The sequence below is a fragment of the Athene noctua genome, chromosome 1 (assembly GCF_965140245.1).
Source record: "Athene noctua chromosome 1, bAthNoc1.hap1.1, whole genome shotgun sequence".
NCBI classification, from domain to species: Eukaryota; Metazoa; Chordata; class Aves; order Strigiformes; family Strigidae; genus Athene; species Athene noctua.
In genome coordinates, this window is record NC_134037.1 from 255,410,858 (window position 1) to 255,532,753 (window position 121,896).

General features: G+C 39.6%; 1 protein-coding gene across 2 annotated transcripts; it reads left to right on the forward strand.

Moving 5' to 3' along the window:
* Positions 1-2,389: 2,389 nt before the first annotated feature.
* NOX4 (NADPH oxidase 4) lies at positions 2,390-110,395 on the forward strand. Of its 2 annotated transcripts, XM_074932587.1 has the most exons (18): positions 2,390-2,488; positions 3,192-3,287; positions 14,938-15,048; positions 16,019-16,103; positions 16,745-16,842; positions 18,749-18,776; positions 21,871-21,943; positions 26,462-26,542; positions 30,953-31,181; positions 33,236-33,400; positions 33,543-33,605; positions 52,516-52,576; positions 75,081-75,162; positions 98,328-98,447; positions 101,860-101,968; positions 102,541-102,609; positions 104,671-104,771; positions 109,785-110,395. In XM_074932587.1, the coding sequence occupies exons 1-18, from the start codon at positions 2,432-2,434 to the stop codon at positions 109,903-109,905; spliced, it is 1,749 nt and encodes a 582-aa protein (XP_074788688.1). In that variant the 5' UTR covers positions 2,390-2,431; the 3' UTR covers positions 109,906-110,395. The 2 variants fall into 2 exon arrangements, with proteins under 2 accessions (XP_074788688.1, XP_074788695.1); XM_074932594.1 differs by lacking the exon at positions 98,328-98,447.
* The last annotated feature ends 11,501 nt before the right edge of the window (positions 110,396-121,896 follow it).

Genomic DNA, 121,896 nt, shown 5'->3' on the forward strand with positions numbered 1-121,896 from the left:
AGAGAAAGTATGTCCTCAGTCTCTAAGAGGGACAGCCTGTCGTGACCGTAGTCTGTCCAGCTGACAGGACAAAGCACAGTGACTGTTATAACTGGAGAGTGGATGTTCAGGAAGCAGAAGAGATGAGCTGATGCTCAAATGATGTTTAAGAATCATATTATAACTTTTCTAATTATTCAGATTATAACTAGTATTTATGGCCATTTCTGAGTGCACTTGCCAAGATGTTTAAGACACGTGCTCATATACATCTGGGGATGGTTTAAAACTGAGAAAGAAGACAGAAAACTTCCGGAGATCCTTGGGACAGCATGATTTAGCCACTTGCAGACAGCCTTTTCTATGGAGGAAGAATGCAGTTGTATTAGTGTGGCATTGGTCTCTGTCAGCCTCTTCTTGGGATGTTGATCCAAACTCCTTGGCTATTTCCAAGGAGAAAGAAAAAGGGGACGTTTTCTACAAAAACTCACTGTACCTAGATAAGCTGTAGGATCCAGTGTCAACTGGAACGTGAGTCATGTACTCCACACGCGTTGCAGCGCTTGGTAAGTGGGCCGTGAAGTGCCGTTGCTGGCTCATGAGTCATCAGCTTCATGTGAGTGGGCAGTCAAATCCCGCATAAGCTGATTTTTCAGAGACATTTCTATGGGTATTTTGAAGTATAGCATATGTCATGGGCAAATTATTTTGGTTTTGTTTGTGCTTGCTGCAGCTTCAGCTTTGGCTAAGGCTCCACATTATTAGGCCTAACATATCCTACAAGTTGTATTTTCAGTCATTCCGGCTTTGACATGCTTGTCTAGAGCAGTTTCATCATTTGGTTCTCTGTAAGCAGCTTCCATTTCTCTTTAGTTTCCATCAGAAATGAGGAAGTGAATGGAAATAGCAAACAAGATAAATAAACTATACTATTTCTTCTTCTATTAGAGCTGCTTTGGCATCAGACTATGGTTCTGGTGAGTTCTAAATTCAACATATGTATTTTCCCTTTCACTAGGTCTCCTTTTAGTGTCATTTGATGATATAAAATAGCTGTAATCCTCTGTCCTGCAGTTCCAGAACTTCACCTGGCACCTCATGCAGCCACAGAAATCGTGCCACTTTTTGAGACAGCTCCTGTCACAGCCAAAAAACTGAGTTTCACAGGAGTCGTGCCCTACTCGTCGCCTTTACACTTAGGGCCATATACAGGTCAGACACTCTCTCCATCTTCATATGGAACTGGAGAAAGATGGTACCTAGCTTCTTCCCAGTTTTCACTGGATCCTTGGTGTGTGGGTCATGATGAACACAAAAAGTGGCAGCTTTCCGAATTGTAAGAGACAAGCCAGCCAGCTCAAGCTGGACTGGATGAGACTTCTCGGCACTGCTCCTTGGACTTGGCATCTCCTGGAAAAACAGCCTTGCTCTGCTGCCAGCTGTCACTGCTGCTGCTATCTCGAGGAGCAGCCCTGTGCACCACAACGCCTGCTTTAGAGTGGAAACTCCCCTGGAGACTCTTGAGGGTGTTGTATTTAAAAGCAGCTAGCAACAAGGGGGATTTTTAAAGCTTTTTCTTAATATAAAAATCAGTATCTGGTGCAACTGCCCCTCCAAAAAGAAGAAAGACCAAATCCAACATGAAGACCACCTCAAAAAGCAGACTGGTCGCAAATCAGAACCTGGGATGCGGAGGTGCCCCAGCACCCTTCTCCTGGGTGTGGGATGACACCCGCCGTGCCTGCACACTCGGGTGCTTTGTGCGGGCAGCGGAGCCCGCCGCCCCGCCGTGCCCCCGGGGCCACCCGGCGGAGCGGGGTCAGCCTCCGGGCAGCACAGTCCGGCCCTTGCCAGCCTTCGAGGACCTCATGTGCAGCCCACAGTGTCTTCCTGGGCAGGGTCTTTGTTTCCCCCGAATTGCAGTCACTGGCACGCACGGCTGCTCCCCCACTCCCTCCTGCATTTCGTATCACGTTTCAGCAGTGTGTGCGTGTTGGGGGGGGAACCCCACGGACGGGTTTCTCCAGTGGGGAAACGCGCTTTTCAAGGTGGGGGGATGCGAGGAGACGGCTACACCGCTGCGGGCCGGAGGAGCTGGCGACCCAGAGCCCCCTTCGCTTCAGCTCCTTCGGGGGTGGCCCCCGGCGAGCCCCCCCCGGCGCCTCCGCCCGGCTCCGCGGCGGGTCGCGGGCGGCAGCGCCCGGCCGGCGGGGGGGCAGCGCCCGGCGGCCGCAGCGGGCCGGGGCGCCGCGGCCGAGCCGGGGGCGGCTGAAGCGGCGGGGCCGGAGCCGGAGCGCAACGCCCCGGCGGCCGGAAGCCAGGGCGGGGGGTGAGGGGTGGGGAGAGGGGGAGGACCGGCTCGGCCCGGCCCGGCTGAAAAGGAGGGCTCGCCCGTCGCCCCCCACCCCCCCGCCCCCCACCCCCGGGTCCTGCCCCGCAGGCGCCCGGCACCATGGCTCTGTCCTGGAGGAGCTGGCTGGCCAACGAGGGGGGCAAGCACCTCTTTCTGGTAGGGGGCTGCCCCCGGGCTGGGCTGGGCAGGGCACGGGAGGGGGGTCCCCTCGGCCGGGCGGACCTGCGGGGCAGGCCCGGCAGCGGGGGGTGCTGCGGGCCGGCCCGGGGGGGCTCGGCGGGGCACCCAGCGGCCCGGGGCCGGCGCGGTTCGCACGGGGCGGGAGGTGCCGGGGGGCAGGTGGGGGTGCGGGGTGAGCCCCGCGCCGGGGGGCGGCGGGCAGGGGCACCCGCGGGTGCGGGGACTCGGCGGCACACGGGGTGCGCGTGTTTGCTCTTTGTTAGATCCCCTTTGGGGAAGTTGGGGAGGGGGGGCGAAACCTTCTTAGAGGTCAAGTTCTTCCTGCGTTTGGCTCTTTGTTGCTAGTTTTTATTCTTTGTGCCTTTCACTGCGATATCTGACCAAAGATTTGCAGCGGCGTTCTCTATGTGGAGGGTTTCGCCAGCTCTCAGTAGTCTAAAGTCACAAAGGTAAAGTTGCGTGAAGTTCAATGAAAGTGAAAATTTCTCGCATAGAGGGCTATTTTTTTTTTCAATATTTAATTTTTTTTTTAAATGCTAAAAGCTTGAAGTTTGTTTTCCTCTTCCATTTATATATGTTTATGAAACTACGGGCATATGAGTTTTATGAATGAAATTAACACTGAAAAGTCTGGACATGGAACTTTCACTTACAGTCTCTTGTTTCTGTTTCATTTTAGTTTTTCTGGCTCTCCCTCAATGTATGGCTCTTCTGGAAAACCTTCCTGCTCTATTATCAAGGGCTGCAATATTATTATTTGCATCAGATGTTAGGGGTGAGTGACCCGGACATTACTTTTCGCCCTGGAAACTGGGATGCGGGGAGATGGGAAAGGGGCAGAATGCATTTGCTAATCAAGGATGACACAAGATGCCTGTTAATGCTTCAAAGTGGGGAAAGATCAAGTAGGAAATTACTGGGGTGCTGTTGACAGTTGTTTAAGAGTAGAAAGTGACCAGTCTTGAGAAGAAAAAGAGCCAGTCAAGTGTGGGACAGCTATCTTTCCCCTTCCTCTCCTCCCTCCCGGTGTTCCCAGCTGCAGACAGGCTCACAGGAACGCAAACATGCTCAACAGATGACTGGAGATCAGCTTTTTGTCATCAAAACGTTAGCCAAGCTTCTGGGCTCGTGCTGGCAAATTCTTTCTAATCCAGTTATTGTGATATATATTTGCTGAAGGAGTTATTTTGATAAATCTTAGTTCTTTTCAGTCTTTGCCATCTCATAGATCCTTGTATTTTGTGTAAATCATTGTAATCTGTGTAACTTTAGTTTGTTTTCTAATAACAAATTCTTGGAATCTGAATGATCTCATGAAGATTTGACTGTTTTGATTTAATAAGGGTGACATCCACCACCACCAGAAAAACCCCAAAAGGTAATCTGGGGAAATGAGATGCTAGTCTGTCTTGTGAAGTTATCCACAACTACGCCATTTGCAGTTGTTTGAAACAACTTCTATCCAAAGAGATAGATTAAGGGTTAGCCACTTTCTGGAAAATGCTCTAGAGTTGCTCAGAATTTCAGAATCCACGAAAAAGTGGAGGAATAGCATGATACCTTGTAACAGCGTGTCATGGTTGGGAATGGATTTCAATGGAAAGTTAACATGGGGTTAAAGTACAGATGATGCATATCCTAAAGTGCTGTGGAGCCTCTAGGTTTTCTCTTTGGTAGATCCAGAATATATTTTTTTGTATGGTTGATATCATTGCCACAGCTGGCCAGTTCCATAAGCTTTTGGGAACTTTCTTGAAAGTAAGTTGACCTGATATACTTTTCTCTTTTTTTTTTTTTTTCTTCTTATGGCTGACTCGGGTCTGTTCAAGAAATTAATCTTAGCAAAGATAGTGCAAAAAGAAGGGAATGAAAAAACTTAAATCCTTTGTGATGATGACAGAAAAAGCATGAAAACGTGTTTAATTTTACCATAATCTCTTAATGGTTTTGCAGCCTGGTGCATCCGTGTGAAAACTGTGTTTGCTCCTGGCAGAGCAAGTGGATTGTTTATAAAGCAAATGTTCTTGGGTCAATATGTTGGGCCAGATTGTCAGCTGGTATCAATCAGCGAAGTTCCCCTCAATTCACGAGACTCATCTGCCCTGTACCAACTCTGTCTTTTTTTTGGTTTTCTTATACTTCAGAAAGAAAGACCCATACAAAGTAATAGTAATGTGCTCAGAACCTCTGAGAGTATTCAAGCACCAGATTCCTTGTCTTGGTTAGATGAGGACCAGGAGGCCATGCATTTGAGTTTGTCTGACTATGTCTGCAACTGTGGGAAAAAATACCAAACAAGTTTAGAGACTTTGTAAAATGAGGAGGAAAGTGAAGGGCAAAGTCTAAAACACACTTTTGGTCAAAGTTCTGAAACATAATTAAAAAAATTTGGAAATATTAAAGACTGTAAAACATTCTCAGAATTCACATTTTACAGTTTGTCTAAATATCATCCTTAGACCCTCAAGTTAGCTTTCTCCCTTCTCTTCAGTATCTTTTCATATGTGTATAAATGATGCAGATTATTTTTCAACCGTTATGAAAACTGAAGCCAATTTTAGTCTCTTCAGAAAACAGAGTAAGCATACCCATACTACAGCTGCTGTTACCTTCCACAGGGTATTTTTCTCCTTTTCTTTTTCTGTGCTGAGTTGTGTAGCTGCTGGCCCAGTGCCTATCTGCATAACCAGTCTCCTCTCTGTTCCATACAAGGGTGAGTGGCTTGTAGTGCCTCTGTGTGCCATTTCTTGATGTTTGAATATTTGATATTTAGATGAAAAATCTTCATTTATAATTCAACAGTTGATTATTTTTTTTGTCTTAACAGAATGAACTTTTTAACAGATACTTTCATGAAAATTGATTCCTTTTTCCATCCAATTAACAAAAAATGTCAAAAAGGAATGGCATTTTGTGACTGAAAAAAAAATTTATCTTGTTCATCAGTCAGGTCTGCTGAGGAGTTTTTTTCTCTCTTTATATGCTACAATAGCCTGAAATCACCTTAAGAACTTCTACACTTGCAGCACTGAAAGATTTACCACTAGTAATTTTATTGTTTACCGAGTAAGGATGGAAAACAAGAAGAGTTGCTGTAGGAAATCATATTGTGATATGAAAGATCTTGGACTGAATATCCTGAATAAATTCAACTGCCACATTTTCATGCCATGTCTTTTCTTTCTGATGTGAGGAAGGAGAAGGAATGAGGTTAGTCTTTCCTTCAGTGGTCACTGAAGTGTTTCACTTTCCTTCAGCCTCCTGCAGAAGGAGGCTCAGATTTATTCCTTTCTGATTGCATTTCCTGTGACCTTGAATAAGATACTTAGCACAGGATTTAAAAATTATTTAGGTACCTAGCTCCCACTCAGTCTTTCAATGACAATCTTTCTGATCCTTAATTCTGTATCTTTAAAAAGGCTCTAAGAGCATGGTGGTGTCCTGAAGTGCAAAGAGAATGAGTAAGTCAAAGGCTCTGATGTGCTATGAGGAGGTTAATCAGCTTATTCTATGCTACACAATTTAGTATGTAAACTTACATTGTGTCAAATGTCACTTCTTTGCACAGTTTGAGTCCCATAAATGACACCATGAATGCTTCACCTGCATTCCCTGAAGGTTTCAAAAACTGATTGGGCAAAACCCTGAACAAACCTAGTCTGAGTTTGAATTTGAACCTCCTTAGAGCAGGAGTTTGAAATAGAGACATCCTCAGATCCCTTCCAACCAAAATAATTCTGTGACTGTGTGATTCTTGCAGTGTAAATTCAACCAGAACCTAGTGTAATCCCCTTCCCATTACTTTTGCCCAAAGGGATGAACCATCCCTTTAGATATTTAATTGATTGTAACACTGTGGATCATAGTCTAACTGCATGAATGCATTCATTGCAACTGATTCAGGAATATGATTCAGATAAAGAATCTCAATTTTTCAAAATTTAATAAATGTGAACTTGTGGCCTTGCATTACTTGAAGAGAAGCCTGGGAAGCACTCAACAGGAATTAATTTCTTATAAAAGAGTGTGGCCCAGAGGAAAAGAATATTTTTATCTTCATGTTCATGATAAATACTACAAAATGTAGTAGGCATGAATTACAGAAAGGAAGAGTCATAAATTACTTGACGTGACTCCAAAATCTTCGTTGTTGGAGGTGTTGTGTCTGCTCAGTCAGAGAAGTTGTTCATATGATTAATTTCTTTGCAGATGTCAAGATCTCTCTCTTCAGATCATCTTGTCTGTATTTTTTTCCAAGTTTGCTTGTGACTGACTGTCCTGATCCAATGTTGGGGGAGGTTTTGATACGATCCCAAGAGTGAGATTAAGACACAAACGAGGTCAAATGCTGTATACCCAAAACAGGTTTTTATTATTTAGAAAGTGAAGAGGGGTAGCAATAGGACAGAATGGAAGGAAAAGGCAGAAATAAAGCAAGGATGTGGGATAGAGCTGCAAGAATAGTCACCACCATGGATCCAGTGGCGTCTTGTTGGTCCTCAGCCTTCAGTTCTTTGGCGGTGGGTGCACGCGGGTCTGGCTTCGATGGTGGATGCACCCTGAGCAAGATTTTCTGCTCCCTTTTTAAGTTCATCATATCCGCTCATCAGCATATGTGCTCGCCTTTAGGGGTTTTTTTCTCTGGTCCAACAGGTTTTGTTGCATCTGGCTTCAGGGCAGGGCCGTTTGCCTCTTGTCAGTTCATTGGCAATGCAGGCATGGGGTCTGGCCCACACCGTGGGGCCACAAACGGCTCCAGGATGGGCCCAGCCCAGCCCAGCTCTGCCCCTTTGAGGCTTGTCTAAAGAGTCCGGACACTGCAACCGCAAGGCAGCGGGGGGGTGCATCCTTCAATCCACTCCCGCTTCTCCGGGCGACACCCCCAGACCAGTCACAGGCTGCAGCAGCTTCTCTGGGAGGTTTGCACAGACACGAGCAGGCTTTGAGGCAGTCATTGGACATTTCAGTCTCTCAAACTGACCAACAAATTCAGTCCTAAATTCAGTACTGGCCTTATTATAGAACTCAAATCTTGCTTTTAACCGCATTAAATGAAATACCTGTTTCTTGTTGCTTGAGTTCCCCATGAACAGGAAGAGCATTGGGCTCATTATGTTACGGCATAAAAGGTCTCTCTTTCCCTATTCCCTCTCTAATCCCTGCTTAAATAACTCTAATGTAGTCAAATGGATGTTAATGCAAGAGGTAAGCTTCTGGATTTCAGACCACAGTGAAGAAAATACATTCTCAGAAGGATCTGCTTGGAAAAAGATTGAATAACTGAAAATGGAACTGAAAAGGAAAAATGCTGCCTCACTTCCCTATCTATACAGTTGCTATCTTCTTACTGTACAGTTCTGTTCATCACATTTATGCCATCTTTATTCAGTGTTTGGAATATGTTCCAGATGTTCCAGTAACTTTATGCTTCTCCTGGCTATTTTTTTTGTAATGATAGAGATTTTACTAATTTGAGGCCAAATTCTGCTTTCATTGATCTTTATGCAACCACTTCCCCAACACATCTAAGCATTGGAGGGAGTTGTGCATCTTCATCCTTTATTTTCCTTAATGCAGTGAGGGTTTGCTATTTAATTATCTTGTAACCAGGTTATTAGAGTATTACATGTAGCAAAAATGCCTAATAATAATTTATGTTGTTATGGAAGATGTATATATGCAGGATTCCCTAATGAAGACTGAGGGGTTAATCCAAGAGACTTTATTTTGATAGTCTCCTTGAATTTGCAAGTTAGTCTCTTCTTACATTCTATTTGCCTCATTCTAGATTTTTTGTGTGCTCAAACACCCTGTGTCCTTCCTGGACAGCCCACAGTTCAGCATCATTGCTGAGATTATTCTCAGTTATGAGACAATGAAAAACTTGGGGTTTGCACCATGTAGTTCTTGTTTGTTTGTTGTTTTTTTGGCGTGGTTTTTGTTGGTTTTTGTTTGTTTTTTGGTTTTTTTTTTTTTTTAACTCAGATGGCAGTAATCCTATGAAGGACATCTATATTATTAAATTTTATGGGAGAAGTTCCACCTTTGCAGAACTTCTTGTGAAGATGTCAATAGCGGAGGTTCAATTAGTAGAGACACATCTCAAATGATTAACTGACATTTTTACTAAAGTATCATGTAGACATGTTAAAAATAGAACGAGGAGCAATGATGACAACAAGACTAAGATGATTATGGCATGATATTCTATATAGAAGAGAACTGAATTATGTCCAAAAAGTCTCTTTGGCAGATTATTCATTATATTGTGTATTACTGCAGGGTTCCCATGGTAGTCCAACAATGGCAGGTCTTAAAATAGCTGCATTACACTCCAGAAGACCAATTTTACAGACCATATTTCCTACCGTGTTGTGATAAGGGGAAATAATTCAACATGAAGGAAGCCCTTAGTCACAGACATTGCATCTCTTCTGTGTGACTGACTCAGATACGACAATAAGCAACTTCCTGCTCTGGTCATGAGTTGCAGCATGCTGTGAATCTCTTGGGGGCACTTGGGTACTCTTTATCCCTTGATCCATGATTGAATTTGTGGAGTTCAGATCATTCTGTATCTTGCAGGATCAACCATGCAAGTTCTTGTTGCTAATTAATGCGTAAAATACTGTCATACTTTGTGGTGTTGCTAGAGAAGAAAGATGGTCTGGAACACTTAAATTTGGAAGCTAACTTGAGATCCCTTCCAGTCTCGTTGCGTGTCATTCTACCTGGCACAAAAAACCCGCTGTAACTTGACGACACCAAAAAAAGTATTTTTTTAAAATTGTATTTCCTGAAGTCAGGATTCTAACAGATGTTCATCTTTATTAATCTGTTAATCAGTTAATATTTGGCCTGAGATCTTGTATATGAATACACTTTGGAGATTACCATAGAAGTTGGAAGCTAATATTGAATTCCAGATTAAGACTGTTGCTTTCTTCAGATTGAATGATTTATTTAAGCAGAAGAAGTACATCTAACACAAAGGCACTGAGTATAATATGAGAACATGACCTAAATATGTAGGCAGAAAGAGAAGGAAGACCTTCAAGGAATGCCTGTTTGGTGAGTTATAAGTGAACAGTGAGAATATTGACTCTCATTAGTGCAGGGAGGATACCCCATACCTCATAAAAGAGCTAAAAGTGTTGTTGCCATTGTCCAGTCCTGTTATTTATCCCTTTCTATAATATCGTATCAACTTCTTCATATATGCAAGCAGAAGACTGAAGTTGAATTATCATAGACAGTTGGGCTGGTATTAAATTCTTTGCATAGAGAATTTATAGTTTTTGTTGCTTTTTTTTAATACTTAATATACTTTTGAAATATGCTTCAGAAATATTACACCACTTAGTCTTTAAAATAATTTTTAAAGGGTTGCAGTACATAAGATTGGGATTTAGGGAGTTCTGCTTTGAAACCTTCCATATTCAGGAACAAAACCAAGTCAAACTTTTGTATAAATTTTCATGTATTCTGGTAGGTTTCTGCTACCCTTATATTTTCCTTCCTTTCGGCTTTCTTTCAGCTGTTTTTTTTTGTTTTGTTTTGTTTTGTTTTTTTTCTAGATCTCCAGCCAGATTTTTTAGGCCTAGGGGGAATAATTACTATGCGTACAATTCATATCTGTCCTTCATCTTAGATTATCTGTGCTCTGTTACTCAAAACAAGGAATACTTTATGAAGAAAAGGAAGTCAGGTCAAAAGGAGGCACACTGTATAGCACAGTTTGTCCAACCTACGAAAATAAACTTTTTTAGCTGCTTCAGTACTGAATTGGGGAGGTGGTCTATGTCTACAGAGCAGCATGTGGTTTATGAGTCTTTCTACAACCTTTCAAGCTGCCCTGAACCATAGAAGATTGAAAAAGTTCAAAGACTGGCCTCCAGAGAGAGTATCAAATGTGGTGTCTCTGCTGCACCATGACCTGGTTAGGATTGTTACTTCTAGATAGTGAAGTCTTGAGAAAGAGAATCACATCACTTGGAGGTGTGGAAGGATTTGCAGTATTCTTTCATTATTTTTGCTACAAGATGGGCTTAAAAGGTGAGATAGCACAATATTTGTTGAAGTCTTCTTGTATTCTGCTCTCCAGTATGTTTTGCAACCGTGTATTGAATGTTAGATTTCTGTGCACAGCAGTTGCAGGTAACATTAATACCTGTATTTATAACTGATGAACTTTGAGGAATTCTGTGGAATGCAGTAAGTTACTTTAGCCTTCAACCTAATACTGAAATCATTTGCCTAACTACAGAGAAGTTCATTTCCCCTACTTTGCTGGCAGCAAGACATAGAACATCCAACGAGCACTGAGTCTTTGCTTCTCTGTCCTACTTTGCACGTTAGATGAGCACAGCCAGGAAGGAGTCCATCCCAGCTCTGTGGGACTGTACACCAGACAGGGATAGCTGGAGAGCCACTGTATTTCTGGAGCCCTTTTCTCCTGCTTTGGAGAAGGAGAATATGGTGATTGCTTTATACTTGTCTGGAGAAAAAATCTAGCCTAGATTTTAGGATTTGAGTTTATAGTCGGTCCAGTTCCCTATCCCTGCCACAGATATCCTCTGTGAATTTGATTAATCCTGTAGTTTTTCTATGCCTCTCTGCCTCTCCATGAAATGGGGTAACAGCATCTATGGTATTGCATAGGCAGAGTACAGAAGGAGGTTGTCAAATGCTTGGATTTGATATTGGCAACGGTGGATAAAAGAAAGTGTCCAGCAAAGATTTTGGGGGTGTTTTTTTCTCTTTTTGATCCTACAAAAATTTCACATGCTACTAACATGAAATAATGTGCCTTTTTTTTTTTTTTTTTTTCTTTAAGACAACGATAATCTTAGGAAGAAAAAAGGATTATATTTCTATCATTTTTTAGCTACTTAATAAGAATATATATTTCTTTCTAGAACCAGTGAGTTGCCTTGGAGCAAAAATCATCTTTTATTCCACTATTGTTTAAAAATCCAACAACGGGCTATGTTAATTTGTTACTATGACACCCAGGCAATGCAAAGGAAGTCAAGAAAGAGACCACTTGGAAACCATTTGGAAAGCATTAGTTTCATGGGGATATTTTTAGCCTTTGGATATATATGTTAAGAGCAAACTTAGTACTCTGTTATTCCTCTGGGTCTTGCACGAATTGTGATTCTAAGCATTGCCAAATGTATTACTTTACCATTGTTTTCAAATTGGTCAAGGGCTTGTTGCAGCAAACATTGCCCAACTTCATTTCTTCAGAATAAAACCTTAAATGAACCATTGGTGAAAATATTTGAATCACACTTTCCTAGAAGTGTGCTACATACTTGAAGAAGTCTTTCTTACTCTCTTTTTTCCTTTCTTTGTACAGATGTTAATAGCATTGAATTAAAATTAATGTAAGGGCATTCTTCCATAGTAATTGCACTATGAATGAATATTTGCTATCTGTTAAATAGTGGCATAGAAAAACACAAAGGAAACTTAGTAGAGTAGCATTTTCTACTCATCATAACTGATTCATATTTTTTGTACAAATTAAATTGTTTGGCATTTTACTGATTTCTTACAAGAAATTATTTCATTTATTTCATACTATACAGTGTATAATTAACTATTCTAGATTAAACCAAACTAGACTGTTTTGTAAGAAGAATAGTTGTGCCCGATAAAGTAAGTCTTGTATAATTGGTATCATGCCCGGTTTATGTTTAAACTCAAAAGACAACATAAATTCTGGAGAAACCAATTCTGTATCATATAGGTCATATAATAGAAGTTATTACAATTTTCCAATTGCTTATTAATTGTAACATAACTTATTTCAGCTTTTGGGAGCTACAGAAGCGGTTCAGTTTACTTCTGTTTTGCATAACAGTTCTACATAATTGTTGGGTTTTTCAAATCATGCTCACTTAATCACTGAAATACTGTAGCACATCAGCAAGCTCTAATAAAAATGCTTCTATGTGTTTTATGATCATGTTTTTAAAGTTATTGCTTTTATGAAGTGTATAGCTCATTTTTAGCTTCCCTTTAGAGAAATAGTAATTAATGAAAACAGAGACAATCTTGTATATGCAAATAGTGCATTATAGAGACAATTTACTTGCTATTAAGTCCAATCATTTCAAGGGTTTTATCCGATAGTCCAAAAATATTTACAATATTTTAAAGTCACTTTAAGCTACTGCGGGCAAGGACAGAGAAATATTTATTGTTGTTCACATTTATTTTTATCTTACTTTGAAGTTGTAAGTGACATCAGCATTCAGTAAAGTCTCAGTTCAGGTGCTGAGGCTGTGGCCATTTTAGCTGGTGCTGAGTTGCAGTCGTTGCTCTGGACCAGTTGGGAGAGTCTGGAGCAGGGAGTAGAGGATGATTTAAAGTCTAAAGAACATGACTTGTGAGGAAAAAGTAACAAGATTAATCTTTCATTGTGCGTTTGAACAGAGTGTGAAGTAACATGAAACAGCATCAAGGGAGGTTTTATGTAAGAAAAAAAAAAGGACTAACTATTGGAAGAAATAGTGGGGGAGGTCTGGAGAGTGTGAAGGAACTAAGTGATGTGGTTCGTTTTAGTCTTATTTTCTGTAATTCAGTAGGTTAGAGATGCCTCTGTTGTAAGCATCCCTCTCAGTGTAACTGTTGTGAGATCTGCTCCCGGGGTGTTTGCCAGGGATCCCACAGTTAATGTGGCAGAGAAGAAGGTAGAGCACATCTTGTGGGCTAATTGCTCCTACTTCTTATGGCCAACTTTTGAGAGGAGGTGTCCTTATGACGGCTGTGTTCCGTGGAAGCTGGTAATGTCTGGTGAGGAGGTCCCTAGCACTCGACTCTCACTAAGTGATATAAAGTAGCCAGGAAAAAAACAGGATCTAGGTTGAGAGCTTGATGCTTCAGGCAGATTGAACATCTTTATCTTCCGTTTGCCTACTGGTTTTGTGCCCAGATTTACTGCAGAGAAGATGGGGCCCATGGGTATTACTAACTGTGATAGCAGGCAGTTTTGATGTTTATGGTACTGAGAAGCTCCTGTCATGCTGTCATACTTGTGAACTCGGCAGATGTGCTGAGGTTCAGCTATTTTGTTTACTCTATTTTTACTAGTTTATATATTCATCCCTTTCTGTGACATGTAGATAAGTCTATAAAAAAACAGCTAATAGTAATTACAAATTTTGAAGTTGCAAGGCTTTTCTAATAATTTTTGTAAAAAAAATATTTCCAAATAAATAAAACCTCTTTGTTTCTCCAATTTTATTTCTTCTTCTTGATAAGAAGGATATGAATAAATGTTTCTCTGATGAAATTTTTTTTTGACTGAGAAATAATGGGTTTTTTTGCCATAAAGCCTCATTTTGAAAAAGTAGGAAATCTTTAGTAATTTTTATTAGATAATTTGTAATTGTTCAAATCATTCACATATCGCTGCGGTATTTATCTTACAATATTTTTTATTAATTTCTTCAGGAGTTGAAAAACTTGGGGTTTAGAGAACATTATAAGAAATATCATTCCAGAAATCTGTTGACAGTCTAAAAGCAGCTTTTATATAAGCTAGTAAAATGATAATTCAACCTAGTAACTAGGAGAACAATGGCATTTTGCTAAGTTTTTTAAAAATCATAAATGAATGAGAGAATATAATAAGATTAAAAAATACGGGGTTATGACATTAATGTGTGCTTTGTTCATTTATTTGACAAGTGGTTTTATTCTAATTATGTAAGTTCCAAATATACCAGTTGAAGCATTAGTGAAATTAGATTTCATTACAGTTTCCAGCTATTGAGTAGTTAAAATGAAGAAAAACCTAAAAGAAAACCTACTTTCTTTAGGTCCAAATAGGGCATTGCATAGTGTGAATGGATGAGCAGTTCCGTGGCAATTCTGTAACAGTCCTTAAATGAGTATTATAATTTCAGTTTAATTGAATCTTTTTTTTTTTTTTTTTTTTTTTTACATCTTTTTCTGGCTTATTTACCAGAAGAAGATTACACTTTACTTAAGTGGCTGTCTAGTGTCTTCACATCTCTTTGTCTTAATTGTGTCTGTTTGAAGCTTTCAGGTAATTTCTTGGTGGATGCTTATAGTTGTCTCAGATATGTTGTGTTGCATGTGGCTTTGAGCACTGATGAGGATATTGGTTCTTTCAATAGAAAGTTGTCTTTTGTTGACATTATTGCTGACAAAATTAATTGATTTTTTTGATGCAAAGGTGAGAGCTGTTTCCCTTGGAGAACAAGATAGCATGCTGTGTGCACACAGGTTTTGCCAGTACATGTAAAGCATCATGAAACTCCACTATTCTCATGAATCAAGAGAGCATGGTTTGGTTTTGTGGCAAAGAAAAAGAGGCGATATATTGACATCTGATCCATTAGAGTGTCTTTTCTCCCTGTAATCTAACTCTTCCTATATTTGTTCAGCTAGGATTGTGTGTTAGCAGAGCTTCAGCGTCTGTCCTCAATCTCAACTGCTGCTTGGTCCTTCTACCAATGTGCCGGGTTCTCTTGGCCTTCCTGCGAGGATCTCAGAAGGTAAGTACTGTCCCCAGAATGCAGCAGTTAAGAAGGCGGCCCTGGTCTCTGTTTAGTCTAAAAATAATAGGAAGGAATCTGTTATATCCCTGTTAATTATACAATATTTGCCTGCATGGTGCAAGTGTCAGACATTCAGCCTGGATTCATGACTCCTTTGAAGACAATGCCTTGGCTGGCATTGTCTGGTTTGACTGGACTTGTTGTGAGGAAGGTTTCTTCAATGCATTTTTGAAGGATGGGGAGTTGCTGTGGAACTATAATCAGACAAAGTCTCCTCTTTCTTTCCCAACTGTAATATAAAAGACATCTGTGTCCTCTCTACTGCTTCCTGGTAGAATTCAACAGAGCAAAAAACTTCATCTCTGCATGACCAGAATTGTCCTACTGGCAGTGATAGAACTTCAAATAAAAATCCCCAACCTGATATATTTGGTATCACGGGAGAATGAAAAGAGTTCTGGCAAAGCTAAAAGGCTTTGTTTTCTGTACCAGTGTTCAGTAAACAGTGGTTTAGCTTGTTTGTGAGTTGCTTTTACAGATATAAGGAATGCTCTTGAGGAAGATCTGTGTTTTCTAGATAAGATGGTCGCAAACTGAACCTATGAGTTCTCTTCATCATGTGACAGTATCTAAAAGATTTGATGCCTATGGATGCGAATATACCTTTCCCTCTGATCCTGCTCACTAAAGAGATGGTGACACCTGAAACGATTAGTCCTATATTTTAAGGCCAGAAGGGACATTAATTTATGTGCTCTTGACATCTGTGATCCAACTGTAATTTCTTCATTAAGATCTCAAAATTGGCTCATTGACATAATCCTGTAGTTTTTAAATTTAGGTACTGTGCTTGCAAGAGTGTTAAACCTAGTAAAGGCTGAAGTTGCTGTTAAATGACCTCAGTTGCTGTTAGTATTTTTTTATCTTTGTTTTAGAAGAGAGATTGCTTGAATTCTTCTCTTATTAGGTTGCCAGAAGGAAAACCAGAAGGCTGCTAGATAAAAGTAAAACTTTCCATGTGACGTGTGGTGTTACAATATGCATCTTTTCAGGTAAGATCTTACTGTGCTGAGCAGCAGCTTGTGTGGGAAACACATTAAAGCAGTATTTTGTGGTTTTTCTTGTACGCTACATTTGGGGGTAGTCTTGCTCTGTTCTTCCCTTAAGTCGTGAATACTTTCTCAGATGTGTGTGGGTTTTGGTTTATTTTTCCTTTAAACACATGGGCTTGCATTCTAATGCTGAGCTTTTCCTTAGAATTCCAGTTTCTAAAAGGACAGGTATATGAGATCAGGTCAAAATTTGCCATTATAAGTGACTCGACAGTCACCTGAGGAATTTGAATGAAGAAGCAGAGTGCTACAGGCTTATCTGAAGGAGCAGTGGAGGCAAATACCCGTTTCACTGAAGAAGAAACATTCTTTAGTGGACACCTTTGAATGTTGTCCTCCAGCTGAAGGATTGCAGTACAGAAACGATTGCTGTAGTGTTAAAAAAAATCTTAAAATACATACAGCTTTCTGCCAGGAATATCTATAACCTGATTTACTTTAGAAAAATAATTCCTTAGTCCCTGATGCATCTCACGCAGGTGATGTGATTATGGCCTGGCATCTGGGTAGCTACTTCTCTTTACTCCAGGGGAACATCTACCTCTTGTTTATGGATCTCAGCTTTACTCTGTTTTTTTCAGTCTTGCATGTTGCTGCTCATCTGGTGAACGCTCTTAACTTCTCTGAGAACTACAATGAAGACTTTCTGTCACTAAATGCAGCGAACTATCGCGGTGAGGTGAGCTAGCTGTCCTAAATATATGAATATTTGTATATCCAGTTCCATTGTGTGATCCGTCTTGTGATCTATCCGGTGCTGCTGATTCTGTGCATTGAAAACTCACCATTGTGGATCGCTGTGGATTTTATTTCTTTCTCTGGACAAAGCAGGTATTAAGCACTTTGGTTAAGCCAGCAGGATTCAGATCTATCGGACTGTTAGGGGGAAAATGCTGTCATCACATCCTTTCACCTTGCACCCTGTTCTGCTTCTCTACAACGTGCTTTAACTTTTGGTCATCCCTGACTTGGTCAGGCAGTTGGGCTAGATGATTGTTGTAGGTCCAACTGAAATAGTCTAGTCTGTTCTATTCTGATTCTCTTTGTTCCTTGGGTGGGCCTGATTGAGACGCTTCTGCTGCTGTTTTGGAAAAATACTTTCTGCATTTGCAGTATTTGTTGTATAGTGATATGTGACATATACTGGGGATTTGAGATTGATTTTGCATTTTTAAACTGCAGCAGGAAATGTGATATATAAGCTAAGAGTAGAATTAGTTATCTGCATGAACTGTGCTGGAAGCTGATTTCTACTTGCATAATACTTTGCATGACTTCTCTGACTTGTGGTGTCGATCTCTTGAAGGCATACCACAGTCCTATCCCCTCCTCCAGGTGCTTGCTTGTGCAATTGGCGCTGGAGAGATGACTGCAGATTTTAGAAGTGAGACCAGAGTCCAAGACTCTTTCTTCTTTGGGCTACAATCAAGTTCTCTCTTGTTTATATTCATTCTAGTCTTAAGTCTGCATTTCTCTTCTACCAGCTTCACTAGGAAAGATTTAGAATGACCCTATCCCAGCTGCATCCTTTCCTGGAAAAGGGAGCTTGACTCAGCCCAGGCTCATAAGGACCAACAACCAAGGTCTTCCACTCCCTGGGTAAATGATCTAATCACAGAGCTATTCTGTGGCAGACAGACATGCCAACACCAACTATTGTGCTGAGGTTCTGGATTGAACTCAAGTGTCTGCATGTGTTAGGAGTGGTCTAATAGACAGCCTCATCAGGAACATTAGCAGGAGCTTGCCTTAGGCAAGAATGTGCCAGCGTGTGCATGGCATCCTGTACTAAGCAGCCTTAGGAATTTTGCAATAGAAGATGGAGATAATAATAAGTTTTTAGTAACTCTAGGACCAAAACCTCGTGGATTTTAGCTACTCTAGTAGCTCTTAAACAAGGTCAGGGAGAGAGATGCTTTTTTTTCCCTGGCCTGTATGAAAACTGCTTACTTGCCCTCACTGCATTGTACTTCAAGTTTGAAAAAAAGAGGTTTTTTTCTCTGCAGTGAAGACAAAACCTCATGAGATGTAGGGCTCGGGGGAAGTGAGGCAGTTTCCTGTGAGGTTGACATATCTCCTTTTCCTTTTCCATGTGGTAAAGGCAACAGGAACATCTGGGCTTGTATTGTGAACTCCTTTGTGTTCAGTCTTGCAGTGCTTCACCAGAGTCCACTGCAAATCTCTTGGTGATGTAACTGGCAGTAAAATGCTCACTGCTTGTCTTTCATTTAAATTCAAAATTTCTATATCTTCTGCTGCCTTCTGTCCTCCCAAAGGTATGAGGTAACTGAGTAAAAAGCTTTCAAAAAATAGCATTATCTGGATCTCAGTTTTTCATAACAGATCAGAATTGTCTTCATTGAGGGAATGCAGAGGCTGAAGGTTGAGTTTATGTTGAATTGCTGTCAGTGTAAACTGTTACCAAATATCAAATCCATTCCTACATCCAGATTTAGGGATTGTTTATGCCTTCAAGTGTGTGAGCTTTATGAGCTACTTATTATTATTATTATGACCTTATTCATAAAGATATAAAAATTTGTATGTTGATTTTTTTTTTTTTTTTTTTTGCCTGTCTTTTTCAGGACCCAAGGAAACTGCTTTTTGCTACTGGTAAGTCTGTTGCAAAACTGAACGAGAAAGTTTGCAGCTTCTCATCATTACTTTCCAGACAAAACATTTTTATCCTGTGTTCACGTGCTTCATTTGTTGTATCTCAGCTAGGTTGAGATGTGTTATTTGTGTTAATATAACCTGGGTTTGCTTATCCAATATCAGGAGGGAGGAGTTACATAAGCCCTGTAGTAGGATGAGCAGCATCTTCAAAGCTGTTGTACAGATGAGTCAGTGGAAAATCATCAGTTTCAAACAGAGATTCTGCATAATATTAAACCCCAATTCCTAAATGATCCAATTTCTAGAAAAAGAAACACAACAAAAGCGTTCTTCTTGCTTCAGCTGGTTTATTTAAGGGTTGGTTTGACTTCAGAGCCTTCAGAAATGTTACACAGGAATCAGGCTTCAGCACTCATAAAGAATAAATAAGCAAAGACATTTTTGTGCAGGAATTTAGAAGGGAGCAACATTTGTGTATGGAGGAGTAGGCACAAGCCTGAACTGTCATGCTTCACAGGCAGATAAAGGTCCTTTCTGAGGTCATCTCTCTTTCACTCTTATTTAGGTCAAGAGCAAACATCCCAATTTGGTACCTTTTAGGGCGAGGTCCAAAGTCTGGACAGCAATAAATGGGGTTTTGGACCTGTCAGTTCCAATACATTTATTAGAATTGGCAGCCTGTGGGAAAGGGCTTTCCAAAAAACCTAAGCAAGGTTTAGGTCAGCTGAGAGTGGAGGAAGTGAGAACATGAAATGAGAGAAATTGAGGTACAAGTTAACTGCTAACTGGAAATACTTTGGGTAACTGGTGTGGTTAGTGAATCAGTGGTGGAGGCTTTGAAAGAAAGTATCTAGAGGAGGGAGTTAAAGATGGGGAAGGAGAATCTGAAAAAGCAGCTACTGTTAAATATCTTAGATAAAGGAGAAGGACTTGGGGTGAAGAATGAGAATACAGGCCCCATCAAATATTGTCACAGCTCTGGGGACACCTTGAGACCTCTCTATCTGAGCTGAGGACCTGCACAGTGGAACTCCTTTTACCTTCTGACAGCCAGGAAGATACTGCGTTTTCAAAGTTTGAGCACATTATTGCAAGAAGTCAACTTAAATTTAAAATTTAGATCACACTCCATCCTAACAACTGGTAATTAACATTTATTATTTGTGCTGTGAAAGTGTCCAGACAGGGACCAAGATTTTGCTGCACTGGGAGCTGTATAAATATACAAAAAAATTGTCTCTTCTGAAGCAGTTCAGAATTAGATTTATTGGCTGATTTTTTTTTTATTTTTTTTTTAATACAGTGAAGAGAAGGAATAAGGAGTTGAAAGGATTTACAGTGTGATGGCTTTTCAGATCAGTCCAGGAAAGAACTACTTTGCTTAACGGTGTGAGGCTAGCTCTGGAAGGAGCAAGTATTCCAAGATTATAGTTAGTGGAGAAAAAGAGAGATAGGAAGGAGAGGAAACACTGAAAGTCCACCGATGAATTGGGGCAAGGCTGTGAGTGATTTAATGTTTGCGGTTTGATGGAGAATTGAAGAACTGGATGTAAAAGGTGACCTGTGGCTTGAGTGGCAATGTGGAAGCTGGATCAAGTCCTGTACTGCAACTGTAGTGGAAGTATTTGTGTCAGAGAGGAGATTGATTGCACACTGCATATCAAATTAGATTAAAAAAGAAAGAGGCAATGAAAAAAAATGCACATTTTTTTAATTGTAAAGGCTTTTAATTGTAAGCTTTACATGAAGGGGTAAAATTACATTCCCTGTGCAGTCCATGACAAAACTTCCGTAGGTTGTAGGACCAGAATTTTTCCTACACTTTGTAAAACTGAGGAGTGATATCTGACATACCAGACTTTGGGTAGTAGACTTTTCAACAAGTGAATATTGAGAAGTTGATAAAAAGATAAGATTTGAAATTGTCTCTTTATTGCTAAAGAGTCAAAAGTCACAATCAGTTATTAAAAAAATGAACTTGTTCTTAGCATTAGGATCCTGTAAAAGATCCTGGACCATGAAAATCTGTGGTTTTGCCATTTACATCCATGAAAGCTGGTTGAGGTGCTTATATTCTGACATTAAATAGCGCTTATTTAACTTTATGCTTGGTGATTGGCTTGACTGACTTTGTTTAAACCTAAACACGTGGCTTTTAGGGTGACCAGAGACTATGCTGAAAAAAATCATTCTTTGAAAAGCTGTAATGCTTCATGGATTTTAAGTTCTTAATTCTTAATTCAGATTCTTAAATCCTGGGGTGGCAATTTTGAAGATAAGGTGCTCAGAAAAAGTGGTAACTTTGGTTGGATTTTTCTAATCTGTCTTTAGGCTGATTGCTTACTATACTTTATGGGTGGGAATCTACTTTAGGATGAGATTAATCATGCTATAGAAATACTTGTTTCTCTCAATTGACTTAAAAAAGAGCTGAGGATAGACTAGTTCCAATATGAGCCTGCATTTGAGCAGATGAGTCCAATCCTTAATGTTTTTAACCTTTCCTTCTCAAATGCTGGCTGTAGATCACTATCACAGACCTTGCTCTATGGGCAACAATTTCAAGCATGATACAATGCCATGGAGAGTAATTTCAGACTCTTACTCATTCCAGGATGAAATGGGTTGGCAAACAATTGTAGTGACAGCTTGCATAGAAATTGATTTGCTTGAAATTCTGTCCTTGACCAGGTTTTTAATTGTTGTGTTCGACAGAATTTAGGCTTTAGAATAACAAAAGAGATATAGAAACTTGTAGAGTCACTCAAACAAATAGGCAGGATTTGTTCTTGGTTACCTGCTTAGAGACAAATGTTGTGAGCAAAAGATGACAGGAGCAAAGACTAATGAGAAATCAGTGGTGCATGGTGACATGAAAGGAAAAGGGCAGTTTTCTCTAGGAAGGTTGGAGATAACACAGCTCTTCTTTCCTATCTAGTTTGATACATGAGTTGTCTTTAAGAGATAAATACATGCAAGAGTTTGATTGAATCATGATTTGTATGTCTAATAACTTCCGCTTTCTTAAAAGGTCATAGGACACAAGTATACCTCTTCACAGTTCAAATGTAAGTTATCTTATGCCTCTTAGTTCCAGGTCTGACTGGAGTCATTATGGTGTTGGTACTATTCCTAATGTGTACAGCTTCTACGTATGCCATCAGGTAAGACATAATCTGATCATTATGCTGAAAATGCCATTTGAGTAATCATATTCTCACACTGATTAGAGGGATTGAAGAGTAAATGCAATATGAGGCAAGAAGTATTTAAATGAGTATTAAAAATACCAGTTTTCTTGCCCTATTTGGTTTTTTACTAGCTTGCAGTTAAATTAGCACAGTGAAGTTTTCTATTCAAAAAATTACAAAACCTGATTAAATTGCCTTCAGAGAAAAATACTGTTTGAGAAATGTGCTCAGTTAAAAATCTAGACCCTTAAAAATTCAAATAATTTTTTTTTCCTGTTTGTCCACGGAGGCAGTAAACTAAGCATATGGAAAGTTCTGTCCAATGCATAAATTAAGTCCACTGGAAGTAAAATAAGATGATATCTTTATCTTAATTATTTTCACCAATTAAAATGTAACAGCAAACTGGAAAAAAAACCAACAATGGAAAAACACAGCAATAAAGCAAACTGAAACAGGATTGTGCTACTTAAATAAAATGATGCTTTTTTTTTTAAAGCTTTGCTTCTGGTTGTCAGATATATGCCTTGTAATGTCGATTATAACTTTGAAACAGCAATGCAGTATTGACTCAGAATAGCTGCTGGGATTTCTAAAAGTTTGGGCCTCCAATGGGCTTACATTCTGCACCAGCATTACTGAACACATATTAGAGCACATTTGAGTGATTGTACGGTACCTTGGAGGATTTAGCCCAGCGTTGTAGTCTTTTTAAGGCTTGGATTCTGCAGTTGAAGCATATAAAAAAACCCCTTGATTTTTATAACAGTCTCTGGTGAATTCAAAGGCCGATTATGTAAATACATCATCTCAATTCAGCAAACTCTGAAGGATATTTAAATTCCGTATCTTCGAACATTAATGGTGTTTTCACTGATGTGAGCTAGATATGTGGTTTTGCACTTTGAACTAATCTGTCTTCCCTGAGTAGCAATGTTATCAGGTGCTGATTCAAGAAAATAGTTCAGTAAATACTTGTGCAATTTTGTAGACAAAGATACTTCCAGGGTTGAAACCTTTGTGAGGCGCTGAGGCGCTGCAGGCTACAGATGTGAAGGGTAAGACTGCTGCACAAGATATCAGACATGGCTGCACATTACATAGTCCACACAGATGGCTCTACTTGCAAAGGAAAACCAGTTTGGGGAAGATAGAAAAATAAAACAATTGCTTCACTTTGCAGCAGTGAGCCAGAGCAAATTCCTGTTTTCTCCAAGGCTGTGATAAATTAGAAAAAAAAGAACGATGTTTATTAATGATTGGGAAATTTATGAAAATATGTGTAGTTACAATCATATTCTTGGAAATAATAATTTTGTGTTTCATGCAACAAAGGTTTCCATCTTTTGAAGTTACACACTTATTTCCTTCTTCAGTTACTGTTAGTGCAAGTGCTTTCCTGTCTTTCTGCCATCTAGCCAGCAGAACCAAAGCCCTTAAGAGTTCATCTGCATCTCCTGTTACTCTAGCAATAATTCTTATTTAGATATTTTATTCTGGCTTCTCCCTCTGGCATATGGTTCAAGCTTGTCTTTATATTGTGTTTTCCGAAGGAAACAAGCTTCCCTGTGCATCTTTCTGTCCCTTCTCAGTCTCTTTTCCCCTGTGGATTCTCACATGCCTTATGATGGCTAAGCTCATGCTATAGTCTTAGAAAATGAATTGTAAATATTCACTGCCTATAAAAAACTGAGCTTTTTAAAAAGTATTTCAGAGGCTATTATATTCTCTTGGATGCCAGCCCTAATCCACTCTTGCACACTGACCCGCTTAATCATTTCTTCTTTTGTACGTTCTTCCTGAAATTTTTCTATGCATGATTATCCTGATATTTTTGTGCCTTTACTTGTTTAGTAAACTCTATGAATAAGTATTGGGAGGATTGAATTAGCTGCTGATATTTTAGAAGGGGAAAGTGAGTACTGTTTGAAAAAATGTCTAAATTTTTTGCTGTGTCATACCTGAGAATTAGACCAACATATTTTTTTTTAGTGGTTGTTTGTTAGAAGGGATATGAAATTATGAGAAAATACAATAAATGCTGACATTTCTGGTAACTTTCAAATTAATGCTGTTTGAGAGTATTTCCATTGAACTCAATTACTAGTGACTTTGGAAATCATATATTTAAAGGAACATTGAAATATAAGTTGCTCTAATGCCATCTTTTTTTGTAACCAAATATTACAGTCTTCAATTTCATCTTCTAAACTACCACATATATCTTCCTTTTCAAAACTATAGCTGTAACAAGGTTAAAAATATTTTTTGAAGACTGCTGCTTACCATGTCCCTTGAAAGCATAGCAATCTCCCCTTACATTTCTCAGTACGTTAACTCTTGCAAGTCTTTCCCTTCGAAATTCTGAAGTAGGTTAACCAAAATTAAACCAAAATATTCAACTTGATCTCAAATTTTCAGGACTTTGTGTTCCTAAGAAGTGCATTCATTCTGTGAATAATGTATATTTTAAGGCCCAAGAATAATAATTGTTCTGAATAATGTTCTAAATGTAATAAATGTTCTGAAGAACTATAAAAATATGTGTAGCAGTAGGAAAATTAATGAGTATATTAGAATATTGTATGTATCTGTAGGATACACAGTTTAAGAAAGCTAGAAGTAAGAAATCTATATTTATTAAAATGTTTGAAAATGTGCTTCATGGCAAGAGGTTGAAGGATCTCCATTCCTTTAGTTTAAGGAGGCAAATTTGAGAGGATCTGATTACATTTAGGGGAACTTGATACATGTGAGGAGCCAGGATTTTATAGTAGAGGTATCTGCAGGAATGCTGGACGAAGAATAAAATGCTCAAATGGCAGGAACCTGACATTTCAGCATATTCAGACAAGAATTGTATGGTAATTTTAATCAATAATAATAATTAGCTGTTGAAAACAATGCGTCAGAAGCAGGGATTGACTTTCCATCCCTGAAATTTTGGAAAAATTGGCACATTCTGTAAAAAGTGCTCAAGATCCAATAAAAATGAATTCTGTGTGCAGCTTTTGGTATTGTAGCAAGATACAAAATTAAACCTGAGCTCCAAGATCTGTTTCAGGTCTTGGGGTAAATGTTATTCTCTTTGTGCCTTCCCATTGTGCTTCCACTTCCTACACCATCATCCTTTATTTTCATCTTACTGATGTTCACTCCCACAATTCCTTAAGATACTGATGAGTGACTGCATGGAAATGCTTACCAGGGTGTGGGTAGTTAGAAGTGGTTTGAGCAGCCTCAAGGAGGAAAAAGTGTTTATGTGGTGCTGAATGGAGGAAGGTTGGCAGGGTGAAAGAGGGGTTTCAGGGCCCCTTGCTGTTTCTGGGTTCCTTAGAATTGCCCTTGCTTGGATTTTATTTTTGTGGCCCTCAGATTATTGCAATTACTTGTTTCCTTTCTCAAGACAGAAAAATAAGTCCTGTACTGACAGAAAAAACCACAGTATATATTTCAGACATATTGAAGCAAGGGTAGTTAGCTGTTTATGTAAAAGGTCATAGGAGGGAAAAAAAATCTGAAAAAAAATTAGTTATGTCAGAGGAGTAGCTTCTTAAACTATGTTCTCAGAGTTAGGATTGCTTTATATTGAATAATTGTCTTGGCTTATGAAGGGGCTAGGTTTTTTTGGTTTTGGAAGGGGCTCTCCTACCATGCTGTGTAGTGTGAGAGGTGTGTTTGTGTGCTATGAAGTAGAATATTTTCTTAACCATTTGGTTGTTGTTTGGTGACTATTCTACTCAAGAAAAAACAAACAAACTTAACAGAAAACAGTTCCAGATGGGTATTTTCTTTGGTCTTAGTTCTTTTTACATTACCTAAGGAATTATTGATGAAAGGGAGTGAGTCCTCTTTCGCCGTCACGTCTCCTGATCTTAACAGTCATAATGTTCTTCTTGTTCCTCCCAAGACCATCAGTCCTAGAGCCCTGCTCTATGTGGCCTCCTGCCCCAAAACATTGTCTTACCTGTCCTCATGTTGCCTCCTTGCTCTAGTTCCCTTTCCTCCAATATCTCCTTCCACTCCATACCTTCACAAGTTTCTGTTTCCTTTCCCACTAGCCCTGCTGCTGCTGTCTATGCTGCCTGTTTCTGTGTTGTATCAGTAGTGACATATTATACACCTGTATTGGGGCAGGGAGAACACAAGGAGGCACTCACTGTAAAGAGGTTGAGTTTTGAGTCTGGAGAACTAAGTAGAACTTTTAAAAGCAGTGAAGTCTCCTGACTTAGGAATTATTCTTCAGCTGGCTCTGTACATCTATGTCCTTTATCTCTCTTTCTCAGCTTTTTACTTCTGTGCTAGTCACCTGTTCTTCTCAACACTTAATTGCTTGCAAGTACAGTGTGCCTGTAGGAATACATGCTGCACTTTGACTGTTCTACGTGACTACATGGTGTATAATGATGTCCTCTGTGCACAGATCTGCTTTTAATTCGCAGTGATTCCATCTGAGTGAAACAGCATTGAAACATGGTTTATTCTTTTCAGGGTTTCAAACTATGACATCTTCTGGTATACACACAACCTTTTCTTTGTCTTCTATATGCTGCTGATGCTGCATGTTTCTGGGTAAGTAAACGGAAAATGCCATCCCTTTTTCTGAAGCACAACTAGAAGGAGCAGTTCCCTTGATTGCTGCCTTTCCCAAGCTCACTTGTGCACAGTGGGCCAACTTCTTGACAAGATGCTATCCTTTTCCATTTTTCTACAGGTGTTTGTTTAAATAAAGTTCAGACTGTAGCTTGGAGAATTGTGTATTACTACAGCCAGATAGCACAAACTTCTTCACTTTCAAGTTTATTTGTTGTCCATTTTACCAGTTTCTAGTGGTAAATCAGGAAAGCATTATTTTTTCTTTTCTGCCTCCTCTTGCCTGGCTTCTGACAGGAGAACATGAAGCAAAGATGCTTATCCGTTCTCTTTCCTCTCTACCTTCAATTTTGACTCCTAAGGAGAGGGGAGGAACGGCCTCTCCCTAATTATCTCTTTCTCATTGCTATGGTATGAAATGTGCTAGTTTTTTCTTCTTGTTTTCACAAACATCAGACCAGTGTTCGTGTGCCATGAAGCTGATGGTCAGTTCTCTATCAGGCACAAATAAACCCAGCACTACTGCAAACAAAGCAGCTTGCACAAGTTATGCTGTGTGAAAATCTGGGCCATTAACATCTCTAAGTTTCCTTTGTGGTTGTAGGTGCAGAGATTGGTATAAGGGAAGGGAAGCTGATTTTTGAACGAGGTTTATTTCTCCATGTCATTAAACATCTACTGAACCACAAGGTGCTGGAATGTCTGTGCAACACTGAGCACCGCTGCTTAAAGTAAACATGAAAGGTAATTAGGCCTAGCAAGATCATGGTAGGAATATGTTGTTGAACAAAACAAACGCAGCTTGAGATCTGGTGAATTGAAATAATGAGTTCAAAACAATTGAAACTCCTGGACACAATTCCAGTTCTCTATGTTCATTTTTTTGTTGTTTTGGGTTGTGGTTTTTTTTTTCTTTGGCATAGCTCTTCTTAGCTGGGGAAGATGGATCTAACCTGTCTTCCCCATCCTGGGGCAGCATGAACTTTTGCTAAATTATTCTTGACAGGTGTTTGTCTAACTTGAAAACATCTGGTGACTGAGATCCTCTAACTCCCTAGGCAATCTGTTCCAGTGATTGCCTTTGGAGTATTTTTCACATCGAGTTTAATTCATCTTCGTCACTGTATTGTCCTTTGCCCATTGTATTCTGAACCACGTTGCCACTTCATGAAGAAAGAAGTCTAGTTGGAGATATTTGCAAACCAAGGCTGCAGTAATACACTAAGCATTAAACAGGCATCTTCTTGTACAAGCCTCTTTAGTATTGAATCGGAAAGTTGCACAGTGCAAATCTAAAAGAACTGAGTGTCAATTAAAAGTGTGAGAAGAATGAGTCATGAAGAGTGGGAGTCAGTTCAAGTTTAAGATGCCTAAATGTAGGTCTCTACATGTTTTCTAAGTGTCTTTCTTCCATTATAGGCTAATGAGTTCTAATAAATACAGTCAATAGAGCCTGAAGGATGCTTCAACTAACCTGCTGGCTACAAAGATCTATATTCAAGTGGGCTGGATTAATTTCTGGGCTCCATGGGTGATATTGATCAGAAGATCTGTTCTGAGAATAAAGGAAACTTAGATTCCCTCATTTAGGTGCCCAAATGACTCCTGCATGATATGTCTTAAGAGATTTGCAGATGCATGGCCAATTACTCTACATAGCAAGACATCTCCTGTTGCTGAACTGTGCAGGCAGATTGGGTGAGGATTTACCTGTCCGGGAAGTCTCTCCTTTTCAATATTTCCACAGTACTCCTGGATTCTTGTTTTGTTTCAAAATATTATGGGTCTGTTCTTATAGTATCCTCTTCTTCAGGGCAGCAAAACACCTCTCAGTAGTATATAAAGTAGTATGATTCATCTGTCATATGTTATTTGTTTGTTTTTTCATCCCTACCCTAAGGGAGAGGAGAATCTTTCAGGGAATTATCCTTAAAGATTTCCATTGCTCTTGTACTTCTTGCAGCGTGACTTTCAAATATTTTAGTGGCTTAAGGCTTAGTGCATATCTACATTAGTTTATCTATATTTTAGGCCTGTATAGCAACAACAAAAAATAGTTTATGTAAAACAAAAGCTTGATGTTTCTAGTATCTAGAGCTGATCCAAATTTGGTATTACTGTGGAATTAAATGGGTTATGCTGGTTCACAGGAGCTGAGAATAAGGCCTTTGTGCTGTCACTAGAGTTATCCAAGGATTTATCTTCCAAAGGGTGAAAATTCTTAAGATTCCACCCACACATTGACCTTTAGCAGACCCTTCACCTTGAGCTGAGCAGCAGAAGATGGATGAGAAGATAGAAGCAGTGCAATTCCCTGTAGAAAGACTTAGAACCATTGACCTGTAGTTTATCATAAAAATCTCAAGAAACAGTGATATATATTTTCCAGCTCTAGCCAAAAGTTAATTTTGTCTATTTGGTTTGGCAAATGGGACAGAGGTTGATGTATGCCCATGCAGATCCTGCATGCTGTGTTCCTCAGCCTGTTGGACACGTTCACATGACCTACCCTTTTTGTCTTTCCCTTTTTTGTTTGCTGAAGTTGTCTGTCTCCTACTCACTGCCATCCACACTGATTTTTTTAATGTATTCAAGTGTTGCACCAAATAAATACTTAAGGATATATCTTATGTTTCTTGAGAGTTGTGTAGAATTCATCTTCCTGGGAACTGATCTTGGGTGTGTAACTTGCCTTTCTTTGACAGCTTCAGAAATGGGAGTCATTGCAGCTGCTGTTAACAGGCAGCTTTGTCATCCCAGTTTGCCACTCTGTTAGCATGTTTGTAATAGTTTAAACAAACTAGAGATCACTGGAGGGGATGCTCATGTTTGCAGTTCAGCTATTCATGCCTCAAGGAAAACTTTGCATCCTCTTTTGGGATGTTTTGAGAACAGAGAAGCGGTGGGAGCAGCTGGCAGGCATGCACACAAGGTTGATTGGAAAAATATCACATGTGCTGTGACTTCCAGCTAAATCCATGAGGCACCATCATATTTATGGAGCAGGGAACTAGCATAATGTTAGGGGTATCTGTCACTTTGCAAATATGCGATGACCAACAGTGATGCCAGATGCAAGCGATAGGCATGATCAGGCAATAAATACAGACAGAAGCATGGGTATAGGCACACAAACGCTTCCCAAGTGATTCTCCCAGGGTGGATGTGGAGTTTAGAGCGAGCAGGTTTAACTTCCAAGCTGTACGTTATTCACTGGACCATGCAAGAAGCTTGTTACTTGCTGTCAGGACTGCGTTTCAGAAGGGAAGGTTGCCAGTAGCCTGTCGGAGCCCATTTAAATTGGGAATATTGCAGATGTCCTACTTCTCTCTCTTCTTGTGAATTAAAGTCTGTCGCTGCTGCTGCGCGTGTACACTGGGGAGGGGAGGGGGGAACATATGTCCTTATGTTTGTGTACTTGAGATGAGCCTTCATTGCATGGCTCAGAGGTTACGTCTCACCAGACTCTGTGTCAGTGTGCCTTATTTCCCACCCAGCACCATCCTATACAAATGTCATTTAGCTAGCCCCTTTTATTTTTTTTTTCTTTAAGTTTTCTGCCTTGTGGTTTTACTGTCATCAAATCCGGGCTTGGACACAAGTAGTACTTCCAAAAAATATTATTACTAGTATTATCAGTTCTTCCCCATTTTCCATCATTCGTTAATGTGTTGAGATATCCCAGAGTGTCTCAGGTTTCCACTTCTTTCTTCATAGCTTCTAGCTGCAGCTGCAAAGTTTTCACTTCATTTTACTATAAATTTAACATTAGCTTAAAATTCAAGCATGGACCCCACAAAATAATTTGCAGGAAAGGTTCCTTGGCTATCATGCAGGACTTTCTTTTTTCCTCTATCTATTTGACAAGATGATATACCTATCTATTTAACAAGATGATATAAAGGAGCAAATTATACCATTGTGTGCAAACCTGATAAACACCAAGTAGTGGGAACATTCTCACAGTTCATGATTTGGCAACTTAGGCCACTTCTGCTACAGACTGCCTTAGAAAACAGTAAGTTACATTACTTACTGACTATAGGGAGGCTGAGTGAAAAAGCCTGGGTGTGATTGAACTGGAGAGATAATTATTTAATTTTTTTCAAGGCTCCCACACTATCTTCCCCCTTTCAAGCGGTATTAAGCTTGAGGCTGTTCAGTGGGGGAGTGCCAAGTGAGCTGGAAAAGTTAAACCTTGCCTCTAGTGACAGAGGGCTCTGTTGTTGCAAAGCTTCGATCTCATTGAAAGTCCTGAAAGCAAACAAAATTAAAATTCTTGCTGAAGATGAGCCTTGTGACTGCTTTCTAAAACTCTCTTCACATTAAGATAAGTTGCTTGCTTTTGACTGCTACTTCAGTGTCTTTTCTATTTTTATTTCCCTGTAGGGGTGTACTCAAGTACCAGACCAACTTAGAGGAACACCCTCCTGGTTGCTTTAATCCTAACAAAACACTCCGACAGAATATGATGGTGCCAAAGGCTTTTGAAGAGCCATTTCCTGACTATACTACTGAGCCTTTCCCAGAGGACTTACCAGTACCAGAACCCTTTGTACAAAATAACTTTATGAGAATTTGTTCCGAGGAACCCAAGTTCCAGTCACACTTCCCAGAGGTCTGTATGATCCGACGTTTCAGGTATTACAAACCATGCCAAGTCTTTCAGTCAGCCATAACCACTAATTATTGCTTTTCCAGACCAGATGTTTTAATAATGGAAAATATTATTAAAACCTTTTCAGGCATTCAAAGATTTGGTGGGGAAAAAACAATCTGTATTAAACCTTGAACTGCATTACAATGTGCTGCATAGAATAGGGTGGAAAAATGTCGAGAGATTGGCTGTAATGTTCTTTTTTGTACGACACAGTAAGAGATGTATTAGTCTTGCTATAAATGTGACTTTAAATTGCAGCATAGCACTTCAGAGCAAACATTTATTTAATGTATTCATAAGGTCCCTTTGTAAGCATTGTGTGGCAGTAGTTAATTGAAATAATCAAACTCCATTTGTTCTCTTTTTTACCATGCGGATGGAAGTCCTAATACTCATTTCTGTGTTGCAGTTGGTTGTGGTTTGGCTTTGTATAGCCTGTTGTTTGCAGACAGGCTTGTTTTATATGTGGCATGGGTAAATGACTATGATGACAGTGGGGATAGAAAAGCCTTTTCTTCTTCTGTTTTCCGTTTGCCTTTTGTTTCCTTATGTTTTGTGGCAGCAGTTTTTCCTTCATGCAAATTTTCTCTTTTCTTTTGAGAAAAGAGGAGCTGGGCTGTATTGGCAAGTAGCCTGAGGAAGTTTAGGAATATGGAGTTCACAAGACCAAGGCCCACCATTCAAGGTGGTCTCATAACAGACCTCACAGGAGTTTCTCTTTATTAGCATCATTGTTTTCTGTAGAACACATGTGTGTGTCCCTTACTAGCTGCAGTGGGAACCCATTTTACTATGGAACATCTAGTTATAATAAGAACCAGTCAATTCTACATTGAACTCCTCTGCCAAAATTCTTTGGATTGGTATTTTGTTGTGGTAATACTCCTGAATTACAAGCATCAATGTATATCTGGCTCCATATGACCCACAGGACATCAAACAGTCTTCTTAAGGGCTTAAGGTGCCTAATTTAGAGGCATTTATGGGAAAAGAAGAGCCATAGAAAGAAATGGCCACTCAGTGTTCTCCCGGCAGCTTGTACCATTATTTCAGACTTTTTTTGATTTGGAAGTGTTTTATGCACTTAGCACCAAGTCTAAATAAAAAGCCTTAGGTCTTGTGAGCTACTGAAGTTTTTAAGGCCAGATGTGCTCGAGGAAATTAAATACTCTGCTAGTTGTAAGAGATGCTGATGTGTAGCTTCAAAAATTGGGAAAGGAAGGTGGATGAGGGTTGAGGGCACTTCAGCGCCATGGCTTGAAGGACTGAGCAGATGTGGAATTAGTAGTTAGTTCTGCCATAAGCTATTAGTAATTGACTCTTAGGATGGAATTTAGCTGAGCAGCTGCAAATGTCTCCATCTGAGGCAGTCACCCAGGGGTCCCCATATAATCAGTGCAGAGAAATGGGCATTTCCAAGGCCTTATTTGTCTAGCATACATATCCTTCACGGGGGCAAATGAATTGTGATTCAAAAGGGCCCATTTCTCTCCCTTGTCTATGATTTTACACTAATCTAATGTAAGCATAAATTCTATAGCACAAGAATACTCCTTTCTTAGTTTTTTGCTTGTACTTGAGATGATTAAAAGAATATAACAGTCAAATAATATTGCAAGTCAGACAATGTTTTTCCATGAGGTTAACTGGTTTTACAGCACTCTGGTCTGTTAAAATTGGAAACAGTGTATGTACTGTGTCATTCACTGCTGAAACCAGTTAAAATCTAACTACATAAAACCAGAGGAACATAGCTGCAAATGAAGTCATTAGCATTTTGTTCCTGATGAGATTGAGATTGTTTGTGCTTGTGGATGCCGCTGCTGGTTAGACTGATTGAGCCTCCATAATAGACTTGGATTTCTGCACGTGGAGAGATGTGGAGGTTACTTGTGACCAAAACACTGTTCCACAGTAGATGTGAAATGAGGTCCTGCAAGAATTCATATAGTTTTGAAATTAGAAAACATAAAATGGAAAGTCCTTGGGGTGACATATTTTTACTCCTATAGACCTGGTTTTGGATTTCTGGACCTCTCTGCTTGTACTGTGTGGAAAGGCTGTACCGCTACATCCGCAGCAATAAACCAGTCACAATAACTTCAGTGATAAGTCATCCCTCCAATGTCCTTGAAGTAAGGATGATGAAGGACAACTTTAAAGCAAGGCCTGGTCAGGTGAGTTAATGAGCCCTTAGAAAAATCACTGCTGTTTTTGTAGAATTGTCTATAGGGATCACTTTCACTTTGTCTGTACTAAGAATGTTTTGAACATTTCTTTTTCTATCATTTTGTTTTCTCTGGCTGATTTTTGTTACAGTATGTTATTCTACACTGTCCAAGAGTGTCTGCACTGGAAAGCCATCCATTCACCCTTACAATGGTAAGAAATACAATTTTTTTCCTTACTTTCTCTTTTATTTATATTTGGTAAGCAAATGGTCTTTATTTCCTTGAAGGAGAAAATTCCCTCCAGAAGAGTTTATGTTTCATTTATGAGGGTATCAATGAATATGAAATGGCATGATTATTATGTATGACAGTACTCAATACATATTTAATTTTCTCTGCTGTTGAAAAAATGAAAAGGGGCACTTTTTTCAAAGTCTTCCATAAATGAAAAACAATAATAAATTAATAAAATCCATATGATTTTGATCATTGTTGCATATAAGAGGTTTCAGCCATTTTTGTAGATCTTAATGCAGAATGAGCACAAATTGTAATGAATTTTCTGTCGTCTTTCCTATTCAATGAAAAGATGTTCCTGCCACTGCCTTTTCCAAAGTTAGAAAAACATCAAGCTTAAAAAAGAAGCTTCTGCAATAGTCTTCTGCTTTATCATTATATTAAGAGATATATTGTTGACTTAAAGTGATATACGAGTGAAATCATACAACATTGGGATTATTACTTACTCAGCTCAATTGATCTAGAATGGGAACTGGACCTCATGGAGACAGAATGAAATAAAGTGAAACTGTATATAAATATACCTGAAGTTCTTCAGGAGTGAGCAGTGCAGAAGCCTGAAATGTGCTAACAAAAAATCACTGTACTGCACTGGCTGTGTTGTTATAAAAAGCAGAGTCTAAGGTTGAGTATTGGTGGCAGCCTTTTCCTTCCAAAGGGAATTGGCTTTAGGATTGCCTGAAATGGATATTCTTCTTCAAGAAGACCTTGGAGATAAATATTCACATTTGATTCTTTCCTTTGGATTGGTAGCTGGTACTTTATTCTTACTGAATTTTACCTAGTGCTATGGAACAGCTGAGATGTTTTACTGTTACCAGAAATTCAGAGGGCACAACTACCTCTTGTCCACTTTCAGTTCTTTGGTTTTGTGGGGTGTTTTGGTTTTTGTTTGTTTGGGTTTTTTAATTATTTCTCTCTGAGCCAAGCCAGGAGGCAGGTACTGTCACAGGGGAACCCACACTTAATTCCACCCAAAATCAATTTTGTGATGTAAATCTGGGAGTAAATTTCACTTAAGGGAAGCTGGCTCTGTATAGCTTGGTGAAGCAGTATCGGTGCTTGCATAGTCTGATCATTGCAGTTTTCCTGGCTATTCACTTTGCTGGTAGAAAGCAAAGGCGTGTGTTATTTATCCGTTGCTAACTCCAGTAGGCAGTTTTTAAGGCACATAAAGATAACTAGATATGCAGCATTGAAAAATTATCTGCATTGAATATGATTTTATAGCTATGTGGCAGCTGGTTTCTGTGCAGAATGATTCAATCCGTATTTATATTTTTTATTAGTTTAGCGATAAGAAGATAAATTTAAAGAACATAGCATAAATCTCAGTTTGCTCTTTACACTCATTTGGCCCTAGCATAACTATATTTAATAAAGTTAGACCTGTTCTATACCACTGGACCATCTTATTTAAACATTAATCTCAAAACATCATGTTCTTAATTTCTGACTGTCCATCTCAGTGGAAATTACAATAATTATAATAATTTGATCATTAGCAGGAATTGCACAGTTTGGAGACTCTTCTTGTATTTAGGACGCTGCTAAAAAAGTGAAATAATGTGATTCAAATTTCCAGAAATAATGTCATCAAAGAATATTAGGCCTGTTTCAGTAGTCTCTTCTCTGGCAAAATATCTTATTTGTTATGATGAGAATTTTTGTCAGAAAAGAGACTGCTGACATGGACATACTGCGTGAGATCATAGAATGAAGTTGAATAAGATGTTTTATTGAAGTCAGATTCTTTGTATGAGTTGATTTCATCCAATATTTAAAATGGCATACTATAATAATAAATGTTATGAAAAGTTATTTTTGCATTAGAACTTCTAGATCTAGGAGCTATGGAAAATAGATCTCTTGTGAGTCTGAGTTTTCTTAGCGAATATCAGTAACTCGTTTGTATTCAGATAATATGAAGTATATTTCAGATACATAAGTCTAGTTGATAAATTAGTTTGTGTAATTTTTACAGTCACATATTAAATATGTCACATTAGAAGTAGCAATTTCCATTCATGCACAATGCATTATATTTTAAGTATGTAATAGCAGACCAGGCAATTCCTGTTCATTCTTAATGCTTTACACTTTAAAGTACAGTGATATTCTTCAGCATAACAGCATATCCTTCAGGATCACATGCATATTTGAACTATTACAAGATATGAAGTTACCACTGAGTTACTGAGCTTCATTTTTATTGCCACAAACACGTTTCAGTAGAACATTAACTATGATGGAGAAATGCTGTTATGGGGTAAATGGCTGGTTTACTGCATAATGAGGATATGCAATACTTAGGTTTATTACAATCTTTTTGCCCAGCCTAAGCAGGGGACAGTCTTTTCCACATGTCTTTCTAGGTCATAGAATATGCCTTGGGCTGCTGTCCAGAAAGCTTTTTTTTGTTGCTGTTGTTTAATATGATGCCAGACATGGGACTGTGCCTATAGAGAGTGTAGGCAATAGCTTAACTCAGTATTTTTTCTCCTTCCATCTGACCTACTTGTAGTTACCAAGCAAGATGGAACACTACTGCTGCTTCTTTTGTTGGGTGATGATAATCCCTGGGTTATTTTTCTAGGCTGGTGTAGGAGCATGGGGCTCAGAGCCAGAGAAAGAGCAGCACAAGGGGCACATGGGGCTTTGGATACTGGATGCACAGTGCAGCAATGACCACAGCAAAGTGAGGGGGAAGACTGCACCCTTCCTTCTGTCTCTTGTCCTGCTTAGGATCATAGAATCACATAATGGTTTGGTTTGGAAGGGACCTCCAAAGATCATCTAGTCCAATAAGCAGGAGCATCTTCAACTCGATCAGGTTGCTCAGAGCCCCGTCCAACCGGGCCTTGAATGTTTCCAGGGATGGGGCATCTACCACCTCTCCGGGCAACCTGTTCCAGTGTTTCACCACTTTTACTGTAAAGAATTTCTTCCTTATATCTAGTCTGCATCTACCCTCTTTTAGTTTAAAGCCACTACCCCATGTCCTATCACAGCAGGCGCTACTAAAAAGTCTGTCCCCAGGCTCTATGTGATGTCCTGTCTAAGCTGATGAAACATCTCACTGCGCTTGGATTATGCTTAAAAGACAAGAAGTGACCAGTTCAGGCATATATTTATACTCTTAAGTGAGGACTATAAGCAAAAGTGGAAAGGAAGGCGTGAGTCAGCGTGAAGGAGTCATGAATATATTTTACTAGTCCCTTCCCTTTTCAAGATTGTGTAATATTTACAGTTTAGCTCAATTTCTTACATAACGCTGGGGTGGAGGAAAACACTTAGAGGCTGTGCAAAGGGCCTGAACCCACTCCCATTGCACTCTGGCAAAGCTCCCACATGTTTCAGTTGGAGCCAGAGGGAGCTCTGAATTGTAACCAAGTGAGCATAAAGAGGTAGGCATTGTTCAGAAATGTGTACAGTGATATTTATTTTCTTACCCTTGTCAACTGAAAGTGTTCTCATCCCTGCTGATGGAAGGAATGAGTAGAAGGCACTGGTGGAAAATGCACACAGGAATTTGGGGAAGCAAAATCCATGTTGCTCTGAACTCAGAGCTGCCAGTTTGGCTTCTTTGCTAACCTGTGACCTGGCTGTGCCGTCAGAGGCTTCATGCACAGAATCACAAAATGGTTGAGGTTGGAAGGGACCTCTGGAGGAGATCATCCTGTCCAAACGCCCCTGCTCAAGCAGGGCCACCTAGACCCAGTAGCCCATGACCATGTCCAGATGGCTTTTGAATGTCTCCAGGGATGGAGACTCCACAGCCTCCCTGGGCAACTGATTTCAGTGCTTGGTCACCCTCACAGTAAGAAAGTGTTTCCTGATGTTCAGAGGGAACCTCCTGTATTTCAATTAGTGCCCATTGCCTCTGGTCCTGTCCCTGGGCAGCACTGAAAAGAGCTTGGCTCCATCCTCTTTGCAGCTTCTCTTCAGGTATTTATATGCATTGATAAGGTCCCCTTGAGCCTTCTCTTCTCTAGGCTGAACAGTTTGAGCTCTCCCAGCCTTTCTTTGTAGGAGACATGTTCCAGGCCCTTAATCATCTTCATGGCCCTTGGTTGGACTCTCCCCAGTATGTTCATGTCTCTCTTGTAGTGAGGACCCCAGAACTGGACACAGTGCTCCAAGCATGGTCTCACCAGTGCTGAATAAAGAGGAAGGATCACCTCCCTCGACCTGCTGGCAGTGTCACTTGTAACACTCTGAAGTGCAGGCACTCGGAGATCCCAATTTCTCTCATGATCAGTGTGAAAGCTGGCATTTTTAAACTAAATTTTTGAAATGTGCTTCCACTGTTTTTTATTCACTAGTGACTTTGTATTCACTGGAGTGACTCCTTGATTTTGTTATCCGTTAGAAAATCTGGGAAGGGTATTGAAGGTATGACCAAATGTCTGGGATTTCTGCAGGTGTCCTGCTGGCCAGTTCTAGGTAGTTCATAGTGGGCTACTTGCTTCATGTTGTATTCATTGCCCCGTTGTCTTTGATTTCTAACAAAATGTGTTCTTTTTAACATGTTTTACCATGCTTCTTTCACCAGTTCCTATACACAACTGTACACAGCTGTTACTGTGCTGTCTAAAACAGTGTGAGTAACGTTTTCGGTCCTGTATGCCCTTGCATCCAATCTACTTATTTTAGATAGGACACTATTGCATCTTACAATTGAATCTGAGCAGAATACAGACAGCTCCAAGATATTTTGATCTGTAGTGGGGAGAAATATTTTCTGTAAGTAAATATTTTAGTTGAGGGTTTGTAAAGGGACAAAGGATTTTTGTGTATTTCTCGATGAATTCTTCTAAGGAGATCTGTCTTTAAGACCAAGTGCACAATATGATATGGAGATCAGACCATCCAAAGAAACATCAGAAATGTTCCCTTTAGAGCCCTGCTTCCCAAGACTGATGTTTCTTTTGTGGAAGAAAGAGTGAAACTCATTTGCTGTGGAATAGAGTTTAAATGTCATTGTCTATAACAATCTTTAAAGCCCTTGGAAAAGAAAACAAGCCTTAGCAATAGTAGCAGTAGTAGGAATGGTCCTTCTGTAAAGTTCATATAACCAAAACGTTGCTTCCCCTCTTTAGTATACAAAGCTCCACCTCTTATCAAAACTAAGAATAAACACTAGTTTATGGAGATTCTTCCGTCTTTTTTTTTTTTTTTTTTTATATATATTTTGGAAAGTGTTTGCTTTCTCTGACCATTCAGGTTGTTCTTTGCTTTAACCTGTATGAACAAGGCGAGATTAAGGCTTGCAGTTTATGCTAGCATTGGTTTTCTTTTCTACTCCATCTTCTGTGTTTCACGTGATATTGAGTCCATTCTCTTTCCAGATGCTTAACCACACTACTGAGTATTTGCAGCCTCATGAAACCACAGCATTCACCATTTATGGTTGCACACTTCCATTTTTTGCTGATGAATGATTTCAGAAGTAGATTCCCATTTAGAATATATACTAATTTCTTACAAGAGAAGTCACTTTTTCTTCCTTGTGTTTGGAATTTCTTGCATTGGCATGCAATGATTGGCAGTAAGCCTCATGGAAATAGCCTTGTGTTTTGCAGATGTTAAGTACTTCAGAAGATGTGCTGGATCCTTTCATGTGGTCTCTGCTGAATCTACTACAGAGTCAATGCAAGCCAGAAACTCTCACAAACTGCAGTTTAGACAGCTTGGCTACCAAAAGGCTGGTGTCTACTCCCAGCACCTCATAAGGCTTGGTAACCTTGTTGTTTTAGTAGTGTTGATTTGCTTGTGGCAAAGAATGTAGGGAACAATTACATCAGTTCATGTGGAACCTAGTGTGGAAGACCTCAAAATAAGGACAAAACCAAGAGACAAATTCTTCTAAATTTGGAGATGGCTCAGATCCGAGATTTGGTGAAACTTCTGCTCTGCAACAAACATCCACAAATGCAGGATCAAATGATCTGTTATTCCAAATTCATGCCAGTTTTGGTTGTCACTAGCTGCTGTCATGCTCACATTTCGCCTTGGAACTGAAATCTGTGTTGCACAAAGATAGGAGATACTGTTCTATCACCGTGTTGTGATTTCAGAGCTCACTTAAACTGCTCTCTGAATAGCTTAAAGTTTTTAAGATCCTTCCTTTGGTGCACTGTTCTTTCAGTGGGTACCTCTCTAAACTAGAACTACCACCTCTGAGGAGAAAAAAACCCTTAGTCCCGATGGTGTAATACATGCAATAGTGAACTGAGTCTTTCATCAAAGCTTCTTTACTCCTGCCTTTTACGGTGGTGGCAATGGAGAAGAGCCTAGCAGGTGCTGTGGTGATTGAATGAGTCTGTTTGCAGTATCCTCTTTTCTGAAGTTGAACTGCTGATGGAAAGTCTTCAGTAAGTTCTGTTTTATGAAAACAACATAGATCTGCTGTTTGGAATACTGTTTTTTTTTTCAGCTAAAATATTTGGTCTTAAAGGATGGTCCTCTTCAATTTCTGACAATTGAGTGTGTATAATAAATTGTCTTTTCAGGTATGTTGATACCTCACAAGGTGTCTGAAGTATTACTTTAGCACCCAAGACATGAGACATAAGAGTTTTAGGCATTATAGGTAGACACTGAGACAACACCTCCTCTATACTGGCACTCCTGCCATGCAAAACAGACAAAGGGGAGTGCTTTTGGCTACTCCATATTTCTGTAGTATGGGGACAAGAGACACTTTCCAGACATATTTACGGCAGGAGTCAAACTTAAATCCTCGGAATCACATGATTGCATTGACTAGAGAAGGTGCTAGAGAGGAGGGAGAGTCTTTAGGAGTTTCTGAGAACTGAATTTTGCACTCTGTAGTTCCTGTCTAGTGATTTCAGTGACCCAACCACAATTCCTCCACATTCTTCACTGAAGTCACTCAGACAAATAATCCATACTGAATTTCTCTGAGACTCAGGACATCATTTTTTTGGAAGTGATAAAACAATAAATCTCGGCCCACTAAGCTTAGGCTCTTCAGGCAGAGGAAGAGCATTTCCTGGTCTGTATTAGGTCAACCTTCACTGACTGACTTGACAGAGATTTAATTCCTTTCTCCATTGTTCTTCCTGACCCAGCACCATTGGTGGAATGCCCCTTCCCATTCTGCAGCTCCACTTCAAGCATCCAGAATCCCTTCTGGAAACAATTAAAAAGCCACCTTTAACACGAAGACGTTAATCTACATTGTAAGAAGTTGACTGTCTATGTAGAAAGAGTACTGCCTCTTCTGCCCTTGTGAACAGTGCAACCTTAAACATTTTGGATAAATGTCCTTGTACTTTACTCATATCTATAAAGCTGTCCAGAACCTTATTTGTTTTTCCAAGAGATATATACCCTGCACTTGATGTCTGTTGTCTTTTCAGATTAATACTGGCTTAGTTGAAGTTGTCCTTTGGTGACTTTTTTTAATTAACACATACCTGTATCCCAAGATACTTGTTGATACTCAGATGCAGGTAACTTGCATAAACTCTCGTTGAGCTCTCTCTGCCTCTCTGTTTGAGCTGTACTCTGCATATCCACTGATTAGTAGCTTCATGAGATGGAGTTAATAGAGGCAGATGGCATGGAAGTGGCACATACAAAGCAAAAAATAAAACCAAAACAAAGAACCCAAAGCAAAGATTCCAGCCTTCAGCCTCCAAAGACTTTATCTGCTTTATATTAACATGAGTTAATATAACTGCTGCGTCAGATCCTCCAAAGAGTTTTGGCTCTTCATTCAGTGTTTAGATCCTAGTTCTGGTAGCAGGTCAGCAGATATCAACTACCCGCAACAGGAAACTAGAAGTTTTCTCCTGTGTTATAACGTGTGCTGACCTCCTCTACTTCAGTGTTGAATAACAAATCTGTTTTTAAATCCCATTGAAATAGATGCTGTAAGAGTCTGTAATAAAAAGCTCCAAGAAGTTCTGCCATTTTTCTGGTTCTCCATCTTTTTGTGCAGATGATTAATTTGAAGCAGATCACATCAGGAGAATTTGTAGTGCGACACCTTTCTTTCCTTCCACATATAGTTCTGTATGAGTAAGAAAAGAAAAAAATCTGGAGGAAGTTGAATTCTCTGCTCATATACATGGATGGTCAAATCTGTGGCATGACATTTATGACATGTAGCAAGTTAGGGGGCCAGTATGTGTGTGTTTTTTGATAAGTAAAAGCTGAGTTTTGAGGACCGTAGAGGACAAGTTTGCATATGCAGATACTCAGATCCGTAGACAAAATTCAAATGTATATTACTGACGGAGAATACTTGGTGTGATTAGTATCCAAATTAAAATTCTATAAAGTAGTAAATACTGAAGCCCAGGGAGAGAAACTCTTATGTCCATTAATCATCTCAGAATAGGTAGAAGAATTATATGAAAGAAGTTTCTGGATGCACATAACAACTTACAGTACTGTACCTAAATGTCTCTGAGCTATTACTTATTAATGCATTTTCTACTGTTAAGGTTCTTGGTTTGGTTTGATTTTTTGTAGATTTTGTTTTCCTTGTTACCTCCACACCTGTGTTTACATTCATTTGGTATCTGGATTTAGGCATGATGGGATTGCAAGACGATGGCCCTGATCTGCACATTTACATTTTGGGGCTTGATGCCTTGTCAGAAAGGTCTCAGCAAATAATACATGAGTATAAGCACTGTCATGAGTAAAACATTTGCTTTTGTAAGGGAAGCCCCAGAGTTCATTTGAAATCGGTGATGGTATTAACAATCTAGCACTGAAGTTTTAGCTTTAGGCTTCTTTTAAGCAGGAAATTTTGTATTGTGCAAGGAGCAAAACTGGAGATGATGGAGAAACACATGTCCTGTACTGTAAACTTGAGAAATAAACTATCCACAACAGGAAAAGCCTAGGGGCCAAATTCTGAAATACTTCATTAAAAAAAAAAAATAAATAAAAGTTGAATAGTTGTTGGAAGTTTGCCTGAGTAAAAAGCATGTAAGGACATCAAGAGCTAAGTTCATACTGACAGATAAATACAATAAAAACAAAATCTAACATGATGACATTCTAATAAGATTTGTTAAATATCTTGTACAAATGGTTATGAAACTTGTCATTATGGGATGATTTACAGAGCATTTAGGGAAATGCAGATATTGTGAAGTGTCTTGCTGGCAAACTAACGAAATCCCTAGAGCTTGTCTGCTCTTCATAGAAGTAGGAAATCTAGCAGCTGTTTGACAAAGAATATAAGTAAAACAAAAATAGAATAGATTAATATTTCAGATGCCTTTAGTACTTCCTTAGACATGTTTTGTTGGTTTGGGGCTTTATAGTTTTGGGTTCTGTATAAAAACCCTAAGTAAACCTTCACTTACATTTAAACTTACAGATCTGCGTCTTTTGGATCAAGGGAACACAGAAGTTGTTACATTCCAGTTCACTAAGTCCTGAGTTGTCCTTCAGCAGATACTTCATATAGGTGTCAGATCTCTCTCATGAAGGTGTGGGTTTTTTGATATGATGAAAGTAAATTACCAGTATATAACAAGCATCTACTGACTTTAGCAAAGTGTGTTTTCTCCCATTAGAAGTAGTGCTTCAAGGTTAGCTGCTAGATCAGGTTAGAGAAAAGTCTAGGAAGTGTAGGAGACTGTCAAAATGAAAAAACAAAACAAAACAGACCAAGCACAACTTTTAAGCATGAATACAGTTAGCATGTGGACAAAATATTAGAGGAAGTGAAATGCCCTGATTCTTGCTGTCCTAAAATTAAGACCAGCTGACTGGCTGGGATCTGTGCTTTGGCCTGGCAAAATATTGTGTGTGCTGGTAGGGTAGTTTGGAGGGACACAGCGTTCCTCAAGCTGTTGATGATCCAACTAGAAAACCTATCGACCCTTTGATGGTTCTTTCCACAAGTGTCTCACACCACTGGGAGCCAGTTAACATGTGTCTGGAGATGGGCCATAGTTTCTGCTCAGGGGTGGTGGAGAGGGAGCCTTTTGTGCCATTCAGTTTCCTTGTTCACGCATTTGTCAGCTCAGCAGCTGCATTTGTGTTTTGCTGATTAAGGATACCAATTAAACTCGGACACCAGAGTGAAAAGAGTAGGCTTGTTTTACTGGTGATAACTAAATGATATAACGAGGTAATACAGAAAACATACAGTAAGAAAGGACAGAATGGTGCACTTAAATAGGAAAATACAGGGTAATGCATCACATCATTACTACACGAGAGAGAGAACAGTGATTAAGAAAGATCCCTCACCACTCGCACACGTTACCATCACCCAGCCCCGCAGTGGCTGGGCAGCCCCGGTTACAGCGAGGGTTTGGGGAGCCTGTCCCGGCAAGGGGGAAATCCTGCGTGTGCGTCCACCCATAGGTGAGGCTGCCAAAGTCGCTGTGAGCGGGCCCAGCCTTATATACCCCAAAATCTGCAAGCCAGAATAACTGGCACCTTTGCTTTGAGTGGAAAATATCTGGTGTCACTTTCCAATTCGATTCCCCCAGAGCCTGGCCAGGGCTCAAGGGAGAACCTAAGGGAGTTTCCCTGCTTATGTCATTTATGTTCTTTTTAGAATAAGGCCACACATCTGGTCTCATGGCCAGACAGCCAGCTTCATAGCCTTGTTAACTTACCCCTACACAAAGAAGAAGAAGAAAGATACATTCAGGATAGACATGTTTTCATTACATTAATCATCAGTAATGAGTATATGATATCTAAGCTACATCTTTCGTTAATGAGCATACATATTTTGCTAATGACTACATGCTAAGTTAGCAGTTTGGCTCGGGGCCTGTTGTTCAGGCTTCGATACTTCAACACTTTAGCACTTTTTATATCAGAATAAGTGGCTTGTTATAACTTAGTACAATACCTATTAGCATAATGGTTATAAAATATACAGGACTCATCTGTAGGTCAGCTCTGGCTTGAGCCAGTTGTCCCAGCCTTAGCACTTCAGTTTGTCAGTTCAACCCTTGGAGGACTTGGAGAGGCAGCCTTAGGCAGAAGCACTGCTCTACTCCTTCAGGGACAAAGGCTTGCATCCTGAGCATCCCATAAGGTTGTGGTTTGCTTTTTCCACTATCTAGCAACTTGAAATGCATAAATTATACAGGCTGAATAATGCTAGGATTGTAAGATTTTTACTGTGTAATAGGGAGTCAGACTTGATGATCCCTGTGGGTTACTTCCAAGTTGTGCGTTCTGTGATTCTATGAAACGTAATGTGTCTGCTGGGGTAAAAGGGTAGTCAGCAACTTTTTTACCTTGGTTAAGCAGCAGAGCCTAATATATACTGACTAGTCTGTCGAAGTGTTTTTTTGTGGTGCATTGATAGCAGCAATAGAGCAGCAGTTGGGCCATTACAGACTTACTAGAAAACAAATAAAGTAATTTCATATTATTTGTTCAACAACGTATATATTTTATGCAACATTATATGTATTTTACACTTACAGCTATTGGTCTATTTACAATCCTAAGACATCTATTACAGTAAAGATTTGTGTTTTCTTATGGTGCAAGAATAAAATAAAGGAACAAATGCTTATAGACTGTGACCTAAAAAACCCAACTGTTTTGAACGCTGAGAGTAATTTAACGACTGAGACTTGCAGGGACTGAAGTAGCAAATGCTGAACTACAGACTCAGGAATTAATGGGTGTGGGTTTGTGGTTTATGTTACAGAAGAAGTTAGACCTCAGATGACCAGAATGATCCTTCTTGGCACTGCAGCTGACCAGTGATGCATCCTGAGCATCCCACAGTGTTATGGTGTGTTTTTTCCTCTAGCTAGACTGCAGGTGTTTGGGATTGTACAACAAGGAATATAAAGGAATGGAAAGCGAAAGGGAAAAGTGTTTGGAATATGTTTCTGCAGCTGGGCTGCTTACAAGGAGTCAGCTCTGCAATGGGAGGGCTCTGGCTGAAGCAATGAGTATTCAAGGCATGGTGGTCTCGCCTTGATCATCCAGACACCCTTGATACTTAAATCATGTTCTGTGGTTAGGATTTCCCCACATTCAGAGATGTTATAATGTCTGCTGATGTCTGACAGTTAAATTAGGATAGGTGTAAGGCCAAGTCTCTAACAGAGAAAGCTTTTAGACAAAATCCAGTCTGTAAAGTAACATGAAAGAGAAAATTAAACAGAGCCGTTTTAGAGAATCTAGCCTTGAGGCTGAGATGTGTTTAAAAGAGTAACTCCGCAGATTAACTTTTTTTTCCTCTGAAATTTGCTTCTTATGGGATTCATTAGTTAAAACAGGGGTAGCCCAGTGTAACAGAGTTCACCTCCTATGAATCAGACTGAAGTCTCGCTACTATTTTCTGGCTACCTTTATATAGCATGCCTGTGTTTGTCATCACTCCTCTTCATTTTCTAATGTTAGGATGAATCATTTTAGGAATGTTTATATCAGTTCTGTATGAAACCAGACAAGCTACAGCTTACTGAGCTTCCGAGGTTCACATTTTCTTGTCAGTTGAGAAGGTTGAAAACCTGTTTTTTTTTCCCTCTTCTACATAAGGGAAAATAAATTGATTGTGTTTAGTTCTTCCCACCCCCCAGCCCAGTTCTGCCTTTTTCCCAAACAAGCTAATGTGTTTTTCAAACACACTTTAATGTGTTTTTCTTGATCTGTGTAAGGATTCGTCTGAGTCTGGAGCAAGGATGTGCTGATGAAATGGCGTTCGTGGTTCAGCTGGTTCACCCTGGCAGGCAGGCAGACAGAGGCATGGGAACAGATCAGGGGCTCAGCAGTGTTTCCAGTCCCTGCCAGGATATCTGGAAATTCATATTAGGATCTTATCATGGCTTTTTCCCCAAAGTGAAAGCCTTCTTTGAAGGGGTTTCCCTTTATTTAAACAAACTCCACAATGAACTTTTTAGTACCCAAAATGAGACAAAGATGAGGTTCGCTTTGTTCTTCTAGCTGTGGCACAGATCTTTGTAATTTTGGACACTATTCAGGCCATCTACTACAGCATGAAACACAGAAGTTGGTGTTTTCTGTGGTGCATCAGCTTCAGAGAAGTATCTCCACGGGAATTTGTAAGGAGCTTTACTTGCAGAGCCACATGGGGGTACATAACTTGGGTATCCCTTCATCTCCTTTTTTCTGATAATAGATATTCTGCAATATTGTCCTGGTGTGTACATCAGTGCTTCCATGACAGCGCTGTGATCAAAACCTAACATCTCTCTAAAGAGTCTTCACAGTTCTTATGGTAGAGACGTACAGAAGAACTGGAAACTTTTAGGAATGAACTTTCTATTTTCTTGCTAGTTTGCTGTTGACTCACCCCACCTCCCTGTACCCCAAGGTCTAAAAAGAGTGTTTTACAATATTTCAATATATATTTAATACCATTAAAATAATTTCAATAAGGTTTGCCCTGTTTCTTGTTCTGGACAGGATTCTTGACTGGGAGCAGATAGCAGTCATGTTAAGTATTCAGGGTATTCTAAGCTGAAACCACAGATCCTGGTAACATAGTTTTCGTTTGCTATATGTTGTGCTGTCATACGCACAGATTTCTCTACTGCTCATCACCTACAGTAGATTTTTAAACCAGTATAAAGTGACTGTAAAGTATTACCACTATGATCTAACGGTAATTAGTTCACTCACTTTGTTTTCATATAAAAGCAAGGCATAGAGGACAACTGAGAATTGTGTTCACAATATAAAATGGATAAATAAAATACATTTCAAATATATATTTAGTAGTGTGCCAAACATTTATTAATTAAAATATTATTAAAATTACAATCTATATTTTATCTCAGTTTAGACATAATAGCAGAGATATAGCTACAATGACTAGTTAATTTGGTGGTTTATAAGCATAGAATTCTCCAGGGATTGTTTCAAATTCCTGATGTGAAAATTTGCATTTGTATTTCAAGTTAGCTTAAAAAAAAGGAAAAAAAAATATATGGAAAGGTGTTTTTTCATCAAGATATAGAATAATCTGTATTCCATAAATTTTATCCACATATAAAATACCATTCTCTCTGCTTTGAATGTGAAGATACATATAAAAATAGGCATTGTAAACTTGCTCATGTCTGATTAACAGCTCTGAGGAAATCTACCAAATTTCCTCAACAGGTATTCTTTGTAATTGGGATTTCTACAAACTTTCAAATGCTAAGAGCATAGTTTGATTTCTCTGGGGTTGTAAATCTGCATAGCTCTATTAAATTTAACAGAATTCCTTTGGTTTTCAGTTGGTTTTGGAGGATAGCCAAATTCTGGCAGATAACCTGATTAGCATAGATGCTCCTACCTGTAAAATTTTTCACTTTGTAAAGGTATAGATAGCTTGAGGTTAGAATAAGATTAACATAGCTTCATATAATTCCACAATCTGCCACAGTTGATTTGTGTACCATAGCATTTTAGTCAAATGAGTGCAGCAAATGGGGTTCATTTAATCCTTCAAAATGTGAAAGGAACTACTGGAAAAGTTATCACTTATGACCTTTTATTTCATAATGTCTAATATCCCTTCTCATTACAGACTATTCATGTTAGTGATTTAAGTGTTTGGAAAACATAGTTTATTCAAGGAAAAGGAACTAGGAGAAAGTATTTTTTTATTTTGAGATTGGTTAATCTTTGCAATTTTGTCTTGAGCGGTGTCCTGGGCAATACAAAAAAAAAAAAAAAAGGCTGCATGCAGCTCTCTCCACAGTACAGTTGTCACTGGATTGTTTCTTAGGGGCTCCCAGATTAAAAGGAGCAGGGGGAAATCCAAGCAGTATTTGCCAAAATACATTTTAAAAACAATTCCAATGGCTTTTGTTCACAGCTGCAGAGAGGATATCATGAATTGCTGGGGCCACTTTGATATGCCTTTATTTGACCACGGCTCATGGGTTTATTCTCTTAATTTCCAATTCAAGAGAGTGCTTCGGCTTGTGCTTGTCTTCTTAGAACATAAATAGATGTCAGTTTAAATGCTTGCATGAGTTGACTGTAATAAGGATCTTGAAGCAGTGTTTAGCTTTGCAGAGTTTTAAAGATGAGATATGACAAATTAAAAGTAAAATAGGTGATCAGAGACTTAGATATGTAAAATGGACAAGAGCATCATAATTCACAAGATTTTTGACACTCTTTCTCATAGAATTCTCATAGACAAATTGATGAAGTGCAAAGCAGATAATAGCAGTGAGGTGGGTAGAAAACTGTCTGAACAGCTGGGCTGAAGGGGTTGTGATCAGTAGTGTCAAGTGCAGCTGGAGGCCAGTCAGTAGCAGTATACCTCAGGGGTCAATACTGGTTTGCAAATGATACAAAAACTGGGAAGAGTGGTTGATACACTAGGTGGTTGTACTGCCATTTGAGGGACCTTGAGGGACTGGAAAAATGAACTGACACTGATCTCATCGTAAGATCATAAAAGGGAATTCCCAAATCCTGCCTCGAGGGGTAATGCCAGGTACCAGTACGTGATGGGAACTGACTGGCTGGAAAGCAGAGAATGACCAGGGGGTCCTGGTGGACACCGATTTGACCATGAGCCAACAAAGTGTCCTTGCAGCAAAGGCGGCCAACAGCCTCTTGGCATTGCCAGCAGGTCGAGGGAGCTGACCCTTCTCATTTGCTCATCACTGGTGAGATCATATATCTGGAACTCTGTGTCCAATTCTGGGCTCCCCAGTACAAGAGAGACATGGACATATTGGAGCACAAAGAGCCATAAAGATGATTAAGGAACTGGAGCATTCTCATATGAGGTGAGAGAGCTGGAATTGATGGAGTGAAGAAAACAGACCCAGATTCTTCTCAGTAGCACCCATTGACAGGACACATTGTAATACAGGAAGTTCCGTCTGAACATAAGAAAAACCCACATTTTCTGTGAGGGTGGCACAAGTTGGCCTGTGGATGGAGGCTGTGGAGTCTCCAGCCTTGGAAACATTCAAAGCACAGCTGAACATTGTCCTGGGCCACTTACTCTCACAGACCCTGCTCGAGCAGGAGTATTGAAGTAGCCAGTCTCCAGAGGTGCTTTCTAGTCTCAGCTATCCTACAATTCTGTGATTTCATGAAGAAGGTTGAATAATATATAAGAGGGTATTTTCACTGCAGTTTGTTACACATGCCCTGTGGTTTGTTAATAACATGGAAAAGTTTACTCACTTTCATAATTAAACTTCTGAAAAATTCTTTTCTTAAGCTTCTGGAATATATTCTCTTAACAGTGGAAAGAGCCACAATTTGGAGACTTAATTGTGTTTATGGAAATGAGAGAGGTAAAATAAGTGTTCTGTGCAGTAAAAACATAAATACAGTTTTCAAAGTTAAAATTACAGGTTCATAGGAAAATCTTAAGTTGGAATAGGCCTCTTGAGGTCGTCTGGTTCAACCTTCTGGTACAAGGGCCATAGATTGCATTACCCAGGGACCTATGAAGCTGAATTAGCAAGAGAAATTGCACCATTTCTCTGGCTACCTATTCTGTGGTGAAAAATACTTTTCTCATATCCAGATGAAATTTCCCCTGAAGCAGCTTGTGCCCCAGGCCTCTTGTCTTGTCACCATGCATGGTGGTGAAGAGAGCACCTTCATCTTCTCTATGGCTATTTTTGAGATATTGGAAGACAGTGATCTCCCTGAGCCTTCTCTTCTGCGGGTTACATGAGCACATTCCCTTTTTGACCTTTCTTTGAATATAAGGTTCTCCAATCCTCTCATCATCTTGGTGGCCCTTCACTGGAATATCTACAATCTTTCTCTCTCTTGAACTGGGAGAAATTCACTCCATGTAGCTGAGATGATGGGTGTGTTTCTTCTGGTAAGATTTAGAGGCACAATAAGATTTTTCCAGAACTCTCTGAAGAACCCTCATAGCCAGTTATGGGTATCAAAATAGGCTTCCTAAAGTCTAAAGAGAAATAAATCTCTTTTTTATTGGATAATTTTTCAAAGTAGTGCAGGAAGAAGTTAGTCACAAGGGTAATGTAAAGGATAACAGGTTTGAACCTATTCTGGCTGGAGACAAGGGGTGTTCTGCCATTAACTTTAATGGAAGGACAGAACGTCAGACATTTTTATAGATGTGCTGACCTGGGACTGTACATAGTTGACTAAGAAAAACACTCAACCTCCTGTGAGAGAGTGCCCTGGGACAGCCAAGACTGGAAAATAAACTCTGCTAAAGGCTCTTACAGAAGCCCCCAGAACAGATCTTTTTGCTGCCAGTATGCAACTTTCTAGCTGAGAGGATGCTTACCTACTTTTACATGGAGAATTGGTCTTGATATTTTTCTTGAAAGATAGCAACTAGCCACAGCAAATACTGGCCTCATTGTGGAGGTTTGCCTGCATCCCTACCTCAATGCCATTTTTTTGAAGGCTAAGACTTGCTGAAATAATTCTGACTTTAAGTTTCTGTACCAAATTTTTATTGGAAAACTTGAAAGATGACAAAAAATTAAATATAAGTCTGTCTAGTAATCAGTACTCTTAACAAGAATGGTCTTCACCTTCAGGAAAATGAAGTGACTAGTCGAGACATTCTATTCCCTGTTCTATGTTTGCCAAGATGCAGAGAGTACTAGCGTTTTATCTGTGTCTGCTGATAGGAACTGATCCTGAGCCCTGAGGCCAGTGGTTTCCCACTCCACAACAGATTATTTTGGAATGCTAATGGCAGTGGTCCAGGACAGAGCCAAGAAGTGTCCTCACAAGTATAGTGGGTGATGGAGTATTTGATGCTTGGATTCACTACCCAGGACTCTTTTATTTGTAATATAAATGTGTTCCTTGGATTTAAACCCACTCCTCAAAATTCATATTTGTCTGTAGCAATAGAAAAAAAAAAAAGACAGGAGTGTAATCTGTTGGGTGTTGCATTTGTGACAGAACTTGGATCAATCATTACAGGTTCTAAGAAAGGCATCAAAACTTAGTAGTGGTATCTTCTATCAGAAAGAAACCAGTGGTGTTGGTTTATAGAAGGAAAGTGAAGAATCTTTTCTTGAGGAATAGTTGCTTGTCCTATTTCTGTATTAAATCATTTGGTGTACCTTCAAAGGTTATTCAGACAGTGTATTTGAAATCTCCCTGTAGCTAACAAGGAATGAAACTGAGGGGACTCCTCAGACCTTTGACATGGCTTGACTGGAGGTTTTTAGATACCATGCTGTGGATAAGACTGTAAATAATACAGTTCCTGTGTTGATAGTCACATGTAAGTAGCCCCGAGGTGGGGGCATAGGTGAAGAGTGAGAGAATGGTGGCTGCAAAGTGATTTTTATGATGTGCCATGCAATTTGGTGTTTTTCCTTTGCAAACTCTAAGCTCTTGTGAAGTACATCAAAATCTCAGTTTCCCTTTAGAAGAAAGCATCAGTTGTGTGTGAATGATCAGCTTGAAGATGTGTGCCCTGACATTCAAGATCCAGAAGTCTCTTAAATGCCTTGATTTAGGAGTGATGGAGCAGTTCCTGATTTTAAATTATAAATGTCAATAGTAGAAGGAGTATTTCTGTATGGTTGTATTCTCAGTTGATACCACTGCTGAGTAATGCTTAGTGAAGTGGCTGTTCCAAATCACACCCCCAGACAAGCCCATGCCAACCTCCTCTGTGACCAGAAGAAAGGGTTAAGAATGAGTGGAGACTAGCTATGCTCAGCTTTGTGAACTGTACTGTTGCTAGATTTGCTTTTTAAAGGGTATAGCTTCTGGTATGGCTGCTCAGGAATGACCTATTTACACCAGATTCTGTCTTAACAACTGTACTTGGAATGCATTTTGTTATTTTCTTGGTACTCAGAAGCGGTCTTTAATATATTTAATATTTTTAGTGCCCTACAGATACCAAAGCAACGTTTGGGGTCCACCTTAAAGTAGTAGGAGACTGGACAGGTATGTAGAAAAACACTTCCTTTCTAGAGGCAAATACTTTTATTGCACTGTTTACCCTTTCTGTCTTCAGCATGATTGTACCTTGATTGTGATGTATTCTCACTAGAAAGTGTTCATGCTTGTTTTCCCAAAGTTGTTTTTATTTCATTTATGATGCAACCCCTGCTTTATTCAGGTGTACATTTCTTCAGATAAGGTGTTTTTCTAACTACTAACAGATCTTCTGATTGCAATGTAATAATTTTCAGTGTTCCCCCATTTCTGCCTCCTTTCCTTATTTTTCGGCGGCCTGCTGCCCCTGTACAGTGCAGTGCCTCTGTGCATAGTAGTGCCTGCAGAAATGCTGAAATGTGCAGCTCCCAGATAAGCAGATTTTGATGCCAGCAGTTTGGATGTCTGCCAGGTTAATTAATGCCTATAGTACACTGAGATTACAGATTATGCTTTCATGTTCTTCCATGCTCTTCCATTGCTCTTTGAATGTCCTCCAGACCAGGGGTGTAAGCCAGGATTCCCCACAGAGGAGAATGGTAATTTGCTGCTCTCTGTGACAGTTTTATACTCAAGTGATAGTTGTCATTATTCCTTGGTGGCTGACTTTCTTCTTGCTTAGCATAGCTTTTCCATGTAATGAAGGCAAATATACAACACCATCTTGTTCATTTCTTATGAAGAAATGTTTTCCATGTTACTTTGTATTCGCTTGTGTGTTAGTGGAACTGTGTCAAATGAGCTTGTCTCCCTAAAAGGGATTAACCCAATTCAGGGAGAGTAAGTCCATGAATATCTTCTGAACTTGTTGATCTTGGCTGTGAAAGTGGCTGAAACTTTAATAGGCAAAGGTTGGAAGGACAATGCCACATGCACATAAGCTTCCTAATCACTCTGATTTTCTGTTCTTGCTTGAAGTATGGGATATTGGCCCAACAGAGACAGATTATGGGCCTAATTAGCCTCTCGTCTGCCCCAGTAGGATGGCTCTTTTATTGTTAAGCATCAGTCCTACCTGGGAGAGAACAGTAGGCTATTGGGACAAGTAGGGTGGAGAAGTACTAGTTAAATGCCAGAGAGGGACCTGGGGTGGTGATTGACAACCAGCGGAACAGGAGCCAGCAGTGTGCCCAGGTGGCCAAGAAGGCCATTGGCATCCTGGCTTGTGTCAGCAATAGCGTGGCCAGCAGGGACAGGGAAGGGATCTGACCCCTGTACTCGGCACTGGTGAGGCCGCCCCGCGATTCCTGTGTTCAGTTTTGGGCCCCTCACTCCAAAAAGGACATTGAATGACTCGAGCGTGTCCAGAGAAGGGCAACGGAGCTGGTGCAGGGTCTGGAGCACAGGTCGTACGAGGAGCGGCTGAGGGAACTGGGGGGGTTTAGTCTGGAGAAGAGGAGGCTGAGGGGAGACCTCATCACCCTCTACAGCTCCCTGAAAGGAGGGTGCAGAGAGCTGGGGATGAGTCTCTTGAACCAAGTAACAAGCCACAGGACAAAAGGGAATGGCCTCAAGTTGTGCCAGGGAAGGTTTAGACTGGATATTAGGAATCATTTCTTTCCAGCAGGGGCTGTTGGGCGTTGGAATGGGCTGCCCAGGGAGGTGGTGGAGTCCCCATCCCTGGAGGGGTTTAAGAGTTGGGTCGACATAGTGCTGAGGGATCTGGTGTAGTTGGGAACTGTCAGTGTGAGGTTAATGGTTGGACTGGATGATCTTCAAGATCTTTTCCAATCTAGATGATTCTGTCATTCTGTGAAATGAGTTTTCCAAAAAAGTGGGATCTTTGAAGTTTTTCTGATTGCCTCTGTGGTGTGAATTGTTTTCTTTTAGAATTTCAATTTTATTCTCCCACTCAGTATCTGTATTCTCCATTGAGAGGCAGGTCTGCCTAAGTAGGACTGTATGAGATTCAGGACACTGTCACATTACAGAGACCATTTGTTGTATTAGTTTTGCTAAACAGGGATATCGCTTCAGGGGTCAAATGTGCTTTCAAGAAGCAGGTGGTTTATCCAACCCTTTATGCCACATCTGTACCATGAAGCCCTGTTCTCACTCAGTCCCTTAAATCCTGTGACAATTAATGGTCTCTAATCCACTGACTGTTTGAGGAAGGATTATTATATTTGCCAAGTTCCTTATAATCTTTCTTAAGCATGCTCTAATGGCTGCTTTTGCAGACAGGATATTGGGCTGGAGGAGTTTTTATGCGACATACTGTCATTTGAGCTCTTCTCATGACCTGTTCTCTCAGCCTTTCTCCTATTTATTCAAATTCTCTTTTCTATCACATTTTCACATTCCTGACAGTTTATGCCTGACACCAAAGAGAGTTAACAATTTATTTCAGAGAACTCAATTACAAGCCTAAATTAAGAGGATGCAACAAGAGTGCAGATATGCTGTGAAATGCAGAGAAGAACCAGATAGTTTGAGACATGTCTCCTCTCACTGGCTTCAACTTCTGCTGCCTGCATTTGGAAAATGTGGTGAAAGAACAATTTCCTGCCATTAGCTGTAAGGACTTGAGGGGAGATGGTACACACTGCCGGCAAACCAATTTTGCAAGTTATGTTTCGGGTCAAGACTCTGACACTGAGTCTTATGTTTTGAAAATTTAATAGAATGCCTTATGGCCTTAGTGACTTTATTTAGTAGGTTGGGAAAGCAACTGCATGACAAGAGAAAAGATAAGGGGTAATAGAATTGTCAACTCCTGATGAGAAGTTGCTGTTAATGGAAAGTCATTTATTGCCCATATCCCAGTGCATATCATTTTAGATATCCAGCAGAAGTAGCCAAAAGAAGCAACTTCTGAATAAGGCAGTCAGTCTAGAAATAATTCTTTGCATAGGAGCAGATATTTAGTAGATTTTCAGGCAATACTGTTATTTGCTTTCTAAAGCAATGAATTGAATAATGAAAACATAACACAGAAAAAGTAGGGAAGAGAGGAAGAAACCTCAGAAACAGTAGCTCTGAGACCTTTGCAAACCAAACAGCAATCCAGACCCCTAAGTGATGTATTTCTTGCTCCACTGAAATCAAATGGTGCTATCTGAGTTTAGAAGAGCTGAGGACCTGCCCTTCTCAGAAGCAGATTTGGATAAAAGCACAACATTCCCTGCCATTATGTAGGCAGCAGCATCCTTTAGATAAATTTCCAACACAAAACTGAGCTCTTTCATTTCTCATTTTTGTTGTGGTGGTATTAGTAACTGTATTGTGCTTAGCTTTCATGTTCATCACAGAAAACAGAGGCACACAGGAACTGGTATTGCTGTAATGTCCCTCCGATGCCTGTGTAGCAAATACCTTCCCCTGAAATACTTCCCATGGCTCCCTTTGTAGACCTCTGACCTGTTTATGTGTCCAGTTTAGGATGGGATGAGCCAGGCCCCATGCATGCCTTTTTCTCTTCATTCATTGTAAAGTGAGTCTAGATAAATACATCATTACCTCAGAGGTAGTTTAGCTGATTGACAATTAGTTGTGACTTTTCCCAGGGAAAGGTTCCTGACATGGTTTTTCCATCTTTTGCCATGTTCACTGGGTCTTGTGAATAGTGGAACAGCTATTACAGACTTCCCTAAAGAATGGTTTTGTGATAATACAATTACTATCCTTGTGCTGAGGGGACTACTGAAGTCAGTAACTATTGTATTAACACAAGATTTTGTGGCATTGTGGTGGCTTGTACTATTAATGCAATTATTTTGTCATATTACAGAGGTGGAACCTATGGCTGTAGACCACAGCTTAGTTAGCCAGTCAGTGCTTAGACACCCAAGTTACGATGGGTTTACAGTGGCTGATCTGTGGTAATTGCAAACACAAAGCCCTGCAGGTTGGGTTAGCCCTGTGGCTGAGAGCTAAGTCGGTGTGTCTTCCTCTGCGGCTGCCTGGCAGTTCTTGCAGCTGAGCTGGTGGATGGCAACTTTAAACCTTACAGTAACACTGAAGTCCCTGCTCGTGCATGGATCAGAGCTGGGAGATCCATGGATTAGCTAATAAACTGATCTTATTATTAGCCTCACTTCTAAACACCTGGTTTGTTCTGCTTCTCTCATATCTCTGTGGTCACTGTTTCTCCTTCAGTTGTGAAAAAACCTGTTGGCTTAGTATTTACAAAAGGGGTTTTTTGAAAGTTTTTTTGTCCCACTTACTGTCTAATTTGTCCTCAGTGTTGTCATCTATCAGCCTCATGCTTCCTCTGTCCTTGCTGCTGCCTTGAGTACTGCTGCTTGTTTAGTTTTAAGGCTGACATTTTGTCTGGTACCTCCGGAGGGAAAGAGAGAGGCCACAGGCCATGCCTCGTGTCCAACCACTTGACAGCAGTGAAAAAAAATAACATGGCAGTGTATCAAGACAATGTGTCTCATTCACTAGACAAACTTCAGGGTATGAGACATAAAGTGATATTGATGATGCTGAAAAAGCAGACTTCTGAAGCCATGCAGCATGTTTTTATGGAAAACAAATACACAGCACTCAGAGGTGTTAAGGCAATAAAACATTCCTGTTATTTAGCAGTGTGTTGCCGGTACAAATTGGTGTGGAACTGTGTTTAAAACACTGCTGCTGCTCTGTGCCCTGTAGTAGTTTTTATCTTGTAGTGACATCATCCTGCTGTGTAGTTGCATATGATCCTAGAGATGTTCACAAGGCCTGTCCACCATTCTGAGCAGCATGGTATTTATAGTGGGGATGCTCTAAGAGCCCTTTTGTACCACCCACTGAATCTCAGATTTCTGTCCTGTAGGTTATTAAATGTCATGACAGCAGGAAGTATCGATGTGTGCAGGAACAGACAGTTCATAGGGTACTGATCTGCATCACCTTAGTAAATTCTGGGTGGTCTCAGAAAATACGTATCTTTCTTTAGTTCTTCCTGCTGGAGATGAGGATATACACAGTCACTAGGTCATTTAGGTACTGGCTATCTTATTTTGAATCCGTTGTGATATGGTGTGAATTTTTGTCAGATATTGTTTTGGTCAGTTTTTTTAGAAGTTCCAAATTTGGAGCAGGAAGTTTCAGGAGAAAAAACATTTTTCAGTTAAAACAAATGATTTTCCAGAACATGGTAAATGTATGAAAGCATAGATCTTGTTTAGCTCTCTATTGACTAAAACCTGAGGCAGCAAAGAGACAAAAATTTTAAGGCAGTTGTTTGGGATTTTGGAGGCTGCCTAAGGATTTTTTGCATGCTCACCAGAAGAAAATAAACATACCTTTTGAATGACTCCGAAGGAAAAATGATCTAAACTTGCTGGACTAGAAGGGTTTGTTAAATTGTTCCAGAGTATCTACATGACCTTGTTAAGCCCTTGCAGCTCCCAGTGAGAGAATGCCTGAAGCATCCTAAGGCTCGCTGTGCATTGCTGTGCTGAGCTGGAATTTATCAGCAAGTGTAGGAGCTAGCAAAGAAGCAATATTTTATTTTCAGTAACCCCAGGGACAGTTTTAGAGATATTGAAGTAGTGGATCATTCAGTCAGTATCAACTATATTCTTAGTAGATCTTGATTCAGACTGAAGGAATGTGTGAAGCAGATGACAAGAAGGAATAATAAGAATACAAAGTCTGCCTGCAGGATGTGACAAGGTTGTCCCAGGATCACTGTAACTGCTACTGAGTTTCTCTGAAAATATCTAGTCACTGGGAACAGTTGGTCAACTCTTTTGCTATTACTGCAAGCTCTTTTTGATTTGGGCCTTTTTCATTCCATAGTAACATGTATTTTGTTGTGTTTAGTTATTCCGTGAGACTCCTGGCAGGGTGTAAAAGCATTAATGACGTGGTATTGTCGGTTGTTCCAGCAAAATCAATGTATGGTTTTGGAAGCAGAAGACAGAGATAGGATAGATGTTATCTTCCCCTGCTAGATTTTATGGCTATGGATTCTTATATTGTCAGTGAATCCTACTTACACTTCTGAGGAAGATATCAGAATTTAGAGCTAAAACAGTTTAATTGTGTTTCTTTTTATGTAATTTGACATTAGTAATAAAGGTAATACTGTTACAATCCTGGGAGTTTAAAATACCCTAACAATATAATCAGCCAAAGTGTGCCATAAGGAATACTAGTTTTATTCTTCATTGCCATTAAAGTTCATTAATTATTTTATTTATGACTGCAAACAAACTCAATATATGACAGGATTAAGATAATGGAGAAAAAGAACAGATTTAGTTTACTGGCTCAAAGCTGAAAACCTATTTCCTCTAATTAAAGAATTAATGCTGAAGGTGAACACATCTGAATTTTTGGCTCCAGACCTGGATTGTTTTACATTATTTGAACTCCAGCTGACTTAGTACTGAAAACAGTATATCTTGAGTCAAGTCTGTTTTCAACAGTTAATGAGTTTTTCCTCTACAGGGAAAAAAGATTTTTAGGTGAGAAAGTTGCCTTGAAGGAAATTTTCTCCTACTTTGAAATCCTTTCTTCATGCATCTTGTTATTTATAAACTTCCACCTTTTTGCATATCCCAGACTCTTTTTAATCATGTAATGATTATAGAAAATGACATGGCTGAATGATGTAAATTATTTTTATCCTTCAATATAATATGCACAGGATGTGTGAATGTTCCTGTAGTTAAGAACTGATCCAAGAATACAAGGTTGAAGGATTCCTTGCCGTGCCTCAGATGTTTTAACTACCCTTATGAACTACAGGAATGAAACCTGTGGAGCACATTAATGTGTAGCAGCTGATGGAATCTAAATGAATATAGAGAAAATAAGCAAAAAGCTACTCTACTTGGAAAACAGAGTCACAAGATAGAAAAGCTCTAGGACGTGTATTTGAGTGGACTGCCAGGCAAATTTCTGGTTTTGTAGTCACTATTTATATGCTGTGTTTGCCTGTTTAAGAAGGCAAGTTGCTGTTCTGGAGTTGCCTGTGTTTCACCGTTTTTCTGTTAATCTTTACTTAGGGAGGCAAATCTTTGCTTAGTTTCAGCATTTTTCTGTTAATCTTTGCTTAGGGATGCTTAGGGTAGTCCCATTCTTGTGGTAGTTACTGTTCAGAGGTACACAACTGCTTCAAGCAATGAATATAAAGTCTGGCTGGACTTGCTGATTCCTTTGTGTTATCACCTTTAACAAGCTCAGATGTGTAATGGTTTCTAGAGAAATGGGAGAGTTCATGTCAAAATGCCAGCTCTTCATGCATGCCTGCACTTCCCTGAGGGCAATAGTGGACTCCCCTAGATGCCACTCAAGTTTTGCTGAGGAATCCTTACCAAACATTATCTTGTTTTTTTTCCGAGTTCATTGAAACTTCTCCCTCAGGGACAGCAGAGAAAAGCAGACACAATTCAGACTTGAAATTATGGGTTACCACAGTTTAATACCAAAAATTGCTAGTTAAAATAACTTAAAAGTAGATTTGAAAGGTTTCTTTTTGGGATTCTTTTCTAACAGATTGTAAAAATGCTGTAGTTAATTAGGAAAAATATATTTCAAATTTGGAACATTAAAAAATAGGAAAATCTTCTGTGGGAACTGATGATACTTGTAAACTGTATGATCAGAAAGGGCAGTTATCTTTATGCACTCCCAACTCCCACATGATGCTTTAGAATTTCTTAGAATAATTTCTATATGGAAGTTAAGTTAAGCCAAAGCCAAAACTTGAGGTTGAAATAGTCTGCAGATTTTTTAGCTTCAGCCTTTGGATGTCCATGGGCTCTTTCTGTGCTGTTTGTGAAAATGAAGCTCAGCTTTGTGAAGATGTCATACCTTAGTGTTTTTTCCTGCTTGTTTTTTCTTTTTTCTCCCTTTTCTCCTTCATTTCAGGTCAAGAACCACCACTGGAAAAAAGTGTATTTTAGTTGTTGCTTCTTTGTATGCAAATACTTACAGAAAATGAGCATGGCACTTTGAACCTTCTGTTTGGTCGATCTGTTGTACTAAGCTCAAGTTTTGAGACCTTGCATTTGTCTCTGCTTTCTGCACCCTCTTCACTTCTAATATTCCTTTTAAATACACAAGTGGGCTTGCTTTTCAGTAGAGGTCTCATTGCTGATTTGAGCTGTGATATGATTTAAAGTGTAGCTGTCTTTTGCCATAAAGATCACTAGCAGTGATGGTTGCTGGGCTATTCAGAAGACTACCTATCATGCTGCCTTGTATTGCTCCTTATTCCTTGGTCTCTCCTACCTGTCTGCTTACTTCTACAGGTGCCTTGTCTAGCCTTGGATTGGAAAGAAGAGGGGCTATCACTTGCTCAGAATTTGTTCTGTGCTCAGCAGTTAACTCTGTGGGAGTTAATTAAAACTCCCACAAAATTGCAGATGTCATCATGATCAAATACCATGGTCAAATGACATTTTCACCCTATTTACACAGCAAATATTGTATAGCTCCTTGATGACATGATATTAGCGTTGAAATTCTAGTTAGGGTATCTCATCTCCTTTATTGCATTATTTTTCCTCCTTCATTCCAACAAGTATATTTACCGCACTTTTTATCTGCTTCATGTCCTCACCCCAAACTTCAGAATTCCTTGGAACAGCAACTGTCTGTTCCAAAATCTCTTTCTATTCCAAGATGCATTAAAATCCGTGCTGGCCTTGTTCATGTGAAGCAAATCCTCCACCCCAAATTTTAGCGTCAATTCCCTGCAGCCCCTTGCAACCCAGATTTGCATTTATGTGCACCTTCCTGTTGCTCCAGCCAGTCCTTTGACTTTTCTACATGCATTGGTTCTGCAGCAGCAGCTGGAGAATTTAGGTTTCACCATCAGGAAATATAGCCTGTCTGTGATCCAAGAATTTTTGAGGGGCATCTTGCAGACATAGCTCTTCTCTGTCCCAATCCTCCCCTGGAGGTCTGTCTCATTAAATCATAAATATTATTAATAGACATCTGCCACCAACAAACTATATAGTTATCACCTGCAAAAATAAGATTCCTGTGAAAAAAATGGGTGTGTGACAGCCACAAAAGTGTTATTTCCTCCTTTAAAGAAACAAACCAAACTAAACCTCAGAACTTGCACTGAAAGCACCATGTCATGACAACGGGCCAACAGCAAGTTTCCACAACTTATCAAAATAGATATGTTGGTATCTGCTATAAACAGAAGAGTTTAGTTTAAAATGTTTATGGCTATGCATTTTATATGAACTTAAACCACACACAAAACTACATGCTAATCATAGCTCTGTACTGGACTATGGATCTTTTGGTCCCATGCCTCAAAAAAATGGTTACCCGAGTGCAGAATACAGATGTGAGGGGAAGTTCCTAATGGGAACGGAGTCAGATTTCAGTGCAGTCCATTTTTTAATATAAAGTCATCCCTTTGTGACTGTCAGTCCACTAAATTAATTTGTAATTAAAATTCTTTTTTTTTTTTTATTATCAGGATTTAAAATTTCAAAAGGCAGTGAGGCAGAAATGCCTTAAATACTCTATAAAGTTTAATATGCTGCAAGATAAATTAATTGCTGGTACATCCGAATTTTGAGTGAAATTTGAAATGGCGGTTGCTACGTGCTGAACATGACATTTCTTAATGAGACAAATGACTCAATTATCTCGGTATTAACTAAAGAGCTGTGAGGAGAAACTGTAGGAGGGAATTCACAGGCTGGAAATCACTTTCCAAAATGTGAATGGGATTGCAGCCTGGCCCGTTGTGGTACGTGAAGTAGTGCGTGCCTGACAGCAATGAATGGTGCTTTGGTATGAAGTGGAGCAGCTGATGGGCAGGGTGCAGCGTGTATTTTGTTTCACTGATATTATAACCCACAGTTCTGCAGCTCAGGCATGTTCTTGTTCTTCTTCTGTATTTGAAGTGCTTTTTGCTCAGAATGGGGATAAAGTGACAGAGCTTGTTTCAAAAAGGATATTGTTATACTTCTTATTTATATAGTTTGTGACATTTGTAGCAGATTAGACCAAAGTACACTATAATGAAATAATATTCCATGAGAGGCAAGTTTTGTAAGGAGAGGTAATATCTTTTATTAGATCAGCTGAAACAGCCGGAAAAAACAGGTTGTCTTTCAGGCATGCAGTGCCTTCAGCATGTTTGGCAAAGAGGCAGCAAAGTCAAAGCAAAGAGCAGGGAATGAAATTACATTCCCTGTTACTTTTTAAAGCAATTTTTTTCCTTGAGAAATATGAGCAATAAAATTGCCTAGTAAATTAATAGAAGATGCCCACAAAATTCATATGGTCAAAAATACTGCCTGCAAACCAAAAATATCACCTGTAAATGCTCTCTCCATTGCCTCTTAGCATTTGTATGTCTCCAGCTTTCTTTATCTTCTCTTGACTGGGTTCCCAGTTTAGGGTATATTTTCTGTGATATGCCATGGTCTCCCTCTCTCCTGGAGAGAGAAAGCATTTGCATCATAGCCGATAGAGTCTAACTGGGAGTAGAGATGGGCACATGAGAAAACTTCACTGTGACTTGCACAAAGTGCTGTATTTTATTTATATCTACATGCCCACACACATCCCCAAGCTTTCAGCATTTGGGTATGGTTTTTATATTATTTTTTTTCTCTTAAACTCTTAATATCCTATCTAAACAACAATTTGATTGAAAATGTTCATCCATCTATAGACAGTAAAATTTGGATAGTGCTTTACGCAAAGCATCACTGTGGTTTTAGTAATTTGAAGGAACTCTGTTCTGTATGTAGAAGCTGATAAACAGTGGATGACTTACCTGGAACCAGAAAAGTTAAAGTTATGCTGTAGTAATTACCATGACTTTGAGTAAGAGACAATGCTTCTCTGATGGCCAGAAGGCCTGGTAGGTCTGGGGATCCAAATAGGCATATTTGTGGTTTTGTGTGTGTTGACAAGGAGGGACTCAGAAGAGGGTGGCATTTATCAAAGGCTGTTGGCATATTTTTCAGTGTTGAAGGGAGATTTTGAGGAGAGGAGGAATTTCAGAGATTATTGGCTATTATGAGTTTTACTGGAATAGCTGCTGTGATGATTTTACTGTACTGTCAACGATAACTAGCACACCTACAGCCTCCGAAAAGCCTCCTTATGTTATGTGAAATGAAAATAAATCAGTGGGCAGTTTGTGCTCTTCATCGCTGTAAGCAGTTTTAAGCACTATCTCTTCCCATATTTAACATATTCCCTTATTCATTAAGCACACTGTAAGTGCCATTTCCTCAAGGAAAATGCCACAGACACCCACGCACATTTTCAAAGATGAAGCTGTGATACTTTGCCGAGCTTTGCCAAGTGGCTGGTGCCAGCCTGACAGCGCAGGATTTTCCCTCAAGGAGTTCACTTACACTGTGTTAGATGAGTGTCTCTTGAGCTTAGCCATGGCTTGTTTGAAAAAGGAAAAATTTATAATTAAAGGAAGATACTTTTATAATTTCTGTTATTTGATGTTTTCATTTTTTAATGGGTTGAGGGGATTATGCTAATTGTGCCCCGTTATTAACAAACCCGTCAAATGAAATTTTCTCAGAGCGGTTTCCAAATAAAGCAGCTTTTCCTTAATCCAAAAATTTGTTTAGAAATAATATTTCTTTAAAAGTCTCCCCTACTTCTCAACACATATGTACCAGCATGTGCCATTTCTGCATGAAGAGGTTTTTATCATTTCTGTGCCGTTTTATATTGCTGATTTCATGATGGTACATGGATGCATTACTACATGCCAGGTCATGACTGGTAACTAAAAGAATCAAAAGATATTTATCTAATGGCAGCTTATAGTTAAAGAATGGGTAAAATTACTTTTTCAGGAAAGTACATGCCAAACCATTTCCTTAAAATGATGTGAGGAGCTGTGTGATCTAAATCATGTTAAACCACTGGTTCTTTTTTTCTAGAAAATAGTTATGAAGGTAGTATTACATAATAACATTTTCAAGCTTTTCTCTCCCATTCAAGGCTGGAAATAATTCTGTTGACTTGAGTAGTAACAGACTTTCTGTCATGTAAAAAACATGTCTATTTAGTATTTCATTACATTCATAACATCATGATAGTTGAAAGATGGGGACAACAATCTGGTAGAAAATCCTGCAGCATATTTTAAGGAGGCTCTACACAAGAGCTCGTGCTAAGTCAGCAAATATATGTAATTTTAAGAAATTATTAATCAAGAGTAGATGAAAACTACCCAGACTAGGTTATATATAGCAGTTTATATTCAGAAAGTGTGCTGGCTTAAGTTCTCACGAATGACTTGTCTAATTCACATGTAAGAAGAAATAACAGAATTGCTCACAGCAGGGTGAAATTAAACCAAACTTTTTATACATTTCCTGATACACTTGTGTGCATTATGTTTTATCACCTATCCAAAAAAAAAAAGATAAAAACAATATCCAATGGCTCATTTCATTTGCCAGTCATTCAAATTATTTCCTGCTAAGGTTTTGATATTGCCCCTTGAGAGATGTTATAAGAAATGGACCCTCAGATGTGATTAGAACTTTGGAAAAAACGTGCATTTCTTCTCATTGGATCATCCCCAGTTGACTAGCAAAATTTATATAGAAAATAGGATCCAGCTGAGCTCTGATCACTTTATCCTGTATTATGCTTCAGTGCAACTGGGGCTAGGAGTGCTTTTAGAGAAGAACTTGTATGCATTCTCTGAAAGACACAGGCAGCTGAAAACACAGGAGAAATTATTTATGTAAATATACATATACATGGAGTCCCTTAATACCCTATTTCTTCTTTTGTTTCTTATTTGGAGCCTTGTTACTGTTATTTCTGGCAATTTAGTTGAGCTGAGTGGTTGACTGGCCAGGCATTTCCCCCACAGGCTGTGTATCAGTGATGTTTTTTCTCTAAGTAATCAACCTGTTTCTGCTCTCAGCCTGGCCTTCAACATAGACTCTGAGAACAGTTTAGCACCTTCCCATAATTTAGCTGTGAGAAAGTAAAAATTATGCTTAATGACCTTATTAACATCAGTTAAGCCTCGGTGATTAGCAACATCATTCACAGCTGCAGTTGGTGGGATGAGGGCTGCTCAATCTGCCCCTCTTCTATTACAAGGCAAGGAGTGAGGGTGCATTAACAAGGAAAATCCCATTTGTTCTCATTTGCAAAGTTTTTCCTTCCCCTCCTATCCCTGCCCTGACTAAGAGAAGCCAGCATCTGACGTGCCCAGCATGTACAAAGCCTGTGGGAACAGCACAAAATATTGATACTCTTTTTTTTAAATTATTTTTTCCCATATGCTGACCTGCTGATTATTTCGGTTAGTGTAATTTAGGGTGACTTTTAAGAAAGGAGTAGGCACAAAGAACTGAGACTTAGCAGGGCTGTGTCTATGGGTCATCCTTTGCTAGGCCAGAATCTGCTCATGCTTCCCTCTTGTTCTGTTGTAATGGAGTGGGAGTGCTTTGTACAAGACTGGTCTGTTGTGTGCTTTGGGTATGCAAAGCATTTTGTGCATCACTTACCTCAATAACAGTGGACGCAAAGAAAATAATCTTATCAGCCATAAATTGCCCTTATGTTGCACCAGGAAGGGTTAATTAGATCTTGAATCCAAGTCTCCTGGCATGTAATTGTTCCCTCCAAAACCTTTTGTCCTATCTACTTTTACCTGGGAGGGAGTCAAGCAGGCTCTTCTCAGTGGAGGCAATGGGCGCAAATTGAAATACAGGGAGTTCTTTTTAAATGTAAGAAAAATCTTTTCCCCACTGTGAGGGTGATCAGGCACAGGAACAGGTTGCTCAGAGAATCTCCATCCTTGGAGATATTGAAAACCCAGCTAAACAGGGCCATGGGCAACCTCTCTCACTGACCCTGCAGAGCAGGGGGATTGGGCTAGACAATCTCCAGAGATGCCTTCTACCCTCAACTATTCTGTGATTCTGCAGATTTATTGTATGGTAATTTTTTTACATATTCAAGTGTAATACCAAAGCTGTGCCTGTATGAGTAAGAGGGTGAAATGATCCCATGCTTACAGTCTAAACTGAGACCAAATATGAATAGACAAAAGCCCAAGAATAAGTTCCCAGTGACTGGTGGTGGTTTTGTTAATGATACAAAATCTTAGCCTTGGATGGGATTAACTGTGACTGCCATTTAAGTATGTTTAATGAAAAATTCTTGTAGCTTGTTCAAATGTATAAAATATGTTACACTTGCAAACCTATGTATAGACCTGGCTAAAAATACCAAGTGCATGTATGCGTGTGGGTGTGTACTGATGTTTGATAATTTGGCCACAAACTAATACATGTGTTTGGAGATGATGTGACTGTGACATCCCGAGAATAACACTTCGGAGTCATGATAATTATTTCCATGAAGACATCAGCTCAGTGCTCAGCAGCAATAAAGAGAAAAATTATTAGGAAGACTAAATAGTAGAAATAAAGCAGAGGAGATCACTGTGCAGCTGGCTATTTCTGTGGTGCTCCCAGGACTTGAATCCTGTGTGCAGGTCTGGTCCTCATCTCTCAGACGGAATAGTAGACAGGGTTAAAGAAGGAATGACAAAGGTGATCAAAAGCTTGGAAAAGCTTCCAAACATGAGACAACTGATTATGTAGGGACTATTTAGTCTGTAATGAGAACATTTAGGGGAATATAGCAGTGGTCTACAAAATCATGCCTAACACTGGAACAGTGAGTAGGGCCTAACTAGTCACGATTTCTGCCAGTATCAGAACTTTTGGCCATCAGATGCAGTCAGTAAAACACTGTTTCAGAGAAAACATAAGATGATGGATCTTCATGGTAGGTGAGACACAGGAACTCCATGTCAGAGGATCTGGGGTAGATTAGGAAGTTTACATGGGAGAGTGGACAAGTACTTTAAAGACAATTCAAGGCATTTCTTAATAGACAAACCACCTTAGACTCAGGAGGTCGCCTGAGATAGAAGTGGTTGGGGGCTGGAAAGTGACGGCAGGAGGGTCTTGCCCTGTGCTGATTCTTCTGTAGGTGTCTGGATGTGAAGCAGGATATTAGGGTAGGGGGCCCTTGGTGTGAATCCGTACAGCCTGACGAATTGTCCTTTACTCAGCTTTTTAGAGGCATGCCCTCTGGAGCTTTGCAGTGCTAGATAGTATTGCAGTAATTGCACAGCTAGATAGTAGCTCCATGTCAGTGTTAAAATCCCATGTAGCTTTTGAAAGGTTGGGCTTTCTCTAGTTTCTGTATCAGATGACAAGTTACAAAAAGAGAATCAGTTCACTCCCCCTCTCACATAATTTGAGTTTTATTTTTGTGAATGAAAGGACGTTTTAGATCAACCATTTTGCCTTAAAGCCAAAAAGGGATATACTGATGCCTTATAATTTCTTCTGGCACATTGTGAACGAAGCAAGTGTACCACTAGTGAAGAACATGTAGTTGGGCCTCCCTGCATTGTCTCATGGGGAGTTCAGACAGCAAAGTATGGCTCTTCATGGCCAAAGGGAACGATTGTAGAACTCAATGCTAATAAAATCTGCATAAATAACATTTGATTCAGAGCATGTATTTATAACGGTACTTTTTAAAGTTACCGTTCTGTGTTGTTTGTTAACCTTGTTTTACTGTTGCACTTTGTAAGTGTCGAATTGTGGAACGAACTCTACTGTCATGACAAAATAGTCTTCAAGTATAGTAAGTACCTCTGAGAAACAAAAAAATCTAGATTAAGACATTGGTTTTAAACTCCAGCGGTCTAGCTAATCCCCAGCTCTGCCAGGGAGTTGCTGTATAACTTACAGAAGGATTTCTAACTCACTATTGAGCACTGAGACTGCTCAACTTCAGTGTTGTGTCTACTTCACTGGCTCTCTGGGGAATCCAGGTCTGGCAGCATAGCTGACAGGCAATCTGGGTCACTCACTGCTGCCTTGTCAAGTTAGACATACAAAATGCAGTCTAAATATGGTCCTCAGCATCTCTCTTCCCCATTTTGAAACAAAGCAAGTGATGCTTTTTCCTTCCCATCATTCATCTTCTGACCTTTTAAGTTTCTTTGACAAGAACTGCCTTTTACTCTGTTTCTTCATTGGCTGATAGATGGGTATACCCACATAAATCATGCAGTATATGTGATTATAGTGTAAATGAGGGAGATCTAGTTAGAAATAAATCTGTCCAAGCTGATTTTGACATAGTAGGTGGGACAATTTAAAGACATAAGAAAACACCTAGCGTTTCAGCAGGGAAAAGGATGTGCTGATGCAAGAATCAGGGAAGGAAAATGATTTCCAGCTGGTAAGCACACAGCTAGAGAAAGGGGAGCAGACTACTTTTTAGGAAGCAAATGCAGGTTAGGAGGGAAGGCAGGATGTACACATACTTTCTTCAAAGAAAAGAGGACTATACTGCAGCTCCAGAGTGTCTGGAAGGTTCACTGCTGATGTGTGTAATGATTAGTTGGTGTCCTTATTTTTTCCCCTCTGCTTAAATGAACTAAAATCCTGCAAAAGAAAATGTTGAACAGAGGGATGATCACTGTTTATTCACCTAGCTTAGAAAATGAAGAGATCAATTACCTTTCTATAAAAGCTTCTCTATTTCCCTTAAAGAAATATAAACAACAAGGGTTTTTTATATAATTTCAACTTTGTAGCTTTTTACTATATTACTTTTTTTTTTTTTTTTTAGTAGCTCTGTAAATGGTTGTCTCTAATTAGTGTTTCAGATGACTGATCAGGAGAGAAGGAAATAGTGGTGAAAAAACAGGAGAATTAAACTCCACGAGGCTTAATGGACTGAGAATCATGGAGGTTCAAGATGGTCAAAAAGCCTGTCTCTTTGGATCAACAAAATGCATATGTTTCAGGGGAATTCCAACACATGATGTAATAATTTTGGAACTTTTAGCTCATCAGCATTACTTCATCATTGTTTTCTTTCCTACCCTTTTAATCTGTTGAGAGGAGAGAAAGGATACTTCCTTAACTTCAGAACTTCAGCCATTAATAAGCCATGTCAAACTAAAGTATTGGACATTTCAGTTTTATGCAGTCTTGTTGCTCATCGTAGTTTTATAGCCCTTAACTGGCAAAGACTTCTTCCTAAATGCCTTTTCTTTTTTACAAGGCAGTGAGGAACTACTTATGACAGCATTCCCAAGTACACAGAGCATGAAAGTTAGATTAGTTCTTTTAAAAGCCTTTGGCAGTTTTAAGAAAGCTGACAATTTTTATTTTTTAATTATTGCAAGGTGATGAGGAGCTATTCATGACATGGAAGATTCTCCAGACCGCTCCATTTTGCATAAAACTAGGCAGATTTTTTTAGTTTGAAATCGCAGGGCTTGAAAGAGTCTGTGTGGTGATAGATGGAAATGAGATTCTTGTCTCAGTTAATGCAGAAGTGCTACAGGTAATTACAGAAACATGACTGCAAAATGTCCAAATGCATGAGAGTGTCACTACGGACAGACTTTTTGGTAGACAGCTGGGCTTTTAGACCACAATGTTCTGTACTTTATAACCAGTGAGGCTATTCTGTTCTCCCATTCTCTGGTTTCTAATCACATTTCTGTTTATCCTTATGAACTCAGATTTAAAAAATAATCCATAAAACTGATATAAAAAATTCTTATCCCATAAAAAGCAATTACCATCAGTTTTAAAGTGTTCTTAATTGAGTTGATTCTGTGCAATTCAACCTGTTTCTATTAGAGGTTCAGAGTGGTCTGAAGCTGATGGGTAAAAGGTGGTTGGGATAAACAAAACAAAATCTCGGACTTCAGTTATACACTCCCGTGGCCTCATACTTACAGACCTATCAAACTCGGAAAGAGCAGGAATCTGATTTTTCAGGACCCTTGGAATTCAGCAGAGTCACTTTGCTGTTATTTTCTGTAAAGCGTTTTGTAACAAGAAGGAGCAAGGAAAGAAGAACCACAAGGCACGACTTTTAAGGTCAAACCTGACACAACTGCAGTGTGTAACTTTTGGCATCATCTTGGAAGTGCTAAAGCAGTAAGGGCTTCTGGGATGTGACAAAAACCAAGGCCAGTGCTGCTGTGCCCTAGTGTCTCTGTCTGCAGAATGTGAATGGAAGTGTGTTTTAATTCATAGGGACCTTCCATACAAATTATTTTTCTTTGCTCTGAGAGCCACAATAAAATTTCCCTTTACCTTTCTTTCCACCTCTCTAATAGTGTAGCCTGGAAAAAAGGAAACTTGACTGTGTAGCCAGTTTGAACAGGCTTCAGATCATACACCCATTCTCACTCACATTTTTCTGTTATTACCATTTACTTGCCATACTGAGCACAACCCCATTCTGTTTGAGAATAGCAATGACATGCACCTAAATATTTCAGAGGGAAAATTTCCCTTGAAATGCATCCTTCTGTCCTTGTAAATTGGTAGCTGGTTTGTCATAACAGGGATCATAAAGATGTTAGTGGGCATTTATACTGAGATTCCAGTAGCTGACTTCTGAATATGCTGAGCTGGGAGCAGGGAGGATGAACAAAGGGTGGAAAAGAGGGAATAGGAATTAGATGAGAGACAAGGAAGAGAGGTATATGTAAGAGGACAGATTAAATCTCTAAAGCTTTCAATGGCAAATTTTCTCTTCTTCACAGTCTAGAACCTTCCTGATGTAGGAGGACAGGGCATAAGACTGTGTTATTATATCCAGCCTCTAGTTATCACAGGTAACTATGCTACACATTTAGCCAAACATATACGATCCCACTGAGACTGCCTTAATGTAGCTGAGGGCTTCTCACTTATCAAGGATTTGGAAGAAACTGTATGCTCAAAATGGATGTCAGGAGGAACTGGAGACACTCAGCTTGTTGAAAAGATAAGTTTGAGCACAAGACGTGGCCATTCTTTATGTCTGTGAGAAGTTCGACCTGTGGGTAGACTTATGGGAGAGTCAGTGAGATGGTGTCTTCAGTGTCACCTTAGTAGAGTGACAAAACAATCAATGGCATAACTGATCTCAGAACAGTGTAAAAAATCATTGGGGGACTAGCTAGTACTGACTTAAACTAATGCCAATTGCATGGATAGAATGAGGGACAGAGAAGGTAATTGCAGATTTTCAGAAGTAAGCCTTTTAAAACTTGGTTAAGTAAATGCTCTTCATGTTTTGTTACAAACCAGACCAACACCTAGACAAAAGCATGACATTTTAGGTACTAAACTGTAGGAAATGATGGAAAAGACTCAGTTTTGGGAGATGTCTCCCTAAAATTATACAAATAATGGTAAGACTGTCTGTGACTTGGTTTGGTTCTATTGATTAATTAGTGGTTGCAACTCAAAATAATGTAAAAATGCTCTAATTATTAGTTTCATCAGTTCTCAATCTTTTGTTTGTTGGTGTAGCATGGATTAGAAGAAAATCTTAGTATTTTGAAAAAAATTCTCCCCCCTTGGGAGGTATCATTGTGACTTTTTTTGCAAATTGAAAACCCTTCGCTTGTCAAGTGTTAGGCTACTGATACTTTTGTCAGAGCACCAAAAGTACCTGTGTTCTGTCAGTAGCTGCCAAAGCTCTCATCACCTTGCTTGATAATCCTTAAAAGCAATAGTGTCGTTTGCACCAGTGTGACTTTTGTACTGTGCACACATATTTGTAATATGAGAATATCATAGACCTGAAGGGTGAAGCATGTACATAATGGTCCTATGGGATAAATTAATCCTAAAGGCTTCTGTTCAGTGTGCCGTTTCTTTTAAGAGGATTCACAGGGTGTGGAGGCTGCATGTGCTGGAGGAAGTTGCAGGATGTATTTGAGATGAGGTGGAACACTACCATATAGCATAAGTGTTGCCATGGAAAAATGAGTAAAGTCATATGGTGAAAAGAAAATACATCTGCCTGGGAAATTTGCCATAACATGGGGAAAAAAATAAAAGTTGACTTTAACTAAACCAAGATCCAGTAGGGAAGCTGTTTAGGCCAATTTCAGATGCCATAACTTGGCTGCTTTCACTCCAGTACTGTCCAGCCCTGGCACATTACTATTCAAAATAATTTCAAGATTGTGGCTTGTTGAATTGAGTCCTGGAGTGCAGCCAAGTGGCCTGGATCAATGGGGAAGGGCAGCAGCACAAGGAAGAGAGTCACAGAGTCGGAGATAGAGATGGCATATGGCTCTCTGCCTGGATGCCATCCATCTTGGGCAGAACAATGGGTGGGACATGGCTGTGTTCTTACTGAGATGTATTTTGTCTCTCCGGAGTCACGGACCCTTTTCAAGGTCTGCCAAACCAGCCTCTCTCACTTACATGTGATGTGGTGTTGCGTGGTATTGAAATGAATGTGTCTCCCTATACTTTGCATTGCTGTTGCACCTTAGGGTTATAGACCCTAAAAAATAAATAAATCGGACCACTCCCAAAACAAATCCTTAATCATGGCATCATGTTCTAGAGGGCAAAACCCTCAAGTCATGAAAGAAGTGCTATCATTCAATGTTGTCATTGAAGACTTCTTCTCCTTCCTCCACCAGGCACGTGCAAAGGCTGTTGTTGTTCATATGAACGCTTTTTATAAAGAGTTCCTAGAAATGAACCAGTAGCTTGAGTTGCTTTGGGATATTCCTGAAGTAGGGGTGGAAGTTAATGTTCTTGTGCTGATACATATACAGCTGGATATTTTGCAGCAGTGAAAGCTTCCCAAAGCCTTTCAGTTCTTGTCCAGTGGCTTTTGAATATCATATATATCATATAATAATATAATATTATAATAATATATCATATAATAATATAATATTATCATATCATCATATCATATCATATATCATATCATCATCATATCATCAACTTTAAGGATAACAGGGCATGCCCACATATAGCACACTGCCATGTAACAGAGGACTAAGAAGAAAGTAAATATCTGGATTTTTCTAAAAATTCAAGAAGAGGTCAAGAAGTAGCTATAATGGCAAGCTTTTTGTCAAGACAATGAGCAGGCTCATTGAGTTTCACTTCCATCTTTACAGCATTGCATTTATTGTTGGCCACATCCAGTCTATGTTCTGGTTAGGTACAGGGAAAGCTACGTTTTGAAGATGTGGTATGAATTTGGAGGTACAAGAGCTTATTTCTATCAAAATTAATCTGAAGAGGTGTAGAAATAAAGGAATGAAGTGTCAGCCCTTGTTTCTTCACTGGCAGATCGTTATACGTCCTCTGAGATACCTGAAAGGAGGTTGCAGAGAGCTGGGGATGAGTCTCTTTAACCAAGTAACCAGCGATAGGACAAGAGGGAATGGCCTCAAGTTGTGCCAGGGAAGGTTTAGACTGGATATTAGGAAGCATTTCTTTCCAAAAGGGGCTGTTGGGCGTTGGAATGGGCTGCCCAGGGAGGTGGTGGAGTCCCCATCCCTGGAGGGGTTTAAGAGTCGGGTTGACATAGCGCTGAGGGATCTGGTGTAGTTGGGAACTGTCAGTGTGAGGTTAATGGTTGGACTGGATGATCTTCAAGGTCTTTTCCAACCTAGACTATTCTGTGATTCTTTGAGATGTTTGTAATACATCTTAGCCAGCTGATAAACAAGTAGATCAGGCCATCTAAGACAACTGACCTTTAAAACTGAGCCCGAACAAGAGAGTTTTTCTTTTGAATTTATTATGCTTTCTTCAAAGTATTATAACTTTATGAAGTAGGGCTTTGAGTTTTCTTTTTCCATTTTAAAAGCTACATAGCAGAATTGTACCTAAATTAATGGAGTTTAGTTACAATGACAAAACACTACATAAAACTGAATGTTAAGGAAAACCATCATACACTAACCTGTAAGAAGTAAGAAAGCTGCTATAGTTCCTTTTTGGAGCTGGGAGTTTCAGATTTTTTCCTCCACTGGTTTTCTGTCCCTTGAGTTCCTCATTTGTAAACTCAGTGTTAGAGGATTTTTAAGATACATAGGGGTATATTGGGAGGAAGGACTATACTTATCCTTGGGTTCAGTTCCCAAAATGAAAAACTTACATGGAAAAAGTAGCTAGTTTAGAGAAATCCATGGTACAGCTACTACATACAACACAGGCTACAAAGTGTGGTTTAGCAAATGAAGGATAAAACCTGTAGCTGAAGACTTCAAGTTACTGAAGGACTCGCACTGCAATTTAATTTAGATTAATTAATTAGTCTATGATTGTTTAGACCACTGTGATCCTTGAGTGACTGGTGAACTCTTAGTTGCTCCTGCTTTCTGTTTAGACTAAGCTCTTCAAGGCAGGGACTGTTTATGGCTGTCTGTGTGTGGTACCCAGAAGACCCAAAAGACTGTGTGCAGACCTCAGAAACTTGTAAGCACTACTAGAATTCAACATTGGATGAAAAAAAACACATTTTAAAATATTATTAAAAGGGTTTACAGGAAACAGTATATTTCTAGTCTCAGCAGCAGTTTTGTATGAATATATGGATTTTATTGCCAATACACTTAGCTTTTTTCTCTAGTAAATAGTGCTGGACAATATAATTTACTGATATTACTGCTTGCTTACTTGTGGCCTGAACTTATAATGCAGAGTCACAGTCTGGGTTTTTCTTTTTTTTTTCTTTTCTTCTTTTTTTTTTTTTTTCTTTGTTCTGACAGAAAGATTTCGGGATTTACTGCTTCTACATTCAAATCAAGATACAGAGATTCTGCCCATCTTTCAGCAGAGGCGCTATCCCAAGTAAGTAAGATTGTCTTCTTGGGAGAAATAAAATTTTTATCTATTTGCAGCAAGGGAGGATGAAGCAATTATAGCACTATACATGCTTTTGGTGTGAAGTCCTAAGGCAGATCTGTCAGGGAGCCACACTTACACTGAGCTTTGCAGTCTTTCAGTGGTGTCAGGGAGAAGCAGACGTGCTTTGCAAGTGTACCCCCCCTGTCAGGGGCGAGGTGGTGGCAGAGTGCAGATGTTAAGTTGCCTGGATCAGTGTGTGGTGGAGCTTTGTTTTACTTGACACTGTGTTGACATAGGCAGATGTTTTGTCAGGCTAATCTCCACTTTTGTCTTGTAAGATTCCATCATTTATGGTGACAGATTCCCTTGATTTTAACAGGTTCCCCTCTGGAAGCTTGGAAGTACTAGAAAACAGGTTTTTGTCTGCCCTTTTTAGGGATATATGTACAGGCAAACCAAAAGAGTAGTGTTACATGTTTAGGCAGTCTTGCATGTGTTGAGTATCCTGGACAAAACCTCTTCTTTGAAATGCCATACCTGAATGAAACAATAAATGCTTCTTGTTATTATATTGGTTAAAAGAAACAGTCACTTTCAACTAAGTCTTAAAAAGAGTCAGTGGAAAAGAAATAGCCCTCTCATTAACCATGGCCTAAGTGAGCAATGAAAGAAGGCAAGTGCAGAATGGGCAAAGGGAGAAGAAAGAAAGAATGTCTGGAGCCAATGCAGTAAGGATTATGGAAAGGTTTTTTTTTTAATTATTATTCTTAGAGGTTCCTGAAATGTGTAAGAAGCCAGTGGAGCTAAGTATTAAATACACCTCTTAAAATTCAATAATACCAATTTTTTTTAAGAGCAGGCAACAAATGGAGGGCCCGAGTGCTGAAAACCAGTCCCCTCCTCACTGTGAATACTTGGAAATAAAAGCATTCAAGGCTGAAATACTGATTCTGTAAATAGTGACATTTTGCATTGACTTCAAGGGAGAGAGGATTTTATCCCCCTGAATTTATTGACTCCATTATCCATGTCACTGTTTTACTGGAATACTGTGAAGTACAATATATGAAACTGTGAGAGGCACCTTATGTAGATGTCGGTCTACTTGTTTCACTAGGACTTCCATGAATTATGACTTTTCTATTCACCCTTTGGAGCACTGGAACAGTGATTTTTCCGTGGCAGTAGAATACTTTGCTTGTGTTAGATGTTTTCACTTATGGTATGGACACTGTTAGACTGGTCTGAGAAACTAGGTTTATCATCCTGCCTCAAAGAACAGGTTTTTTTCTATATATATCATTCCTAATGTGTCTGACTTTCCATCTCCTTACATTCAATTTATTGCTAGCATTCTTGGCAAATACAGTCTACTAGCAATATTACACGTTGTCAGATTAATGGGTGAATGAGTGCCTGTTGTCTTCTGTTCGATGGATGCTTCAGCTCTCTGAAGATCATACAACAAATAGATTGTGGTATGGAACTCTATTGTCTGAAGTTATAGCAGCTTTGCATCACAATGATACATGGTTTGAGCCACGCTACTTGGCAAGATTGACTGATTCCTCTAATATGGAAAATCAGCCAAACTTTGGCACCTAACTGAAAGAGAAGCTTGCATATGTTCTTAAAAGAAGTATATTTCTGTTTTTAGCACCATTAATTGGCGCAAATTTGCTTGCTTGTTACAGAAATTTATCACTTATTACAGTTCATTTAAAAACTGGTTGAAGACTATTGACATGTCCTAATTTCCCTTGGCATTTTCTTTCAAGTGAAATACTTGTGTTCAGCAAGGTAGAAAACCTGTTCATCTTCATAATGTATTTTGTCTTACTCCCATGTCTGTTTTTTCCCTTCCCTATGCTCGCTTTCATTGAAAGGTCAGTTAACAGAAATGAAGATAATGAACAGAGAGATCTCATAAATCAGTGTCCCTTCATTGACTTCAGCTGAGCAATGGCTGGTTGTACGGCATAAAGATCTGAGCAGTAAGGTCATTTTAATGAGACATTGTCATGAGGCATAAGATGGACCTTGTATTGCTTAAAGAAATCCTAAGAATATGCAAGGTTAAGAATAGAAGAGAAATTTTAATCATGACTTAGCTGAATAGCTTGCCTAAGCAGGGCTTAGTAGGTAGAAAGGACAAAAGTTTGCACATGTTTAAGAGACATATGTCTAAAGGAAGGAGATTGGATAGGAAGATGTTCAGCATCTTTAAGGATATTCAGAGACATAGTAATAAATATTAAAGATTAAATAAGGAAACTATAATCCATCAGTTTTTGAAAGAAACAGAAACCTCATAAACCTTGATTTCTGGCCTGAATTATGTTCTCGTACATTTGTTATATTAAGACCTCAACTCTTTCCCAGGAAGCAGCAGGATAATTTTGGGTACATGTTTGTTCTCAGAGAGGATGCCTGTGCACTGGAATGGCTGAAAGAAGTTTTTCCGAATATGCATGCAAATTGTTCTGGATTTGCTGTGGTAAATATTTCAAAGAAACATGCTTTGCACTCATGGCTGATGAAGGGACAAATGCAGGATCTTTTTATGGCCCTTGTGTTTGCCTGAGTTTATTCTGCTGGTCTGGGTTTAGCCAAGGAGCAAATACCTAGTCTGGCACATGGAGATTATAGAGACCTGAGTTTACAAAGATTCAGGTTTTTAAAGCCACACGGCACATCACTTTGACTTCCTTGACTTACCACTGTGTGTCCACAAGTAGTGTGGCATCATGAGCACTGGTTCCCATCGTGGCCTGTGGGTTGAGATGCAGACTATGTCACACATCAGTACAGCATCCATCCAGTCAGCCCAAACTGCAGTAGCATCCTCTCACTTTTCTTTACAAGGTTGCAGAGCAGAAGGAGCTTGGGTTTATGTTATTCACCTGACAATGTAATTGTCTTTTGGAAAAATTATAGTTATTGGGGAAGGAATATGGAATTATTTTCTTCCATAAATGCCTGCAGTAGTGCTTCTTAATGAAACATACTTCACTGCAGGTAGTTACAGGTTGCTGAACTAGTAAAACCAGTCTAACCCAGACAAGGCCTTTTGATACCTCAGGTGACTTTCAGAGGATGAAATGCACGGTTCAGAAATCAGAGGACAGCAGACCCCCCTCATCTGCCTCATCAGGAAACCCACCCATCCACAGAGAGAAATTTTGAGGAAAAAATTTGTTTCCTAGCTGACATGAAGCTATCACCATGTCCGTGAGGATTCACATTCCTGAAACTTAAGAATAAACCTGCAGCTGTGAGCAGCCAGATGTATTGGGATAAATAGCTGCCTCTGAGTGTACCCTCCAGGAAAGAGCCTCTATGTGCAAACCAAATCACAGACGTAGCTTGTTCCTTCTCCCTCACTCCATGAGCGTGCCAAAGTCACTGAGGTGAGTTACACCAACATGATCAAGCCTGTCAACAAACTAGCTGCAGTCAGTTTAATTCCAACTCATTGCTTTGCCAATGAGCATTAGAGCTCCTATATCTCATAAAAAACTTCAGAGTTTCACTCTTAGCACATTTTTGCAGGAGCTTTCCTCACATTGGTATCACGTTTACGCTTTCTTTCTTTGCCTGCTTAACCCATGAGATTCCTACCGTTTTACTACCTGGATTCATTCATAGAATGTAGGAACTACTGAAGTGCTGACACAGGCTTCAGAAGATTGCTCCTGAAAAATATACTATACGCTCATTAATTGGGCTGTAGGGCTCAGCACATAACAAGGCCGTTGGTGCTAGCAGTAGGGTCCTAGGTCACTCTGTCCCACCAGGGTCTTTTGGTCTTTTCCTGCTGATTCCACTCCACTCCTGACTGCTTGTGCTGTGTGCGCAAGGGAAGGGTGCACAATAGCCTGGCAACACCAGAGAAGTGTCTCTTGTAGTTGGGCCTGATAATGTCAAAAGAAAAAAAAAAAAAAACAACCCAGCAAAAAATGGAATGATAAGGGAAGTGATAAAAGAAGTGCAAGAGTGAGGAATTAGGTTGGTGGGTGAAAAAGGCAGGAGAGAGGCTGCCACCGCACAAAACACTGCTTGAGAGGGATGTGCCAGAAATGCTACCAGTATTGCATCTTTTTAGCAATATTCTCTGTATACAAGTGATGTGACAGTTCAGCTGTACTTTATATTTTCAAGATATTGCTGAAATCCTCAAATATGTATGTGGGTTTTTTTAGAGGGATTATTTGCTTCATCTTTTTCCCCCTTCAGAAATATTTGCAGTCTTCATTCTTATCTTCTGTGGGTTTGGTAGAAAAGTTCTTGGATGATTCATAGGTTTTAAGAACAGAAGGAGCTGTTATGTTCCAGCTAATTTGAGTCCCTTCTTAACATAAGCCATAGAGCATTACCCGTTAATCCTTGCAGCAAGCTTCTGGTTCAACCAGAGCATGAATTTAGAGAGATATCCAGTCTTTAAATTGAGATGTTAAGAACTGGAAAATTCACAAGCATTTACATCAGCTTGTTTCAATTGCCAATTATTTCACGTATGTATAACATTAATTTCTTTAACTTCAGTTTCTACTCTTTATCATCACACTATACCATTTTCTGCTAAATAAGGAAGTCTTGTAGCATCTGAAATGACACCTCTGTACAAGAGGTTGGAGGTCATTTAAACACTTATTCTTCTCTGAGACAAATTAATTAAATAAAATTTTTTTGCAGGGTAAGGCTTACTTAAAAGGTCTCTCTCTAGTAATTTCTTTTTTCTTTTTAAGACCTTTACAAAGTTGGTTGGGTTTTTTTTTAAATAAAACCCCCACGGGCAGGCATTAAGAAAGTATTTTGGTAACTGTTTCTATAATGTGCACATAGAGAAGTAACAGCACTTCTTTGTAGTCAAATAGGGAGACAATGTAAATTGAGCACTCTCTTATTATTTAAATGGAGTGACAAAGTGTTGAATTTTGGAGAAAAAAAATCAACTTAGGACCTAGCAAGTGTAATGAAATAACAGAGTTTTCCAAATACATTTACTTTCCATCAGTCATAAATCTACAATCCCTTCTTTGGCATATATTCTTAGTAAATTAAGGTAAACTTCTTGTATATTCACAAAAATACTGGTCATTTTCATGTCACAAAACCCCATAAAAAAGGAGGATCTTGTTTTTTCTATATATATGTATTTTCAAAAACTTACTTTTGAAGGTCATTTTTGAAAATCCGCTGAAAGTTTAGCTCAAACAAAGCCAAATGGTGTTATTCAATTCTCGTCATGGAGTAGTCTAGACAAATAGGTGGCAGAAAGTTAGTGCCCTAGACCATTGTGCCATCTGGTTCCCAATTGCTACTCATTTTAATGATAATGGATCAGTAATGGACCCATGCCAATTTACTACAGCTTGAGATCCAAGCCAAGAAACTGATATTTCATAAATAATAGCCCAGGAATAAAACTTGTATCTTATTTGTAATTGTCTTGAGAAGTTTTTCTTTTCAGAGGAAAATAATTTGTGTCTAACTAGAGGAAGTAGTGACGATGCACAGAGAGGGCATCCGCTGAGATTCCCCCTGAATCCCCAGATTTAAGCATGCACAAGAGCAGCTAGCAGGATTGTGGTCTAGAAACCCATTTCATTTCACATTAGAAACAAAGGCAACATCATCTTCCTTGGTGTTCAACAAGGGGAAGAATCATGACATATGTATTTGTCACTCAGTCTTCATTGTAAAGACAAAGAGATTTTTAATTTTAAAAAGAGGTGTAGAACTGTTACAGAGAGATTGTCTGTTAAAGGCTTTCTGTTGAGGAGCTTTACAAAAGTTATCTTGTTCTGAAGGAGAAGGTGAAGCATGGGACTCTGATGTGACTTACCAGTGTCACCCAGGAACAATTCTCCTGGGGACAAGGCCAGAAATAGAAATCAGGTCTTCCACATTCCTTTCAGTTGGATGCAATTGACTCTCTCATCTAAAATAACATCTATCTTGTTTTCTACTGCAAAAACATGTGGCCTGCCCATATTGCTGAAATCAGATGGGAAAGTGCCAAGTGAAGGAGCCTTTCAGAAGTGCCCACACAAGCACTTTAAATGCTTTGTGTAGCATTGTACATTAAGCATGAAAATTACTGGTTTTGAAGCACTCAAAGGTTTATTTCAAAATGCAGGCTAGAAGCTAACTATCTCGCCAGCAGCACTGAGCACTCAGAAAAACTGAGTCTCAGAGAATTTTCATTACTTGATTAAGCAAAAGAAAAGATACCTGCTTTAAAAGAAACTCAAGCTGTTTATAGAGAAGAATGTTTGTAGGGTTTTGCAGTGGTTTGGGATTTTGTCTTTCATTTTATTTTAATGTGACTTGCAGTGATATCAGGTTATACTGTAGAGTTTGCAGACCACTGCAAGGTTGAGCTCCGTGACAATAAGACTTCCATTATAAGTAAAGGGCAATTTTCTGTCATTTGTGGTTTTTTCCAAATGGTAAGAACAGTGGCAATGGAGTAAAGACTGGTAGCTGCTTATAAAAAACAACAATCATGTTAGAGGAGTAATCATGTCACTAAAAATGCAAGTATCGGATCTAGATTTCATTGAAACTATAGTGAAATTGGGAAGAAAGGGGACAGTAATTCATACTGTGCGCTACATGTTTGGGCTCAGATCCTCCAGAGACTTGTGTGGACACATCCACATAGTATCAAACAAGGCCAATATCTTGAAATATTTAGGACTGCACATTAATCTCAGATGTGGGTCATAAATTCATTGAGACAGAGGCTATGTTTATCAGTACAATGGCCCAGTAAATTCTAGTGCAAAATAAAGACACTTTTGTTCTGTTTGCAAAGGCCTCAAGTTCAAGTACCGACAACATAGAGTGAACCAGTCAATTCTGCTGCTGACATCAACAGAGTTCAGACCTGAAATCTAAGAAACTTTGAAGAAACAAGTACAAATCCTTCAAATGTAGAGAGATGTGGGGAACACCCTGTATCCTCTGAGAGATTTGTGCAGCAACATATATGCAAAATTGAAGCTCCATGTGCATATATATATTTTAAGTATCAGCAATCTAGAATGGAAGTTTAACTTAGCTCTGTTTATCATAGCATAGTTGTGGATCATTAGCTGTCATGAACTGTTTTATGCAAAACATTTCAGTGCTACCAACTGAGAAGGGGAAAGAGCTGACTGAAAATAAAAGATGCCTAAACCTCTCAAAATATTTGGTAGGTGGAATCACTGCTTCGTTCAAAGTGGATGGTATAAGACAAAGCCTTACAGCTGGTTTTCATTCTGCTGTTTGGGAGCATGAGCATGGTTCTTGATAAAGCATATTTATTTATTTGATATTTACCTGCCTAGTAGTGAGCAGCAATGTGAGACTGAGGAATTATCTGCCACATGGTATCTTGAAGGATGCTTTTTTAAACAGCTCAAACAGAAATTGCAGTACTTTGATGCAGAAATTGTTAGTGAAGTTCTTTGATTCGTTATGCAAGAGAGAATTACAATGATCCCTTCAGCCCTTATGTCCAATTTTATCATAGTTTTAAAAATAATGACTTATATTAGTTTAAAAAAACAGTTTCACAATTGCCATAGTTACAGAAATCCAAGCACCAGGCTCTTGAAAAACAAAACAAGTGCTAAAGAGTCATGGTTGCTGACAGTAGTGACTTCCTCCTTGACTCTAGGGATAAAAGGGAACAGCATTATTCATTCCTATGTGCCTACCTGCACATTACCAATTTTATTTTTGGCCCCATGCTTCCAGTGAGGGACCCTGGAGGCTGTTTTCTTTCCTAGAACCTGCTAAAGGAGTCAGCATCTTATGTGGCTGTTTTGTTACTAAGTCTTGGTGAAAGAGGGAGAAAAGAAAGATTCCAACTGTAATAAAGAGGAAAATGGACAATGTTAAGTCCTTAAACATGTGAAAGAAACCAGGAGGGAAAAAGGCATTGCCTACCATCTTTACTTTATATTTCGTATAAGACATAGGCAAAAACTATTTCCTGGTCTCTAAGGAGGACAGAGATTTAGCAACACTCATTGCTGTTCTGGCCCTTCCCCAAACAAGGTTTGGAGAAGCGGGTCAACTGTTAGATAGGCATCTCAACTGTACCACAAGCTCCCTCTTCATGCTGTTTAATAATGCAGAAAACAGCATACACTGCTGCTGCCCCTGGGGTAGCAGAACAAGTGTATGCTCTGTGTAACAGCAGAGGAGACCGCAAACCTTCAAGACAAAGGAGACAGTTATGCTCTAGTTTTTCATAAAATGGGCAAGGATGGCTTGTTCTCATCAGAATATGAGCCTAGATTTCAGTTCTAGCAACAATTTGGTGGGTGGCACTGATGGTGGTTCAATTCTGAGTGGCAGGTTCTTTAGTATATGCGAGGGAGACACTTCACATTTCTTTTTTATGCAACAAGTTGGGCTTTAAGCTCTTGGTGATAATTAGGGACAGCAGGAGGCCCATGTTGCTCTAACAGCCATCCCCTGTCTCTTCTGAGAAATGGATAGGAGATACGGGCTGTGGGATGCCGAATGGACCACCCTGAACCGAGTATCCCCAAGTAAATGTGCGCATCAACCCCCTTTCATGGAGGAAGATGTCTCGGTATCTAGGCTAGCACTTAGCTCAGAAATATCTATCAAATCTTAAAAACTGTCAGTGGTAGAAAATCCATCTCATCCCATAGTATGTTATTCCAAATGTTAATTATCCTCAATCTTGGGGATGGGAGTTGCCTGCTGAGAGGTTGTGCCCAGTAGGCCAAGCCTAGCCCCAAGGAAAGTTCTTCTATGACCACGTCAAGTGGTTTGTAAGAATCACAAGTGCTTTTGAGCAGCCAGACAGCAAGCAGCTGGAAAACATTATTAGCAGCTGCAGAACAGCAACAGCCCCTGATATTAGCTGCCAAATCCTTTCTGCGTGTTGCCTAATCAGCTAGCTGAGGCTGTTCATGAGCAGAATTGGAGACTAAAGTAGATAAATCCTAACACAAAAGCTGTTTGAATAGAAGATATATACTGAGGTTTTGGATGCTGAAGATAAACTGGGTGATGTTCAGAGTTCCTGGTTGTTGTTTTTTAATAGAAGAATTTTGTGGGTTACAGATTTGTCGGAAAATTACCAGTCTAAGCATCTGCACCGAAAGTGAGGCATTACGTGTGTTGAGTGAGGTGGCTAGCAATTCTTTTCTTTGGTATTATGAATGTTTTTTCTCCCGCCAAAGTAATAAGAGAAGCTGTGTTACAGGCACCAACCAGAAAGAAAAGATACTAAAATCATTTGCCTTAGAGCCTAATAGCTTTCATGTAAAACTTTGCTTTATTACTTAATTATCTATTGCTGTCAAGGTATCTTTGTAATACAAGGTTTAAATTAAGTTTGTGTACGGTTGAAGCTCATTTAGAACCAAACTATGCAAGGAATATTCCTCATTCCTCTGGGAGGAATATAAAGCAAATTGCTGCATACTTCAAAAAACCACATAGGTGCAGGATCAGTCCTCCTACCCCAAATCCATTTGACCAGTATGGAAACAGTAACCTAAACAACAGCCCATACAGTTGTCAGTGTAAGTGTTCTCTGTCTCCTCTCTAGTTTCCAAAGTACTCAAAAGTGTCTAATGACAGCCAAATGCCTGAGCACTTCTGAGGACTGGGGTCTTGCTTTCCTCTGCATGATGCATTGTAATGTTACCTAAGAATATTATAACTGTGTATTTCCTTTCACTGTATACTATGTCTTTTAAGGCTTAAAATAGTCTTTTAAATAAGTTACTATTAGTGATTCCTAATATTAGAATGTTTAAGGTATTATTACTTCGTCTTTTAGAAAAATCATCATAAAAAATTGAATTTCTTTATCATATTGATTTCCCTCTGCTAAACTAATTCTGAAGATCTTAAAATAGATTAAATTGACTTTTTTTGCATGGATATCTGAAGCATCCTAAACAATATTTGAAATGCAGGCATTTATTTCCAGTGTTTTCTCCAAAATAAAGGTATTTGCATCCCCTCTCAAAAGACTTTCACAGCTATTTGTAGTTTATTTTTTGTGACATACTTTTTATGTTGTTAGGGAAAACAGAGCAATGGAAGTGGTCAGTGACGGTTTGTCCATCACATGTACTACTAGTACCAGAGCAAAGCCAAAGAAATGATGGCAGAGCTGGGCCATACATTTTCTTGTGCTGCATCCACAGATGCATTTTCAACTTGGATCAGGCAAATCATGTAGATGTAATGTTATCTTGTGAAGGAGTTATAAACCTGGTGTTCTGGGTATTTGGGCACTGTGAAGATGAAACTTTGTGATCTTAATAATATACCAAGAGTATCTCCTGCCACTGCAGTTTTCAAGGGAAGCAGTTCTAGGATTTCAGCTAATTGTTCCATCAGTAAGAGTCTGAAGTGTGCTGGAGAGATCCCACTCACTTTGCTCAAAATCTAGGAAACTGGCACTTCATTTAAGCTGATATAAGATAAGATCTGTCTGAGTTGTGAACCAAAATCATGCTTGTCATAATTTTTTAGTGTAAGCTGCAAGAAAGACTAGAAGGTACCAAAATCCATTAGTTAGGGTGATTCAGTAAGCAAGTCAGTGGTTGTGCCGGTGTTTCTGAGTGGGAAGGGCAGGGGGTGCTGTCCTGAAGGATCACAGCTGATCTGAAGAGTGTAAAAGTCATTGGTTACATACTTCAGATATGTCCAAGTGAAATGCTGTGCTGCTTTCCACCCAGAAAGAGCAAACTTTCTGTGATGGACAGTCATTACATGCCAGCTTCTCTGTTGGGTCTGTTTTGTTTCAAGGAGACAACATGAAATTTTGCTTCAGCTCAAACTTACTGGAGAACTGAAGAAAAAGAAAAGAACTCTAAGATAAGTGTGGTTTCTGAACAGCTCGGAAGGGAGCAGTGATGATGAATATTGAATGGTCTGAGTGGGAGGAGGAAGGGAGGGAGAGATGTAGAGAAGGAAGTAAGTAAAGACAGATGTAGCTTTCTGGTTTGTGCACAGTCCACACATTACATGGAGAAAGATACCTCAATTCAAAAGAACAGGTTTACCAGATGGGATCAGCCGATCAAAATATAATGAGCTTGTCCAGCTGCATAGGGCTCTAGCTGTAATGAGAGCTTTTGGGCACTGCTCTTCTGTGACAGGCAAACGATGCTGGCATTGATGGACAACTTGAGCTCCGTCTTGTGTTGGGGAGAAGGGTTTGAGTAATGTCTTTCTAATTTATTTGCGAATTGCTGTGTCCCCAGGAGAAAACAGGCAGTGAGTTCAGCATCTCCAAGGCTTCTTTCATCCATGGTGCCATTAGCATGCACTTGAGCATCTAATTCCAAGCTCTAAGTGCAGCATAAAGGCTGTCCCCTGGGTCTCATCCCCTGCTCCTCTCTTTCAGAGTCAGCACAAGCAGCACTTCTGAGATGGGGAACTTTTCTAGCTTTCACTGCCCCATTTGCAGCAGTGCTTTGCTGTTTGAATGCATTTTTGCGTGTCTGTCTATAAGCATATTGCCTTCATGTAATTAGATGGCCGTAACTAGCTGTGCAGTGGTTAGTGGTTAACTTTTCTTTTTTTTTTTTTTTTTGGTGAGATTTGCACTACAGTTAAGGAATCCACTTGAAGAGATTGGTGCAAACCATGATTATTGAAATTTGAGATGGCTCTCTCAAGTAATTTTATAGCAAAATAAAACATGTTGGCTGCAAGCAGCTCTAAAGAGCATCACTGGAGATTAAGAAATCCATTCATCTCTGCATTGGCTATGCCAGCTGTACGTGGTCAGATGAACCCCCTTCACTGAATTAACTTTGTTGTTAGTTATTTGGCCCTGCACTCAGATTCTGGCACCAGCAAATAGCATCTGCACCGTATGGAAAATGTTTTGGCAATTAAGAGCCAATTAAATTTGGCTCATTCCCCTGGTCTATCCTTCTTATGATGTCCAAGGAGAAGACTCATGATGGAAATATTTAGCATCTGTTTAAAAAACAAGAGGGACGTCTTGATTTTGCTGAGTCTGGGGTCTGTTTTTCTCTGCACTGAAGGTCTCTTGGAGGATGAAAGTTCAAGAGACATTACACCATAAAACCTGTTCACAGAAAAAAAAATATCAAAAGTGCTTCCAAACCATGTGTAGTTTTATTAGCATTGGGTCACTGGTGGTAAAAAAAACCCCTGTGCACTCAAATATTTGAATGCTGTCATGTAAGGTTAATGAAATAGAATGAACAAGGAAATAATGGGGATGGTGCCTTTATCCAGTCATGCTTACCCTTTCTTTCACTTGTTTTTCTTGGCAAGACTTCTCCAATGAGATATGAAGCTATCGCTTACCCTTTTTTAATCTGTATTAATCAGGTCTGCACATAAAAGCCATCAGCTGGACAGATGGAAACCGTAAAACAATGAATCTCTAGAAACACTCCTTTGTGTAATGTTGTCCTTCCTTTCCTTTTATTTGCTCATTAAGGACTGTGATCCATATATTGATGGGGTTTATGACCACCATTATAGATGTATCTATGGGCATCGCAAACTTGTAATGAAGTAATAGTTGCAATGCTCTTCTCTGAGAAATATGACTATTCCTTCTAACAGGTAGATGCTGTCACACGATGTTAAACAGACTTGCTCAAGTTCTCTGAAGGAAGGTATGGCAGAGAGCGAGCTGGATCCCAGCACAGAACCCAAGCTTCTGCATTCATCCTTCCTCTTTGAACTCTTTGTAAAGTTCCTATTCCAAGAGGGAAAGTACCTTTTGATTAGGAACCTTTGGACACTTCCACAATAGATGTAGCAGTAATAACATTAGAACTGTGTGGTAGTGTTTTATCAAATGGTTGATGATTGCAACCATTAGGAAAAATGTAAATGCAGTTTTCAGAATCTCAGAAAGGAACCAGAAAGTATGCACCTGTCAGTCCAACTTTCACTTTACAATTTGTTTAAATTACAATTGTTAAGGGAACCCTTAAACAGAAAGAAAGTAAATGATACATGGAACACCTAAACAGCTGATGGATACAGAGTTAGCTCTTCAAAAAATGAGGTTTGGTGGATACACAGAATGAAGACCTGTAGGATTTAATCCATTGTGTACTGTCCATGTCCTGGTGTATTTCCTTGCAAATATAGCTACCACAGCAGGATAAATAGTAAAAAGTAGACTTGGTGTATATATATATATATATATATATATATGTATATATACACATATATACACTTGTATAGTGGATATCTACTTGATAATATGCCTTTTAGTCCTACAGAAATAAGTCTTGCTACCATAGAATTCAGTGGCATTTTTGCCATTTGCTTTGACCTGGAATCAGATTTTTTTTTTCTATAAAGAATTTAGCAAAGTATTGTCTAAATAAGAATACAGCACAGTATGTTCAAAAGAAGAAAAGAAAAAGTCAGTGCTGACAGGTGGGAAGAAGCAAATAGTTCTTAAGCAGACGGTTTTAAAAGGAGTGAGGTATCAAATATGCAGCAATTCATCTTGGGACTTGTTCTTTTCAATATATCAAATAATGAATGACAAGAAGGGAGATGTAAACACCAAGTTAATTAAATCCTCGGATGATATTGGACCAGGGAGGGTAGTATATTTCAGAGCAGATGGATTGAAATCTCTGAATGATCTGGCAAAATTCAGGAGGTGGGTGGAAGAAAAGGAAGATGAGTTGGAATAGGCAGAAATGTCAGACAGTTCACCAAGAGAGAAATTACCATTGTTGAAGAAGAAACAGTGACATGGGGTGGGGGAAATGTTGGGATCATACTTAGTACTTTGTAACAGCCTTTTGTCTGCATGTTTCAGAGTATTAAACCTATTAAATTAAGCGTTCCTGATCTTGTGATGGGGAGCTCTGAGAAGGTGTGGCTACCTGGTTTCACCAAAAGGAAGAGCATAGCTGAGGATGTAAATGACATGCTGGAAATGACAGTGGATTGGCATGAGAGAGATGGGATTAAAAGGCTGGACTTCTCTTCCTCTCTGACTGATCAAAATTGGCATTTGAGGTCAGACCTGGGGCACAGTCCTGTGATTTGTATTTCACAATGGCAACGAACATGACAGGGATCAGCTTGACTAGTGTGGAGCTGCAGGACACTTTATGCAAGAAGTCTCACAAGTCAAGGTTTGCCATGTCTAGAATGAGAGACCAGTCACACACAGTGGGGTGTCTCTATATGCACAAAGCAGCTTCGGGGGGCCTGGCCAATAGGAAACAGTATTGGACCCCCAGGAAAAGCTCCTTCAGCTTAGACCCTGACTCTGTGCCATATGTACTCAGCTGCGACGTCCAGCCTCTGTTCTCTTCAGTGTCTTATAGTCACCCGGCCCTACAGCAGTGTTTCACACCCAGTGGGTTGTAACCCTCAGGATATTTATGAAAACTAAGGGTGGAAAGGGTTACGAGAGGAATTATATATTTGAACTGCTTAAACACTAGTCCTCTCTCTCTCACCAAGTCACTTGCTCATCTATCTTGTTCGAGGTCACCTCTCTCAGATTCTTAAAACTGCTAGAAACACTAAAAATAACATTCTGTTATCATGGATACTCTTATAGCACATAGAAAGGTAAGAGCTTGAAGAAATTTAAAAATTCAAGGGATTAAAAATTCTTTATTTTGAATAACCCAAGAGGCCAGAGGGCTGTACAGAGGCATCTTTGTATGTCTAGAACGGTAGTAATAATGACAGTACCACCTATGAATAATGATGCCGTTATATAGAGCCTTGGCAGGACTGAAATTGGAACACTGCAGACAATAATGGGTCGTTCACTCTGAAAAACAGAACTTGAAATATGAAGTTGGAGAATATTCAGAGAAAAACAACGAAGAGGTCAAAATGGTCAGGCCTGCATTGAGCTCATCTATGATGTAATGCAGTATATTCTCTGGTAGCTTGATAAGCTTCTGCCCATGAATCTGTATTCAGTCTCATCTATAGGCTTATCTTGACTTCAGAAATTCCTCCTCCAAGTTGAGTGATCTCATTCTTACTGCCATTTTACTGAAACTGTATATAGTTCACTACTGTTTGGCAGGTATTCTTTCTTGCTATTTTGACCTTGCTGGTTTTCTATATCCCTTTCCACATAAGAAACTGTCTGCCTAGTGAAATGAGCTTATCTGGACATCACTGAAAATCTGGAAGCCATCTGGAGTTGCCTTATTATTATCTTGCAGACCTTGCTCCTCAACTGTCAGAGCAATATTTAGAGAATTTCTTTCTAGGCTTCCTGTCAGTTAAGTTCAAGCAAAGATGTTTTACAGACCCTCAAAACAATAATTACTTACTTCATGAAGCTGCCCTGAAAGAAACCTACTCCTATAGCCACATTCACTGACCTGTATAGGATGTGAGTCTCATGGAGACCATCTTTCCTTAAAAAAAACTATAGCTGTAAGAGACGTTTCCTTGCAAAGAGAATTTTCCAGAGAAAGATGGGTTTGACTAAGTGACTTTGCTTACCCAGAAATACTGTTTGCAGTGAGATGGGCAGATAACTACTGTGCCAGCGAATAAGTTGTAGAGAAATGCAGCCAACACGTTCAACCTAATTGTGATTGCTGGCCTGCAGCATCTTATCACTTAATGATGTAACAAACTAAATTTTCAAAGAGTGAGTTACAATAGGTGGTGCAGTCATTAGAAATACTTGTCTTTTTATTTTTATTATTCTCTTTATTAGCTGAGCCAAAATTGGTAGGAGGATGAGTTTATAGAGAGGCAAGGCATTTCACAAAATAGATACTGTATTTTGTAAAGGCAATAAGTGAAAAATTGGATTTCTTGTTATAATAAAATTAAATCATGTGTGATCTTTAATCTAAGAAATATGTTTTAGAAACATTTTATAAAAATGATGGTAAAAAGGCTGCCATAGAGAAGAATTAATACAACATTAATAAAAATATTGACCCAGGAATTTGATACAGAAAGTATATGTACTTTCAGAGAACAAAGTTGTCTGAATACATCATTATTCTTGATTGTAGTTCTCATAGTAGTTTTACAGACCTTTTTAACGAACTAAGTGAGCAGTCTAAACTATTGCTTCTCTCCTGTGATAGTAATGAGTAATAAGAAATATGGGTTCTCTGTAAATACTCTGGGCAATATTTAGACAATTTTATTCTATTCTGAGGAAAATTAACTTGGTCTGAGAGATTGCCTTCAGATTGCTCTAGAATCCTGAACAAATAGGAGCCATGCTTATAAGGGTATCCATCAGCTGTGCAAGTCTGTTTTCTGTTGCCTTCAGTGGAAGTTCTATCTCCATGCTTTTTTGAAATTTTTATTCAGAGTTGTGAGGTTCTTTTCTCCTCTTCTACCACCCTCATTCCTCTGTTACAAGTCCAGCTCCTGATAGGTAGCTGTACAACTTCTGCTGCTGTAGTGTTCCAGCCTACTCCAGTGGGATCTTCCTGAACCTGAACAGTGTCTCATAGAAAACCATGGATCTCAGTTCAGGGTTTACAGGAGCCTCATCCACAAAACTGCTCTGCTTTTCCACATTCTTGCCCTTGTCATCATGCCTTCAACATATCTTCTTTTGCTAAGGATGTTGTAGAAATGGAAATTCTTCTTCAGTCATGTCTGGGCCCTTAAGAGTATAATAACAGGAGATTTCATTTTGTTTTGCCCAACCAGGGTGATGGAATAAATGGAACTGAGATTTACTAAAACAAACAGCTTTTCTAGAATCTTAAAAATAATAGTAATTCAGCATGTTTCTATGAGAATAAAATCTGATGCTGATTGATTCTATAGAGTTTTGAGCCATCTACATGGTTATAATTGGATGTTTCACTAACTGATAAAGGAAGCCACTTCTGTAGAAGAAAGAAGGAAGCTTCTATAAGCTGTAATACATATTGTAAGACTATGTTTGTAGTTGAAAGGAAAAAATATGAATAATCAATCAGAAACTAAACTCAAGCTGTTAAAAAAATTAGAGGATGCCTAATAAATTCTGTATTATAATCATAACACTTCGCAATCTTGCACAAAATGCTATATAAAGTTAATTGGAACCACTGGGTTTTGCAAGCTTACTTGTCTAAGGGGCTGCTGTTTTCTGTAATGAAAACATCATCCTTCACAATGTCAGGAGAACACATGGGAATCTGATCTCACATGCCAGATGTCACATTTTGTTACGCTTTTAAACCTTGAAAGCCATTGTAGTTTCAGAAATCTATACAAACCAAGGATGATGTACTTTGTTCAGTGGTGTTTCTTCATCTGTAAAAGACTGTTGGTACTGAAATGCTGTCTATAATCACAAGCCCTCTGCAAAAATAGTGTCAAGAGTGTATAATTATTAATTGAGGTTTAAGTAATGACATGAAGTGTCATATGTTGACTTCAAAGAATGAAGAGGCTGTCATTGTTTTTTTGCTGCAGAAAATATTTGTAAATCTTCTATTGCAGTAAGTACAGCTTCTTTGAAAAATTAAATCATGTAATTTGGTGTAGCTAGGTTTTTACTGAAAACTGTGAATTGTGCCTTGGTCTCCATAGTGGTCTGGAACACTTCTGTAGTCAGTGTTACTTTCTGCAAGCCTACCATAGGAACGTTTGCCTCTGATACAAGTTTCAGAATTGGATCATTTCCACTAATTCTTCGCTTATCTATATTATCCTACTGCTCTGAAGAAACATGCAGAAACATGAAGAAACGAAGCCACCCTGATACACACCGTCTCACAGCAGAGAGACTATCCTTACCAAACCAACTTAAACTAGAAGAACAGGAGACAACAGATGGATACAATCAGACAGCAGAATTCAGGGAAACAGTGAGACAGTACTGGGCTAGAATATGACTGAGCTATGGCGAGCACATTGGCAGCCTAACTACTGTCAACTTCTGGTTTATCAGGTTTTTAGATATTAGAGAAAAGAGGAGTCTTAAGAAGGAATTTGGAGGGAGATAATGAAATTGCTCTGCAAATGTTTACAGAGATTTCCTCCCAGGCATGAAGGGCAATGTGGGCGGACATGAAGGCACTTGTTTGAATATTTATCACATGGGGGTGGAGGCTGGTGATAGTATCTCTCTGGTACATGAGTTACAGCAGCAGAAGAGCATAAGGAGACTGTTTCAGCCATCAGACAGTTGGTTCCTTGGAGTTCCCAGCCTGCATCCATCATGGCAGTACTAAGTTTTGGTAGGACAAGTTAAAGAGAAGAACGAGCATGGGAGGAAGGTTGTTTAGTTGATTTTATCGTGATTGTGGAGAACTTTATCCAAAACCTATTGAAGTCAATGACATGGTCAATTTTTCATAGGGGATCAGGGGAGGGATTCAGCTCCAGGTGAAGACATCTGAATGTGTGTGTCTGTGTGTGAGCTAGGTATCAAAGCTCCAGTTGTCTCAGTGGATATCTAGGTCTGGATTCAAGTGCCTCAGGCTATGTGTCTAGTGCCACTCTGCTTAGCCTTCAGCTGCCATTCCAGACGGACAGTGATCTCTAAGGTCCTGTTGAACTGAGTCAGTAGACACAGAGAACAATTCATCGCATCCTGAATCTCTCTCTAGGCTCCATTAACCGTATTGACTGCATCTCTTTTGACTGTATCGGAGGCTGACTTACTCAGTATGCTTACACAAAGGTATCTACACCTGGGTTTTAGTAACAAACTGAATACTGCTCCAAGGATATAAAATCTCATACTGCTGAGTGAAATCCTTACTCTGTTGACTTTCATAAGCGTTTGCTGCAAACTTCAGGCAGACTAGGACTTCACTTTCTGTGCTCTATGCAGTACTTTGTATCCAAGCATTTTGTTCAGCTTGCAAATGCTGATACTTCTTTAGTTAAAATTTCCTACAAGCTCTTGAATTAACTCCCCTATCCATCTGTTATTTCACTAATATCCCAGATGATGTCTCGCAATAGCTCCCAAAGAGCCTGGAAAAAAATGTAATATCAGCATTTACAGTTGGGTAGTGAAGTAGAATATAAGCATTAAATTTTTGTAAGGGCACCTATACCCTGAAGAAAATCATGCCACTGAGGTCCAAGTCTGACCGAGGTGTGAACAGGTGTCTCCACAGTTCCTTATGGAAGATAATAACTTATGTGTCAAAAGCAGTACGGCTGCTTGTGTCCCTGAGAGAGTGTCCCTGGGTTTAGGGACAGCCCCATGTTAGTGCAGTTGCATTGCCCAGCACTGGAACAAGATGTCTTGGTGCTTGATGGGATATTTCTGTACTGCTGTACTGTAGAATGTAAGTGTGCTTTAAATAGAAAATATGTTCATCAGCTATCTGTAAGATGCTTTTTAATAATATGCTCTGCTATTTTTTGTGATACATTCTGTTTTGAGGAACTTTTTTTTTTCTGTTTGTGAGCTAAGAAATTGTGCCAGAATAACTGAGAGCACTCCTAAGACTGGAAATGAATACATGTGAAAAGAACAACTCGTTATTTGAACAAGTTTGCCTGAAGGGGGAATTTCTAAACTTTTAGCAAAATTCCATTCCCTTCCTTCATGTTAATTAAATTAAAGCTGGGGGAATAGGAGAGAAGAGCATGGAAGTTTGATGTATCTGGGGCACAACTCAAGAAACAAAAAGTCATCTTACCCCCTTGGCTTGTCTGTCTGTTTATTGAACGCTGTGAGATTTTATTTGCAATAATGAACTGCTTTTATGCAACTTTTCAGTACTACCAAATGAAAGGAGGACTATGTTGACAGGAAGCGAAAGTTGCATAATCTCTGAAAAAGTCCATGACTGAATCGCTGCTCTGTTCATCACTGCACAGTTTGATATGGCATCAGGAGGTTTTTTTCTTCCACTGACTTGAATAAAAGGATCAATTCCTAAATGACTACTTCCATCAAGGCATCAGAGCCACATTTCTTTTAGTTATCCCCACAGTAAAATGGGATTAAATAGTGTATGTTTATGACATCCAACAAAATCTTCCAAGGAGATCATGTTATCCTTAGTCTTTTCAGGCAGTCTTGGAGTGGGTTAAGGCAGTAGCAATATTTCTCCATCTTTCACCCCATTTCTCTTTCTCACAGTTGGAAATGGTGACTCCTGGCTGTTCTGTGCTGGACCACATGTAGGCACAGCAGGAGGCTCTTGGCTCCTCTGACTGCATTTGCTGTCCAAATAACTGCTCCTCACTCTCTCAGAGGAAGACACAGTGGGCAGATAGAAATATTTTACAGGCCAGATGGGTCTAATGGGCCACAAACTGGAGCAATCTGACCAAAATACATATTTATTTGTATTTTCGTTGTTTCTTGGATTTCTGTCATGGAATTATGCACCACACTTGACTGGTTTGTGGTGACCAGATCTGGTTTTCTATATTTCAACTCCTGATCATGTCAGTGATGTTCAGTGGCACTCAGACTTTCCAGCAATTGCTTAGCCCCTTCTGAGATCAGACATAGATACATACATGCTTCAGATAGTCCTCAAGTGGGCTGAAGTGCAGTTCTGCTAAGTGGCACCCCTGCAGTATATGACCATTGTCACATCCACTGTGGTTATTTCTGGAAAAATGCTAGTTTGCTTTTGCTTTGTTTGATTGTGTTTTTCCTCAAAAATGTTGGCTTCAAGTTTGAATATCCAAAAGAAAGTTATTGCTGCTTGTGCAAAATGCAAGGAATTTCCTTCAGGCCTGTGCTTATGCCCTTCACACCTTTAGGAGTGATTCTTCAGATTTCACCAGCTAGGCAGGATCTGATTAGGGTGACATATGTATAAGAGGTAAGCCAGGAATGACAGTGGACTTCAGTTGCTGGTCTTTGTTAGCCAGTAAATTTATTTTTCTTTTTGCCCTACCCTGATATCTGAAAATTGTATTTCTGTTGAGATACACACTTGAGACTCATAATGTTTGTGGACTTCTCTCAAAATGTCCCCTGGGGCAGATTAATTTCAGAGAAATTACTTGCTTCTCTACATTTCTCCTTTTGCTTATTTAAATAAGTGATGCTCCTTTACCTCCTCAGTCAAATAACAGTGCAATATTTAGAAGATCTCTTAAAACTGATGCACTCTGAACCAGCAGTAGTATCATTTCATTAGTGGAAAAATAAACCTTGTTAAGCAAATGGGGTATAAAGTGTTATGTAACTGGAAACATTTAATGGGAAGAAACTTAAATTTCTGTTTAGATTGTATATACATGTCCAGTTAAGTTTCTCTTGGTCCCTTATGCAAAAGAATTTATCTGTCCTAAGTAAGAGGTGAATTTAATACTAGAAAATACTTTTTCTAGTATTCTCATCATGCTGGAACTAATCTGACTGACATTGAAAATCTTTGAGATTCTCCAAGAAAACATTTGTAGAATACTATAGTGACTTCAGAATATAAGGACAAAAATAAGAATAAGCATATTTAGGTTTCAGATTGTTTAGCTATGAATATCACTGATTAATTTTGGTTGCTTAAAAATACCTACTGCCCACAATTCCACTGCCTTCTGATGATGGCTGTGGCTGGCCCAGTGTCTTCTCATTTTCTCTCAAGGTTGGGCACCAAGAGACAAAAAAGGGAGTTTTTAAGACAGGGAATAGTTAAGGATCAGCCATATTCACCAGAAAGTAGATACTTACCTGTGTTTAGATAAGACACTGTGGAAGAAGGAGCCTAACATATGAAGCATTAAGATGTCAGCAATAGCAGAGGTCCAGAAGAAATTTCCTAGGAAGGACCATATTGGCCAAAGATACTCAGACAAAATGTTGTCTTGACTGGTAAGATGCCAAGGGTCAAACAACAAAACTAAAAGAAATAGATCAGATTGAGATCTTAAGGAAAGAATCAGATGAGGGTTGGAAGACCTTGCCTGGGAAAAGACAAGTCTCTTCTTCCTTTAATTCTCTGGCTGATGTTATAAAGGAGAAGCCCTTTCATTAGACGTAGAGTATGCATGGCTTAGTTGCGTAATAGTACCAGTACATGTGTGTGTATAAAACTAATATATGTTGGAGCTTCTTTGTGGACTCAGGCCAAAGGTTGATCTCAGTCAGTCTAGCTGTGAGCAGATACCTAGTCACTGAGCTGCTGAACACAGTGCTGGTCCCACCGCATTTTGCTAAATTCACTGGTTAACTAAAATGTGGTGATCCAGTAAGCCACTCATGCACTGAATGGACCTTGTCTAAGTACTGTTCAAGTTGTCTTTATAATAGTTCCTAAATGTAAGTTTATTACTGAAGTAAGATATGCAGTTGATATTCCACAGGTAGAATAGGGGTAATGTGATTCTTATTGGAGATCTTGCAGCCCATAATTTTTTGAGCTATCTATGGATGACCTTGGTCAGACTTTCAGCAGTGTAAGAAAGATTTGGAGGTCAAACTTTTGAAGATGCCTAAAAGCCCATGTTTAAATTATAGTCAACTGACTTTCCAGTAGTATCTGAAATAATCAAAATGCGTTGGGAATGGGATTCAGTCTCCTAAACAATCTTTAAAAGCAGGTGGACAAAACGGTCATAATAGTGAGAGGCATGAGTCAAAGGGGTACAACTCAGCGATTTTTCTTCTTCATCACATATCTGTATAATTCACATAGATCACATTCCCAAGGGTCTGGACATGAATTGAAGGAGTAGACAGATGTTAATTTGTTCCTCTTGAATACTGCATGATGGTTATGTGTCACCTCTTATTTATTCCCTGGAGTCCCTTGAAAAGCATTATGAGAAACCAGGAAAAACAGATTTCTTTAACCCTTTGTCCATCTCAGCTGTTCCTGATCAAGAGATGAACCTTCTAGGCAGGCCTAGCCAAACTCTTCCTTCCTGCATATAATTCACCAAGTTGTTACTGTTTCCAGTGCAGCACCTTCTTTGCCCCTAATACCAGACACAAAGGGCAGTCATAATTCAGTCGCCTCCACTTGTTTGATTAAAAAATAGCTGGTCTAATCATGGAATGTGCCAAGAGATTTTATATAACAGTTTTTCTTATCACCTATACATTGGCTTCTCTCCACATAAAGCTTTCCAGGAAAAAGATTTTCACATTCTGCATCTCAAGACTAATAAAAAATTGAAACAAATTCTTTGTAGAGTTTTAATTCCAGCTCATTTTTTCTTTTCCTCTCTCTGATTTTAGCAGGTTTCTCTAAAAGTGCTTTTTTCTTTTTCTGCAGACTGTATGTGGATGGACCTTTTGGAAGTCCCTTTGAGGAATCGCTGAACTACGAGGTCAGCCTCTGCGTGGCTGGAGGTATTGGAGTTACTCCATTTGCATCAGTACTCAACACACTGCTGTAAGTAAGCTTAACCCTTTTAAAGCCATTTCCCCCCCTATTTACTGTAGTAGTGCATGTCAGAAAGACTTTCAGAGTATTTAAAAACTTCCATTGGCATAAGTGAATGATTTCTTGGTGAGAGGTAGAGAACTGGGATGTCCCCTTAAGAGCATAAATCATCTTATCCAGGCTTTGTAACCCAGAGAGTTGCATCAGAGTTGTGCCAGTAATGCATTTGAACTGGAATGGGACAGTGTTACTAGCCTTTATACCCTGCCACCAGCCTAGACTGTGAATAATGTAGTAACAGCCCTTCAGTTAGATGAGGCTATGGACTATGATAGTGCGTTTTTGAGTCAGGTTCCTGTGACAGTCTTTCTGCTGGAAATGTGGGGCCAGCTCTGATGGTCTGTTCTGTAAATGTGTAAGCTTAAGGTTTTAAAGGAAAGGGATCAACTTGGATTCAGATAGCATTTGGATGTTTAACTCCAGTTGAAAAGTTAAAATTTTAGGGATGCCTTTTTTTTGTTTGTTTGTTTCTTGCTGATTTTTTTTTTTTTTTTAATTTAAAGTCTTCAACATTCTATTCAGACAAAACATTTCATCTCTTGCTTCTGTGTCACACTGGCAACATAGTTCCCACCAAATCTTACACTGTGTGAAACAAGCTTGCTTTTATGATTTCTGTTGATTTTTTTTATTATTTTTTTTGCTAGAGTATTGGCTAAAAGCTCCAGGCACAGGTTAAGCATCCCTGTTTTGTAGACACTGTATAAACAGCCAACCGAAGCAGCAAACCTTCCTTGAAAAGCTAGCTGGCTTTGAGAGGGTTTTACAGTGCACAACTGAAGCATTTGTTCTAAGATGGACGTGCCAATGGCCAGCTCTAACTCTGAAGTGAAGTTCAAGCTGCATTTAGATGCTGCGCACGTTCTTTTGTCCTTGATCTGGGCTGGACCTGACAGTGCTGACTGCTTCTGAAAATTATCAGCCCCACCAGGCTGTCTCATAGAATTGCAGCCCTTAAAGACCATTTGGGGCTTCCTCATTGTCTTTTCCTGAGAGTGTATTGATCATCCTCTCAAGAAGAGGATACATTTTTGCTGCAAGCCTGGAGCCCATGTGGATAAGATGACCATTTTCCTTGTGATGGATTATCCTTGACAAAGTTTAGCAAAAATGTCACAGATCATCATGATGGGCCAGCAGCAGGTAATGTTTGCCTCTACTAGTGTGTTATCAGATGCTGTAAGACTTGCACAGACATTGCCATAGAAGGTTAGTGTCCAAAATGTCCATTTCAATGTCCTTTTATCTGGATAAAGCCATAAATTGCCTTCCAGCCTGCATGTGTAGCCAATCTCCCCCTTGTGCACTGTACAATATGCAGGGGAATCATTCTGTGATTCTGGGGAAAAGGAACAGTTGTAGCCTGCTTCCCTTCTCAATATTTAAACATCAACAAAGCAGTGTTTTAGTGGGTGATCTGACTTAGAAACAAAAATTGGTGGGTGTGAATGTGCAAAATGCCTCATGATGCCAGCGCTGCAGAGAGCAGGGCCAGTCCTGTTCTGTCAAGGACATGCAGGTCTGGGGAGATCAGAAGCTTGTTGATGTAATCATTTGTTTCCTCCTCAGTTGTGTTCCTGTTGTATGTACACAATTTCATTCCTGCTTCTGCCCTTCCCTCCACTTAACTGTTGAACCCTATGCTCAATTTTTAAGAAAAAATAACTTACATTAAGGAAAGCTACTGGCTTGCATGCAGAAGAATATGTAAATAATGGCTGTTATTATGGGTAGTGGTAACATAGAAACACACAAGAAGTGTTATATATGTGTGGATTTGGTTGTAATGGGGGATTGCACCTTTATTTCATAATATATCTTGCTGGAGGTAGACCCAAGCATGTGTCTGAGGTGCTGTTTTAAATCTTTACTTGACTTATTTCATGAATTCTTGCAATCCAGCCTCTTTGTCCAGGTGCAGTGTTTCATCACTGAGAGTGGTGTTTTGTTACTGAACTGCAGCATTTCAATACAAAATGCCTGGCATTTTTCTCTTCTTTTATCATTTTTTATGGTGAAAGGCACTTATTTTCCTTGCTACTGCTCACAGTTATCTTGTCACATCTGACCAGATTATGACCCTTCCTAAAGGCTTGTGTTAGTATAGGCAGTCAGAAAAAAGATTCAGGTCAACAGTTTACAAATAAAAAAGTCAAATATTGTGAAGCTGAAAACAGGACTTGAAAGACACTGTACTCTGAAGTCTTAAAGCACTTTTTTCCCCTCTATGGGGAGTTTACACAAAAGGTGAGTTCTCAGCATCAACAAGCTGCTGAGAATGTCTCCATCCTTGCTTCTCAGGCTTATCGTGGAGGATAGGGGTATGAGGAGGTAAGACAGTGGTTGAAGCCATCACTTATGTAGATCTATTAATACTATACCCTTGCTGGATATGCCAGCAACACTAGAGTTTGAAATAATGCACAATGGTTATGGTGAGATGTGTCATGAAACTTTTTGATTGCAGTTGGCTCCTGGAACTAGTGTTTGAAGTTGACAAGCTATGGTCTTCTCTATCTGACAATTATTTTAGGAGGAAAAGGAGGAAACAATCTGCACACTGACCATTTCAGTGATTAGAACAACAGAAAACAGTGTTGGCCAGCTAAGAAGATACTTCCTGGATATTTGTGCTTTATTTGAACTCATTAATCATCAAGATTTTTTTCACTTTATTTTCTTCCCCAGTTCATTCCAATCCTTTCTTTGTGCTATATTTGTGTTTTATTTGAATTAGAAATCAGACATGAGAGTCCTGTTTTACTAAACGCAATGCCAGAATCTGCCCACGACTGCACATTACCCACCAGCATTTTCTGAGGACTGTAATAGATCACACAATTCCCTAATGTAATAGAGCTCTAATTTGATTTCGTCTTTGTGATTTCGCTACAGTATTAATTATAATCAACCAGAGCCTTTCACAGATAAAGGCAGAATTAAGTCCTGACATTATTGCATTTGTCGATATTTTCCTCTTATGGGTTGCTTTATAAACCTGGTAAAGAATTGACATAATACACTTGAACTTAGAATGTCTGCTTTGCTTTGAAATAAAAGTTTAATGATGATTCATGAATCCATATTCACTGCCCAAATCATCTGTATAGCTGACAACTTCCTAATGCAGAAACAGGATCTGTGAAGGGTGTTAGCTCTGTGCTAGAGATTTAATATTCTCAGGATCATCCTAATGGGCTGCATTGGTCATTTCAGTGTCTGATGTATCATAGGATGAAGAAAAACTTAGCAGTTAGCTTCTAATGGAAACTCATATTTCCACTAATGAATGTAAAGCACATTAATTAATGTTTCCTTTTTAAATGATAATTTTTAATTACCCAAACATTTTATTTTCAAGTGACGGCTGGCAACGCTACAAGCTCAGAAGACTCTACTTCGTTTGGGTGTGCAGGGACATTGAATCTTTCCGCTGGTTTGCAGATCTGCTCTGTATGTTACATAACAAGGTAATGGGTGTTGTTTGGGGGGGTACTGACAACTTAATAAATGCAAGGTATGTCCACACCATGCAGCTGGCATACTAGTTGAGAAAGGCAGCCTTGCTCAAAACAAGGGAGCTCCAGTAGTACTTCCACTTGGGCTACCTGACCCAGACTCCATTTATTCTTGGAGTGCACAAAACAGTTTGAGTATCTGTCACCAGTATTTCATTGCATAGTGTTGCCATGTGCCAGTAGTCTTAACACTTATCTGTGAAATTTATGAGATGGAATAGCATGCAGGTTAGGGTGGCCTTCAGCTATTTGACTAGTAGACAGATAGAAAAAGGAGGTGGATTTACAATTTCAGGTGGATTATAAGAGCAGTGTAGCTTCCTAAAATAATATTTTGTACAGAGCATGGTGTGCAACATTCTGGAGTTCACAGAGGGTTGCTATGCAAGTGTATTTGCTTCATTAAAAAGCTTACTTCACTGATGCTGAAACCCGTGTCCCTCAGCATAGGAGGCACAAGTGACTTTACACTTACATTAAGAGAAGGGATATTATTTCACTAGCTGTTTTTATTGTCCTCCCAGCTTTGGCAGGAGAATCGACCAGACTATATAAATATCCAGCTGTACCTCAGTCAAACAGATGGAATACAGGTATGTGGCTAAATGGTGTTTGTAAACCAAACTAGACTTGGGGTAGTAGACAATGCAAACTGTCAGTCAAAGGCAAAAGATAATTACTGCAGATGGTAAAAACAGGAAATTAGGCCATAAACTCAAGTGACTGATTCATTACTGGGGCAAGAGAGCAAGTCCATCCCCACACAATTAAGAAAATCTAGTCTAGTAGTCCTAACTTGATTAGATGTGGGCAGAAGTCCATATCTTCCTTTTCTAGGAAAGAGGTCCTTCCAGGCCAGGCCACAGACCAGACAGTTGGCCGTGTTTGATGGGAAATCTGCATCATTTCTGGGCTAAGAATCAAAACAGAATAGTTCTAGGAGTCTGCAAGCTCAAATCTTTTCAAATAAATATTTTGAGAGAAACTAGCTATTTGTAAAAGGTTTGGATTTCTTTGCCTCAAATACAGAGAAAAGTTACAAATTTCTTGATGTATGAGACTGGAAATTCTACTGAATTGTCAATTGCCATGTATTACAGACCCCAAAGCTGGGCTAATTCCCCAGCTCTTGGCATCTCCCATAGCTATTTATGCTTATGATCTTCATTTTACATTATTTAGCACGTGAGCTTGGGCCCGATTCTTTGCCCTGCTGGGTCTGGAAGCTTTCCATTGACTGCAGTGGGCCCTGAACCAAGCCTAACAATTACTACAAAACATGAAATGCCATAAGAAACCATACCCAAAGAGTTCTGATCTTCCTGGTGTCAGGTGTAGATAGCATAACATTCACAGCTCGGGTAGGAACACTATCCAATATCCAAATGATGTGATAACTACAATAGTTGTGAACAGTGCTCCACAAATTTAATGCCTGTCTGACATATGTCTATTGAAATGGGATGCCTGAAAATAACTAATTGATGAACCTGGTATGTAATTTTTAGGCTAAGATTAAAACCTGAAGCAGGACTGCATTGCAGTGACACAACAAGATTGTAATAATAGGCAATTCAAAGCAAGTTTTCTAATATTGTGTATCAAGCAGCTACTGAATTTATTAGGTCAACTTTGTTTTAATTCCTTCTTTAAAGTCACTTTTCTTTTGTGGCTATTGAACAAAACTGGCATGATCCATAATGCTGCTCATAATGTCTCAAGGAGAAATTAAACTCAGCTCTCCATTGCCGTAGAGCTTGTGTGTTCACTGGTGTTAGTACAAAGTGCTGACTGCACAAATTAGAGCAGTTTTGCTTTGTGCTCCCTTTGCTCATGAGTAGCATGCCTGTGCAACAGCAGGGAGTGAAGCTCATCCTTCGGCAAGTACCTCTTGAATATAAAAGGCCAACCGAGGATGAGTTAACCAAGACTCTCTTTGCATTGGTAGGAACAATGTTTCAGGTTGTTCAGCAGTGGAGTGGACGTGGGAGTCTAGATAAGATGTAACTTTCTACCTTCCTATCACATCAGGACAGAAAACCAAGGAAGGGTAATGCCCTGCAATGGAAGGGCATTTGACCTTATCAAAATGCTGGTGAGTTAGCATTGCTGGAAGGGGTTGGGTTCCATCCGGGGAGCAGTTTTGGCTTCTTTCTGCTGTTACAGCAGCTCAAAACAGCTGGCAAACTACTCTTGGGGAGAAACGTAAGATTTCCCTTGTTACTTTTTCAGACCTAGTCTTCTTAATAGTTACTTGTACAAAGTTAAAAAAAAAAGACTTCAGACAGAAATATGATTTTTGCATCAGCAGTGTTTCTTCCAGCTTAGCATTAAAAGCCAATGAGGGAATGAATAATAGGAGCGTGGTTATTTTTTTATGGCTTAAATAAATTGGTTTAAAAGTAATGGAGAGATTAATGAGCAGCTGCATGAGGAACACCATATAACGAACACCAAGGAGAGCCATTGAAAAGACAGTGAGCAGAGGTATCGGTGCATGAAATGGCTGCAGTTTTAATCACAACTGTCTGATACTTGTGCTCAGGTTTTACACCTCAGCGATATGGTAAGTCAGCCAATGTCAGAAATGGGAGCCCTGGGTGATATGAGGCAATTTGCAAATCAGGAAGAATGGAATTTTTTGTTTGTTGCAGAAAATAATTGGTGAAAAATATCAAGCTTTAAACTCGAGGCTTTTGATTGGACGACCCCGGTGGAGACTCCTTTTTGATGAAATAGCGAAGTGTAACAGGCGGTAAGTACCAGTCTGCTTGGAGGATGCCACAGTTTGAAGGCTGGGGATATTCTCTGTTTATAGCTATGTTTGTATGAAAAATATTTTTGGGTTTTATCTTGGAGTGTAATGTTTTAGCTACTGATGTTGAAATTACCTAATATTTAGCTGTGAGAGATAGCCTGTACAAACTGAAAGATTTCTTTTTTAAACTCAGAACAGTTCATCTTTTCATGCAGCTAAGATATTCAGTGGCCCAGAAAATAAAAGTAATAGATTTCCATCTCACTGCACAGAGACTGCGTATGCTTTTGTCTATGGCAATATCTTCCTTGCAACATATGCTGGTTTTGTGGATGAGGTTGCATTTTTTAAAATTGTTTACTAGTTCTATAATTTTCATGATTTATAGAGCAGGTTTACAAACAAAATGCACAAGGAAGAACTTTACTATCCTATATTGTTTATATTCAGAAGGATATATTGTCTTTGGAGATTCCTGTCACTTTTTTACTCTTTCTTAAGACCTGGCAATGCCTTTTTACTGTGCTAGCAAACATATTATGGTCTGAAACAAGGCGTTTTTAAACCAGAGAAGACACGCAATTAGACTATGGAATGTGTTTGTCCAGATCCAGCTTTGTTAGTTGAGTATTTTACCCCCCACAGGCAGTTTTTTGCCTCAGAAGCTGATCTGGTAGAAGAGATTATGTGAATCTTCCTTAATCCACTTCTGGAAAAGTTAGTGGGGTTGGAGAAAACCAACCTCAGTAGCTGTTGATAGTAATTTGTGTGCACCAGGCTGAGAGGTGCTTTCACGTTCACCTGCAGAACTTTCCCTCGAGAACTTTCTGTCCTCTGTTGCACTTGCAAAGTGAACATCTGCCCACGGCTTATTGACTCTTCTCGGCTGGATATGACATGGGGACACTGAGCGCTGGTTCTTGAGAAATACTGAGTGTCAGTATCTATCACTGTTGGCAATAAAAGCCACTGACAATATGTATCTTTGATTCAGGTTCTAGAGGATGTTGTGGACAAGGTCCTTTGCCAGGGTCCTTTGCCAGGATGCCCCAAAGGCTGCTACAGAGGGGCATCCCTAGCAGGATTCTCAACTGTGGAAATGAGTATCACTTAGAGAAGGGTTTTGCAGTAAAGCACCATGGAAAATAAAGGAAAATAGATCAGAGAAGCAAGTTGACTTTCTCACTCAGAGTCCTCTGCATAGAGAACTGTTGACATTTTATGCTCCGTTCTAATGTCTTTTTTGTTTAACTGTGTGAATGCAATTTTAAAAGATGAGAATGATGAGGCTTCTGCCACTTCCTTGCAATACTGTAAGTGCACATAATATAGCTGAAGCTATTAGTGGTAGTCATACTTGCTTTTTCTTTTGTGCTTTCCATCACATTACTCCTAATTAGACTTCAAATACCATTTCCTCTGCATTTTCACATCAGGTCTTTAAATTGTGCCACCATTTCCAAGCAAGGTGTCTTTTAGTTCCTAAATAATGTTCTGACTCTTTTGATTACCCTGCAGCTTGATAAGATGTAGGCTTCCTCACCCTTTGTCACCCCTTTTTCAGGGTTTATAGATACAGGTCTGTATTTATAGATGTAGTTATAACATGATTGATGCCACAGAACCCCACCTGTTGTAGGTGAATATTAGTCCTATTTCCCTGGATGAGATGGGAACTTCAGTTTTTCTCTATAGTCCAGTTTCATGGTCTACTAACTTTATTTCTGTTCTTATTTCTCTGTAACTTTCCACCTAAATGACCCTTCTGCAATATGGAGATCAAAAAAAAAACCCACCCAAAAAACAAAACAGGGCAACCAAGTTGTTTTCAACATCTGGTGCCAGTGTTCAGGCTTTCACATGTATTTGCAGTCATCTCCTTGGACTTGTTTATGGGCAGCCAAGATATTTTTATCTGTGATTTTAGTAAAAGACATGTGTAAATAAACATGCAGCTGGCAAACCTCTCATCGTTTTAGCCATCTGATTGGTTTGTGGTTTGTGAATTGTTGCTGTTGTTGCTGTTTGGGTCCCAAATAAGCAAAGTGCATTTGTAAGTGTCTGAGCTTTGCCAGACCTTCAGAGCGTGACATGGGACAACCCAGCATCAGGTTGCCAGTTCTTTCTTCTGGACTAAGAGGAGCAGACGCATGCCATCTACTGTTGGTATTTTATATGACACCCGCAGTCCCAGCGATGTGCATTGGGACAGTTTATATAATAATTACTGATCTTGTTTTTCATGCTCTCTTTTTGGGGATGGAACAGCAGCCTTGTTCCTGTTCAGTTGTGTCCTGGATCAAAAGTTTACACCACATACCTTAGCTGCCACAATTTCTCAGTTTTGCTCAGGTCAAATGGATGTGTGCTTTTTTCCAGACTGAGACTGACCTAGAAAAACACATGAGTATCTGTAGAAGAGAAAGGCATGGAGCACCATGATACATTTCTCATGCACTTTAAAGTAGAAACCTCTCTCTAGAAATGAATGTGGGATTTGAAACTGAAACGAATTTCAAGTCCTGACTCTGTCCTCTCTAGGTAGCAAAGTATTTCACCTCTCCCTCATCTACTGTTAATAAAATGGATGTAAAAATACGTGCTGACCTGCTCATCCTGTAGTAACTGTAAAGAGTTATTTGCTTAGTGCTCTGAATGAGTAAAATCCTATATCAAAGTTTATAATTATTACGAAGAATGGCCCTTAACAGAGTTTCCCTAATTGTAAACATGTTAATGGTATTTATAAAGATTTTCAGACATATGTGCCTATTTTCATTTGAGCAACAAAGTGAGCCATTGACCCAAACAAGTCATACACAATTAAAGCCCATCAGCTCAGGGTAGTAGTGTGCTGCTCTGTGTAGTAGCTGCTTTCAGCTCCCTGCTTGCTTGTGGTCACTGTAACCGAGCAGGACCAAGCATGGCAGGGAGGAAGGCATCTGCAACAGGGAAGTGGGGGGATAGGTGAGGGAGGATGTGGGGCGTGATCTGTGGGAGGTGAGTGGTGTGTGGAGGGGTGTCCAGAAGAGATGCTGATGGTGGGTATGCCAGGAAGGAAGTTCAGGAGCCTTTGGCTCATCACATGGCGCAGTGGGTCAGCTGGGTTTCAGGAGACCTTCGTAGCCACAGGTCTCTTGTGTGACCTCAGACCTTTAACTTTTCTGTGATTCTGTTTTCTAACCAAAAATTCTGTGTACCTTGGAAGGATGTTGCTGGGATGGGAACACTTTAGCAGTCTGTGCTCTGGGGGCTATATATATATATAATGAAAGGAAGAGAGACAGATGAACTCTGAGTTCTGTTTATCAGTTGTCTGTACTAATTAGGCTAATAAAAAAAACCCAAACAAACAACATTAATTCTCTCAAATACACAGTAGAAGACAGATTCTTGAGGGCAACTCATGTACCTTTTTTCTCCAATGTGCACGGATCAAAGGGTGTTCAGAGTCTGTAAGTGCTGAGGAATCTTATTTGAGAGCAACAAGCAATAGTGCTCTCATTATTTCTGCAAATCCAGCCACCAACACAATACTCCTTGCCATTAAAAGGAGTACTGCCAAGACAGGAAAGTTTAATAGATATACATAAGAGTGAGAAAAGTATGAGTTATGAATATTTGCCAGGGATTGATATGAGAGATTAAAATCAATTGAAGTCGGTGTTGTAAGGTGCCCACACAAGGACACTGTGGCAGTTACCTGCATAACTTTGCAATGCTCTTTGATGTTTGAGTCCTCAGCTGCACCGTGCCAGTGTTGCTGTGCCATGCACAATAGCGTGGAGTGCCATGCTGTTCAAACTGTTGCCTAACGTCAGGCACATACACTTGACAGTATGCATCAAAGATTTCGTCTTACATGTGTTAGTTCCCTTCTCTCACTAAACACATACACAGGCAGCTTTAAACTGTGCATTTTATTATGCTGCCTGTGCTAAAATATTTTATATTAAATAGTTACTGGATATAATACTGAAACAGTCCTGGAGGCAGGGACCAGAATGCAAGTCTCCAGCCTCTTGGCGAGTGCTGTAGATCACAATAGTTAGAGCCATGTTCCCTCTCGTGTGCTCTCTCTCCATTCCAGTAAATCTTTAAGATCTTCCTCTGTAGTGGCACAATTTCAGCAGGAAGATGAAGACATTTATTTTTTTCTGATATAGAAGAAACAGTACCACATTCTCTTTCCTTGCTCCTTCCTTTTCCTTCTCTAATCTTTAAAAAAAAGGGAGATGATGAATATCACGAACACTCAACCCTGCTGTTCTGGATGTGCCCTGTCCTGATGCTGGCTACTCTTCTGAGCCCTTAGATACTGGCTGTATGACTGTGAGTCTGACTTAACAGCCTTTGTTTAAGGTGACTAGAGAGCAAAGAGCTGTTGTCAGTGGAGTGGTGTGAAAAAGTCAGGTTAGCTAGTGAATCCAGGCAGATAGCTGTGGATGATGAACAAGGATCATATTCTGTGTTTGGCTTTTCGTAAGACTGTTGTAGCTGTTAAGGGAAAGATTGCATGCTAATGTGAAACTAAAGTGGTAAAACTATTCTGCTGCTGCCAGAAATAATCATGGGTTAGTAGTGTCTGTTTTCATTAGTGTAACGAATCACTGTTAGTGACTGGATCTCCTGCTGGTGTAAATCATGAGTTACACTAATGAAATCATTACAGTGAGACACATTTTAGCAAAAAAAGTGATTAATCATGGAAGAAATTGGAGTGAGAAGTAGTAATTTTTCATCACTTGGTGTCTTGAGACTAAGATGAAGCACCTTTTTTCTAAGAGTTGTCTTAGTCAAATAAGTAATAGGGCTTGTTGTGGGGATACTTGGTGGCTCCAGTAATACTAAATACATGATCTAGTGAGCTGTTCTCACCTTATAATCTCTGCATAGCTGGCTTATGTATAATACAGTGAGGCCAGAATCCAATTCTGTCTATCATTAGACGTTACTGTTTATTCACAATGTCATAACTTTTTTTCTTTTTTTCTTTTTTTCTTTTAACAGGAAGACCATTGGAGTTTTCTGTTGTGGACCGAACAAAATCTCTAAGATACTTCACAAATTGAGCAACAGCAGCAACTCTTATGGGACAAGGTTTGAGTATAATAAAGAATCCTTCAGCTGAAAGTCTGTTGGACTAGCAAGACTTTCTAGAAGATAAAAGTGCAATTTTTTGTTTGTACAACGTAAAAGTTCAGCTGTGGTTTAAACAGACAAAAATGTACCAAAGAATAGCACAGATTTTCTTATTTATGATTATTTAAGACTTTGGAAAATTATGAATGCAGCAGTATACCAACAACTAATATGTGCTTATGCTCAAACCTAAACACGTTTGCACAGTATTTGTGGCAGCAGTGATTCTTTGGAGTTGTTTCTGTTAATTAAAAAGTACAGAAGCTGGGGAGAGACACAATTGTTTTAAAAGCTGATGGAAGAAGATTCTGTGGAATGTTTGAACTTATTCCACTTCAGTCCTCTGAAGCTGGATCAGTAAACCAAACCCCAGGTTAATCCAAATGACAAGACATAGTGTATTACAAAGATTATTGCTTTTGCTGGTTTACAAATCTCATGGCTTTGGGGTGGAAACACTCCATATTAAAGATTTTATACATTGTGGATTTGGGATTCTGTATTTAAAATATAGTGTTACTCTCACTAGTCTACTTTGTAATGGATGTGAATATTCCCACCCTGAATGAAAGAGAGGGTGGAATATGGGGGAAGATGTAAGTTAACCTATGGAAAAGTGAGTACAACTGTGTAACACCTGTAGGGAGACTCCACTGTGATGTAAATCACAGCCTTTTGGCAAGCAAACAGGTGTACATGGACTCTCTATATTTCATTGATTCAGCATTCACTGAGTTTGCAAAATAAGTGTGATTTATGCAGCCAGGTTGGTGCAAGAAAAGCGATTAATGGGAGAAAACAAGATATGATGTTTTATAATACCATGTGCTCAACATGGACATTGCACTCACTCTGCACTCACATGCTCTGAATGTCAAATACTTCAAGTATTCAGATGCTTTTACTTATCATTTTACAACACAGCAGGTTGAAATCCAATTTTAGAGGTCCCAGAGTATGTTTGGTTGACTGTGATCCTTTGAGTACGTTCCCTGCAGTCACACTTGTTTGCACTGATGTCGCTGAAGGCAGGATCAGGCCAGATCTACAGCAGAGTAAGAACGAAGCCCTCGTTACTGTGGCTCTTTGCATCATGTGTGCAGATAGAAAACCTTTCAGGACCTGCAGTATAGTTTCAGTATGTTCCGAAGGGGAGGATCTGAAACTTCCAAATTTAAGCTCTTCCCTTCCCTTCCCTTCCCTTCCCTTCCCTTCCCTTCCCTTCCCTTCCCTTCCCCACAGCTGATTTCCACTCTGCTCATAGTTGCCATGGAAGGGCTAAAGGTTGAAACATGCACTCTATAACTTTTTTCTTCTTTACCCCCTTTTCCTTATTTTGCTGAGAAGAGAGCATTTAAACAGGAGTCAGACACTTAGGTGGCATAAATAAGCATAATTCTAGTGCATCTTGGTAGAGCAGCTTCACTTTACACATGCTGAAAAGCCACCCCTTAATCTCCAGCAGAAGCTTGGGAGCAGTACCCTGTAGCGCTTGCAGCACACACAAGTGTAAGATGGCACAGCATCTCTCGTGCCTGTGGTTCGCCTGTACTTAGAACAGTGCCTTTGATTTGGCTGACATCTTTCCAGTGAAGACCTTTTTTAGTTTAATAAGAACTAATTTTAAGCTCACAACACAAACTCTGTGCAGGGATCTACAAGTATCCGTGTTCCGAGGGAAGCATTTTTCTAGTAGGTGGTGTATAAGCATGTTGTATGTGGAACTAGTGAAAATGAGTTTGGTCTGTGCCTTGGCAGCTTCTCCTCAGGAGTTGCCCTCAGTGGAGCAGCACGGTGCAGGAGCAGCAGTGAAGCCACATGGGGACATATTCCTCAGTGTTTGGACTTTGCACTGAAGTTTTTATCTCTGGCTCTGCCCAATTTGAAATTCAAGAGGGAAGGAAAGAGCCAGAGATGGACATATTCCTACTGAGGAGAATTCTCAATGTAGCCTAGAGGAGAGAAGCCAAAATAGAAATGAAGTGTGAGATGGGAGCCTACGTTGCAGCTACTGATTTTAATTTTTTTTTTTGGAGGCTGTAAAGATCGTTATTTTCCCACTGGATCTCATTCATCCATCACTGTAAAACTGGAGGTATGCAGCAAAGGATTAAATCCTTTAAAATCATTAAGATTTATTTCTAATGTTTTCTACATGGGTTTTATAATAAATTTAACACTGATGGCTAAATGCATAGATATTGGATATTGCTGCAGGCTTTTTTCTTTGCTGGCAGTTAACTTAAAGCATGATTGAAATCATGTCTGAATCTATTAGCCACAACCAGACAGTGATCTTTTTCCTCACTTTAGAATCTAGTATCTAGTGGTTTTTAAATATGGTGTAGAGTCATCTGATCATGATGGGGTTTTGTGGCTTCACATCTCCTCTCTGTTAGATATCAGTTCCATTACCATATAACGAGCAGCTAGTTTTGTAGTTAGCTCTGTGCTAAAACAGATTCCATTTTCTGTCTTAGCTCCTGTATAGGTAGAGCTTTATAATTAAAATAGTAATACTAGTACTGTGCTCTAGTTCTGCATTGTAGCAGGAGCTGGCACTGTGTGTAGGTATGTTAAATGCCTGTTGTTATATTAGGCAGTGCTGTCAGAGCAAGATATAAGCAGAGCCAGGGTCTCCTCTTTCTGCCTTTCTCCTGTACCAACCTCAGCAGACCCGCTTGTAAAACAGGCTTGGGACAGTCTACCTTTCTACCTTTGTTGTGAGACTTAATGTTTTGGGATCACTTCACTTCACCTGTAGTGAAAAGATCTGTTGCTAGACCAGGTGAGGGTAAGTTTGGGAAAAGGCTAAAGACCTCAGTTGCTTTTTTCCTTTTCCTTGAGCTATGCTTTTTAGAGGAGCAAAAAGTTTAAGGGTTAGTGACTGTGACTTGGCTTCAGGAGTGGCAGACGTTATGATAAATACATTCTTTCCATAAGCTGGATTGTCCTTGCTGCTGCTGAGTGTGTCTCCAGCTTGCAAACCCAAGCCAAGCCCTCTTTTAAGCTCTGTAAGCAAGCGTACAAGAAAATTAACTTAGTGCCAGACAAGTAAGTGAAGGCTGACAGCACTTAATTCCACATTTACAGATCAACTGCACTTACGTAATTGAACATCTTTTTACATTTTAAACTGAGTCCTGTAAGTCGATCTGTCATAAGTGTCCTGCTGGCAGGGGAAGGATCCCACCATGTATTCTGCCGCTTCTCACTCAGTCTGACACAAAACTTCAGACGCCTCAGTGTTTGCTCAGCAAAATCTTTGTTTTATTCATCATAAATGTTTCAGGATTTTTCTTTAAACTAGGAGTATTTTCATGCTGTGATGGAAACCAAGCCCTTTCCCTGCAGTGGGAATCCAGCCCTTGTACAGCAGTGTGAGACTTGGGGCTTTGCACAGCTAACAGTTGGATTAATCAGATTTACCCAGGAAATCCTATTCCCATAGCACTGAGATTACTTGTGTGAGTAAGTGTGCACTGCTGTAGCAAAGGATTGCAGAGGTGAGCCCTGATGGAGTGTGGGAAGGCCTGATGAGGAGCAACCTTCACCTCTGAAGTCTGAAGGACAGCCAGTTCCTCCATGATGATTATTCCAGCCCTCAGTTTGGAGCAACGCTTCCCTATTTCAGCATGTGGTACTAATAGCATGGGAGTTCTTCCTTGGTCTTTTATCTGCTCTTCTAGGAGACAGGACTGAAAGGAGTATGAGAGATCACAACATACAACCTTGAGCGTGGGCTGGGGAGAGGACACCACTGTATACCACAGACACCTGGCCAATGACTGCACTGCTTAAGGTAGAAAGTTTTCAGCCAAATCCATTTTTCTGCAAAATGCTGATTATTTTGCCACAAGTGACTAGAGAACAGTTTCTGTAAAGGGAGAAGAGATAAACCCTCTCTGTTTGAAGACTCCTGCCCACACAAGCGTGATGTGAAGATGTGTATGAAAGCACTGCGCACGTTCAGTTCCACTGCATCCTGACCGTGGGCTTACTCCCTCAGCACTGAATCTCCATCGTTTGGTTGCAAGATCTTCAGCTGTCTTGTTAGCAGATGTGCCTTGCAGTTGAGAGAAGTACTGCATATACTTTCATCCATGCACAATCTGATATAAGCACGGAACTACCTGTGAGCACACTTTGCAACCAGTGCAAGCAAGTGCAGTCATCCCTTTGCTTCTAATGTTTGTAGACCATAGGTGAGAAAGCAATTTGGAGCTGGCTGAGAAGGGGCAGATGATGTGTCAGACCAGGCATGTTGGGAACAGTAATTCAGCTGTAACAACCCATCAGAGCAGAGAAGTAACGGTTTGGTAAAAGATTTGCTTTTAGAACAGCAGCCTAAGAGAAAAGCCTCTACCCAACACTAACGCACCAAGCTATAGTTTAAAACTACAAGACATTGCCTAGAAAAGCAGGCAGGAGGCTAACTAGTCACTGCCGATAGCAGTTCAAGCTCCACAATTCAGAGAAGAGACATGGTTATTAAAATGCAATGTTTACTTGTTTTAAAAATAAAAAGGCTTCTAGGGAGATTAATTTTCACTTCAGCCTGGCAATCATTTCATAAACATGCCAGTGTGATTTAAGATACACTGGGTCTGTTCTTCTCTGGATTATGCCTCTGATTTGTCTGCAGATTTCCCACCCCTCACAAATAAAACCAGTTTTTATTGTTTTAACAAAGAGGATTTAAAAGCAAGGTTTAATCAAAATGCCACTGGTGCCTGTGCTGAACTGAGCTTTTCTGCAATGAATGTACATTTTTCAGGGTTATATATAATGCAGCTGATGACTCAACGGTGAACGGTGATTTGGGATTTGCATCATCTCTGCTGCTGGTGTATTTCATTAAGGCCACTGTAGTGATGCACTGGTGAAAAGCATGGAGCTGAAATGAGACTCTTCATTCCTTTAAAGAGCCTGATATTTTAATGCTTTGTACCAAGCATATGAAATCCCAGAAACTCTGGAATTTCCTTTGTAGGTATAGTAGATTAATTAGCCAGCATCTTTTAGGGTTGAACCCTGAGTTTTCTGCTGGACTGTCATGTATAGCGAATGCTCCTGCACAAAGGTTTTGAACAACAAATACTGCTCTTTAAAGGGCTGAATGAGTATTTGTGAAGGTTTAGTATCCTGCTAGTTTTATCACCCATGTTGTAAGAGAGATGGGATCCAGTTTGGTACTGTGTTTGCTGTGCACTTCCTCTGAGGTTATGAACATCTCCAAATTTGCGGTGGATTTTGCCATATCTGAAGTGTTATATTCACTAGAAGGATCAAACATGTAAGAGACAGCTGCAGGCGCTGTACTGACAGCAGTGGAACTCTTCCAGTGTTACAGGGGCATGGAGACAAAGCTGGAGAAATCAACCCATCCCAGTTGTAGACTGCCTCTTAACAGAGCCCTTGGATTTCTGAGAATATCAGACCTTTCAAAAAATACATGCTGCCTGCTTCTTCCTGGCAAAGTCTGTCCATCCCACAGTCCAAAATCTGCACTTTCTTCCTAATGATCTGTACTGTTACACCAGGAGGGAGAAGCCAAGTGTAGCTCCTGAAGCTTCAGGTAAACTGCTGTCAACTGCTGAGGAGCAAACCAAGGAGGGCAGGAGAGCATGATGAATGCCAGCAATGAGCAGAATGAAATATTCTGAACCTGGAAAGAAAGGGTCACATTCTTCCTGGCTTCTCAACTCCAGAAATTACAAACAACCCCATTGTCTGGATGTGGATACAAAGTCTCCTGGGGTTTGAGAACTAATATTCTCAGACATTGCCTTTCTATGCACAACTTGGTGCTAAAGCACGTAAGAAAACTAGTATATTTTAGTAAACACTTTGGAAATAAGCAGTTTATTTGAAATAAACCTACCATTGACTCTTTCTAGTTAATCTGTTTCAAAATAACATCTACTACTGTTCTGTAGCTTTGGGGTTGGGAAACCTGTTAACTCCTCTTCACCACAATACTGGAGCATGTAGTTCTCTGTGCTAGCTGTAAGTAGCTTTGACAGTTGACTAAATAAATTCTGTGTTTGTTGCTGCTGACCCTAGGTAAGGACAGCCTTGAGGATGAGAAGCAGTGTTACATAAATGTCTAGTGTACATAGCAACACTGAGAAGAGAAATACTGCTGCATTGCTTTTGGTGCACCAGTCACACATTAAAATTCTGTCATTGCAAGGTCACGTTGCTCATCTCATACTCTACAACCCCAGGGAAGAAAACTGGATGAGAGGTGGGGGAGGAAAAGCGAAAACTTCCTCCTTGTGCTGTAACCAAGAATATATTCATCGACAGCAGGGCATTTCTTTTGATTTCAAAAGAGCATGTAATTTCTTTTTCAGGGATAACGGATTCCCTCCTGGTGTTGTGTAGTGGGGTTTGCATGTTAGAAATGTAACACAGTGATAACGGGTTGCTTCTGAATTGAATAAATAACACCTCTGAGCCTTTTTTCTCCCTTTAATAATCTAAGAGAGCTGAAAAATAAATACCGGAGAGTATACAGAGTGGACTGTGTCCTGAGCTGCACTCAGTGCAGCCTGGTTAGGAATGCTGCACAGAAACTCTTCAAGCTGCTGGGAAGAGGCGAGGTTTAAGGCAAGGAGGAAAGAGCTGTTTTAAAGAGAAATACAGCAGTGATACATGATCTGTAGTCAGAAACAGGCCATGTCACAACATTGGCTGTCATGTCTTTGAATGTTGCTGAGTCAGAGCCTATCCTAAAGGTACACTGTGGCAACAGGGAGAGTCGAGGGCTCTCGGATTGAATCTGCAATGTGGGATGAAAGCGGGTTTAATTATAGCCTGGTGAGCCACCTGTGTGCACTTTCCAGCCTGGAGCTCAGACCTGTCATACCTGAGGGTGAATAGCGTAGTCAATGAGCTAGTCTGACTTTTGAGTGCAGTCTCAGTTGTGTGGTTAACTGAGGATATGCACATACTCTTTGTACTGCTGTAGCTTGGTGGAGAGGCTTGCTAGGGACTGGGGAGCAGGGTATGTTATTGTTCTTCATTAGATGTTGGATTCTTGAAATCATGTACTGTGTACTGTCCAGAACAGATGAGGATGGTGAATGCCAGCTTCCACTGACAACTGAATATACTCTGCCCATATTTGCACTAATGTTCATGAGGAATAAACGGCAACATCTCTATGGAGAAGGTACAAGTGCTGTGTTTTTTCTTTATTGTGTCAGAACAATATAAATAACTATTAAAAATATTTGATAGGAATGTGTAGATTCATCTGTGACATTATTCTTTTTGATTGCATAAGCACTTGTAACTGTTTGATAAACACTTTTTGAGAAAAACATAATGTCCCCAGGCAGAGCTTAAAAATGTGGCTGAGATGCAACTTGGCAAAGGGTCTCCACCTTGTAGTGAAGTATCATTGTTGGAGCTGGATGCATTGGCGCTCTCATTAATCTCAGTCTATTCCGCCGTCATGGAATATTAGTGGGAGCTGAGCTTTCATATCCATCTCTTCCTCTGTGTATACCTTCAGCCTCTATCTGGAGATGTGCTCTAACCCTTGGATCACTAGAAACAGCCTCATCCACGTGTCACATAGTCCTCTTTTTCTGCTGTCTCCCTCCATAGCACACGTTGTGTCAAGAGGCTTCTCCCACACTATGCTTCCCTTAACTCAGGAAAATGCCACTTTGGGAAATGCAGAAGTCCTCAATTTTATTCATAGCATACACCAGCCTTTATAACACTCCTAATGTACACAAACCAATGGGGATCTTGTAGTCACTTTGATTAGCTTTAAGAAAGTGAGGGATGGCAGCATCCTAGACCTGGAGATGCTTTTTAGAATGAGATAAGGGGCAGTGTTGCAAGGACAGCTTTGCAGAAAATGGGGAAAGTTTATAATAGCAAAGATTACACCATCTTCTGAATGAGAATCAGGGATTTGGTTTTGTCAAAGTCAGATTGTTTGTGGCCATCACTGAAATTAAGTCATGTTTCTGCTTTTGCATATAGGCATTTCAGGACAGCGGGCAGTGATGAAAAGGGTTACTTTTTTTCAGTTACATTCTCTACTTCCATACAGCCCCTAGTTTATCAACTACATTGAAATTCCTCCTTTCACTGATTAAATATTTCCTCACCTGGTTTCTTTGCTTCAGGGAGCTTGAGAACTCATTGTTTATAAAGGGAAAGAAGAAGGATTGTGCTGTTAAGCAGACAACTCCCAACACATATGTTCAGCTCTGCATCTTTGAGAAGGAGGCACCGAAGCTGCAGAAGGGCAGAGCTTTCACTGGGGTTCAGATGTGACCAAGACCCTTTTCCTGGATCCATATGTTGATGAAGCTCCGAGGTTATTAATTAGCTTTTTCTGAAACAAGTAGCCTTATCCCGTAAGTGCCAGGTTGTGAAGCCCTTAACCCCACTGAGTTTTTCTCTCCCTGTCTTCCTTCTCTCACTTGAAAGAGCAATTTTTATGAAGTACATTTGGGTAAGAAATGGTTCCCTTGGTCTGTGATAGTTGAGGAGAAAAGTCATGATTGTGAAATTTTTCCTCAAACTGATGTCCAAAAAGATATTTTGACTGGGCCAGCTATATTGTTCCATAATGTGCATGTGGGTTTTGTTTTTTTTTTTCACATTCTGTGATTTTACATTGTTTATATATTTTCATTTCAGAACAAAAAAGCAGAACAAAAAAGTCCCAACATCTTTTTACTTGGAAATGTTAGCAGGTCCAAAACATGTGTGTTTTAAAAAAATTCTTTCAAGATGCTTAGAAGAAGAGTGGAAACCATCTGGAATTTTTTTTTTTTTTTCTAATGACAAAGCATTCTTGGGTTGTTGTGGGGTTTTTTTTCTTTCCAACCTTCATTAGTGAAAAGTACTCTTCAGACTAAGCAATACTACTACAATCTGAGCTTTGACAAGGGAATATCTGCCTTTTAAAGCAAACCATCTCTCTAGGATAATGTCTACACTGTCATCTGAACCTTCAAGGTGATGTCTGCAGCAGATGTAGACTTGGATTGTTCCATAGCCTGAGCCCAGCAGTTGAGGGCCACAGGGGCTCGATGGATTCCTGGGGCACACAGCAGTGCTCTCATGAGAGAGCTGTGTGTCCCGTGGGCAGGGAGCATGACGGGCATTTTGTCTTCTTTAGCCACAGCTTATGTTATCTCAGAGTGGTTTCGGAGGTGATGAGGATATAGAGTTAGGATTTTTCTTGGAAAGGAAGAAAACAAATTATCCATTTTTCTCACATTGGATAGTTATTCGGGGCTCATAAGCCATATGAGAGTTTGATATGATATATATTCAAGAAGTGGGCACGCTGGTACAAGTGTGGGTGTCCTGCAAAGACCTTAGCCTGTGATCCCACTAGATAAAGGACTTCTTTGAAACAGAGTGCTACACAGACAGAAAAAAAAAAAAAAAAATCAAAATCCAGTCTCAGGAAGGAAGACAGATGAAATTGTTTGGAAAAATTTGGAAAAAACAATAAACTCAGTTCAACTTTCCCATTTTTCTTTTAAGAAATAAGCATTGGAAGTAGTTATTTCCGGTTGACATGTATAATGTTATAGAAAAAACGAATGCCCTGTCTTTTTTGTAGTTGCAGGTCTTGACTTCTTCACTGGTCACCACATTCTTCTCTCACTCTTTCTTGTCCCAAAAGAAAGAGGCCAGAAAATTTGTTCTGAATTTGCAATTCTGTAATTATATATTTTTTTCCACTAGACCTGAAATAAAACTCATATATTAAAAAGGAAGGTGGCATTTACTTTTTTATCTCTGTACAATATGCAAGATAACGGTTTTGGAAAGTAGTAGCATAAATGTCCACAATTTTGAGCACTCAATGTTCTTTTCAGAGATGCCTGTTTACATTAATGTAATTTCAATCTGTTCTTATGGTTTTATAGATCAGGTTGTGGTACAGTTTTTTGAAGATAAATGTCTGCTTAGTTTCCAAGTGGAACAGAAAGCAAAATTTGGTCCTGAACTTTATTTTTAATTTTTCCCCCCCAGGCTTGACTTTAAGAAAAAGAATAGTACTTAGTTTGTGTTCGTGCCCATAGCAAGTCATACTCTTGTCATATGAAACAGCCCATTTTTGTAGCTTCAGCTTGCGGCCCCCCAACACAACAGAGGAACTATGTTACACTGTCTGGAAGGTCACTGTTGTAACTGCATGCCTCGTAAACCTGCAAAGGGTAAGCAATAAGCTTTTCAACTCTGCTAGTTCCCATAAAATAAAGCAAAACTTTTACCATTTAGATGTATAATAAGGCAGAGCTAGAAAACTGATCATAAAAGCTGGGGGCTTTTTTCTTCTCTCTTTTCCCTGAGTCCTCTGGGGTTTTTTTCTTCTCTTTTTCCTGAGTCATGTGCAGAAATCTTTTCCCATAGTGTCCCTTTCTTAATTATACAGTGTTATGGTGGTAGGTGCAAACCATTGGCTAAAAAAAGGATCACGTAGGGAGAAATCCTGGGCTTTATTCCATGGTCTTACAGTTCACCTACAAATCAGTCACTGTTTAGGATTTTCAGAGTAACATGAAGAATTCAAGTTCACTGAGGTCTTGATACCCAACTGCATTAAGCTTCTTTCTAAAATCCCATATTCTTTTTGCCTACCTGTAAAACGGGGACAGTCACACCCGAAAAGAGTTTTATGGATTTGCCTGGCAAATAGTCCTTCATTTCAAATTTTAGTTAAATTGCAGAATCCTGGTTGCAGTATGGAAAGGATGCTTCCTTCCAAAAATACGAGACGGTATTAGCTGTTTTATCTTAATGGCAATCCTGACAAGTAAATTGTTTGGCTGCTGAGTTGTGTTGCTGTTCAGATGTTATTTTTACATTCTGTTATATTAGCAGGATGCCCTAATGCAAGTTTATGTCTCTTATTGTATTTGATAAAGCACCATACATTTATTCATCATGTAATTACGGCACTGTACTCTCAAGGTATTTACTTTACAGGAAGCTTCATGACTTTGGAATAAACAACAATTCCAAGACTGAGCAAAACATGGTTGAGTTGCTGTTTGTGACCTGGTTTTAATTAATGACATACTGCTTTAATCATGGAAGCGTTGTGTATGTGCGTATGTGTTACTGCTGGCAGGGGAGGCTGGGTTTTCACTGCTTAAACAGAGGCTTTAATACTATTTGAAATGCCTTAAGCTAGCTGAAACATTCACACAGCGTTGGCAGATATGCTGCAGGAGACCCAGGATCCTCTGGAATGACAGTGGGAAGGTGGGTAGGATACCTGAAGTACCAAAACTGTACTAGGTACCTTTGTTTAGCCACCTAGAGTCATTTTCTGACTTAAAACATGAGGTGCATGCTTACTTCCTATGTCAGCTGTTGAAATTTCCGATAAATCCAGACCATTCGAAATGAAAGACTGTGCCAAATAGATTCTTTTTGTACCTTCAGCTATGAGGCCATCTCAGAAGCAGTATAAATTTATTTAATTCTCATACACAGTCATCCCGCTGCTGGAACTTAGAAGACTGGTCCACTGCGCTCCCTGAGTCTTTGTTTAGAGCACAGTGGGAACAGAAAACAGCACCTGCCTGACCCAAACCCACCCAAATCAATGATGAACACAGGTCCCTCCCAAACCAGAAGTGTGTAGAAATCCTTCCCACTTAAGATGAGCACTTGAGAGCCTGACTGAGTGAAACGTGATCTGGGCATTCGCTTTAGTCTGCTCAGTCTGGCAAAGTATTTCACAGTGTCTTTTTTTTGAGGTACCTGCTTAGACCAGATTGCTTTCGACAGACCTTAATGGAGAGCTGATATTTTATTATGATCTTCAAGACACTGCTGAGCAGTCTACAGCAAGTCTGAAATAATTAGTTTCAAAACTCATAATCCACTTCCCAGTAATGTGGTTGGATTTTCTGGTGTGTACTGTGGACCAAAGCACCCACCTGATCTTTCTGCAAGACACTGAATAGCCTGGTAG

What these genes read in the sequence shown, in the direction of transcription:
- NOX4 (XM_074932587.1), top strand. Translation starts at nt 2,432, where the DNA reads ATGGCTCTGTCCTGGAGGAGCTGGCTGGCCAACGAGGGGGGCAAGCAC. An exon ending in GGGGCAAGCACCTCTTTCTG is followed by an intron (nt 2,489 to 3,191) that starts GTAGGGGGCTGC and finishes GTTTCATTTTAG; the next exon opens with TTTTTCTGGCTCTCCCTCAA. An exon ending in TCAGTACTCAACACACTGCT is followed by an intron (nt 98,448 to 101,859) that starts GTAAGTAAGCTT and finishes TTTATTTTCAAG; the next exon opens with TGACGGCTGGCAACGCTACA.